The 142,785-nt window shown below is 50.0% G+C and overlaps 1 protein-coding gene and 1 non-coding gene across 6 annotated transcripts; one reads left to right on the top strand and one right to left on the bottom strand.

The window, feature by feature from the left end:
- Nucleotides 1-9,462: 9,462 nt before the first annotated feature.
- On the top strand, nucleotides 9,463-9,567 carry LOC134382853 (U6 spliceosomal RNA). Its single transcript, XR_010024116.1, has one exon. It is a non-coding gene; the product is annotated as a U6 spliceosomal RNA (small nuclear RNA).
- A 17,306-nt stretch (nucleotides 9,568-26,873) lies between these two features.
- PAX2 (paired box 2) lies at nucleotides 26,874-103,118 on the bottom strand. 5 transcript variants are annotated; one of them, XM_063102305.1, is made up of 11 exons: nucleotides 103,013-103,055; nucleotides 99,390-99,558; nucleotides 98,385-98,582; nucleotides 72,160-72,245; nucleotides 70,470-70,589; nucleotides 65,179-65,247; nucleotides 46,307-46,482; nucleotides 43,952-44,078; nucleotides 29,767-29,868; nucleotides 27,452-27,538; nucleotides 26,874-26,995 (listed from the first exon to the last, which is right to left on the bottom strand). In XM_063102305.1, exons 1-11 carry the CDS (start codon nucleotides 103,053-103,055, stop codon nucleotides 26,874-26,876), a joined length of 1,299 nt encoding a protein of 432 aa, XP_062958375.1. The 5 variants fall into 5 exon arrangements, with proteins under 5 accessions (XP_062958375.1, XP_062958377.1, XP_062958376.1 ...); XM_063102306.1 differs by having other exon boundaries at nucleotides 26,938-27,014; XM_063102307.1 differs by lacking the exon at nucleotides 65,179-65,247.
- Nucleotides 103,119-142,785: the final 39,667 nt, after the last annotated feature.

The raw sequence follows: 142,785 nt of genomic DNA, 5'->3' as shown, positions 1-142,785 counted from the left end.
GGCAGGCATACAGGATGAGTGATGGATGTAGAAGCCAATGAGATTGGAAAAGTGAGTTGGGATATGCAGAGCTTTGAATACCAACCTACAAGTTAATGCTTTAACTGGAGGGCAGGAGTTGACTGTCATTAATAAGAAAGATGACTTGGTCAGGTTTTCATCTTAAAGAGATTACTCTATGTCTTAGTTTGATTTCTCCCCAAATCGGAGGTTGAGACAAGGACTTGGGTGAAGGTAGTTTATTTGGGAGGTGATCCTGAGGAGCAGTAGTGAGGGAGAGGGAGAGGGAAACAGAAGAGAAAGCTGATTGCCACTGTGGACAACTGAAGTGCAATCCTTGGGGACCCTCTGGGGAACCATGTATACTTCAGAATTGTCACTCGGAAGGAATGGAAGCTGGGTGCTTTTCTACTACTGAATGAGGTCCCCATTAATTGAAATTTGTACCAGGGCCATTACATCCCCTTTCCTGGTCTAGCTGCACTGAAATCAGAAGTGGGTTGAGGGGAAGGGATGCTAGAAAGAATAAAAGCATCTGCTACGTTCTGGCAGTCACTTGGGAAATGGATGGGAGAGGGAGATATTAGAGGGAGAGACACCAGTTAGGAGATGATTGTAATGTCCGGACAGTCCAAGGTGAAGAATGTAGAAACTGAAAGAAGGAAAGACTGTTCTGGAGGCGTAGAATTAATAGGACTTGAAGATTAATCTGGTATTTGGGGTTTGTGGTAGGCAGAATAATGACTCCCAAGGTCTACACCCTAATCCCAAGAACCTATGAGTATATTATGTTGTAGACCAAGGGGGAATTAAGGTGGCAGATGGAACTAAGGCTGCTGATCAGCACAGGACTTATCCTAGATTATCTGAGTGGGTCCGTTTTACTCACAAGCGTCTTTATAAATTAAAGAAGGAGGCAGGAGAGTCAGGGTCCAAGACGGATTTGAAGATGCTAGGTGCCAGTTTTAAGTTGGGGACAGGGGTCACAAACCAAGGAATGCAGTGGCCTCTAGAAGCTGGAAAAGGCAGTGAAACAAATTCTCCCCTACAGCCTCCATGGAAGACTAGCCCTGCCAACACCTTGATTTGAGCTCAGTGAGACCCATTTTAGACTTCTGACTTCCAGAACTGAAAGATAGTAAATCTGTGTTGTTCTAAACCACTAAGTTTGTTACAGCAGCAATTGGAAACTAATAAAGGGTCCAAGAAAAACTCTTAAATGACTTCCAAGAGTTCTAACTTGGCCAGACAGGGAGGAATTCATGGAGAAAAGGAAGAAAAGTAAATTGGGAGAGAAGCTTTTGAGCTATTTTGACCATTTTCTTTGTATGGGTGGAGGGATTTCCATGTGGAGCTATCACATAGGATATAAAGCCGGGGTAGGGGAAAGATTTTTGGAAAGGGGGTCCTCATTGACATGGCAATATCTGAAGCAATGAAAGCAGATGAGGTTACCTAGCAGAGGATAAGGACAGAACCTTGAATTTCTGGGATGCCAGTGTGCTGGGGCTGATGGACGAGTTGCTGGTGGTGGAGGCTAGCTCTGTTTATCTGCCTCCTCTTAACGAGCTCTTTGAGTTCCAGTGCTGGCTATGTGGCCTTTACTGTCCCTTCTCCACTGTTCTCTCACCTTCCCCAGGCCCTTTGTTTCTTAGGAGGTGGCCTGCAGGGCTGCTGTGTACTGTTGTGCAGGTTGCACATTGCACAGCTCTAAGGGCATTATTTGCGTAGATTACAATATGAATGGGGTGCTCTCTGAGAGTTGTCGGTGTATATCTTGACAACAGTACATGATGGCGTGGTTGGAGTGTTTAGAGAGACAGAGAATTGGACTCTCCCTTGCCTCCAACTATATATCTAGAGCCTCAGTGCTGGCTTGAGTCCAGGATACCAAAGAGGTCTCAGGAGCAAGGCCTAGACATGCAGTGGGAGCAGCCCCTGGAAGAGACGAGGCCTGGAGGCCAGGCTGTCAGGTGTCCAAACCTGGGCCCTCCTGTCAACCCCCATTCCTTGGGATGACAGCTCTTCCCTGTTCCCCCAGCACCCCACCCCTGTTGACTGCCTTTTGATTAGAATGTGGACTCTAACTTGAAATTAATCTGATTAATGTAATGAAGGCAGGGCCGGCTCAGCACCGCCTGATGATGAGGGGAGATGGATTGGGAGCGAAGGCGCTCGGATGGAGGTGCGGCCGTAATTGCTGCGTTTACTGCTACCTGCCTCGCTGACCCTGCTGTTTAGCCCATTAATGATGATGCACAAGCCTCACTTTCCAGAGATAATGACAGAGAATCTCAGGGGAGGGGAAGGGAACTGGGGGTCTGGGGTCTGTGGGAGACATGGATCTGAGGATGGGGACATGGTGAGGGTGAGGGATTAGGGAACAGGGGCACAGAAACATGTGGGGAGACAGGGTACAATGGTACAAGATGGGGGCTTGCTACAGGCTCCTGTTCCCTCAGGGTAATTTAGGATAACTGCCTAGTGCTGAGCTGTGAGTAGGGACTGCTGTAGCTGGTAGGGCTCCCTGACTGGGCAGGAGGCCAGCACCGCTGCTTCTCCAATCCAGCAGGGCTTCCTGGAGGAGGGATCTTGGAAAGAGGAAAGAAAACCCAGAGAGTGGGTAAGAGCTAAGCAGTACTTTCCCTATTCCTCCAGCACCAGCCTGGGGCAAGGAGGAGGGCACGTGGGGGTCAAGGCAGAGCCTTTGGGGGTGTGGTGTGAGCACACATGTATATACCCACATACTGGGCACAGACAACCTGTGCATAAATCAAGAGAAAGACTTATCTCTTTGATTAATTCCTCTTTGATGCCTCAAAGAAGATGAAATAAATGTTCCTAATCTCATCTGCTGTCCCTCCATGTACTTTATCCTCACCCACATACATTATTCATTCATTCATTCAAGACAGTTGAGAACTGTCCCGGTTCTGCTGCAAACTTTCTGACCCCACTAGGCAGACCCTTGCCCCTCTCTATAAATGAGGGAGATGGTCCAGGTGGCCAGCCCTGATATGTGAAGACAGGGAGATGCCACGTGTCTTCATTGACACCTGCAGTCTGCCCCAGAGACTCTATGTGGGCAGAGGACCCTCCCAGCGCAGCCCTGAGGATGGCGTCTTTCCAGCCTACTCTGGAATCCACCAGAATGGCCTACATCTATGTCTAGCTTTTTAGTAACCAGTTGGCTTTGTGGACTCACGTGAAGTTCATGAGCAACAAAAACTCCCTGCATTTTCCTCATATGAGCCACTGGAACACCAGGACTCCCTCACGGTGCACTAGGGCAATGGATTTGTAGAACAAATTCAGGACTTCACGTTTATCCCTTAAATCCCATTATGCTCATTTTGACTCATTATAACTCCAGGCTGTCTGTGAGGCCCTAATTTTGATCTCCGCCATTTAACAAGTTTTATATCTTCTCAAATACCTTCCTGATAATGTCATGAGCCTGGAGGTCATTAACAAAAACAGGGAATAGGAAGAGCCAAGGATGGAGTCATGGGACAAAACTCTAGAAATTTCCTTTTGGGATCATATTCTTCTACTTTTTAGATATCTGTCCATTTTGACTACAGGTTCTTAGTGAACCTACATTGGTTATTACTGTGCGTGAATGTTCTCTATTTAGTGTTTATGCACTGTTAATAATGCATTTTCCCCAGAACGTAAATTCTAAGAAGGCAGGAACCACATTTGTCCTGTTCACCACCTAATCTCCAGTGCCTGGTGTGCTCTGTCTGAGACATAGAAGGTGCTCAGTAGAGAGTCATTGACAGAATGAATGACTCCTTTACAGAAATGAGGGTAGCAGTTGTGTTAGGGTGAAATGATCAGACATGTTCATGCACTTTACTGCCCCTGTGCCTAGTTTCTGGCCTCTGACAGCAGGCTTTTGACAGGAAGTGATAGAGAAAAAAGGGAGGTTTAGTGGAAAAATTTAAGGAAGAACTGAGTACTTTGAGAGAGAAAGCGAGAGAGAGAGACTGTGTGTGTGTGTGGGTGTGTGTGTGTGTGTGAGAGAGAGAGAGAGAGAAAGAGAGAGAGAAAGAGAGAGACAGAGAGTGTTTTGGGGTCAGGTGGACCTGGGATTGAATTTGCTTTAGGTATTTATTAGCTGCATGATCGAAGATGGTTACCTATCATTCCAGAGCCTTGGTTTTTTCATCTGTAAAGTTGGGTGAGGTACTTACCTCACCTTCCCTTGACCCTTTCTCCCCCAGCCCAGGACCCCATAGTCTCCTTTCCCTTCATCACCACAGTTTCTGGAAGTGTGTATATTATGAGTAATACCGACTCCCCTCAGTTGTTGTGAGGATTGAATGCAATGATGGAGAAAGCCCCTAGCCTGTGGCTTGGCACTGCAAATGGCAGTCCCATCCCCCTTTCCCTCCCCTCCTTCTTTATAGTGGACACTGCAACTCTCAGGGAGAAAGAAAGAAGAGGGTGAAGAATGTTACTTGTGCTCTAAGGTAGCTCTAAATTACCAGCGTCTGGGAAGTCAAGCTTGACTTTTCAAATATAGCTGTTTTCCCTCAATACATGAGTTATGAATGCTAATTGAAGAAAAACTAGAAGATTCAGATATGCAAAATAAAACATGACCTGTAATTCTACCACCCATGTTAAACACTGTTAACATTTGGGTATGTAGTCTTCTAGACTTAATTTTTTTCTGTGTACGTAATCTACTTTTTTTTTTTACAAAAATGGAATGATATAATCCTATTGTTTTGCAAACTTTATTTTTCTCATAACAATGTATTGTGGACAATTTTTCATGTCAATGACTACAGTTCTATAATCTATGTCTACATTGTTAATGTTTGCATAGTAGTCTACTGGAAGGGTAACTTCATCTCTTGCTGATGGATACGTGCACACTTTCTGCTTTTATGAAAAATAATGCAAGGATCACTCCTGAGCCTGTATCTCTAAATCCGAGAGAGGCATGGGAGGATACCAATGTAACTGCCTGGGAAGGTTTTGAATCAGGCCACATTGACCAAGGCCTTGCACCTATCATGGGAGGGAGGAAGAGTGACCAAGGAGAGTGACAACGGGCTGGCAGCAAACTGTGAGGAACACCTGAAAGATGAGAACTTGAAAGGAGTAGAGGTGGGTAAAAACTGCCTGGCAGGGGAATGGCTAAATAAACCCACGGATATCTATCCTGTAGAGGACTCTGCAGCAATTACAGAGTGGAGTACTAACAGGTACTAACTTAGAGGGCTCTGCAAAGTATATTGTTGAATGAGAAAAGCAAGCTATAGAACAAAACATTTGTCATTTGTGTATACATAGGCATCTTCCCCTCCTTTTTTTTTTGCTCTAAGGAAAATAAAAATTTAACAAGGTAAAAACAAGATTCTTTTTGTAGAACTCAATCTAAATAAGAATCTCAGCGCTAAATAGAGTTTGTTATTAAAATATATATATACTACCTTCCCTTTTTTTGTTGTTGTGGTAAAATATATACATATGAAAATTTGCCATTTTAACCATTTTTAAGTGTCAGTTTAGTGGCATTAATTACATTTGCAATGTTGTGCATCCATCACCACTATTTCCAAAATTTTTTCATCCCCCTCAAACAGAAACTCTGTACCCACTACGCAATAACTCCCCGTTCTGCCTTCCAACCAGCTCCTGGGAAACTCTAATCTACTTTCTGTTTCTGAATTTGTCTTTAAAGAATTTTTTAATATAAGCAGAATCATATAATATTTGTCTTTTTGTTTCTGGTTTCTTTCATTTAGCCTAATGCTTTCAAGGTTCACCCATGTTGTAGCATGTATCAGAGTGTCATTACTTTTTATGGCTGAATTATTATTCCATTGTATGTATACATCACATTTTGTTTATCCATTCATATGTTGATAGGTAGTTTTTTTAAAATTTAAATCCATTTCTTCATTTAAAAAAATTTTTATTTATTTATTTATTTTATTTTATTTTATTTTATTTTGTCGATATACAGTGTGGTTGTAAATCCATTTCTTCAAATTAGTGTGAATATGCTAACTAGAGGCCTGTTTTTCGTTATTTTAAATGGAAAAAAATGATTAGGGGTTATATGTCAACTCAAATCCCTCAGCTGATTTCCTAAAATCTAACTAAAACACCATAAAATGCCTACATATAATAACAAATTATTATGTTAGGATGTAAAATGCTCAAAACATTGCTTCCTAGGTACCAAGCAATGAAATGGTTGTAACAAGTAGTTGCTCTGTTAGTAGCAGTAAAGCCTCTTTTAGCATCAGCCATGCCCCAGACTCACATCCCCGTTGTTGACACTTCTCAAAATATCTACATATGATTCCGACACCCTACTAATTCAATCTGAAATGTAGCTTGGGATTTTCCCTGTACATCATTATGTTTAGAATACCATATAGAGTTTTGGGTATGCAAATTGTTTTAGTCCGTTTTGTGTTGCTATAACAGAATACCTGAGACTGGGTAATTTATAAAGAAAAGAGGTTTATTTGGCTTATGATTCTGGGACAGCTGCATCTGGCACGGGCCTCAGGCTGCTTCTACTCATGGCAGAAAGTGGCAGGCTGCCAGTGGGTATGAGCAGATCACATGGAGCGAGGAAGCAAGAGAGAGGAAGCAAGAGATGCCAGGGTCTTTTTAAGCAACCAGCTCTCATGGGAACTAATAGAGCGAGAACTCACTCTTTAATCCCCCCTCCCCCAGGGAGAGCATTAATCCATACATATGGGATCTTCCCCCATGACTCAATCAGTTTCCAATACTGCCACATTGGAGATCAAATTTCGACATAAATTTTGGAGGGGACAACACATCCAACTCCATCACAAATATTGTGCATATTTTATGTATACAAATAACAGCTGAGAAACATTTTTCAGCTGTGAGATACATGTGTTCTATAAAGTTTGGGCACTGAAAACCTAGAAGTGTTCTTCTGGAAAAATATTAATGGAGGAATATGTTCTATGAAATATGCCAATATGGTTAAAGCACAAAAACAAAAGCGTATGTTTTAATGTACATATATGTTTGTAAATGCATTGAAAAAGTCTGGAAGAATATGTACTAAGCTAACAACAATAAAGAATAGATAAGAATTAGAAGGGGTGGTCAATGAGAGCTTTAGCTTTATCTGTAATATTTGCACTTTGATGAGAATGCATTCATATACATCTAGTGTGATTAAACATTAAACAAAACAAACAAATTAATTAATTAATTAAAAAAATGTGTTTAACATCCAGTACAACCTTTGGGGTAGAAGGTCATGGTGTGGTGTTAACCAAAGACAGAGGGAAAAGAGCTGCTACCTTTCTTTTTCCTTCTTTCTAGAGTGTAAAGGTGAGTAACTTCAAATCAGAAATAGTGGGAAAAAAATCATGGTAAAAAGGTCCATATAGGTGTCAAGATCACATGTGATCAGAAATCTGCTGTCAGGGACCTTTGGGGAATCATGAAGGATGGGAGGAGTGCTATGGCATGGGGCTGAACAAATACTGCCACAATACACGGCAAGGAGTAGACATTGGATTTGGAAATTAAAGGTTGTCAAGATTGATGTCGAATCCTGGCAAAATTCTAGAAATGATTATTATACATGTGTTCTGACAATGCTTAGCAGGGAGAATAATGTTTGGCAGAAGTTAACATGTGTTCCCTACGAATATATTCCAAAGGACAGAATATCACGCTTCCTTTGTTGATAAAGATACTGAATAAAGAAGTCAGGGGTATGTTGAAGACACTGTTTTTTGCTTTCAACAGGGCATGAAGCAGTTTGTCATATTATCCTGGTGGATGTGGTGAATAAACCTGGGCTGCATGATGGCCCTGCTTATAGAATTCATAACTGGTGACTCACTGTACCCAAGGAGGTGTGATGATAGTTTTATGCCCTGTCAGTAGGAGGTCTTTGAACCTGTGACTCAGCCCTGGCCATGCAATGTTTCTATCAGTGACTCAGATGAAGATGTAGGCATCCAGCTCATCCCACTTTCAGATGACACAAATGGGAACAGAATTGCTAATAGGCTGGTTGACCTATCAGCGATTCTAAATGAGATTTGAAATGATTTTGACAGGCTAGAACAGTGATCCTACATGAACAAATGACATTTGGAGGGTATAGATTTTGAATCCTACAGGTGGGTTAAAAAGATCAGAAGTACAAATACGGGGTTGGGGACCCTAGCTTAAGAATGAGTTACATGAAAAAGACTGAGTTTATTTGACAGTGAATTCATCGTGAGTCAATTGTATGGCCCTGCCTGGAGCCTGATGACTTCCATGCTACCTCCATAGATGCAATAAGTCTGGAAAAAGAAAGGTCAGTGATCCCACTGGGCCCTATATTTTGCTACGTTCAGGGTTGGGGACCCTTTTTAAGATCAATGTCCAGGGAAGGACAACCCCCATGGTGAAGGATCTAAACACCAAGTCTTATGAGTAGGATGACCATAAAATTTATTACTTAAACTGGGGAACATTTGAGAATGAAAGTGTTATTAATAAGGGGAATGTACCTTTGAGCCATCATTTGGAGGATGTAAGACTTTTTATACTGGAGCAGAAGTGACTTCAAATAACCAAACAATTGGAATATGAGATGGGGAACATGTTTTTATGGCCCCATTATCATTTAAAAATTATTATTTAAAAAGGAACACCTGCTCATTGAAAAAAAATTAAATAGTAACAAACTCTCTCCTACCAAATAAGGTTAAAACTAGTATACACCTTGTTGAATTGCTATGAGGATTAAATGAGTGTAAAGTGTTTAGAAAAGTGCATGGCATAAGTTTGTAAGATAAAAATAAAACTGTTTAAAAGAAAAACAAAGTTCTCTCTTCACTTCCTTCCATCTCTTATGTTGGTCACATGTTTCAGAGATAGCCATATGATTAATTTATTGTGTATATTATAAATATTTTTAAAGTTAAAAAATTGAAAGTAATATGCTTACATGAAGCAAGTGTGGAAAATATTGATAATTGCTAAATCTGAGGGATTAGAATATGGGAGTTTATTGTACTATTCTCTCTACTTTTGTGTAGGTTTGAACTTTTCATTAAAAATGGCATATTTACATAGCTCAATGGGGAAACTTTGAATGTGTGAGAATGACTATTTTAGTCTCACTGTTGATTGATATTTTAGCTGGGTATAGAATTTTAGACTTGAAATAATTTTTCCTAAGAACTTTGCAGGTATTGTTCCATTACCTTATAGTTTCCACTGTTGCTGTTGTGAAGTCTGCTGCCATTCTTATTTCCAAACTGTCATATTTGTTTTTTACCCCCACCTCCTTCTCTCATTCTGGAAGCTGCTATTTATTCCTTGGTGTTCTAAAATTTCATTATTATGTGGTGTGGGAATTTGTAAATCCATTGTACTGGGTATTTTGTAGGCTTCTTCAACTTAGAAATCCATGTCCTTCATTTCTCAGGAATTTCTGTGCTCGCTTCGGCAGCACATATACTAAAATTGGAACAATACAGAAAAGATTAGCATTTCTCAGGAATTTCTGGAGTTATTTTTTGATAATTTTTGCACTTTCATTTTCTTTGTCTTTTTTTTTTCTGATACTCCTAGTCAAATGTTTAAACTTTCTGCATTCTCTAGTTTTCTTTTCTTTTTTTTTTCTTTTCTAGTTTTCACCTCTGTGGCTATTTGTTCTCCTTTTTCATGATTTTCTTAACTTTATCTTGAAAACCTTCCACTGAATATTTTTAGTTCTGATATTATATATCATATATACTTGTGTAATATATATGTTCATATAAGTATATATTAATTTCCAGGAGTTTTAAAATTCTTGTTATTGTTACCTGAATGGACATTAAAAATACACTCTGTCCTTGTTTCATGGATATGAATTTCTTTTACCTCTTTGAGGCTATTTATTATAAGTTGTTTTCTTTTTAAAAATTTTCTCTTCTTCCCTGAATTGTCTTTGATTCTTTCAAGTTCTTTTTCTTATAGTGGTTAATTTTGCTCTCTTTCATGTCATAAACTTCTTCTGAACCATGATCTTTCCTGTTTATCAATACACAATTTTGTAAGACACTAAAAGACTGCTTGCAAGCTCTGTGCTTTTGTCAGGACCTGTTGATTAGTGGACACTACTGAAGAGTGATCAGGTGGAGACCCAGATGTTTTGTGGGAAACTCTGACTGTCAGTATCTAGAGGTCTTTTCTTTTAGACTGGTCAGTTTCTTCAGAGTCTCCATACTGGAGGGCTGAGCAATTGAAGACAGCTGCCAACTTTCTGAAAGTCAAGATGGTGGAGATGGCTACCCAAATTTAACCAGCTCATTTCAATATGAAAATGTTTTAAAAACTTTTTATTATTGAAAACTTTTTGTGTGTGTGTGTGGCTGACTGGTACAGGGATCTGAACACTTGACCTTAGTGTTGTTTTCTTTTTTAATTTATTATTTTTAAATTTTTTGGTGGCTGGCCAGCAGGGGGATCTGAACCCCTGACCTTGGTTTTATAAGGTTGTGCTCTAACCAACTGAGCTAGCTTGCCAGCCCCTGACCTTAGTGTTATGATGCCATGCTCTAACCAACTGAGTTAACCAGCCAGGCCTGAAAACTAAGCATATATAAAATTAGAGAGAATAGTATAATAAACCCAGCTCCAAGAATTATCAGTTTATGGCCAGCTTTATTCCATATATTCCCCCAACCCATTCCTCCCCTAGATTATTTTATAGCAAATCACAGATATTACATTATTTAATCTGTAAATATTTCAGTTTATATTTCTAAAATAAAACTTTTAAAAAATAGCTGTAATATCACTAGCACATCTGAAAACTTTATATGCCCAATTAATGCAGTGCTTATATATCCCTAATTGCCTCATAACTTCTCTTCCTCCTCCTTTTCCTTTTTTCTCTTCCTCCTTTTCCTCATCCTGCTTCTCCTCCTCTTTTTAACTACTTGCAGGATTCAAATATAATGTAATTGGTTGATATATCTCTTAAGTCTGTTTAAGTCTATTTTTTTCTTTTTGAATTTCTTTATTAAAGAAGTCATGTTATTTCTTTATAAAGAAGCCATTTTAACAGTTTCCTACAGTCTGGAGTTTTTAGACTGCATTCTTGTGGTTTGTCTGTAATATTTTCTGTAAAATGGTAGTTACAGCTAGAGGTTTAATTAGATTCAGGTGTGATTGTTTTGGAAATACTACTTTATAGAGTTTTGTTTTGTATTTTCATTGTATGGCACCTAATGTTCTATTGTCTCTCTTTTTGCAAAATTAACAACCATTGATGATCATTACCTAGGTCCATTATTGTATTAGAGGTTGCAAAGCAGTGATAGCCTAATGTTGCCCATTCTTTTAAAATTTATTAGCTGAAAGACTTCTATAAAGAGAAACCTTTCCTTTCCTCACCCACTATTTGGTTACCATGAGGTACAGTTCATACACAAAAGGTAGTAGAAATGCTTGATTCTTTCTCTTATTAGTTTTCCAAATAATGAAATGGTTCCCTGGCATCCTTCAAAGAAGATCAATAAGATTTTTCTTTTAAGTGTAATTATGTACGTGTGAATTTAAACATATTTGATGAACTTTAATCAATAGCCGTTATTATTATCATTGATGATCAATTGGCCAATGGGAGCCTCTAACTGGTGCATAAGTCCTTTTGACATGACCCTAGTAGACATTGATAGTTTTTTTGCTTTCTGGTTGGTATGACAAGATTTCCAGAATCATCTTGTACATAGCATGTTTCAGACCTGGAAACTTCCATTTCCCCCAAAGAGTCCTGGTTCCTTTTATTGCAAAGTGGTATTTAAAGACCATAATCTGGGGACTAAATGTGCTTATTACTACTGAGTTGGTTAGTTTCTTGTCTTTTTCAGTGGACAGAGCCAGGAAATACACTTGTTAAAGATAAAGTGCATCAAGAGTTATTACTGATAATTCCAATTCAAATTCAGGACTACAGAGATTTCACTAATCTTCATTGACCTTCCATCTGATTTTATTGGTTTCTTTCTCCCATGCCAAACAACTCCAAGAACATCAGTATCATTATTTATTTGCTTTGTTAGTGTATATCCCACTAGGGATGTATATAGAGTCAATTATCGGATTTTAAATTACTTGAAAATAGTTTCTCTCTATGTGGTTATGATACCAACTCAACAGACAGTTCTTTTGTTTCATCATGCTTTTGATTTTTGTTGGGCTTGCCTATTTATTTACTTAATTTTATTGTATTGTTATGTAGAGTATTTACATGGTTTCATTTTTTTCTTTTTAATAAATTTATTTGTTATTATTGTTTTTACATTTTAAGATGGTTGTGAAGCAGTTGTGGGGGAGGAGGAGAGGTGAAAGGGAGGGAGATAAGGTGCAAGGAGTAGGAAGGAGGGAGGGTGGGGCATGGTTGAGGCCTATGGCACCTCTCTTATTCTGGCAGGGGAGCCAAGGAGGCTTCCAGTGGCGGCTCAGTGGCCGTGGCTGGGCAGGATGTGGATGTCAGTGGGGGCGTGACTGAGACCCTCAGCCCCCACTGCCCCAGCTGGGGAGCCCAGGGCACTTCCAGTAGTGGCCTAGTGGTCATCTCTGTGCTGAATGCAGAAATTGGGGGTGTGGCTGAGGCCCTCAGCTCCCCACTGCCGGCTCAGGGGCCTGGGGCATGGCCAGCTGGTCAAGGCTGGGCTGGATGAGGATGTCAGGGGTGTGACTGAGGCCCTCAGCTCTCCCCCCACCCTGGCTTGGGAGCCTGGGTGGCTTCCGGTGTTCTAGGTTTTACAGGTGTTCTTTGGTGGTGTTAGACCTTTACTGGTTAATATCAGAACTCTGTCTCTGATCTGCGGGTTTTGGTTTTTTTCTTTCAGGTCTGCGTTGGATTATTCACTATTCTCAACACATAAACTCTGCACTGGAACTAATATGTTGTCCTTTGCTTACCTCTAAAATGGGGAACTTCCTGTGGGGACCAGCATTTGAGCCCGGTGATTGAGCTAAGTTGCTGCTTTGCTGCTGATTCTCTGGGAGAAGCTTTTTGTGCAGCTCAGGGTTTAATTGTTGACCTTGTAAGCATTTCCAGGTCTTGTGAGGTCCAGTACACCCGAGTTCTGTGGAAACTCTGGTTTGGGCCTGAGTCTTTTCAGCAAACGGCACCCCCTGCAGTTCTATATTCTTGACCAGCCTCCTGTGCTGATTGGAGGGCAGATCAGCTGTCCTTGCTGTGCCCCAGTGTTCCCCCAGTGGGCCTGTCTCCCCCACCACCGGCACTCCAAACACTTCCCATGGGGTGGGCCATGCACTGGTTCCTTGTGATGACTCACCAGCCTCTGAGTGGCTCTTTTTTTTTCAGTTGTCTGTGGCCCCTTGCTCCTATGTGGGTCCACGGGAACCCTGCTAGTGGACTTGCTGGCCTGGGGGCCACCAAGGCCCTCTTCTCCCTGGCAGCCTCCAAGCAATTTCATACAAAGGGCACAGCAGAGGCTTTTGCCAGCTCTTGCTTTGTGTGCTCACCAGGGCAGCCTTGAAATGGTCGGGGCTCACAATGGTGAGAGTGGTCCTTTCTTTCTCTCATTGTGGCTTCTCCTGCCTTCATGAATTCCATAGGTTTCTTCTCCTCTTCCCCTGAGCTCTAGTGGTCCCAGCCTCACAGTTGTTGCTTTTTAATAGTTGTAAATTGGTTGATTATGGGAGAGAGTGATGCTGGGGACCGTCTATTCTGCCATCTTGATTGGAAGTTTCCTTTTTACATGGTTTTAATGTCAAATCTATAAAATAAATTATACTCATTGATGTCTACCTTCTACCCTGTCCTCTTCACTTTGTTTCCTCCCTTCTCCAATAGATGGTCATTTAAAAAACTTTAAAAAATTTATCTTTCCATTTTGTGAAATGTAAGCAAATAAGTATATATATTTATATTCCTCCTTTCTTTCTTAGATAGATGGTTGCCTATTATACACATTTTTATCCACTTTAATATTGACCTTTTAATAAAATTTGTGTCTGGGAATATGTTACATGTTTATCTTGTGGCTCAACCTGGTGTGTCTCTTACTGGTTTGTCACACACTTCTTAAAGCAGATACCCAATGGCAAGGGCTTGGATGTGCTTTTAAGGCGTATGAATCTGAGTTTGAATTCTAGTTTTGCCTTTTACTTGCTGTGAGACTTTGGACAAATATGTTAATCTCTCTGGGTCTCATTCTCTTCATCTGTAAGATGGAAATAATGAAAACTTCTTCACAGGGTTATTGTGGATAATTCAGGAAGAGCAATTGGCACAGTGCCCGCACACGGTAAAGATCGGATAAATGTGAGCTGTTTTCAATTGTGTTGTTATTAGCTCTGGGTTTTCTTTGGTATTCTTGTCAATTGATGGTTCTAAGAATCTCACAAGTACTAATTTTGTTTGCCCTAACTTTCAGCTCCTGAAGGAGCAGATAACCTCTTGGGCCAAGTGACCAGTCAGATCACTGGATGTGGTCAGGGCTGCCCAGGCACTGCTCTGCAGTCAGGGGCTGCCTCCTTCTGACCCAAGTCCAGGCCCCTCTCTGGCCAGCCCCACAGAGCTGCGTCCTGTCCTGCAAAGCCACTACCAATTCTTGCCTTCCCAACTTTCCTTTTTGGCTCAGCTCTTTCCTGTCCTGGGCTGCAGTATCCATGCAGAAGCTGCTTCCAGGCCTCTGCTGCATCCTGAGGAAACTTCTGTTCAAACTTGGGAAGGGCTCTCTCACTCCATTCTCAGGGCCCTGGCCCTAAGGCTCAGGTTAAGTACTCCACGCTCCTCCCTTCCATTGTCTTTGAGGATTTATTATCATGTGACATCACCACCACACCCTGTCATCATGGCATTGCATCATTATATCAGTACATTATTCTTACATTAACATGGTTACACTGTCAGGTTGTCATTTCGTTGCTGGGTTGTGTGCCTCATTATAGTCATTTCAGGACTACAGTGTCACTGACTACATAGTTACCTTGTTAAAGCCCCATATTGTTAACCCATAGTGCATTGACCCATCATTTCCTGGTTGATATTAGTAAATTGTCATATGGTTATTCTGTTTTGGACTACTTCATGTGTTGTTGACACAACCTTACTGCATTATATTATTATAGGATTATTTTGGTTCAGTATTATACTGTTACTTTGCTATAGTATTTTAACAGCCCGTCCAAACTAAAATGCAAATTTGGAGCTAGGAGAGTGGGGCAGGAAGGTTTATTTCCCAATTCTACATTCCAAGACCAATTTACTCCCTGAGCTACTTCCCTGTAATTGTTTATTGGACATCACACCCTGGCATGTCAAACTCAGGCATGTATACTCAGTATACAAGGTCACGCTCATTGTTTCTAGTGCCAAGTCAGCCTCTCTTCTTGCCTCTGCTGATGGCCCTACCAGCCACCCAGCCTTTTGGAACACAACCCTTGGAGGCAGTCATCATTGCCCAATCTCTCTTCCTCACCTTCATATCCAATTGGCAGCCAAGTCTAGATGTGACACCTTGATGAGGCTATCAGCAGGTCTTCTTGGGCCCAGACACTTGAAAATGGAGCCCACCCAGCTTCCCTTGTCCCCTTCTGCCCCTCAGAGAGACTTCTCCATCACAGACCTTCTTTCCACAGGTCAACTTCAAACTCTCTCTCTCTCTCTCACTGTTGTGCTCTCTCTTTCTCCATCCCCCTTCTCATAATTGCACTAGCCTCCTAATGGTCTCCCTGCCTCAGACTTCCCCCCAACCACCCCATCTGGCAACCAGAATTAACTTTCCAAATAAAACTTTGCATCTGGCCATCCTTCAAGACAGTCAGTGGCCGCCCTCTCCCCAGGCAGGATAAAGGCCAAACTCAGCATAGCATTTATTGCCCTTTACAAACTGGTCTCCCTCTGCCTCATCCCCCTTATCCAGTCAGCATCCAAATCCTGTCAGTTCAACCTCGAGTAAATACATCAAAATCAGGTTTTGAAAGTTTCCATTCCAATGGATTTCCTGTCCTTCCTTGAACAGCTCCATGCTTCAGCCAGCCCATGTCTCTGCACAGAGCTTGCTTCTTCCAGACCCTGGGCTTTGCTCTTCTAGAAAGTTCTCCCAGCTGCTCTCCCTGTCATTCTAACCTCCAGTTCATAGCAGCCTCTCCCTTGTCTGGGCCCACTCAGCATGGCTGTTTGAGGCAGTTTGATAGGGTCACCAGCTGACTAAGTGTTCTCTGAGAGTTTCTCATCTCTTCAGCCACCCCAATCTGTCTTTGGCTCCCAGGAGAGTTCTGACACTAGGGAACTTGACCCCAGAGTCAGGTAGGGGTAGAGCCAAGGCAGGGGTAGGCATTTATTTAATCAAAAACTATTTACTGGTATCCATTAAATGCTAGGCTCTGAGAATAGAGACATAGACTACATTCTCATGAAACTTAGCATTTTTGTGGAAGACAGACAATACACAAATACTTGCTAGTGTGACATTTGATGAAGGGAGAAATTTGGGGAGCTGTAAAAGCATATCAAGGGGTCAGGGAAGGCTTCTTGGAGGGAGTGACATTTAATCTGAGATCTGAAGGATGACTAGGAGTTAGTCAAGTGAATAGTAAGGGTTGCAGGGTGGAAGAAGTATTTCATACTGAGAGAAGAACAGTGTATAGAAAGACCTAACAGGAAGGCCAGTGTGGTTGGGGCAGAGAGAGCAGGGGTAGGGGATGGGGGTAGGGGAGAAGCGTGCTGGAGATGAGCCTGGGCTGGTGGCAGAGGGTGGAGCTTTGTGGCTTGTGAGTCAAGTTAAAAGTTTGGACTTGATCTCATGAAGGCCCATGGTGGTCTACCAAAGAGTGTTAAGCTGGAAGTTAGCGTATGTGTGTGTAGGGGTGAGGTGGAGTAGGATGATATTTGCATTTTTAAAGAGAACATTAGCTACAAGCCTAAATCAGCAGAGCAGAAAGAGCTGATGATGGCTCAGCCTTGAGTGGCGGCAGAGAGATAGAAGCAAGAGGACCAAATTTAATATATTTACAGGAGGCTGAACTCTCAGGACTTGGATTCTGTTTGGATGAGAGGGATGAGGAAGGGGGAGGGCTCAAGGGTGACTGGCAGGATTCTGGCTTAAGCAGTTGAGTGGATGACAGCGCCATTTCCTCAGATTAGGATCAATGGATGGGACAATCATGCCTTGGATTCTTTACAAATAGTCATCCAAGGTGGTTGATGTTAATAATAGGGGAGTACAGAGATTTATGGGGTCCAACCAGTCAAGGGGTTGAGAAAGTCTTCCTGGTTGGGCTAGCTGGTGGCAAGGCCATGACTAAATGTGGCTGAGGGTCCAAGATACGAGGTTGGGCCTATGACTGGGGGGACCTGGGGGAACTTGGAAGTCAGGGAAGCAGGAGGCCTGGAGACCTGAAAGTGGACCCAGGGTGGCCCAAGGCCTGGGTGACTCCAGCCTTGGTTAGTGACAGACAGCTAGGCTAGGCTGGGCTGCCCTCTCCTCCTCTGATAATTAATCCCACACGGGGGCCGCGGGCGATGACAGGGCTGTCTAGCGTGCACTTAAGCATTAAATGACCAATTTCTGTCAGACTAACTTCCCCAGCCTCCCCATCTCCTCCCCTGCTGCCCACCCCCTGCCTGTACCCCCGCCCTCCACTCCCTGCACTCTGAGTTTTTCAGCAACTGATGGCTCCTGGTTCATTTCTGTGGAATTAATTGGTCCCTGAATGAATTCTGTTGACAGGGCAATTTATCATATGTTTGGGCTGACAGTGTGGGTGTCTGGGGGTAGGGGGTGGGGAGATGGATGGGGGGGTGGTGATATAAGAGGGAGGAGGGGTTCTGGGTTGGGATGAATATTGGCTGTAGATGGGGGCCTGAGAGGCACCAGTCCAAGGGCTTAGGGTATCATAGAGCACCCCAATCATGGTTTCATCCTTTGCTACACGTCCTGATCTCACAAGTATGGGAGAAACCCCAAACTGGAAAGGATTGCCCCAAACTTTGTTAGGCCTCTCCCCAACTCTTCAATCATCCCAGATGGGGGTGTCTTCATTGGGGAAATTCAGCACCACCCTACATTAACCCTCTGAAGGCTGGATTGAGGCCTGGGGCTCTGAGAGAGATTAAGGGAGAGAGAGAGAGAGAGAGAGTGTATGTGTGTGTGTGGGTGGGGTGAGCATGCACGTGCCTTTAAGGAGCGAAGAACTGATTAGTCTGGGGGGTAAAGGGGCTAGTCTCCAGGGAGTTGGGCGCTCAGCCGGCTTGGCTAACAGGGGCCTAAGGGACTGGCTAATTGGGGTATTGGAATGGTTTGGGTAAGCAAGGGTGTTGTGGGGAGGCTAGAAATGTAGTTGGCCCCAAGTAGCTTCTTCCTTTGTCTTCCTCCCTAGTACTCTACCCTGTACCCTCAACGGTTCCCTCAGACCAGCATTTGTCTCCCTCAATGCTTACAGCCTTCACCCCCAGAGACCTCTGGGCAGACTCTGGGAAGAGAGTAAGGAAAAGGCAGTACTAGCTCCCAGATGAGAGGGATGGCAACAAATAAATAAATCCATGCCTCCTTCTTCTCTAGCTTAACCGCCTTCCATTCCCTTCCCCATCCCCTTCCCCATCTGAATGTACCCATCCCACCTCCGCAAAGCTTATGTGAACCTCTTCTGGCCACAGAGATTGCCTGAGCACCTACAGTATACAACTATGGAAACCTAGAATGTCCAAGTGGGAAGGAGCCCTAGAGGCCATCTGGTTTTACACACAAGGAAACTGAGGCACAGAGAGGGTGGGGCTTGTTGAATGCCACATAGTGACCTTGTGAGCAAACTTCTGTGTCCCTTCTGCCCTTGGCTTGGAGATGCCTCCATATCCACACGCATTTTGTTCTGCAGGTAGGGGCTGGAAATTCCTTGGGGAAGGGGAAAGTTGTGGCTCTTCCATACAAGGCAGCTGAGGCCATGTCTGTGCACTTGGGATCAAAAAGATCAGACTGTGAGAATGGCCCTGAGGGGCTGCTAGGGTTCAGTCAACCAGGGAGGCTGCATGGAGGGAGGGGGGACGTGGATTGGATGTGAGAGAGGAGGACAGCATCTTCTTGTGGGGGCCTGGATGCTGTGTCCTGAAGGATGGAGCCAGGGCAAGGGTGGCCGAGGATCTACCACCAGTGTGTGCTCTCCCAGCTGAAACATGCTCCTTCTGCTCTCACAGACTTCCTTCTGAATCCCCAGAAGAGAGTCTTCCAAAATTCTCTATCCTTTTCAGAGCTGGATCCAGTGCCCCCACCCCAGCAAATAGGAGCTACGTCTCCTGCAACCTCTCCAAGCCCCTCCGATGCCCTTCCTCTCCCCAGCAGAATTCTCTGGCTCCTCCCCGCCCCATGCCTCTATGCCTCCACCCCATTCTTTCAGATCTCTTTCCACAAGCCTCTCATGCCCACCTCTGAACAGCCTCCCTTCATCCCCCTTCCTCAGCTGGCAGCCCTTAGCCTGAAAGAACCTTCTCTTGTGCTCACTGGCCACACCCTCTCCTGACCTGTTCCCCTCCCTTCCAAACCTTTCAAAAGAATTATTTACATTCTTCCCGCTTCTACTTCCTAGGGTGTTAGCCACAAATACCCCCACCCCCAGCAGCTCTCCCTTCACCTTTAGAAACTGCTAGATGGGAGGTTGCCAGGTATCTCCTGTTCACCAAATCCAATGGCCTTTCCCTCGGTTGTAGAACAAAACAAGCCAGATTTGGTTTATTCATGAAACAATCATGCTTATATGTGTCAAGGGCCTGGTTGTCTCTTTACTTTTTTCAATTTAAATTTTATTTTTCAATAAAGTCAAAATTAGATTTTAAAAATAGTTTACTCACAGAAATCTCACCCTTTCCCTGTCCCCATCCACACTGTTTCCCGCTCAGAGACAACCATTTTTATTAGACTGTTGTTTATCTTTCTAATGCTTATGTATATACAAGCAAATGTGATATAAATTCTTATTTTCTCTTTTTCTTACACAATATGTCCTCTGTTCTGTACCTTTCTTTTTTACTTAAAAATAGAACCTTGTCAGGTTTCATGCTAGTTTCCTTCCAGAGCTAATCTAATCATTAGTGTGGGTCCCTGTCATCTCACAGAGTTCTCCCTGCACCCACTGTCTCTCCTTGTATCCCACTCTTCACATTGTAAACAGAGAACTTTTCCAAAAATGCATACCTATGAAGCCATCCTCTCTTGATCAAAAACTTTCTATGGCTCTCATTGCCTGTAGAAGAAAAATCCAAAGGCTTTAATGAGACATTCATGCCCTCCAGAACTGTTATAATTGTTTTGGTTGTAACTCACAGACACCCGACACATTCGCTTAAGCCCCCAAAAGGAGAATGTATTGGCTTATGACCCTGGAAATCCAAAAGTGGGTCTTGCTTCAAGCCTCGCTGTCTCCAGAGGATACCACTGGAGCTCTTTCTCTCTACCTCTCAGCTTTGCTTGTTTCTGCTGACCCCGAGTGTGACTTCACTCTCAGGCAGGCATTTCCACATAGCAGAGCGGAATCCTTAGGGACGCTTGGTCCTCCTCATTGCAGCTCACAGTTTCTCTTCCAGTAACCAACAGCAATCCTTCTGAGAGAAATCTCATTGTTTCTAACTTGAAGTCTATATGCTGTGGCCAGGGACATGGGGTCCTCATTGGCCAGATGCGGGTCACAGGCCCTCATCCGTGGTCAGGAGCTGATGGGCACTCTGGTGGACAGTCTTGCAAGAACTACACAGGATGGTGGAGAGACAGTTTCCCAATGGAAGGAGAGAGGCTCCCTTGACGCCCCCCATGGAGACCGAGTAGGTGCTTCAGATCATAAGGAACAGAGTCTCCCCAGGGAATGGTGAGAGTTATTTGAGGGGTTCGGTGCTTCTGAGTCTCAAACCACTGGGCTGCAGGAGAAGTAGGAACAGCATCTGTCCTCAGTGACTCTCTCTCCTGTCATCCTCCCCCTTCATGTGGTTGAGGGTCCCTACTGTCACTTTACTCTGTGTCTCCCCCCGTCTCAAGCCTCCTGCTTACTCGTGGTTTCTTCTTCCTCATAATGACATTTGTTTATTTGTTGAGCATCTACTGCATGCCAAGCACTGCGCTAGGCATTGGGAATATAGCAGTAAACAGAAAAGACAAAAATCTCCCCTCCTGGAGCTCATATTCTAAGGGGAGAGAACAGGACATAAATAAAATGTGTAATCTGTCAGGTGGTGGTAAACAGTATGGAGAAGCAAGAGAAGGAAATACAGAGTGATGGTGGGGCATGCTATTTTATTTAAGGTGGTCAGGGAAGGCTTCTGATAAGGAAACACTGGAGTAGAGAACTTAAGGAAGTGAGGAAGCCAGTCATGGGGCTATTGGGGGGAAGAGCTTGCCAGGCAAAAGGCACATCCAATGCCAATGTCTCGACAAGGTGCATGCTTGGTGTGATTGAAGCACAGCCCAGAGGCCAGCAGGCTGAGAGAGCACAGTGAACTGAGGGAGGTAATGGGAGGTGAGTGAACGTGGTCATGGGGCTGGAGGTCTGGTGAATAGCCAGAACATGGAGAGCCTGGTAGGTCAGTTTTAGGATTTTGTCCTTGACTCTGCGGGAGATGGGGAGCCACTGCAGGGTTCTGAGCAGAGGAGGGACATGGTCTGCCATACATTTGGAGGATCACCCTGGCTGCTGGAGGGAGGCAAAGATGGAAGCAGGAAGACCAATTAGAACTTTGTTCTTTGTAAGTGCAGATGGCTCAGACTGAGATACTATAGTGAGGGCAATTGGAAGTGGTCCTATTCTGGATCTATTTCAAAGACAGAACTGTTGGTTTTGCTGATGGATCAGATGTAGAATGCAAAAGACAGGAGGAGTCAGGGAAGATTGGGGTTTTGGGCTTTGAGCGCCTGGTGGAATGGAGCCATCCTTTACTGAGATGAGGAAGACTTGGGAATCCCCTCAGAGTTTCCATCAGGCTTTGCCTCTCCTGGTTAATAACCTCATTCTCTCCATACTTCCTAGTTCTGATTTCTGAGAGAGGAGGATTGATTGCTTCAGTGTGGATTAGTGCACAAGTTCAATTTTATACCAGTAACAGAGTCACTGGTACAAATATGTTGTGTACATGGGCAGGAGGTGGCTGTGGGTGGGGCAGCTTCCTTAAAGGAGCTGTGTGAGTGACAGGCATCATTTTGACATTTGAACTACAGTGTTCTGGATACCAACTACTTTTAAGCTTCATCTCCTGCCACCCCTCCCCACACAATGTCTCTCCCCAGGCACCTGAGACTCCAGCCACATTTTATTGCCTCAACCCAGCACACTTTTTTTCATCTGTTTGTAATTGTCATACTTGGTGTATCTCGGCTGGGGGTGGGAGTGAGGACAGGACTAGTAGATTCAAAATGAGTTCTGGGAAAAACAAACTGAAACTGGAAAACAGGCCCTATTTGTGTTGGGGTGGGCAAATGGGGCCGCAGTTAGAGTAGACAACTGGCCAAGGACTATAGAGCATGTTTTGGGGCCCTTGTACTGATTTCAAGCTGAAATCAGCACCCCAGGAGGGACACAGCATGAAAGCTTCTGCGCAGAGGTAGTCACTGTAAACAGTGGGACTTTGCTGTCCAGTTCACTATGAGAGAGACCAGTAATAGAACAGAAGATAAGAGGTTCTGGTGGGACCCACGTGAAAAGCCCTGGCTCCCAATTTGACGGATTGGGAAGGACAGTGCTCCCTGTCTGGAGGGGACCCAGAGGCAAAGCTAGGCACCGGGGACCAGATGCCTGCTATATATGATGAGGGCTGCCCTGGCCCAACCCAGTGTCCTGGCAACTTCTGGGAACTCACTCGCTAGGCATCAGGCAACAGTCAGGAGTTCTGCCATGCTGGGTCTTCAAGGGTTCTGAACAGGATCTCCAAAGCAGAGTGCACATCCTCCAGGGGGCACAAGATAATCCATTTGGGTGTGAGAAGGAAATATTACAATTTCTATTTCTATGTTTTCTAATCTCACTCTTTTTATGTTTTATAAGATTCATGGGCCGGCCTGTGGCTCACTTGTGGTGCTGGTAACACCAAGGCCATGGGTTTGGATCCCTATATAGGGATGGCCGGTTAGCTCACTTGGGAGAGCGTGGTGCTGACAACACCAAGTCAAGGGTTAAGATCCCCTTACAGGTCATCTTAAAAAAAAAAAAAAGATTCATGATATGTTAGTCCAGTAGTACATTTATGGAATTTGTAGAAAAGTAAATATGCTTATATTGGGAGTACACATTCAGAATTCTTTTGACCAGTAGGGTGCATGACCAAAGACGTTTGAAGACTACTCTTCTGGGAGACTAGTGGTGAAGAGGGGTGGCACCAGGCTGGGTGGAAAGTGGGACTGCCATCTGCTGAGGTAGAGAATAGGGAGGAGACACAAGTGCAGAGGAAGAAGGAAAGGGATGGACTTGACTGGGGGTTTTCTAATTTGTTGGCTGTCCTATATTTCCCCAGGAGGTGCCATTTGTTGGTGAGCTGTGGATGAAGCTGGGCAAACTGGCTTGGGGAAAGAAAGATTTCTGGGATCCTGGTGGGAAGAAGGTATCTGAGAGATACTGCCCCAGCCAAAGGAGAAGGTGACCCCTCAGTCTGCCCTGAGGTTCTGCTTGCAGACCCCAGTCATGCCTGGCAGCTCAGAGCTTCAAGAGCCTTTACAGTGGGAGGAGGATGAGATGGAAGTTGAGCTGGGAAGGTTTCACAGGGCAGAGAAGGAACATCTCCCAGGCTGGAGACCAGGTGGAAGCTGGGGACTTTGTGTTGGCAAGAGTGTGGGTGGGTGAGAGCTGGGAGATTGCTCAAGGGATGGAGAGGGGACCCTTCCAAGTATACAGCAGGAAAAACAGGATATCCTCTCTCCCAAACAGGAAGAGAGACGCGGGGTCAGACACACAGATTCTTCACTGGACACCTGGGCACAAACAACAAGGATGTCTAAAAAGGCAAGCAGTTCTCCTTCTACCCACCCCCAGACCCACCCAGGGACACAGACCCACACAGGCAAGCAGAAATCCATAGGCATGCAGGAAGCCACCAACCGACGGGCACAGGCGCCTGCGCACCCTGTCTAGGACACACCAGACCGCAGCGCAGGGCTAGTCCCAGCTGTTGCTTGCCAGGCCTGAAAGACCTCGGCTCGCTGGCGAGGTCCCACGAGCCGGCTCCAGAGGTCTCCTTGGGGCTGGCGCTCTCTGGGCTCAGAAGTAACTGCGGAGAGAAGTAACTTACAGCAAGCGTCTGCGGTCTCTGCGGTCTCATTGCAGACTCTAGGGATAGAGTTGGCTGTGCCCACGCGCAACTGCGCCCGCTGGGGAACCTAGGACAGGACAGCAGACCACCCCCTACCCACGTGGAGAGGGTGAAGGCCTCAGACTTCGCGTTTGGAGAGTCTGCACCCTAAATCTGGATGCGGCTGGAATGGCAGGTTGGCAGAATGGGCCCGGTATAGGTATGTAACTCTAAATTATTTTGAAGTTTTGGGAAGCCAGAACTCCGTGACCGGGGGGCGGGGGTGCGGGGTGGGGGAGGGCGACTACTGAAGGGCAGGCTGGTCTGGGCCTTTGCCTGCCGCCTGGTTGCGGGGATGGCATGGGGGTCTCAGTGAGAGGGTAGTTGGGGAGGGTTGTTGAGGGGGTTATTGAGGATTGACCAGTGTGAAGGGAGAGACAAACCTGGAGCCGTGGGGAGTGACATACAAAATTTTATTATTTATTATTATTATTGTTTATTTATTATTATTATTTATTTCTCATGTGCACAAAAAAAGAAAAAAAAAAAAAAAGAAAAAAAAAGAAAGTAAAATAAAGAATCAAAACGAACCGACGCGCTGAAAGTGGCCGAGGAGACCAGAGCCATCGGGGGACCTTTCAAAGGTTCGGCCCTGGTCCCGGGCTAGTGCCCGGCCAGCCCCACGAGAACTGGGATGGCCTAGGCTGCGGAGTGCGGGCCGCGGACCGCGGCGCCCTTGTCGCCCCGCTCGGGCCACTGGAGCCTGGCTGGGCGCCGGCAGTTCCCTTAAACTATTCTCGCTTTCTTTTTACAAATAAAAAGGCTCGAAGAGGAGAGAGATCTGGGCGAGGACTCCAAGCCTTTTCGGATTTGTTCAAGGATTTTTATTTATTATTTATTTTCACTTGTATTGACTTCGTTTCTGTTATTTCGAGTCGTCACGATCCACGGGTGAGGAGACATGCAGGGCGCATCGCCGCTACTGAGAGAGCAACTACGGGGCTGGCGGGGCGGCCCGGCCGCGAGGGGGCGAGCCCGGGGGCTGCAGCTGCCGGCCCTGGTCGAGCCTGCGAGGACGGCGCGGCCGGGGCAGGGCCGGGGAGACGGGCCGAGGAGGGGCAGAGACCGAGACACGAGACGGAGACGGAGAGAGAGACGGGGGAGAGGAGCCGAGAGGAGAGAGCGAAAACACGGAGTTACAGAGAAATAGTCAACAAAACAGGCGACAGGAGTCCACAGGACCGAGTTCGTCATTTTGCATAGAGATTTCTTTCGTCATTTTTTTTTGTAACATAAAAAATGCCCCCTCCCCAGGACGGGCTGTGCTTGAGTGGGCGTGTAGCTGTGTCCCCCCTCCCCCCCAGCGAGCGGCGACTGTCACAGCACAGACAGCGGGGCGTATCTACAGCAGGGCCGGCGGGCGGCGGGGACTCGACGGGGCGGGCTTATGTACACGGGGGTTCGCCTTCACGCGACACACACCGTCTTTCTACAAAGCAGCAGCCTGTCGGGTTTTTGTTTTACTTTCTTCCTTTTCGCAAAGACCATCATACTAAGTAAATGCAGACTTTTTGCGGTTCTGTTCAGTTCCTGCCGGAGGAGGAGGCTGGGAGGGAGGGAGCGGGCGGGGGTGCAGTGGGCGGCCCCCACGTCCACCCAGCGGCGGCTCAGACGCCAGCTCAGCTCCGGCTGCTACCGGCGGCAGATTGAGAGTCTGTGTCGGGGGAGGGGGCATCAAGTGACCGCTCGGGGAAGACCAGTGCCCGCGGTCTATGGAAACCGGTCCTGGGCGCGAGTCAGGGCGCAGGGATGCTGGGCGGGCGCGGGGTGGGCAAAGGACAGGCAGGAGGGGAAACGGGGAGGCCAACAGATGGAAGGGACGCCGAGGTAGGGACAAGGCGGGGCCGAGAGTCGGGTCACGTAGTAGGAGGCGCCCGGGCCCTGGGGAACTAGGCGGTCCAGGTGGAGCAGCGAAGAGCCAAGGGTCGGGCTCGGGCGGTGCGGGCTGCTGGAGCCGCACACCTTGGGTCCCAACCTTGGAAAGACCTGACGCCCCCAGACCCCGTCACTGGAGCCCGACCACCACGTCCCCATTCCACCTTCTGTGGCAGGCACACCCGGAAGGCGGGGGCGGCCTGGCCGGCGCAGGGGAAGGAACTTTCCCGAGGGTTCGGCAGGGAGCTCTTCCTCCTTCTGCAGAACGTCGTTTTGCTCTTCATCTCCTCTGCCCGGCCCCTCCAGCGAAGCCTCCCGGCGCCCGAGCGTCCGAGGCGGGCTGCCCCGGGGCTGGGCCGCGCTGCAGTCCGCGCTGATTGTGTGTCACAGAAATGCACCCGGCGCGCGCGGCTGGTCGGCTGCGGGGCCGGCTCGCGGGAGGCCGGGGACAGCCGGGCCGGACCTTCCTCGCTGCGCCGCGCGGTCCAGGCAGGCGGGGAGGGGCGGCGGGCGGGGCTGGGGGCGGCGGGCCCGGGCCTGGGGGTCCCGCCCGCGGCTCCACCCGTCCTGTCGGGGCTTTGACGGGGTGACGTGAAGGGCTGCGGGGGTCCTGGGATGAGTGTGGGGCTGGGGCGGTGGCCAGGAGGCATCGCGTCGCGTCGGTCCTCCCTCCCTCCGGGGTGGGCGGTCAGACGGGGACGATGTGGAGGCCGAAGCTGTCGGCCTGAAGCTTGATGTGGTCCCCGCGGTAACTAGTGGCGGTCATAGGCAGCGGCAGCAGCGGCAGGGGCGGAGCCCCGGGGGGCGGCACTATAATAATAAGGGGAACCTGGAAGTTAACACAGGAGAAGAATGGGCCGGGTGAGAGGACAAACAGAACAAAAAAGGAAAGAAAAGCAAAGAAAAGACCTCCCCGGGTCTGGGGTCCGGCGGGATCCGGGCGGGGAGACCCTGGCTGGGCCGCAGGGCCGTTCCCCCTCAGAGCGCTCTGCGTTCACGGGGTGGGAGAGGGACCCGATCAGTGACGCCTGGCTGCGCACCCTCCAGGGGGTCCGAGGGCGAGGGCGGCGCAGAGGCTTCCAACGACCCTGGGGGGGAGGGGGGGTTGGCGCGGGCGTCCTCCAGGGATCCCCGCACTTCAGTGTTGCACTAACGAGCCTGGCCCCCGGCCCCGCCGCGCATCCAGAGGTCGGAAACTGCACGGCCGAGCTGGCGGGCAAGCGGGCGGGCGCGCTGGGTCGCCGGCCAGCCAGGTGGCGTACTCACTTAGTAAGGCGGGGTTGCTGAATCTCCAAGCCTCGTTGTAGGCGGTGTACTGGGGGTGGCTGTACGGGTTGCCCGAGAACTCGCTTCCTGCAAGAGGATGGCGGAGCGAGGATTAGGCACGCGCACGCCGGGGCGGACTGACGAGCCCGGCCAGCGGCTTCCCTTAGTCCTCCCAGTCCCCCCAGGCCTCCCATCCCCTCAAGGTGCAGATGCCGAGGAGAGGGCAATGTCGGGTGCGGGAGCGCGGACTGGGCGGAGGTGGGGCAATCCATGGGATCCGCGTAGCGAGAGCTCGGGGGAGCTGGGAAGCACCGACGGCGCCTCGCACGCCCCCGTGGAGGGAGCCGGGACCGGGTGCCCGCCCGGGGTTCCGCAACGGAGGTGCTCGGGGCCACCAGGAAGGTTTTTTTTTTCCTGGATCCGGGACCACCCACCCCACGGCGTTGAGGCCCAAGGGCCTTTATTAGTGGACACTGCGGTTCTAGGAAGCGGGGGAGGATGGCGACGAAAGGCCCTTGGGACACTTTGTCCCAGAAAGTTATAAGAATGGCATCTCAGCGCGGTGCCAGTGCAAGGGGCTGGGCTCTGCTGGGGAACACCCCCTCCCGTCTTTCCCTCAAGAGGTTGGGTAAGTGGCCCCGCGGCAGGGGCAGGAGGCGGAGGGAACCAGGCGGATTGCCCGCTGGTTGGCGAGCGGTGAGCGGAGGGCCCCGTGGACTGGGAGCCGTCGGAAGCTGCCTCCCTCCCTCCGCGGGAGAAAGGCCAGGCCTCCGGGTTTCCCCCTCGCCCTTTCTCCTGTGTGATGACCCCAGACTGTTTACAGTGATCCCTAACCGCGGGTTAAGTAGAGGAGAAGGGGCCCCTCTCTGAGAGGGAGCCGGGGTGGGGGTGGGGGATGCAGCCACTGGAAAGCCTGTTTATTGACGAGGAGGGAAAGCATGCGTGCAGCAGGATAATGAGCTTCTGAGCTCAACTGTGACCAAGAGGAACTGAGCTATCTCCTTCCCCATCGCTAATGAAACAAGTGTAATTTCCTCATCAGCACTAGATTCTGTTTAACGACTCCCCCCTTGCCACCATGAGCTCTCTGCGGCTCCCCTCATCCCCACCTCCCCACTCTTCCCTCACCCCCACCTCTCTAAGACATCCTCAATCCTCCAGCCTCCACAGCCTCCAGCTCTCTGCTGCGACCTTCTCCCAAAGAATCTCCTTGCCCCAACAATGCTTCTATTTCCCCTCCCCAAACCTTGGCAGGAATCCCTTCACCCCCACCTCTAGCTCCCTGCAGCCCCTATTCCATAACACCCTGCAGCAATCGCCCTCTTTGCCATGGTCCCCACCCCAAGCTCTGCATACCCAGGGCTGTCCCTGGATGGGTGGGGCCAGTCACCCTTCTCTATCCTCCCCCTCTCCTCCCACCGAGGAGAGTTGGGCTTCAGGGAAAGGACACATAAGAAAGTGGCAGAGGGAGTGGGTTGGAGGCCAAGTGAGTCTTACCATTTTTAAGACAAAAGTTTTTTGGTGTTTATGCAAAAAGGAACTTGGACTCTTTGGCTTCAAGCCCTGCTTTCAATCTGGGGTGAGGTTTTGGGGGTAGCACAACCTCCGCTACAGTCACCAGACCTAAATCAAGCTCTGCCTCTCTGACCCACACAGCCCAAACCCAACCCCTGTCAGGCAAGGGATGGGTCAGAGCCCTAGAGGAGCAATGAGGGCCTGGGTTCCTCTGAGAAGATGTGGGGGTGTTCTAGCTTGTCTCTCTGAAGCCAAAGTCTCTCCGGTTCCTGCCATAGTCCTTCCTTACTCTTAGGGACTAGCTCCCTCCTCTCTGGATTGGAGTTGCTTCTCCATATTGGTCTTCCCCCATGGCTTGGTGTGGACCAGGGTGGTTTTGTCTGAGTGACTGACATGCCCCTGGAAATGGTTCCTGGCTCCAAGTTTCCATGGAAACCAGGGCAGGCTCTTCAAGCAGTGTCAGCTTGTCTGGGGTGGGCTGGGGCACTGAGGGCGGAGCTGAGGCTGAGTGCTCCTTAGGCACAGGCTTGGGTGGGTAGGTGGGTGTGGAGGGGCCATGACATGCAGTGAGTTGCACACAAGGGGGCGCTTCTCTAAGCTTCCTCCCTCGGTTGCTCATGTGGGAGGATGAGGGACCAACTGCAGCCTCTAGGGAGAGAGAGGGACAGAATAGCGGTGTTTTGCAGAGAGGGGATGTTGGGTCTCCGCCCACCCCAGCCTCAGACTACAGACCACTCAGCAGCTCACCCACAATTTAGTTGTCCCCACCTAGAATAGGCAGCTGCAACATTGTCACCTACCAGGCACCATTCCTGCCAGGGTGGAGGTGGGGTAGCTTCCCTGGCCAGTGGGGGGCACGTGAGGGGGGTAACCAGGCAGAGTGGTGCTCGCCATGTCACGACCTGGAAAAACACAAAGGGGAAGGGTGAGGCCTGGAAGAGAGGGGCCTGACTCTACTCACACTAGGGTACTCCATGGGAAGGAAGCTCTTAGAGAGAAAAGAGCTCTAAGCAGACGTGTGGGGGACATATGCCAGCCCTGTACCTGAACGAGCAGGTCCAGATGTGCCTTCTCATGTGTCTAAGCTTGTTACCTAAATGTCTGTGTCTACCATCAGCTGTGTGTATGCACCCTTGTTCTGTGTAGCTCTTTGTGTCTCTCTGTGCATTTGTGTGTGTGTGTGTCTGCCTTTGCCCATGTCTCTGCATTCCAAACCCAGATAGAGATGGGAGGGAGATGACCTGGTTTTACTCCTGCTTCTCAGCAAGATATTCAGCTGTGGTCTCTCCAGTTGCCAAATGGACCTCTGTCATCTTGCTTACCTCTCCTCTCCCTAACATACCATCTTTCCTTCAGGCTTGGAGGACATACAACCACCACCCCTACAGGGGCTGATGTGTATTCCTTATCCTCTCCAAGTGTAGCTGCAGGTGCTGGGCCTGGCAGGTGTGGAGATCAGGGGGCAGCCAGTGGGCCATTTTGCTGTTAGTGTTTATGGCATTTAAGTGACACAAAACATCCCTGAAGTGAATCAGGATCTCTGAGCCAACATGCAAGTGGATCAGATCAATGAGCAAAATCTGCTCCCCCCACCAGCTTCTGGACTTCTGTCTCTGGAGGCCTCTATAAGCTAGAGCCTGGAGGGTGGGAGGCAGTGCTTTCCTTAGCTGGGTCCTGGAGTGGAGGCAAAGCAAGTCAATATTGGGGAGATACCCCTGGTCCACAGACTTCTGCTGGAACACAGCTGTACACAACTCACCTCCCTTCCTTGCCTGCCCCTCCATTGCTACCTCTCTTTGCAATTTAGCATGCTCCAATCTCTAAGAACAATAATTTGTCTTTTTGCCTCTCCCATACTCCCAATCCTAGACACTGCTTTATTCTCTTCTGGATCTTCTGGTCCCCATTTATCCCCTGCAGATTCCCCTTCTCCTCCTTGCCAGCTAGTGCCACTCTACCACTCTAATGTCTCTGTCCAACCCTGGGAAGGCAAGGTGTGTTTGGGGGAAGTCACAGAACCATGCATACCTGGCCTGGTTCGTTTTCTTTTCATCACTTGGGCCCTAGTCATCATCCTCCCGATGGCTATTCCAAAGCATCTCTCTCTCTTTGCCACCCCCACCTTGAAGATGAACTCATCTCCTACATTCCTGAGATGTATGAGTTTCCTTACCCCTACCTTGACACGTCTGAGCAATTCATCCTTCCCTAAGTATACACAGGTACTGCTCAGGTTTTTGCATTTCCAGCTGCCTGCTGAACATTCTCATTAGCTGTCCCACTGTCACCTCAAACCTAACAGGAAAAAGAACAGATTCATCTTCCCCCCAAATTAGTTCTACTGAAGTTCTCTTGAAGACCATACGGTCAGAAACTTTGGAGCCCTTCTTCACAGCTTTCTTTCTCCTCCTCTATATGAAGTCAGTCACCGAGTGCTGTTAATTCTCCTTAACAATATCTGTTAAATCTGCCCTATTTCAAGTTCTTCCAGCACCTTCACAGCTCAGCTCCTAAGCACCTGCCCTTGGTTTGCCACAACAGTTGGCTTTTTTTTTTTTTTTGCTTGTATCCCCTACTTCCACATTCTTCTCTTTCTTGTCTAACCCAAATGTCGCTGCTTGGTTAGTCCTCATGGAACATTGCTTTCATCACACCACTTTCCTTGTAAAAACCATCATAAATTCCCTGTAATCTACAGTTTGAACTGAAACTTTGCAGGCTTTCAAAGCCTCCCAGGTACTCTCTCCACCCAACTTTCTCAGGGCTGATTCTCACTCCTCCTGGTTTAGTTTGACTGTTTTCACTGGCTTGGGTGTTGTAAAACTCCTGTGCTGTTGCCATGACCTTTTCTTCTTCCTTATTCATAGTTTCTCTCTCCTTCCAGCTCAAGACTTAAAATCCATACCATTCTACCCATCAGAGAAATTTCTCTCTTCCAAATTTCCATTGCATGTGTGCTCCACAGTTTACCATGTCGTTATGTTTCATAATGCATCAGCACTGTTGTTTCACATCGTGGAGCTTCCTCAAACAGATCATAAATGACCCAAGGGCAGGACCCATCTTCTGCTCTATACTGCATAGTTGAGAATACAGTAGATGTTCAATAAATACTTGTGGATAAATTCTCTATCGCTATTGCATTTACAGCCAATTCCTGATGGGTTATAATTACTTTCTAATTGTTTCATATACTTGTATGTTGTTCTCCTTTACAGAGGGAAAGGCTGGGACAAAACGTAAATATTTAAATCTGATTTTTAAAAACAAAATAAAAACAGTTTAAACAATAGATTCTGAATTTTTATAGGATGATGAGAGATTTACTTGAGGGACTCATTATAACTCACCTTTATCATGCAGTGGAATGACTTTCCTCTACAACTATCTAATGTAGTTGATACCTTGTATTTCCTCAAACTCAAGAACAAACAGGGTAGAACTGCCAAACAAGAGATCACTTTCGACTCCCAGAGAGATAGAAGAAAGATTCTGTATTTGCTTTGTTGTGGGTTTCCTTTCATTGATTTCTATTGTTAATAAAAGGTGCACTGCTCCTCACCATTTCTCAGTGGACCGAACCTGAAGTAGACAATATCTATCAATTCCTAGAGAGATTAATAATATGGCACTTATTGGTCAAAAAGGCCCAAGACAGAGATGAGTTAGGGAAGATGGAGAGGTTCTGAAGCTAGAAAGATATAGAAATCCAATTCCTCCTGGCCAAGTGATCTTAACATCTACAAACAGCCAGGAAGAGGAGTATGCCTCTTTCTTAATAAACAGGAATTCTGGTTTTCAGCTGCATGGTTCCCACAACCTGTCAGACATGAATTCCTCATAATCTAAGATTTTGTCACATAATCTCCTACCTAGTTTCAGGAGAGAAGAAAGGCTGGATGACTAGAAAAGTGTTTCCAGCTGACCCAGAGGCAGTCCTATTGCAAAGTTTCTTTCCACTGGCTTTCTCTCTTTCAAAATGGTAAGGCCAACTCCCAGCATGTAGAAACTTTTGCATGCTGCAAGTCACCTGCTGAATTGTTAGACATATTTCAAAATTCTATTTAATGAAACAGAATCTGGGACATGCCATGCAGAAATTTTAAAGATGTGGGAGAAGAGGCCCATGATGAAGAAAAAGCATGCAAGTTTCCTAGTGTTCTATGTACGGCTGTGCTCCTGCTGCTGCAGGTTCTATAACGTCAGTATTACCGTAAAGAGGTGCCTGTTCAGGACCCCTGAGCCAACAAAGGTGCAAGTCACTGCATACAAAGTGCTCCCAATGGCTTCATTAGTACACAGGTGACACCTGAGGAGCAGGAAAAAATTGACCAAACTCTTACCAGAGCCATATATTCTTTTGGAACACCATTGTCAATAATGGAAAACATATACTGCAGGAAGTTTTCAAATTACTAAGACTGTCATACCATTTGCCCAGCAGCATTCTTTGAGCAAGCCTCTTTTAGTGAGAGAATGTGAATGGGTAATAGAATCTGTACAAAGAAGAATCGACAGAGCGCGGGGCCTTGCAGTACTATAGATGGATGGACAAATGGGAGTGGAGACGGACTCTAAAACTGTAAGACAGTACAGCTACCTCCTTTACACCACAAGCAAAAGCACAGAAAAAGGAGAAAACAGCTACATGGCAGAATACATCAGTTCTAAAATATGTGCCATCCGACAGGAGACAGGAAGCAGTAAAGCATTTGCTTTGCTCATGGACAATGCCAGTAACATAAAAACAGCACCAGGAATCACAAATGGATAAAAACCTATATATTGCTATAAGAGAATGGACATTTAATGTCAGATATTTGCTTTCTTGTTTAAAACAATTTTTTTTTTATTATTTTAACATTTACTTGTCGGATACTTGGTTTCTAAGGTTACAGAGTTTTTAAAGATGAAAGAGGCTTCCAGATGATCAGTCTTTCTTGTTTTATTATTATTTTTTAAAATATTTATTTATTTATTTATTTTGGCAGCTAGCTGGTATAGGGATCCAAACCCTTGACCTTGGTGTTTCAACAGTGTGCTCTAACCAACTGAGCTAACTGGCCACCCCCTTAACTTCCTTGTTTTAAAGGTGAGAAAACAAAGCACAGAGAGGCATAATGACTTTCTCATGGCAACACTGCTAGTAAATGACAGAGCCAAAGTTTGAAGTCATGTCTATGCCACACTGCCTTTTAATGATAACATGAAGCCAGATACTCCCCAAAAAGAGCCAAAGAAAGGCAAAAGAAGTCATCTGACAAGGAAAATCTCATACAGTCACAGCTGTCATTAAGAGGAGGCAAGAAAAAAAGAACACAGAGAATAAAATACTGACACTGAAAGTCTGTAGTAAAACTCCATGGGGTGGAGAATTAATCTCCTTTGAGAGTTTTCTAAAAAACAAAGAGGCCCTTCAAGAAACAGTAGTAGTGGAGGATCTTAAAGTACCCAGAAGTGTTAGAAGCACTGTACTTGATGAGGATGTCTTCTCAGTTCAACTGCAGAAGTCCCTGAAGATTCTAAAGCCAATTTCTACAGCAATCACTGCATTGGAATCAGACAGTGCACTTTTGTCAGACATTCCTTACCAAATGGGCCAGATCAAATCAACTGTTTTGGAGAATCTAAGTGCAGCTCCTCTTACAAGTACAGAGCAAAGCAAAGTAAAAGACTTTATTAAGAAATTGGAAAATTTTAGCCATCAGATAATTTGTGCTACTTTAATTGTCAGGTCTCAGGTTCAAGGGCAGAGTTGTGTTTCTACTTGCACCTGGACTAGCTAGCATTCATTGAACACGTACTATACACTAGGTACCGTCCTTAATACTTTTTATCTATTATCTCTTTTAATCCTCATAATCAAAACTATGGTCTTGATCACTTTTTAATCCCCATTCTGTAGATGAGAAACTGAAACTCAGAAGGGCTAAGTGTTATGTCCAAGACTCCACAGCTAGAAGATGGCAAAACCTGGCCTACAGAATAAGCAGCCTACTTGGGAATTGATTCTGGAATGATATTCTCAAATATTGTAGACCCAGAAAATAGATAGGTTATTTGGTCCAGGAAAGCAACCTGGGATCATGCTAAGCTAATCCTTCCTTTAACAGAACATCTTGTCACTTCTTGTTTCTTGCGTTTCAGCTTCTTTCATTTTCTACAGTGGGGGTTTTAAATGGGGGTACCCTCATCCCATAGGACCCCATAGATGAACTTCATAAGATCCATATAAAGCAATACATAAAACATTATAGATATTATATGTGCATATCTTTCTGGGTAGATATTATATGACTTTTATCATATTCTCAAGTATTCATGGCTCAAAGATTAATAAGCACTTCTTGTTAAAAAAAAAAAAGAACCTCTGTTCTTTGGCATAAGACATTGATTTGTTTGCAACTACTTGAACTGTACCAATAAATAAGATCATTCAAAGAACATCGAAATAACATGTGAAGTCGCAGGGAGGCTTATCTCAGGTCAAGGAAAATGTCAGCATTCAGAAGACCAAGGAAATAATAAAGAGGAAGCCACCAAAGTAGCAGAAACTGCTGCTAGTGATGGCTCAGATGAGACTTATTAGACATAGATTTATACAGCAAAAGTTATACTCAATGAGTTCAGAGATGCTTTTCCTCAGCATCTTTCTCTGAAAATGAGCACTTTTGCTATCCACTTGACACTGTGGAGGACCCTAAGGCCAGAAAACATAACTCTTGTTTTACTATCCTATCCTCAAGTTTTCTCTGTTTCTCATAAGGTAGCGAAATGAAGACATTAGATTTCTTCAAGGCTGGCAGTCTGTGCCTGCCCTGGACACAAGCATTTATAATACTTACAAGAATACACAGTTATTAAATTTGTAATTACTGCCTAAATAAATTGTATCTTTACATTTACTATACCAATTATGATCACTTTATGACCAATCCGAGTTAGACATAATACACCCAAGTAACACACTTTAAATCTGTAAAAGATGTTTTCAAAGGAGAGGGAAAGAGTTCTCTACATATTTCATTTTATTTCTTATTTCCCAGGTTTCCATATACTCCTGAGATTTGTCCTCTGGGGTGGAGGTGCCTGTGTGAGGGCCCCTAGCCCCAGGTACTGTCCTGGCCCACACTCAGCCTGAGGCTTGCCTGCTGCAGTTTCCAGCAGAGGGGGCTGTGCCCGCGGCTCAGGGCGGCTGCTCTCCTGGCTGAGCTTACCTCCTACTGACAGCTGGACCTTTAATCCCTGGTGTATCCTAGTCAGAGATGCTGCCCAGATCTGCACGGGCTCAGTGAGGTCTGCACCTCGACAGCCACCCACCTGGACACGACCAGCCATGCTGTTCCCACCCTCCTCCTCCAGACACACTGCCCTGTCCAGCCCAGAGCCCCACGGGAGGTGGTATCCTTCTAATTCAGTGGCAGCCTCGGGTTCCTGAAATAAGACTAGGGAATTTTGGGGAGAATCACATTTTCAAAGGGTTGAAAGGGAACTTGGTTATCTTTTAGTCCAATTCCCTCATTCTACAGAGGAGGAAACTGAGGCTCAGGGAGAGGGGAAGACATCTCCAGTCCTCTCCTCAGTTCACTTCCCTACACTGCATGTTCTGTCTCCTCATTAGCAAACCACAGGTGAAGACTGGAGTCGGGTAGGTGCTGGCACCTAGGAGGTTGGGCCCAGGCTCACTGATGGGTTCAGAGCATGAGAGACCCTCTTGCTGGGTGGGCAGAGGTTAAGCCTGTTTGCACAGTCTCCTGATACTCCGGGTCTCCCAGTTCCTCTCCGGCTTTATTTTGTTCTCTGAGAGCACTGAATTGTCAGCTCTAATCCTTCCGAAAGCACAGCGTTTTTCAGGCGCTCTGTGTAAGTGAAACCCTAATCCCAAGGAAAACGGCCACTTAAGCTGCTGGAGCATTAGGCTGCTCTCCGAGCCGCCCGCGGGATTTCCTCCCTCCCTGCCTGCCAGCCCAGCCGCCACCACCGGGGAGGAGAGGGGAGGATTCCAGGCTGAAGGCACGCAAAGCCCTCTCAGAAGTGACAATAGTGGCAGAGCTTGCCTCCCAAAGCTCAGGGTTAAGAAAGCACTGGCTTGTTTTTCTTGAGGCTACATTACAGCTAAGAGTCGGGGAAGAAAGGATTCTGATCACCCTGGGGAAGGAGTGGGGGATCTTCCTGTCACCTTGCGGGTGGTTGGCTGTTGGGGGGGTGGGGAGGGAGGTAGGTTTTTAGGTCTTGCCTAGGTCTCTTTGAGGCCACCAGGACATTTCTGAGCCCTTGGTCCCAGTGTATACCTGTAACATTCACTGGGACACCACTATTTAGGATTTCTGATCATTAGGAAAAGGTTGGATTGATTGACTTTGCTTTGACTCAGCCAACCTTTTCTTCTTAGAAAGTGCCAAATAATATAGTAAACAAGCATAGTGCTGGGAGACCCCTTTTGAAGAACTCCCCTTTGGGACACCCCAAGCATCTCTAAACAACATCTACTGCAGCTGAAAGGTTCCCTATAACCTATCTGATCATGAAAGCAGTGGTCAGTGGTCTTAACTAGGCAACCCTTTTTTAGCCTGGGTTGGCTACTATATGCATTTGAAATAAAGAACATCATTGAAAAACTGAAACATTTTTTATTCAAATTTAGACTGGCCATTCTCCCTGATCTCTGAATGAATCAATGAGACCATACTGTGGAGGAAGAAGCACAGTCCATTTAGCATGTACCACCTTTTGGGTCTCATTAATGCAGGGAAGAGATAGAGAGAAGGTGGGGGAAAAGGCCCAAGGTGATGGGCCAGTTCGAGCTCAGTTTAGAAGACCATAGAACTACATCTTTGCTAAGATACTCCCAGATTCTTCATACCTTCTTCATCCTCCCCATGACTCCCCTCCCCTCTGCAGCCCCATTATCAGCCCATGTGCTTCTGCCCATGGCACCCTTCTGGAGAGCACAGAAATCACTGCTGGGTGGCTGGTAGGCACAGACGCAGATGGGGATTTGGGGCTGGAGATTGGGGTGGTACAGCTCTTATTCTGCTCAAATTTGGCCTGACCTTCCCAGCCCTAGAGTGGGTTAGTGCCTCTTCTTTCCAACATCCTTTCCCTCTAGAGGTGGTTTGGATAAAGGAGGAAAGGAAAGAACCCTGATCCAATGACTCTCTAGGCTGCAGGCTCAGGGCACCTGCATATCTGTCAATGTCTCATTGCTATGGAAATGCTCCCATAATTAAATCAGAGCTAAGGTTGGGGGCTGGAGGTCCTTGGGGATGTGGCTGGAGGCCTCAGGGATGTTTGGAGAAGGCTAACCTCTTTTCTTTGGGCCTTCTCACCCTAAATGAGGGGTCCAGGGCCTGTGGTGCTGAGGAGAAGCCCTCTGGCTTGGTTTTGCCTCTGCAGCAAAGGCCTCTCTGACTTGGCACATGTCTGAAGTTGCCCTAGCCCTCTCCTTTCAAGGTTGGAGAGGAACTCTGATGTCTGTGCCCTAAATTCCTCCAGCTAATCAGGGGCTTTGAGCTGACAGACAAGACTAGGAGACTCCCAGCCTCCTTCAGAAACATTTCTGGCCTTTATTGCCCTCTCCTCCCCCAGAGGGGCTGGCCAAGGGCCGAGCTGTTTGTTTTATGGAGGGAAGTGCTGTTGCATTGGAAGGGGTTGTTAACTACAGGAAAGAGGCAGTTCCTGGAGATCCTCAGGCCTCCCTGAGGAGGAGGAGGAGGTTTCCCAGGGTCCACACCTCTATCTGCTAAAAGGCCACTTCACTGGCTATTTCAGATGTGGGCAAGGAGTCTGAACTTCTAAGAGTCAGCAACCCTTTCTCAGAAGCTAAGCTCGCACTGCTCTCACTGGCCTCCAGGACCCTGGGGCCAGCCCTTGCTTTTCAGCTTTGAACTTTAGTTCACTGGCTTCCCCCACCTCTGCTCAAATTTGCCAGCTTTCAGGGGCCCAGCATCTTCTGCTCCCTCTCCCCACCTCGGGCACATCCCTCTTGGGCAGCATCCACATCTCCTCCTGGATCTTAGTTACAGCTTCCTTCAAAGCTGCAGTTTCTAGGCATAAGAGAAGTTTCTTCCAAGCTCTTGGATAAAACCACCTTCTCCCTGCCAGGGTGGGGAAGCTAACCAGGCCCCTGCCCACTGGGGAGGCAAGTACTGTCCCTGTCTCTAGCTCTCTAACGTTCAGACATTTTCCCACAGAAAAGGTAAGATTCTCTGCTGAAACTTAGCAGTCTTGGAGCTTGGATAAGCCAGGCACAGGCTTTACTTTCAGAGTTGCCCGAGGCTGCGCTCTTTCCATGCCTCCAGACCCCAAAACAATAAGCTAAAAGTGTGGTCTTCATTCTTTTCCCTTTTTGATCTCCATTATCTGACGATTTTGTTGAGCAGTAGTGAGGAAGGGGACTTGGGGATCTGGATCGGTGATAAAGACAAAACTCATACTTTGATCTTTTTTAGAATATTAAACACGCTTAGTTTATAGTGCTTTGGGGTTACTCTATTATCTCCAGTTCTTGGGGGTGTTAATTGTCCTACTTATTGCTTCTGATAACTCCCCCTCATGATAGTTGTATTCACATGAGGTGTGTAATTTTTTGTAATGAGCTTGTCTTTAGTGGTGAATTTTTTCTCCCTGAGGTCGTTCCATGTGCCCTGGATTGCAGAATGTCTCTACAAAGAAGGTTTGCCATTCGTTCTTTCTGGGGTTTCTGAGTGGGTAACTATGCTGGATAAATTTTTATGTAAGTTCTTGGTTTGGAGTTTCTGTAACATAGTCATGGTATAAATCTGGACCCACATTCAGGGTCAGACCTGGAGTCTTCATTGCTCATGGTGACATTTTCCTCGTTCACTTGCTTCCCTGGGCCATTGAAATGAGTTTGTGTTTCCTTTTTATGGACAGCATTCTGTTCTGTTCCTGGCTTTATGTGGGGTCATACTCAGTTCTAACTTCCTGCTTCTCCTAAAACCAGTGTCATGTCTCCTGACTGGTGTGTTACAACCCCAACCTCCCCAGTTAGGGTCTACCTCCAGCAGTCTCTCACATACTGCTCTGGCCTTGCATTTCCCTCTATTTCTGGCACTACAGAGTGAGGTTTGGCTATGTATTAACATTTTTTGTTCTTATGTTTTATCCAGCTAGGTTTTGGTAAGTTTAGCCTGCCTGCTTCCTGGACATCCATTGCATTTTTCTGTTACCTCTTTGGGACCAAAATGAGGGTGGCGAGAACTACACTCACACAAGACTCTCCCAACACCTGGCGGTGATGCCCACGAGAGGCAGTGAAGCCCGCTCAGTTTGGCACCCGGGGACTGGCATGTCTCTAGGCTTTTAGAGTAAGTATAGAGCTAGCTTCATGATTGCTGACTTTCTCCAGCACCTTTGTCCATTTGGGCTCCAGGTGGGGGGCCTGCTCTCTCCTTCAGGGTGGACTTTCACCAGGCCAGGAGACTCTCTAAATGCTCAGAAGCATCTTCTGCTCCTGAGTCTACATCACTGCCAGTGTCTCTGCATGCTCCCCTCTCACTGCAGCCCCAGCCGGCACAGGGACGGAAGGCGGAGGTGAGGAAGCCATGGGGAAGAGGGACTATCATTTCTACCAGTGATGGGAGTGTTTAAGGAATGGAGGCTCCAGCACTTGGTTGGAGCCAGAGTCCTTACTGCAGAGGCCCAACCCCGAGGGCCCTGGGACTACTGAGAGGTTGATGACAGCCCCCAGGGGTTCTTTTAGAGAGGTAAGGTGTAGAAGGTACCAGCCACAGCCAGCCAACCTGAGAGACTCGGCTCCGTTCCAGACCAGCAGCCTAGAGCTGTGGGCTGGAGAGAAGAGATGCCGCTGAGCTAGAGCAGCCCAGCGGCGGAAGGGAAAGTGGGTGATAAATTTAAATAACCAGCTTGACTTGGCAGCTTGCTGAGTTGTGATGCAGTGAAATTAAAATCAAGGCAGAACTTGCAAACACTACCCAGAAAAATCCTTCTCTCTCCTTGGTTCCATGATGGAAGGTGGGGGAGGCTGTGGGGCTGAGCCCTGGCCTCTGGCAGTCACCCTAGCTTGCAATGTGATTAGCTGTGTCCTGGCCCACTGGGCCCCACTCTCCCCTCACACAATAGTGCGGGCTCTTCTCTCTTCTCAGTCCTGACCTTGTGGAACAGCTGCATCAAGTGGCTGGTGAAGTTTGAAATCAGCCTCCAGTGCCAGGAGGCGGCAGGAATATCAATAAGGTCTGGCTTTTCAGGTTGGGTGAGGGCATTCCTGGACCAGTTTCCTCAGTACTCATCCCCTAGGGTTTACAGCCACAGCTGCCTGTCCTCGGGGAAGAGGAGGAGCTGGGTGCCTGAGATGTGGGGGATAAAGAGGGTTCCAAGAACACCTTGGCACACATGTGCCAGGCTGTGGGCACAAGGTGACCTCCCTGCTCTCTTACCTTTAGCACGCACCTGCCCAGAATCACTTACCTACCTAAAAGGGCCTCCCTTTTTCTTCCCTTATCTAAGCCCTTAATATTCTCCAACAAAATAAGCTTCTCAAGAATCTTGGAGGAGAATTTCTACAAATACACCAGCAGCCTCTCTCATATCCCAGTCCTGCTTGGAGCCTAGTTCTCACAGATGCCAACATCTTTCTAGAAGAACTCACCCAAACGCCACCTTTCCTGTGCCTGTTCTCCTTGCATCACTGCTCTCTGCTTCCCACAAAGTCCTAGCCTGAGGGCCAGCACTCTGGACCTGCTACTGAGATGGCCCATGACGTCTCCAGGCAATGCCCCGTTGCTCACCTTGATGGTACCTCCAGCAAATTCTGTTTGTCCCCATAATAAACACATCATGAATCATTCATCTTTAATAGATTATGTAAATTAGGAGGACATAAAATCAACAAAGATCAATAACTATAGCCGTTTAATTGCCAGCAAAAACATTTTAAGAATGAGCATAATCTGCAGCCCTTTCTCGAGTAATGGCACTATTAATCCAAACATTGGATCTTGGCCTAAGTGTGGAAAAATCATTCTCTACCCCCATCCCCCACCTCCCCTCCCCCACCTCTCCACACACTTCTCTCTTTTTGGTAATTTCCAGTTTCTGAGCGAGTTTCCCCGTCATTACCACTGGTGAACAGCTCCGAATGTTAATGGTTCTGCTTTTGTTACTCCTCGCTTGATTGAAATGTCGCATACAGATTGAGATGTTAGTGCTAACTTGCCACCTGGGAATGTCAAGCTGGGTCTGAAATGAACTTTTCTCACACTTGGATCCAGATGGATCAGCCGGAGATGTTCCCAGGCTGAGCTGGGACTGTTCCAGGATCATGGGCGGGGGGGAAGGATGGGGGCTGCTCAAGGTAGAGGCACTTTTCTGCACCAGCCCCAGTATCTCCTGCTGCAGGATCCCTACCCAGAAGACCCATATCTCCACCCCAAGAAGCCCCTGCCTTCTGGACTGTGGCTTTGAGCACAGGAAAGCGAGCTGGGAAGTCTCCTGGGTTCTCATCTGACAGCTGCCTGGGGTGGGCCTCAAATGACCACAATCCCTCTCAGCAGATCAGGAGAAAGGTGGCCTGGCCTGGACCATCTCTCTGCCTTGAGCCAGAATATTCAGCAGGTCAGAGAGCTTCCAAGTTGGGCAAGAAGGGCTCATGCCCAGGGCCATTTGATCATAGGCTGTGTCCTTACCCAGAGACCCCAGCTAAGGTCGTCATTCTGAAAAGCCCAGTCTAGATCTCCAACACTTCCAGAATGCGACCTCTGACTCCCCAGCTGAAGAGCTCAATGCCACCTAGGCTGGAAACAGTTGTACCAGAACACCGTCTTAAGGAGAACCTGGGAAAGCTAACAACAGGGCTCTCCCAAGCCCCCCAGGCAGAGGCTAGGTGGCCACTTGCAGCCCATCTCAGGGTCAAGAGGAGCCTGCTCAGATCAGCTTCAAGTCAGAACCAGGGCCCTATCCTACAGCGGGGCCATGCCTGCTCCCTGTCTTTGCCACTGCCCCGCTGCCAGGTCCCCAGGCCGCCTCCGCTTGCCTCACTCGGCAGGTAACGCCTCAGTGTCTCCCAATCCCCACTGAGACCCTACTCAATCATCCTGGCTCCCAAGGAACAAACGGCACATTGGCTTTAGTGTCTCCAGAATAATTAGGTGAATTTTAATAACACCTCAATGTGTGTCTCTCCCACTTGGGCATCTCCTGGCCCGGAAACCCGTCTGCAGTGCCAGGCGCCCTCTGTAGCCTGCAACTCTGCAGCCTGGAGCTTCGTCCACTGGCCTTCCCTGCACCGCATCTCAGCCTTCTATTCGAGCTGCCTGAGCTGCCCCTAACCCAAGGGGGCTCCTAAGCATGGTGACTTCTCCCCTTGCACTGGACTGTGGGTCAGTCCTGACCCTCCCTAGCCTTGAAATCAAGCCTTGGTCTCAGTGGCTTCTCTGGGGAAGCAGGAGAAAGACTGGAATCACTGTGCTCATCTATGACTCCACAGAGTCGGGTGCCATGCCCTAAAGCCCAAAACCATGGCCACACATGCTACCTGGAGGGAGAGGAAAGCAGGTCCTCCAGGAGCCTGGAGGACACAGGAGTATGGAGGCTGGACCCTGGGCACCTGTGGATGCTCACCAGCCTGGCCTATTTGCCTTCTGCATTCTAGTGCGTGCGTCATAACACGAGCCTCATAATTCTGGGCACCTTGCGAGAGGAATAAAAAAAAAAAAAAAAAAAGGCAAAGGCAGAGGCAAGAGTGTGGGCAGGAGGAGCCAGCAGCAGCCCCTCCCAGCCTCTGCCTTTCTGGGCCTGAAGCCCACAGACCCCCTGACCAGAGTTTTTTCTCCTCACATCTGCACTCATCTGTGCAGGAAGCACCCTGGTTTTTGGAGGCTCACTTTATCCACAGATATCATGGTAGGGGGCCTGCTTGTCACACGGGGCCCCAGATGGAATGGGCAGAGGTGCCCCCACTGCAAGCGGTGCACCCGCTTCCCACCCTCCTGGAAGCCCCCTTACCGGTCACAACAGGGTATGTCTGTGTGCCTGACACGTTGCTGCCCAGCTCGGGGTTGGTGGATGCAGATAGACTTGACTTGACTTCATCAAGCCCAGGGGTCAGGGCTGGGAGGGAGTACTCGTTCCCCTGGGAGGAGAGAGAAAAGTGACAGCTCTCTATTGATGTGCACACACAGAGAAAGGGCTTGGTGTGCAGATGGGGAGGAGGAACAGGGAGCCCTCCCAGATGGGGTGGAAGGAGATGGCCGGGCAGAGGGCGGGGACTGCAGGAGGGGTGGGCTTGGCATATGATGAAGAGTTTTGTGTGGGTGGGGGTAGACCTGACTTGGTGGAGCTGGAGGTGTGGCCTAGACATTTTGGGTGGTTATCCCAGCACCCTTTACATTTCTGTAGTGTCTTCTGCCTAAGAAGTCCCAAGGACAGAGTGTAGCAGTGGGGATCCCCTTGCTGAGCAGCTTGGGGTGTTAAGGGCCCCCTGGGGTGGGGAGCCTTGGGGAGGAGGGGTGAACCATGACATGACAGCAGAGGCAATAGCTGGGGGAAGGGCTGAGTGGGGCCTCTAGCCTGGCACTGCTGGGCTGGCTGATCGGGTGCGGGTGCCCCTTTTTTAAAAACAAACAAAGACAGCCCCATGGGCCCCTCGCTCTCTGCCTGTGCACTGGGGTATGAAATTGGGGAGGGGGAGAGTCCACATGGCTAACAGAAGGGTGGGAGGGGGCCAGTCATTGACTCTGAAAGAGCGTCCTGCCCGAAACACTCGGGTAATTGCGTTTTTATTGCAGCCACCGCCAAACCAGACCCCAGAGCTGGGCAGACCAGGAGTCTGCACAAAGCAGGAAAAGTTGCTCTGATTAATATTACGTTAAATTAAAACTGATTTTCTGCTCTTTCGGGTCCGTTTTTTTCCCTTCCGCTTCCTGGCCCCCCCAGAGAGCCCCCTCCCCTCCCTGGCTGGACAGGATTGCCTCGTCATTTCCAATTCCTTCTCGTATTGATCTTCCTGTAGAAATCAGTTTTGTAATTAGCTGCAAATTAGGCCTTCTACTGGGGGTGAAGCTGCCCCCTGATTTATCACCAGAGTAATTCGCTGTGATCGGAGAGAAATTAAAATGAACTCAATTAGGCTTCGGATTTGCTTTATGGGCCCTGCTCCGAGTTTCAGGGGGAAAAATGACTGTGCTGGTGTTTAATAGTCTAATGAAAGTAAATAAAGGTTATTCATTGTAATACAGCCGGGGACTCGGGGAGGGTGCACCGAGCCGCCCGCCTCGGCCGGCTCCTCCTTTGTTGGTTTATGGCTCAGGGCACCTTAAAAAGACTTTTGATTTTTGTTTTATGAAGACAAACAGCTTATGGGATAAAAGGACGGGCGGGATGAGTGGCTGGGAGTTGTTGGAATCTTAGAGTGGAACTGTGCTGAGTGGAGCCTGTGGGGCTGTGCTGGTGTACGTGTGTGTGAATATGTGTTTGTGCATGTGCAAGCACAGCATGCTGTGTTGTGCTGCAGCTGTGGGCCTGACCTGGGCTGCACGTGTGGCAGGGATGGGAGTATGTATGCTCCTGTGTTTGACTGTGTGTGCTGGGGGCTATTCTGATGTGCTGCAGGTGTGCAGAGCTGGTGATGGGGGGTGGTGCACCCCTACTGGCTCTATGGGGCTGATGGGGCTGTGCTGTGCACACTGTGGGCTAAGAGGGGTGGGAGGAGCAGGCAGATGGTGGTGGTGTGTAGCACACGCACACTGGTAAACGTGAGGAGTTGGAGATGTGTTTCTGTAGTGTGTGTTTTCTGATGTGATGTGTGTTCTGGTCTGTTCTGTGTCTGCAGGAAATGTTGGGTGTTGGAGTAGACCATCAGCCTGTCTGGAGTCACACTGGGTGGCTAGATTGGGGAGCAGGAGGCAGGAACACATGGGCTCTCCTCCTGAAGCTGCACAAGAGATCCACAGACTTCAAGACTTTCTGTAGGACCTGGGCAAGGGACACAGCAAGAGGACATTCCTGAGTACCCCATGCCAGAACCATGGAATGGCAAAGCTGAAAGGGACTTGACAGACCACACGTCCAAGCCCTTCATTCTGTAGATGGGGAAACTGACACTTCGAAAGAGGATAAGATTTATCCCAGACCATCCTCCTGAACCCAGAACTCATCATTTCTAATTGCTATATACTATAATGATGTTTCTTAACTATACCACAATGCCCTTGTGTGAGCGTGCTCGCACAGCACACACCCGATGCACCCACATGTAACACATGCAGTGCTGGGTATGCATGTGGCATTTGTGTGCACGTTCTCAAGAGGCCACATTCTGTCCAGTCCTTTCCACTTTCTGCAAGTGGAGAACTTCCTCACCTGTTCTGATTTGATGTGCTCTGATGCCTGGAAGACGTCAGGGTAAGAAGGACGCTCAAAGACCCGATCCAAAGCTTCCAGCTGCTGCTGAGTGAAGGTATCAGCTCGCAAGTGCTTCCGCAAACTGTCCACGCCACCCTGGGAGTCTCCATTGGGGACTGAGCCCTCGGACACATCTGGAGAATACATGATACTTGAGGCGTTAGCGCCAGGCCAGCAGAGGCACAGGAACAGTGCAGTGAGCAAAGGGGGTGGGTACCTGGCTCTGGCCCCCAGGGCTTTGCACCTCTGCTAGAACCCCTTACTCTCAGCTCCTAGGACACAGGCACTGGCCCAGGAGGTTGGCCCTACCTCAGAGATCTGGCTAAAGAAGGGAAGTGATCACAGTGTGGACATCAGGAAAGACTGGGCAGAAGTGGAGCCAGAGGAGCTCACAGGGGCCATCTCCCCAGGGCATGGCTCTCCTGGACTCCCTTCTGTCCGTCAGCCTGGGTCAGCCCGGGGGAGGAGCTGGGTGTCTCAGACTGGCATTACTGAGCCTGTGGAGAATTGAACTTGGCTCCGAGATGAATTTCAGTTCCACTGATTCCAAGGGTTGAAAATCATCAAATCTCCGAGGCTGAGTGTAACATGAAGACTGGGTCAAGTAATTAACTTTACCACTGAGGGAGGAAGGGCTCTGAGAGCCAAGCCCAGGCACTCTGCTCAGGTCAGGCCAGCACCGAGATGGGAGCAGAAGGAAAGCAGGTTTCACACGAGCAGTAGGGCCCTCCTTGGGCAAAGATGACAGAGGGGCCCTGGTGGCTGCTGTTGTGCCCTGGCCAGCCATCTCAGCTTCTGTCTGTGTCCTGGACTCTGGCTCAGGCCTGCATCAGGAGCCAGCTCCTTGGACACCTGGCTCCTCTTGCAGGTCTCCACAGGGAGCTGAGACTTGCTCCATGAGGGCAGGGCCATGGTGGCGCCACATTAGTGCTTGCTCCCTTGGGGCTGCTGGTCTGTGCTGTCTCTTGTCATGCTCTGCCCAGGCATTCTCCCCACTCTCCGACCCCTGTCTCCTCTGTCCCTGCCACTGGAGTTTCCAGAGTGTATAGTGGGCAAAGTGCCTGCCCTGCTGCCTCTCCCTGAACCCCACACTGCAACTCCCCTGGCCTAAAGCTGGGTCCCCTCTAGCCTCAGCTTGGCTGCTCCTTGGTTTCTCTTAGTCCGAGACCAGCTTGGGAGCCTTGGGCCTGGGGCCAGCCCATGCTGTAGGCCCCAGGGTGTTCCTCTGGGACTGTTATATATATCAGTTTATAGGTGATTATATGATATGATATAATCAATATTGCATTATATACAGTAACACCGTACAGTATCATTCAGGAGACCATAGAAAATATCACATATTGATTAACCTCAACCTGCAGCCGTCTTCCCTCACCAGCCTTCCAGATGGAGCATGGGGGGTCTGTTTTCCTAATGGGACATCCCATCTTCCTTCCACACTTTATTCTGGAGGGAGTGGGAAAGCAAAGAAAGTGTGTGTGTGTGTGTGTGTGTGTGTGTGTGTGTGTGTGTGTGTGTGTGTGTGTGAGAGAGAGAGAGAGAGAGAGAGAGAGAGAGAAATCAAGACCAGGGTCAAGTCTGAGGCAGGCAGACAGAGGCAGCCTCAATGGTATTCCTATGTTCCTATGGACACAAAACTTGGTGGTTGTTTCTTTTTCTGTGTAAGTGTAAGGCTCTGGGATGATTTTCAGTCTTAGAGGATGTAGGCATCCCTGCATGTGAGTTGGAGTGTGACATATTTATTTTTCCCTTTTGTGTATGTATCTCTGTGTATATGCATTTGTATGTATATAAACATCCAGATAAATAAGGCTCTGTGTGTGTTTAAATGACAGAGGAAGAAGCTTTCTGAAAGGATGTGTGTGTATGTGCATGATTGCATGGGGAGCGTGGGCCCGTGTCCCCCATTGCTCCTGTGTCTGCTTCTTTTTCCAGGGTGTGCCCTCACTCTATTTTCACCCTCTGTGGCTATTTGCATGTTCTGCTGTGTCTAATTCTCTTCCTGGAGTTCTCCTACCTTTTGGGGAAGCCCTGCTCTCAGGGTTGAGGCATCCCGTGTCTTTGTGTATGGTTATTGCAGTGTCACCAGTGGGTCTAGGGAGTAAAATGTGTATTTGTCTGTGAGCATGTGTTCACATATGCTGTGGATGGGTGTGGGCATGTGTATGTGTGGCTGGACTCACATTATGCCTCTGTGCGGATTTGTATATATGCCTGTGTGTGGCTTGGCTCACCCCATGCCTCTGTTTGTGCATGCGTGCGTGCGTGCATGCGTGCGTGCGTGTGTGTGTGTGTGTGTGTGTGTGTGTAGGGGCTGATCTGAAGCTTTGTCCTTAGGTCACTGGCTGGAGGAGTCTCTTTGCCTTCATTTATTCAGGGGCCCTTCAGATCTTGACAAATCTGTCACTCTAAATTTGCGAGAGATTATGGTGCTCTCTCCCCAGCCCGCAGAGAGGTGATATATGATATCTGCTGCCCCTATTGATTGCCTGATCTGGTGGCAGAGGCCGGCGAAATGAACTTGAAATGAACATCATGCCTCAACTCATTGTGCGTATAATACACTACTTAATCCCACATTTTTCAGCCGCTATGGAATTCAATTGATCAATCATGTTCCACTGATAGTACTGTTTTAGGGGTTATTGCTGCTCCCTCCACTCCCTGACCTTTTTATTTATTTATTTTTTTCTTATTCTCAGGCCCCGGTGGTGAGACAGGTTACAGAGGCAGCAATGGAGAGAAAGGGGGAGGGCGGGGAGGGAAAGGCAAAAGGAAGCCTGCTACTGGCAGAGGTGGCAGCGGGAGGTGGGACACAGGAAGAAGGGGAGGGGACGGACGAGGAAAGTGCTAGAGGAGCAGGAAAACAAAGTAGTGGGATGAAAGCAGACAGAGAACCCCGAGAGAGGCTGGAGGAGGCTCCAGGAAACCCCAAAGCAGAAGGAAGGCAGCAGTCATGACGAATGGAGAAGAAGCACAAAGAAAGTTATGGGGAAACAGGGAGGCGAGGCATAGGGACAGGGACAGGGACAGGGACAGGGAGGCAGCCCCCCAAACCCACCACAATTCCATAGGCTCTTACAGGCCCCCTCCAGAGGAGGGGAGGTGTCCTTCCCTCAGCTACAGAAGGAAGGGAGGAATGGAGGCAAGAGGAGAGCGTGGGCAGGGAGGGAGGGCGGGCAGGGAGGAGGGCAGACCAGCTGGCTCTGCTTTTGCTGAAGCTGAAGCTGGGGTGTTCAGCTGTGGAGGGCAGCCCAGGGCCTGGATGGGGAGAGTCTGAAGGGAAGAGGAGGAGAAAAAGTAGAAGAGAGTAGAGGAGGGGGAGCAGTAAAGAAAACAAGGAATAGAAACAGGGAATAGAAAAGGAAGAGAAAAGAAAGCAGTTGTCAGTGCTGACCATGTGAATGGGCCTCCTAGGACAATGGAGAGAGAGCTCAGGGTAGGACTTCCCATGGGCAGAGGCTCAGAGGCAATGGAGAGGGGAGAGACCACTGCTAGCCCTGATGCTGAAGGGCTCTCTGGCAGAGCTGAGCTATAACAGCGGGGAAAGCAGAAGTGGATCTTGATTTAGGTTTCAGAGTGAGCAGGGAAGGAAAGTGTGTGAGTAATTAGATACTATCCATCCCAAGGAAGATTCCCTATTCACAGCCCCCTTGTGCCAAGGATCCAGACTATGAGCTCCTTGTGGGCAGGGACCGTGACTGATGCATTTCTGTAGCTCCAGAGCCAGGCATGGCACATCGTAGGCACAGTAAATGATTGAATAAATGAATGAGGCTCTGCTGGGTGACATTCAAAGCCAGACCCTTGGCAGAATATCTCAGGACTGGCTACCTGGCACCCCAGGACACCCAGCCACTTGTCAGGCAAGTCACACACATGACTGGCCCTCAGAGGATAGGGAAGGCCCTGCAGCAGGTCCCTGGCAAACTTGTGCCCCTTCCTCACTCAGAGGGGTCTGCTTGTTAGCCTCTATCAGCATCAACTCTGGGCCTCAGGAGGCCCTTCCCACTCTCTGCAGCTACCCAGCAAACAGAGAAAACTATGTTCCCAGGTAAGGGCAGAACTTAACCTTGGCACTGCAGAGCTGCCATCCGAAGCAGGTGGAAGAAGCTGCTTCAGAACAGGGCCCGGAGAAGGCCTCTACATTTGGACTCCCTGCACCATGAGGCTGGAGTATGGTGGCCATATGTCCTGGGCTTTCTGGAACAATTCTGATTTCCAATCTTCTTTCCCACTCTCAGGTCATGTTTTTAGATTGGTTGCTGTAAGTTTAGTAAGACCCCATAGAGTGAGGAAGGGACCATGTACTAGTCAAACAGTCTCCATATATGAAGGATTCAGCCCTGTTCTCCTTCTGTTCCCCTGCCCAGCTACCATTCAGTAGCAGCTTACAAGTATTAAGAGCTTATTACATGCCATTGTTGTACTTCTCAGAGTTCGTTTAATCCTTTCAACAGACCTGTGAGGTAAGCATTATAATACCCATTTTAAAGATAAGGAAACTGAGGCAAAGAGAGGTTAAGTAGCTTGCCAAAGGCCATGCAGTTAGTAAATGACAGCCAGGACTTGAATCCAGGTCTGTCTGACTCCAGAGCCTGCCCTCTAAATCATTCCACTCTGCTGCCTGGGGACCACACCCATGGGGCCCAGCTGAGGGCACTCGGCCCCACCCAGGGCATGGCCTCCCTCACAATGTCTGTAACTCTCTGCCTTCCACTTTCCTATACTGAGGCTACAGTCTGTGGCACATGTGATGACTGTGCCCAGAAGTCTGGTCCAAATTCTTCATGTTACTGTAAAGAAAACTATCCGGGGTGGGTGGTGAGGTGGGCAGGTGACCTGTCCCAGGTCACACAACTAGTAGGACTCTCAGGACTAGAGCCCATTCCAGATGCTCTGTCCACTACAGCATGAGCACTCTCAGGGACAGTGTGCTACCACATGTCCTTTCTGGAACACGGACAGGATATAAATAAATCAATTAAATTAAACAAACTGCTGAGTTAAAACTTTGACGTATATCATTCTTTCAAGAGGAACAAAGCTTGTATTGTCTTCTCCTCCCACCACTTCATATTTGCTTAGCATTTAACAAAAAAGTCTTCATAGACTTAAGTTATCTGGGCTTCCCAACCATTCTCTAAGGTAGGTAGGGATTATAATCTCCTTTTTACTGGTGAGGAAACAGGCTCAGATTAAATGCGGTGCAGATTTAGTGAGGGTAAGTGGCAGGCTCAAGGGCATATCCACAAGGGAGCCTGGCACAGGGAAGGTGCTCCACAAACGGCCATGGACTGGTCTGATGAACACAGTGGCTGCCTGTCCAGCCAAGGTCCAGGGTCTGGGGCTTCCAGCAGTGGGGCCCCAGTCTCCATACAAATAAGGAGAACTACAAAACCAAAGATCATCTTGACTGGAAGGAGAGCCACTAACATGGTGACAGTGGTTACTTCCTGATTATGAGCAATTTTTATGTTCTTGTCTAGTTTTTCCATGTTGTCCACGCTTTGTGCAAGAAGCACGTACTACTTCTAGAATCTATATTAAAAATGTCTTTTTCTCCTCCACAAAAAGATCTGATCTCCTCATTCATTAGCCCTCCCTGCTACTCCTCATCTCTTCCTGGGCGCCCTGGAGCAGTTCCCCCCAGGCAGAAACCTTGCACTGGCCAGTCAGGAATGGGTTGTCCAGCGAGGTCTCAGCAGCTTGGGGAGAGGTGTAGTCACTGAATGCCATGTCTTGGGGATAGGGCTAGGGACAAGAGCCAGAAGCGTTCTTTCTTCCTTGTGTGTTTACATTCTACCTTGATTGCCAAGGTGGGAAGAGGTAAGTGAGGGTCACGCACAGGCCAAAAGTTAAGTGGTGGGAGGTAATAGAATGAAATAATGTCATATTTCCTTCATCAGAAAGCACCAAGGCTCATCAAAGTCTACAAAATCAGGATGAGGCGAACAGGGGCTACAGGAAGGAGGAATGAGGTATTTGAGAAGATTGTTTTTTAAAGTATGACTATGATCTACACTAACTTCAGTTTTCAAAGCCCACATACAAATATCTACCTGCCTACGGGGAAAGTAACAATATTAGTGCTTTCACCTGCACTCATTAAATCTGTTCAACTTTATGAGGTGCTTATAATTATTATTCTCCTTTTTCAGATGAGGAAATAGTCTCAGAGAGGCAAAAATTATTTGCGCCACATCACACAGCTATGAGCAGTGATCTGAACTCAGGGATGTCTGACTCCAAGGTCCTGTCCGCTGTACCATGTTTGCCTTCTTTGTCAGCGAGCATCGTCATCACCATAACCATCATTCACGGAGCACTTACTACACCATCTGTAACAGTAAGTTCTACACAGGGGCCCCGTCAGCAGCGTGGACAGGCCCACTGGAGCACAGCGGCTGCCTGTACAGAACTTACTGTGTTCTAGGTAGGCCAGGGAGACTTGGGACGTTCTCTCTAGTCCTCACAGAACACTTGCCAAAGAAACACCGTTAGTTCAATTTTACAATGTGGAAACAAGCTCAGGGAGATTTCAAAATATGTGCAAGATCCCACAGCTGGCAAGAAGCAATCTTGGGGAAAGTAAGTCCTTATGTGCAGGCAGAAAATGACTTTAAAAAGTGGTATGAGAAGGAAAAGCATGGAGGGAGGGGAAACTGTGGGTGTAGGGCCTCAGGTCTCAGGGGCTTGGGGAGCAGGAGGGGTCAGAGGCCAGCTGCGCCTGGGGGTGGGGGCTCTGAGGGTCCTGACAGGTCGCCTCTCTCCCTCTCGGCCTTAGCTCCTCCACACACTACCTTCCCCCTCTAAAGGGCTCGCCCCCAGGCTGCCCCCAGTCTCCCCAGCTGCCAGTTGTTGCAGTTTCAAACTCAATTGTTCTTCTCAGTAGTGAGGCAAATGGAGTCATTAATTACCTTCTATCGGCTGGGCTGAGTTCAGAATGCGATCAATATCCCCGCTTGTCATTCAGAGCAGCCCGCCTGTGCGGCCCCAGCCCCACCCCCATGGCGGCGGGCGCTGCAGGAGGCAGGACTGTCGCAGAGACCTGGGCGGCCACCCGGCCCTCCCATCTGACCAGGAATGAGGAGCCAGGTTTGGGACGCTGAGGAATGGGGCTGCTGTCCAGAGGTCAGGTGCCTTACAGACTGGGAGAAGAGTGAGGGTTGATGCAAGGGGGTGGGATGCAGAAGGCAGAGTGGAGGAGAAACAAAAGGGGAGAGGTGTTGGGAACAAGGAGAGAAGGGAGGGAGATAGGAAAAGGGAGGGAGGAAAGAAGGGAGCAAGAGAGAGTGAGAGGAAGCATGAAGTGAGGGAGAAACAGCAAAAGAGGAGAGAGGCGGGAAGGGGCTCCAGAGGGCCAGCTGGGGACGTGCTGTGGCGACACTGCTTGTCCAAGGAGATGGGATGACATACCCCATTGCCTCCTATGCTTTAAACTGAACCATCTGTGAGTATGGCCTGACCACGAACCCCAAGCCAAACTCCAGGGACAGGTACAAAGAAGTCCTTGGAAATCCAGCCCAAAGTTTTGGTTCTGGGCAAGACCAGGTTCTGCCCTCTAGGCCAGGCAAAGCACCTGCCACCCTTGACCAAACTCAGCTTCTAAACACACAGTGAGTTCATGAGAGGGTGAGAGGCTGGCAGTGACTGCCTGGCCTGCCTGACCTCAGTCTTGCTGTGCCCACTTGCCTCTAGGGACGCTAACTGCATTAGGGACCCCAACATAATGCTGAACAAGGAGTAACACCTGGGTTGAAATCCTGGTTTTGTTGCTCACTTGCTATATGGCCTTGGACAAGTCCCATGAGCTTTTCTGGATTTAGTTTCCTCAGATTTTACAAGAGGGTTGTTAGCTTCTTCCTCAGCAACATTAATTCCTCCTTTCTCTATTTTCCAATAGCCATCTTTCCAAATCTCTATTGTAGAAACAACAACAACAACAATAATAATAACAACAACAACAACAACAACAACAACAACAACTAAAATGGACCCAGTTTCTATGATGGTACTGGACACTATGTTTAATGTACATACACTAATTTAATTCTTACACTAACAGCAACTAACATTTATTAAGTGTTTGCCAAATATCACACATCTAATAATTTTACATGTATTAATTCATTTAATTTTCACAAGAACTTCTATTATTATCACCATTATGTAGATGAGAAATGGAAGTACAGAGGTAGAGGAAATTTCTCAAGATTATGCAGCTAAGGAGTGTGGAGGAGCCAGAACCACACCCAGACAGTGTGCAGCTGAGCTCATAACCTCGGGAAACTGAGGGCTACAGAGGTTAGGTAACCTGCCCCAAACTACTTACAACAGCCCATAAGTGGCAGAGCCAAATCTAGAAGCTATATGTTTCATAGTTATTTTTAATGTTTGTTTTCTCCACTAGCTCTGAATTTTGAAGGCAGCGACCCCATAGTTTTTATCTTTGTAAATCTAGCATAAGACTGGACATATAGTAAGTGATCACAAATGTTGGCTGATTTATTGAATAGAATTCGAAAAGCAAAGCCTTATAAGTTTGTAACTTGCCTTGCTCAACACTTTACCTTTTAGAAGGGAAAAGAAATTGCTAGTCTGGATTCAGTGTCATTCACATTTCACAGCTGGAAAGTATCATGGTGATAATTTAATCTGATTGCCTCTTAGAGATTTAAAATAACAAACAAACAAAAAAAAAACAGGCACGGAGAGGTAGGTAATGTTCCCGTGTCAGAGTTAGTCATTGCTGGAATGACAACTGAGGTTTCTAGCCCAGAGACCTTCCTACTATTGCCGGTCACTTAATTTTGACCAAAAAAGAAAAGCTGATAAAAGGGAAGTGGTTGGGACCTGGGGAGAAAGCAACCATGTCTACAGTTGACAGTAGCAAAGGAAGGGGGCATTGGGCAGAATCTGACTTAAGAAAAGAGAACTACTCCATGCTGTGGGAGGGAATGGGCATGCAATCCCTTGGCAAGAATTTCTAAAAGGGAATATAATTCCATAAGGACAGGATGCTCTAAAAATGAAATTCTGCCTCTATAAGCTCAAATAATCAACCTGACAAAGTAAAGGGAGTGCGAGTGGGGTAGGGGTGGAAAGAGAAGGACATTTAAGCAAAATCACTGTTGTTGCACACGGATAAGCTTTAAAATATGATGAGCCTAGATTTTAAAAGGACATGTATACCGAATAGAGGAAGATTATGCAGCCATTAAAAAATCATGTTTTCAAAGAATATTTAATGATATGTGAAAATGGTACTATATAATGTTAAGTAAAAATAGCAAGACACAAAGCCGTATGTACTCTATCATTCCAACTTTGAAAAAAATGACATATATGTATAATTATATATGCACAGGAAAAAAAGACTAGAAAAAAATACCAACAGTGGTTATCTCTTGGTGATGAGATTATGGGTGATTTTTAAAAAATTTACCGTCTCTTCCAAATAGTGTACAATGAGCATGCTTGGCACTTATGATCAGACAAAAGTTATTTTTTTCCCCCTTTTATAAAGGACACACAACAGATGGAAGGAGGGGACCATAACCAAGAATGGATATGAGAGCAGCACTGGCCTGTCAGGAAGACAAAAGCTCAGAACAAGCTGAGACAACAATAAAGGGCCTTGGTAGCTGTGTTTGGAGAAAGAACAAAAAGGAAGGCGGGTTTAAGCTCAGTCCTTGGGAAGAAAATATAATATTGAGAGGGAAGAGAGAGAAGGCAGAACTTCTCAACCCCCCCGCCCTGCTTGCCTTTGCCTTCTCCATCAAGAAAAGAATCTTCAAAATGGGACCAGCAGGAGGGCACTGGTGCCCTGGTCAGGGAGGGCCAGGCAGGTAGACCCTAGCCACTGCAGTTGAATTAATTTTCTCAGGCCCAGATAATCTGTAAATCAGGACCCTGGGGGGAAAAGTAGACAGGATCCTAAAACTCCTGTTGATAATCCTTGATAAGTCACAAAGAAAGGGAGGGGCAGTGACAAGCCCAGTGCCATCCTGCCTTACAGAAAAGGGGGAAAGGTAAGTTATGCAAACAACACTCTGATAAATTCAATATCAGGCTCTGGATATCTTTTAGAAGAAATTATTATCCAATTAATTCATGGGCACTACAAAAGAAAATTGTGATACCCCAAAGGCTGAGCACACTCGCCAAGAATAAATTGTGGCACATGAACGTGATATCAATGCCTAGATCAAATACCACTCCCACCAAGACTTTCCCAATTGCCCTGATTGGAAGCAACTGCTCCTTTTTTTTTTTTAATTTAAACATTCGTTGTAGTGGATTGAATTATGTTCCCCCCAAAATTCACTGAAGCTTGAATTGTATCCCAGGGCAGGTAGCCCCTAGCCACTGCAGTTGAGTTAACTGCATGTATGTATTATGTATTTATGTATTAGAAACTTGGTCCCCACTGTGACTGTTAAGAGGGTGGGAAATCCTATTATGGTAATTGAAAGGTGGAGCCTTGAAAAGGAGATTAGATTGTAGGACCATGCCATACTGAATGGATTAAAAATGGTGGTCAGGGGCATGGTTCTGAGGGCTTCAAAAGAAGAGAGGAGAGTCTGTCTTTCTCTCGGCTCTCTCTGCTTCCACCATCTTGCAATGTGAGACCCCTGGATCACTGTTGCCACCACCAGATGAGATGAGACTTCTCAGCCTCAGAAACTATAAGCAATACATTTTGTTTTTCTTTATAAATCACCCAGTTCCAGGTACTTTGTTATAAGGAACAGAAATGGACTAATACATTCATCATAGCACTTCATGCCTCGATCATAGCACTTATCACATTCCACTTGTATAATGATGTGCACATCTAGCTCCCTACTACATTAAAACCTTCTTGAGGTTAAGGATTATACCCTATTTACCTTTGTAAATCATGTATAAAGACCTGCCATGCTTTATACATATTAGGCACTCAATTTTCTCATCAACTTAAATTGGATTTTTTAATTGATTGATTAAGGAAATTCTGTGGATGTAGTGAGTGTTAACATTTGACAAAGAATCTCCTTCCTAGCTTTATGAACAAGATGAAGAAAAGTGAAATGGTCGAGGGCTGTTGGGCCCAATAGAACCTAAAGCATTCATTTATTGCGACCAGGAGGGAAGTCTCCACTGGTGGGTCACATGGCTTTCCATCATTTTAAAGAAAATAACTCTTCAAAAAACCTACTTGGATGATGATATAGAATACATCCTTATGACCTTAATCAGGTGGAATGAAGAACCCAAACCAACAAGATGAAATTCAACAGGGATAAATGGAATGCCCTATGTTTAGGTTAAAAAAAAAATCAATTACACAAGTGCAGAATGGGGTAGACCTGGCTTGATAGCAATTGATGTGAAAAAGATCTCGAGGTTTTAGTTGACCACGAACTCAATACGAGCTTGAGTCTGACTGGCTGCTAAAAAAATCGAATGTAATCTAAGGCTATATTATGGATGTAGAGTCTCTAGATGGATGTAGAGTGGCAATGGTTCTACTGTACTTGGTGTTGACTAGACTGTCTCTAGAGTTCAGTGTTTGTTTAAGAGGCAGTTTAACCTTCAAGAATAAATTTAGAGATGGGTAACCAGGATGGCGAGGGAACTCCCTCAAGGGCCCAGACCATATCATCTGAGAAACTGAAATCCACCCAGGACTCAGCCCAGTGTTTGCCAAGTGCTCAGTAAATAAAGAGGAATGAATGGAAAGAAGGGAGGGGAGAAAGAGGGGAGGGTGCCAAATGGAGGTCTTTACCACCACCACCGCTTTATGTGGTAAATGGCATCACCTCTGTTTTAAAGATGAGGAAACTGAGATTCAGAGAGATTAAGTAATTAGCAAAAGGTCCCAGAGCAAGTAAGATGTGGGAATGGAGCCCGCATCCAGACAGTTGGACTCCAAGTCCTGTGTTCTTCCCTCAACACCACACTGACCCAGAATAAAGACAGTACTGCAAACGGTGGCAACTGTCCATCTGTGCCGTGTGTCCAGGCCAGGGCTGTGGCCTGTCAGGCAGAACTGCTGGAAGGGAGAGTTCGTTCTATGGTGAGTGGCAGATAAGACCAGATGACCTTTAAGAATCTGAAACTCTGCCTTGTCACCACTCTCAGCCCAGCCACTGGCCTCCTTCCACATGGGAGGTGTCCCTGGAGACAGCCTCTCCAATCTCAACCACTCCCAGGCTCAAGCCCCATTTCCTGCTTGCTCTTCTGGCCCACTCCCCTGGATTCCTACTGAACACACAGCCACAGGGTTCAGCATTTAATGAACAGCCAATTGTCTGTTGTGGAATAGCCCTGCCTCCCCCAATAAACTGTAAGCTTGTGGAGATCCATGGCCTGGTTATTTGCTCCTTTCACACATCCCAACATGGTCGGCACTTGGCCCACATTGATACAAAGATCCCCAGAGAGGAAATGTAAGTTTTCCCAACATCCCACCTATTTACACACCAAAGACTCTTAGCTCTCTGAAATATGCCAAAGGACACAGGGATGGTCTTAGTGATCCTTCAGGGCCTTTGCATTTCCTGAGCAACCTACAGAGAAGAGGCGGATATGGGGGAAACCTAGAACCCCAAGGAATTGTACCAGCACAGTCACTTTCCCCATTTGGAATGTTAGTCCTCCCCCCAAAAAGGAGCACCCAGGCTACCTGTGGGAAAGAAGAGGATGGTCACCCACTGCCGAGGCACAGCAATGTGTGGGACCCATGTGTGAAGAAGCGGGGGAGGGTGGGTGGGTAGACGGGGGAGGAGGGAGGCGAAGGCCAGAGCCAATGGAAGGGAGCACACAGGTAGTGGGAGAGAGAAGACAGAGCCACGGAAGGAAGGGGAGGGCTGGGCCTTGGGTGGGTTTAGAGAATTCCCCAGGGTGATCAACTTTCCCAACGGGGAGCCCTGCCGTGCCCTGCTGCTGGCCTGCCCGCAGAGGCTGGTGGGGAGGAGGGCTCGCTGAGCCTCTATCTGTCTATGTGCTGGGACCTGAGCCCTCCTTCAACCCTCTCTGGGCCCTCGGGGAGGGGTTTGGGCCATCTGCCTGGTGCTGCCCTCACTGGTCTCCAGCCAGGGAGCCAGAACTAGTTAGAATCCTCTCTGGAGCCAGGAGGGAAGGGGGCTTTGTTAGCTCAAAGGACACAAGCAAGGCGAAAAATTACATACCAGGCCGCCCTAAGTATGCTTGTTTAGAGAAACTGCTTGCATTTATGAAGTCTTTGGTGCGGAAAGCAGGGTTGCAAATGACTGCATCAGAGCGACAGTAAAGGCCATTAATTTCCTGTTATGTTTTCCTGTGTTGGGGGCTTTATTAATTTAATTTTACACTGTCGAACAACAGCGAGAGCTGACACTGCCACGCAGGCAGGGCTGGGGCTTTCTTTTTGTGTGTGTGGCAAGGCTTTGCCTGACATGCAAATCAACGCTATTACCAGAACCAATAAAGATGTGTGGGGGGAAAAGGGGAGGGATGAGCAGTAGGAAGGGGGAAGAGAGAGCAGGGGGAGAAAGGGCCAAAGCCACCCCTGGCCAGTTCCTGCCTCTCCTGTGCCTGGTGTCTCCTGGCTTCCCAGAGCATGCTCCACAGCCAGCCATGTGCACCTGCCCTTTATTTTCCCTCCCACCCTCTTCCCTGCTTCTCTGCCTTTGGCTGACTCTACCTCTGTCACCCTCCTCTGTCCCAGCTCCTGGCAGAATTTGAATAGAGACATGAATTTCCCAGAAAGAGGTAGGAGATAGACTTCTCCTCACTGGATGTCCCCATCTGAAGGGTATCGCAGAAGCCACAGGGGCAGGCGACCTGATGTTGCCAAGCCCACAGGCTGGAGTGAAGGCCTTTGCTGCAAGCTGCCCTTTCAGTCACTGTCCCTCTCCTCTAAAGTCAAGCCTCCTGGCCCACTCACACAGTATTAGTGCACACGCCTGGGAGCCTGTGTGCTTGCACACATGAAGAAGACTGTAGTTCCAACTTCCTTACAAATCTCTCTAAGAGCTCCCATTTCCTTCCTTTGAATTCCCAGAAAAAAAAATATGGTCTCTAATTGTTTCTCCTTAAGAGACTCCGATAGCTGTTTTCAGGAACTGCAAGGTACCTACTTGGTCTAGACCAAGGTGCCATGGAAAAATGGATCCTCAGCATTAGAAGAAAAGGCAGGTTCCTGGGAGACCCAACACTACCACATTCTGGTCCCAATTACTGCCTAGACCTCATAACCGCTGCCCCAAGACTACCCTTGCTGCCCCTCATCCCAGGGTGGCATCCACAAGCTGGCTGCCCCAGGTGCTCCACACTGCCCTGGGCTCGGCTTACCACACCACCAGTCCACCACAGCACCTAGTGTCTGGGTTGGCCGCACTGCCTAGGGAGATGGAGATGGCAGGTGGGGAGGGAAGAAGGAAGGAAAGAGCAGCTCCTGGAGTCACTTTACCAAACACACGGTCTGCATCCCTCCATCCCAGGCTGCTGGGGCCTAGGGAGATCTGTGGGAGGTAGCGTGTGTGTGCATGTGTGTGTGTGTGGGGGGGGGGGGTGTCCACTGGCTTGCTCACTCTCCTGCTTCACTTTCTGCTTCAGGAGCTGTTTGGCAGGATCTGAGAGCCTGTTGGATGGAATCCAGCTCTCCCTAGGAGGAAAGCATAAACTTCATAAACTGCATTTACTTTAATGCAGGTTCCTGGGGCTGCTTTCCTTAGGCTTTTCTTTTTTCCCTTGTCCACTTGTCTCGATCACATTTTATCCTTGCCCCTGCGTGCACCCAGACCTTATACACACACACATACACACACACAGTCACTACAGCAGTCCTCCTGAAAAAGATGAAACCTGGGGCAGGAGGAGGGGAAAGGTGTAAAAGCTCTGCCTGCAGGAGAAAGCCTCAGCCCGGCCCTGGAGAGGCCCCAGGAGATGCCCACTCGCTTGTCTCCAGTGGAGATGAGCACAAAGGGGGCTTTGAGGAGGTCAGGTGGTGCTCAGGGAGGGAGGCAATTCTGACTTTGCCTGGGATGGCCACATTGGGAGCCACCTGGAGGCTGGGCCACAGGGCTCTGAGAAAGGGAGGGAGAGAAGGCGAGGCCTCTATGCAGGTTGAGGTTTGTGAGGCTTCTCTTGTCTGGTGCTGTCAAGGTCAGCAGGTTCAGGTTCACCGAAGGGTCAGGATGGTTTGAATTACTGGCGCTGCTGCCACTCGGCTCTGAAGCTCGTGATCCGTCTCCCAGCCTGAGCCAGGCCCAGCCCTCCCCCCACCCTCCTTGCCTTTCCATCCATACTGGGCAGAATGGGGAGGGTCCCAGAGAGCCCTAAGGCCTCCATGGCTCTGAGGAAGGCAAGGTGGGGAGGGGTCCTCCCCTGGGCTCCAGGGCCCCTCCTGTGTAGCAGCAGGGGTCAAGGAGGATGCCAGGACCCATTCCCCTGGCAGACAGTGACCATTGGTCTGTCTGGCTTACATTCTTTCCAAACTCTTTCTCTGAGGGGTCCCCCATGCCAGCTGCCTGCCCTTCTCAGCTTCCTGCTGGTCTGCAGAGGAGGAGGCACCCAGAGAGGGGAGCCCCCAGCAGCAGGGCCTGGGGACAGCCTCTGTGTGGGCTCCTCCCCTCAGTGGCAACCACGGCCTGCGCCTGGGGAGGAGGGCAGAGCTGAGGCAGCGGATTTCTCGCTTGGTGCCCTTGCGGGTGGGGGAGGGAGAGCCATGCCTACCTGCAGGGCTGGAAGGTAGCTGCCAAGTGGCAGACCAGGAGTTGAAGACATATTCTGACAAGACGGTGCTCATGCATGTGGTAGGGGGCAAGGGGGGGAGGAGGAATACCTGACGCCTTCACTGAAAAAGCTGCAATACCTGCACTATACCCACTCCCATTTCCAGTAGGGACACCCACAGCCCCCTCTAAAACAAATCTACATATTGTCTCCTGGGGCGTGGGGTCAACCCATCTATCCTCACTTTCTGGCACTTTATATGAAAAAATACATACTCTTTTGTGCTACATCTCAAAATACTTCCCCAAACAACCAAATGTGACTCTTTTTCCACAACAGCATGAAGTAGTTGGGAAACGAAGGTGGTTAGTGATTTGGCTGCTGTCTCCAATATAAATGCAGGGATTTATGTACAAATCCACACACCTATGTCAGCTCCGTGCAGCCACAGCTGATCCCTGGGACTTGCCCACAGAAAAACACAAGTCACGTGTGCACAGTGTCAAAGACAAAATCTTAGTAAAACATCAACATAACCTACACCTACCTCTGTATAATGACATGGTCAGTGTTCAACAGGCTCTTGGCCAACATTACCCAGAGAATTTGGCTAAAATATGCGATCCAACTAAGATAGAAAAATTCCCCTTTCTGGTATCAGCAGTCTAATTTCCCTGGTTACTAGGAAGATATAATCATAACAATGAATGTGTGTTCATAAGTGGGTTTTTTTCTGGTGTCTTAGTGAATATGCTTACCTTTGAACTTTAGCTCTTTCTTGAACTGGAGTGGACATTAGCCAGGTGTTGAATATTAGTTGGAAAATGAACAGAGGTTCAGTTTTGTTCATACAGTTAAGCTCAAGTATTTGTCTAGATAGATGGTTACCTTCATACAGATTTAGTTTCTGAACTTCCACAGGCCCTGTCTCATGAGGGGCAGAATCTGTGCCATGTGCTAGGTAATATAGTGTGTATGAGGTCATGTAGTCCCAGCAACAATCCACAGAGAACTTCTTAGAGAAACTCAAACTCTGCTCTCTTCCCTCTGCCAGCATCAATGAATTCTTAGTGCCGAGCGAGGGCCTGGGAGGGTGCATAAACAGAAAGAGGCCGTGCAGCTGCTGCGCATAACACAAGCTCACGTCGGAGCTCCGTGAGCATACCACCCGAGGCCCACACTCTTCGGTGGGTATTCTCTAAGAAGGAACTTGGATGGCTCTGTGTGTGTGTGTGTGTGTGTGTGTGTGTAAAAGATTGGGTGGTAAACAGACATAATTGTGCCCAAGTGCTGGCTTTAGGTTACGGAATCAGTGCAACCTCATTTTGTTTACCCAACATGGTGCAACCTCATCATGTCTTCTGGGCCCTCTCAGCATCCCTCCTAGCTCCTTCAGGCTGAATCCTGCCCCACTAAGAGAGAACATACTCAGCAAAATGTCCCTAAGCTCTTCCCTTGCAGGGAGAACTCAGATCTCTCTCTGGTTCTACCAGCACCTGGCATCTGGACCAAAGAGTCACTGAGAGAGTCAGGCTGGCTCCTGCCTCTGCCTCCAACAGTATGTCCACATCCAGCCCTCACTCAGTTAAGAGCAGGCCTGCCAGGGAGTGCTCACCTGCAGACCTCTCCCAAGACAGCATGCTGCACCCAAAGACCCAGGGCCTGGGCAGTGGGGTGGTGGCAGCCTCTACTCTCCCCCGGGGTCCTCCTCGCTGGCCTTTTCTGACACCTGTACTCCTCCCATTGCCCCTTCAGAAGGAGAGCCAGGAAGAGAGAGTGGTGACCAGGGCATGCCTGGTTTACATTAATGAGATACACTGAGTGTAATCCAGCCATGGAGGCAGCCTACAAAAGGAGGCGATAGCAGGCGGCCAGGAGCAGAGCTGCTCAGGTAATTGGTTTATCTATCTGGAAGCAGGGGGAGCAATCTCAGCACAGACAGACTAGCAGTAAAGTCTCTTCCTTAAGGCTATTTCCTTTGTCTTTTCAATTGCTTGCACATCCATGTGAGAGAGGGAGAGAGTGTTAAAGAGAGAGGGAGAGGGAGAAATGTTAATTTGTGAATTAATGGCTTTTCTCAGCGGAATTGTAAATTCAAATGTCACCTCACACGGTGACACCACTGGCTGGTCTGCTGAAGAAGCAATGATAAGATCCCCCACCTCCCTTGGTGCCCCTCCCTCCCCAAAGATAGCTGTGGAGTGGAACATGCTACTTTTAATTTGCAATAACAACACAACAGAGGTATGCAATAATGACTGCCTTCTTCCACCTCCTCCTGGCTTCCTCCCCCCCAGTCCGGTGGCTCCCCCATTTCCCCTCTCCCCACTCCCTTCTGAAGCAACACCTCACCTCGCCCTGGCTGCCCCCCAGCCCACCCCAGCCAGTGCCTGATCACATGGTGGGGGGGGGTTGCCCCTGGAATTGACGATGCTGCAACCCTCTCTTCTCCTTCAATAATCAGGGAATTAATGACCCTGAAGTTAGAGTGAGGCTGATACTGAGGCCCTGCCCAGCATTGGGAAAAAGCTTTCATTGTTTTCAAGCAGGAGGCGGGCAGCAGTGAGGGAGATTCATGGATGGAGATTGAATATGCAATTTTCTTTCACCTTGCCAAGAGCTGCCCCTGGGCTGTGCCTGGCCTAAATTTTTCCTTTTACCATCTCTGCCTTATCCGGCCCTCCCACCTCCCTTCCATTCTTTCCAGAAAATTACCTTCAAAATTGATTTCCACTTTTACAAACAAATATAATGGGAACACAGGAAAAAACTTGGGCCATGATGAATTGGGGCTGTCAGGTGCTTCCAGGTCTCCTTTGCTTTTGTTTTACTACCTGATCTGCTCTTTGTTTTCCCAAGGGCTGGAAAAAGTGCCCCCCACCCACTGGGTGCCTGACCCTCCAGGCCACCAGGGCCTTAGCCCCTGAACCCCATCAGTGGCCCATGGCGGAAGTGATCCAGGCCCTGAGACTCTGATAGCCTCTGGCTTTCCCAGTGGAGGCCTGAGCCACTCCTCCTCTTCTACTCTCTGGCCCTTAGGAACCCTTCTCTGAATGTTCTCTACCGCCACCCCCAAGCTATTTCCCTTGACCCCCACACCATGTTCCCTCTGGCCCTCATACCTCTTAAAGTCCAGACCAGATGCAAACCTCCACCTCCTCTAATGTGGGCAGGATCAGTGTATACCTCAACTAGAGCAAATAAGAGACAGACAAACACTGAGAGATCCCGAAAAATAGGCAGGTAGAAGATCAGGGACAAGGCCCCAAGATTGGGAGAACAGGCTCCAATTCAAAGGGGTTCTGAGTTGCAACTCCCACACAGCCAGAGAGTGTAAGGGTTCCCAGCCTCAGTCTCCCTAACCCTAAGGCCACCCCTGGAGCCAGGCTCAGGACAGCCCATCCATTTGCCAGCAGAATGAGGGTGATGCTTATGGGGTCCATTAGGCCAAACTCTACATGCACGCCTGTGCCCAAGACCATGGACACTCAACACACTCAGACCTGGCCTGGAGCTCTTACTGCCAACTGGCACTGGTGGACATGTCCACGGTCACACCTGATACTCTCTCCCAACGCACATGCTACCCAGAAAACTGCACACTTTCCAAGGCATGACATTCCACATCCCTTTACACCCAAAGATCTCAGAACACACATAAGTACTCGCACTTGCATGAGCCATGTAAAAAATTACATATGGGTCCATAAAATGAACATAGATTTTCCAAGGTAAACAAATAAACTTGCATGTGGGAGCGGAAATGTGCACAGATCGATGGAGGGGGTGATGCCCCCGTATTAGAAAAAGAAGGGGGTCTTATATTTATCCACATCTAAAATGCCTGTGGAGGTTAAAAGATGACATGTGGCCTGAGTAGGTAACCACAGAGCAGATGAATAGATAGAAATGAACAAAAGTGCCCCCAACCCTGCATGTGAGACCGACGTCTTTCCTCCTCTGCAGTGGTCCCATCCAGCTAGCTTATCCCAGCACTGGCTATAGGCTGCCCTAGTTACAAGGAGCTGCACCAAAATCATGGAGCCTGTGCTCAGATAAATCTCTTTGTGACACAACTTCATTTCCCCTCAAAACATAAACCTGTCAATTAGGCTTTCTTTTCCAGAAACACAAAGACCCATCTTCCAAGGTGGAGTTGGCTCAAAACTCTATACCCATAATCTCCTGTAATCCTGTCCACAGTCCCCTTAAAGCAAGAGCTGTCACCATCTCTATTTTACAGAGGAGAAAAGTGAGGTGATGGGTTAAGTGACTTGCCCAAGGTCACACAGCTGGTGAGTGGCACTAGGATTCAAACCCAGCTGTGCCTCACTCCGAAGCCCACATACCTCCCCACTGGGCAACACTTCCCATCCATGCCAGGCTTCAGGGACTGCATGCTGGTCCTCCCTGCACCCTCCTTCATAGTGGGAGTCTTTGCAGCCTTCTCTTGCCTCAAGCCAGAGCTCCTAGACAAGGTCAGGGGCTGTTCATTTCCACAGCTGAATCTCTTCATTTGCTCCAAGTCTAACCTGAGCAACACTCTTGGGGACTTCTAGGAGGGAAACTTACTAAGGAAATAAACTGCTTCTTCCAGTTACAGCTTTATCCAAAGCAGAAGGGAGCTATTAAAGGCAGTGACAGGACCTGGCCATTTGCAGCCATGCAAACTGTACAGCCTGCAAATTCACAACTGCACTGACTTGGCACCATTCAACTGCACAATTCATTGTGCACCTAATTAATGGAATGCAAAATCACAGCCCCCTGCAATCCCACACATCAAAGGATGACACCAACACACCTCCCTCACACAGATCAACAGACTCTTACCATATGACTTCATTTGGATTTTTGGACATCAACACAACACCACCACCAATAGACAGCAGTGTTTTGGGCACCAGCTGAAAGCAACTGGGTGAAGGCAAAGGACTTCAGTTTTTCAGCTTGATTGTAGACAGAGTAATATGAGAGTCTCTGTCCTCCAGCCACATAAGGCAGGGCATGCAACATTCAGGGGATCACTGTCCCTCCAAAGGGTCCAAGAAATCCAGCCCTAATATACCCACCCACAATTGTAGCTAAGAAGAAATGAAGGCTTTAGCAGGGAGCTGAATGGGGATCCTGCCTTCTCAGATTGATGGACAACCTCTCCCTGGGTGCTTCATGACATAACTTTCTTATCTATCCCTTGCCTGTCTACCTGTCTCACTCTGGGAGCTCCTAGACTCTTGTGAGGAGGATCAAAGCTTCTTGACCAGCACATTTCTCAAAGGCATGTCTGGAGTTTTTCCATACTTCCAAAGGCCAAGGCATGGGAAGGTATCTCAGGAGCCTCACAGTCACTCACAGGTTTTCCCCAGAGTCACAGCTGAACGGCTCTTTACTAATATCCCCACCGATATGATTGCTGCAGATACTAATAATGTTATCCATACTCCCAGTGCCAATGCCAGTAATGCTCTGGGTATTATCTCTGTGAACACCAATAACTACTGTTGAGATTGTCTCCAATAATGCCAGCACACACTGCAGTGATTGTCCTTACTAATGTCCACCACCGTGACATTGTTAGAGCTGAAGAATAGGCCGAACTGTACCCAGAGGCAGGAGCAGGAGCAGCTTCCTGGAGGACAGAGAGGCTCACAGGGTGCCCTCAGGGTATGACACTTCTAGGGAGATGCCACAGTGCTTCAGGCCAAAGGGAACATCAAGGGCCTTCCTGGAGGGAGATGTGCCCCTCCAGTCCCTCTAGGGCATAGTCCCTTGACATGCATCCCTGGTCCCATTCTAACACCCCTCAGGCTTCCAAGTCAGTTTTCTCTTTTGCCTGCAGTCCTGACCCAGTAGCTGAAGGACACACCTGGGTGTCTGTACAGCCCATGCCTGAGACTACCTCCTGCCACTGGCCTGCCAGCTGCTTTGCTACCTTGGCCTGACTGCAGAGTTGGGCTACATCATCTTGACACATAATTATCTCCCCTATTCTTAATCATCTGAGCTGCTCCCTAATGCAAACTGGGCCTGGCTTCCTGGAGGCATCCAGAGTAGGGGAAGGGGAGGAGGGGCTGTGACAGATCCACCTTTGCTCTCTCCCCTCCCTTCCTTTCCCTTCTTGCCTGGGTCAAGTGGGGTGGGGTGGGGGAGGGGATGTCAGGGAGAACTAGCCTCCCTCATAAGCCGGGCCTCCACCAGGGAAAGGACAGCTTGGTCTGGCCAGGGGCTGGTCAAGAGGAGAGGGAGTCAAGGCAAGAGAACCCCTGCCTCCCAAAAGGGCAGGCCTCTGATCCTTCTTGACACCTGGCCAGGCCCAGCAGGTAAATGTTGAAGAGGAAAGTTAGAGGCCCTTTTATTCCTATCATGAAGACTTTGGCTGCTTCCTGCGATGTTCCCCTGCTGCCATCACTGCCATACTGCTGGGGACAAGCTTTCCACTCCCAGCCCTGTGCTTATCTGCTCAGACACCTTCAGTGGCTACCCCTGCCTTCAGGATAAAAGCCCAAACTCCTCATGGATCAGTCTTGGCCTGCTATCCTGTGGCCCTCGCCCATCTACTCAGCCTTATGTCCCCCACTTCCCCCACACCCTTTCATCCCTGCCAAAGCTCCCCTGCATTTGCTGCCATGGGGCCTTCCAGCCACAAGGCTGGCTGGTCTATCAGACAGAATTTCAGGCTACCATTGTCTTCGCACATCCTCCTCATCCATCCCATGGGCCCCTCCTCAAAGGGCTGCCCTTCCTGGCAGTCTACTCCCTCCCTGCTCTGAGCTCCCATAGCCCAGGCCTCCATCACAACACTTTATCTGATGGGCCTTTCTGCTCTCTGGACTCACGCCCCACTAGAGTATAAGCTCCAATGGAGAAGAGTACAGAGGGGCTTCAGTGTCCTCCTCCGACCCTCTGGACATCTCACACTCTAAAAAATGCAGGAACTGGTGGTTAAAGGAGAAACCCTTAGGGTTTGAGGCAGATTCTACCAAAGCACTCAGGGTTCAAGAGAGCTCGCCTAAGGCCCAAGTGTGGGAAGTCCCAGGGAGAACTGGGACTTCGGGCCTTTCACAGCCTCCCCTGCCCATCAGGGGCTGCCGCCAAAATAACCACAATGAAATTTAGTGAGTGGCAAAGGCCGTGGCAGCCAAATGGGTTTGGATATTTTGGAAGAAGGAGAAATAGAGCCAGACAAGCTGTTTCCCTGTGAAACGAGGCCATGAGGGCTTCTGGAACAAAGCCAGCACCAGGTCGTCACTGTCGTGCCAGGCCCGGGCCTCTCCCCTGCTCGCCCCACTGCTGGAGGCCAGGGCTCCCACACACTCTCCCTCCGCCTGGGCCTGGGGAGTCTAGGCCTCACCCCTTTTCTCTGCTCCTCATTCCATAAAGCTCCCCCACCAAGGGCTCATCTGTGCTTGGGATGACCATATAATTTGTTGTCCAAACAGGACATTTTTGAGAGAAAAAAATGCTAACTGGCCAAAATGCAGAGACAACAGGCATAAATTGGGACTGTCCTGTGCTAATGGGATGTACGGTCACCGCTTTATGCTCATTGTTTGAGGATTCTACTTCATGGGTGATACCTTTAAAATCCTACACTCTCCTAAGGCCAGGAGGTTACCACTTCCCCAGTGGGGACCATGAGAGAATTGGGGCAGGAAGCAGGCCTGAGACACTGGTGTCTCTGTCTGGGTCTGCCAGCCCTGGGCCCTGGCCTCATGCATTAGAAAAGAACCAGATGGCCACCAAGGGGCCCCCAACATCACAATATTTAAAAAACACCTTGTCCTCAAGCTCATCCCTGTTCTGTCCCTCCTTATTTCTTTTCTTCTCTCCTCCTCCTTTTTATAGCCCCATTCCTTTAACTCCCCACCGGACAGCCTGGCTGCACCCTGAGGTGTTCCAGGGAAGTGAGGGGGATCCTGAGTGGTGTCTCCTCTCATGGAAAAGAAGAGTAGAGAGAGGTCCCATGTCCAGCTCCTGAGTGTTACAGAGAAAGGACACCAGGGTCAGCTGCACATGACATTAGTCTCCCACCTCCTGATGGGTTGGGATCAGGTGAGGACAAAGTAGGTTGGCCTTTCATCCTGGGGTCAGAGACGAACTGTCCCCCAGGTGCCAACATCCTCCCAAGGTAAGTGGTTTGTGCTCCTCCTCCTGGCATTGCACAGGGGTGGATGGGGTGAGTCCCAGCGGCAGGTGAGGCATTCGGGGCTGCTGAGCAGATGGTGAAGCTGATGGCCCCACCAGCAGCCTCCCTCCCTCTCTGCAGGAGCCAGCAGGGCAGTGGGGGGACCTGGGCTTTGCTAATAAAACTGATCTCACAGCAGAGCAGCTGCAAGGCCAGGCCGAAACCGGAGCTCTGAGTCCAAGGACAAAGCATGCAAAGGGGAAGCCAGACCTCTTCCCTCCTCCCTACCTTCATCACGTTTCCTCTTCTCACCGTTGGAGCGAGGAATCCCCAGGATCCCATTGATGGAGTAGGATCCCACTGGGTCATTGGAGGCGCTGGACACAGGGGGGGAGGCCGTGCTGGGAACTGGATGAGAGTAAGGAGGAAATGCCATCAGGATAGCAGTTGTGATCATAGGCCAGAGCCCCAAGGCTGGGGGCAGAGAAGGAGGGATGAGGAGCCCACCTTCCCACCTTCTTCTGAGGTTTCAGGAGGAAGGCGTTGCTACATGCAGTTCAGGCAATTGTTCACTTCTGTCCGGCCTGTGGTACGTGGTGACCAGTCAACCTCAGGCCTTCTCTGGAGACCTACAGATTTCCCTGGGGCCCTGCACTCACTCTCCTGAAGAGGGGTGGAATACAGGCCCAGGAGACGCCAAAGCTGACTCAATCTAGAAAGCACCTGGGTGGTGTTCCAGAGAGCAGGCCTCCTAGGATGCCATCTGCACAGCTCGTTCAATCTCCAGGGCTCGGCAAACCCTTCTAAACAAACGCCAGCCCACTGTTGCTCCGTCTCCTGGGCTGAATCTTTACTAATCCTGATTTAGTCTGTGGCTTCCTGAGATCTGTCTCTGGTTCTCTAGGAGACACAAGGCTGGTCCTGATGTTCTCCAGGAGTGCACAGTGCTCTCTCCCAGTTGTTCTGGTCTTGAAATCACTTGAGAGGTTCCTAGCTTCCCCCTCAGGGCACAGACTAGTGAACCCATTCACTCTGAGGTGACCAGCTCAGGTGTAGCCCGGCCCAACCCTCCCTCCCAGCACATGCTGTAACACAGGCCTAGAAAACAACAGCTCCTGCCAACTCCAGGAGGGCTGGGACCAGCCATTTCTACTTCCTGCTGGTCAAGAGAGAAGAGGACAGCTGCCAAGAGGGGAAGCAGGAAAAATTTAACCATATCCCAGCCCCTCAAACCCCAGGCCTCCTCTATGGCCACAGAAGCATCAAGTGCCCTTGGCCTAAGGGAAGACAGTCTGTGTGTGTATTGGGAGTGGAGGAGGGGGTGTTAGCAGGTGCCCTGCAGGCCTGGGTCTTGTCTATGAGAAGCTGCGAGCATGAACCAATAAATATGGGGAATGGAGAGAGGCAGAGAACTACGGTGTATAAGATAGAGACAAAGAGATCAAGAGAGACGGCCAAGAGAAAAGAGGCCATGAGGAGGGAGAGAGAGACATGGGAACAGATGCAGAGCCATGCATGAGGAGAGGTGAGAAGAGACAGGGAAGGGCAGAGAGAGGAAAGAGGAAGAGAGGAGGGGAGAAGACAGAAGACCCATTTTAAAAATTAAGAAAACAAAGACAGAGTAAGAAAGTCAGTATGAAAAGAAAGAGGAACAGGTGGGAAATGGAATCAGGTAAAAACAAAAGATGATGGAGAAGGAGGAAAAAGGGAAGGAGAAGAAAAAGAAGAAATGCTAGAGAAAACTACTGATTGAGAGAGAGAGAAAGAGGCCACAGACTGAGCAAGACGAGGCAGAGAAAGATCCTAGTAAGCAAGTCCCTCTCAGGGAGACCCTGAGCCTCCAGGAGCTCAGGGAGAGCAGGGATTGGGAAACTGGATGGGCTTTGGATCTCATTTGGATGGGCAGTTCTCAGGGGTAGAGCTGCCTTTCCTGGCCTCCCCTAGGTGGGGCCCAGCTTCCTTCCCTGAGCCCTCTTACCGATGGTGTGGCCGGGGGCAGTCACTCCTGTCCCAGCCCCATCTGGTGTTGGGTGGAAAGGCTGCTGAACTTTGGTCCGGATGATCCTGCAACAGCATCACAGCAGCATCACACATCACATGCCCCCTCCTGCCCCAGCCAATTACAGTCCAGCCCTTCGGAAGAGCTCTCTCCCAAGCTCCCCAGCTCCTTCCTTGTCCATCTGTCTGCTTCCTGCACCCTTGCATTCACTGACTGACTGCTGCAAGGCATGAGGTTTCCCTCCTGTTGGCTGTGCAGATCCAACCTAGCAGAGCTCTGGGAGAAGGCAGTCTGCATTCTGTCCTGCCCTGTGCGTAATCCAAGTTACAGCTTGATTTCTGGTAGCAAGGCTGGGGGCAGCAGATCAAGTGGAGCACAGCATCCTTTCTCTTCTTGGGGGCTAGGACTACCCTGGTAGCTTGCTGTCCACCTTTCCCTCCTCAACCACACACAACTCCTCTTGGTACCAGAACCTAGAGGTCATTTTGGAGCTGGTTTGCCTATTGGGACTGTATCACAGTCCTCCAGAGTCCAGGGAGAGGGTGAGATTTCCCCATATCCTGAACTAAGGAGAGGTGTGCAGGGAAGGGCTGGATCACAAATGACTCTTTTGTCCCCAGGATTACAACACAGCACAGGCCCCTTTGCCAGATGTCAGACCCTGAGCAACCTCTTCCTGAGCAAGTCAGAAACCCTCAAACAAGTCAAAGCCCTGTCTCTGTCTGTCCGGCTGGCTTGGTGGCCTCATTTTTTTAGGCTCTCACTTGGATAACACTTTCTTTACCAACCTGGTTGAAAAGCATGGTGCCCTACCTCAGGGGGCAGGGGCCAAATCAACCATTCCAAGGTTGGGATGAGCCTGCTTTCCAGTGACCAGAAAAACCCAGGCCTCAAGGATGCAAAAGACGAACCCTGGGGCCAAGGCTGAGGAACGTTCCCCTCCCCACACTGGTCAAATTGTGGCCTTTGGAAGAAACTTGTCCAACAGCATTGCTCCTACCCCCACAGAGGTATGTGAGCCAAGCACACCTCCAGCAGCCAGGTGAGTCACAAGCCATGAGCCAACTTGGCTCTAACCAGCATCTATACTTGCAGGCAAGAGAGAGAAGGTCCTGCCTCGCAGTGCTGGAAATGAAGTTGAAGAGGGAAAACTTACACCCAAAGAGAGCTAAGTTACCCTGAGGAACCATCCCCCTTGCAAGTGGCAGAACTGGGCAAGAAGCCACTGAGGAGGTAGAACTTGATGGAGATCTTCAAAGCAGAGTAAGGCTGAAATCAGAGGCAGGGAGGGTAGTGGAAAAGGCACCAGGCTGCACAGCAGGGGACCTGAGTCCCAGCTTGGACTGTGCCATGAAGAGGACACATAGCCTGGGATTCATCACTCAATTTCTCTGGGCCTCAGTTTCTTCAGTTGTAAAATAAAGGATTTAGACTATAGGATCTCTAAGTTCTCTTTCCCCAGCGTGCACGCGTGCGCGTGCACACACACACACACACAGATTCTAAGCTGGGCAAAGAAGCGGAGAGGAGAGCATTCTAAGTAGGTGCTGAAGGAGGTGGAAGCAAAGCGTAGGCACCAAGTGAGCACACTGTTTTAGGCGTTATGCATAACCGGCCAGCCAGGAACAGTGCAGGGATGCAAGCAAATAAGAGGAAATAGGCTGAAACTTGGATGTGATGGTAATAGCTAGTTTCCACTTAGTGAACATCTACTATGTGCCAATATTATATACAATTTACATCACTTATATATACTCCTGTTAATTCTCACAACCACCTTCAAAATTGTTACTGTTATCCTCATTTTGCCGATTGAAAACCAAAGCCATCCGAAGTTAGGTAGCTCACTCAAGATCACACCTCTAGTTAGGGCAGAGTCAGGTTCAGTCTCCAAAGTCTATGCATTTTGTTACTGTGTCATCCTTCCCCCAACATGTAGAAGCCGGGTTTAGAGGGTCTCAAGCCATGAACGATTTCTAAACTAGAAGGAACATGTACAAACTGATTCCATTAAAGCAATATGCTGGAAAGAGGCGATAGGAGGTCTCAGGAAAGAAACAGAAGAATTTGCAAGACACTGAAAACAGAATGGCTGGGATTTAGCAACTAACTGCAGTCAACCATGGTTCTAAATAGCTAAAAATGTTATATTGTATATTCCAAGATAGCCAGAAAAGAGGATTTTGAATGTTATAACCACAAAGAAATGATAAATGGTTAGGTGACAGATATGCTAACTATTCTGATTAGATCATTATACAATATATGCATGTATTGAAACAACAAACTGTACCCCATAAACATGTACAATGAAAAAATAAATTAAAATAGAAAAACACAAAAAACCCAGTTCTGGGTAATTGGAAACTTAGTGGTATGTCTCCTTGGCAGGAACAGGGGTGCAGGGAGGTGACTGGTTTGGGCGGGAAGTGGTGATGTTGGCCCTAGACATGCAGCATTTGAGGTGGCAGGGGAATGTCTGGGTGGATGTGCCCATGTGCCAGCTGGCACAGCAGATACGGATTGAGAAGATTGTCAAGGAAAGGAGTGTTGAAGGGGACAAGGGCCCTAAGGAGTGGATACTGGAGGACACTTACTTTCAGAGACTGGGGAAAAGAACCTGATCTTGCAAAGGAGGCAGAGAATTGGTCACACAGGAAATGGCAGAACCAGGATAGGGTGGTTTCACCTAAGTCGATGAAGAAGAACATTTCAAGGAAAACAATCTGCAGTGCCAACAGTGACACAAAGACTGAAGGGAATTGGGAATAAGAACAGGCACAGATTTGGAGATTTTGGAAGCCATTAGTGATGTTGGGGAGAGCAGTCTCAGCAAAGCATCTGGAGCAGGAACTAGACAGAAGGAAGTTAGGGAGTGAGCAGGAAGGAAATGTAGGCAAGGCAGTAAAAGTAGCCCATCGCCTTCAGAAGTCTGTAGAAAAGGAAAGGAGAGAAAGGTGTGAAAGTCAGAGGATGGACCTGCCAGCAGAGTGAAGGGTAGGCTTTTTAGGGTAAGAAAGACCAAGAACCAGTGAACAGGGAGAGACTGAAGTTGCCTGAAGACTGCGGATGATGCATAGAGCAAGGCGGAACAAGGAGAGAATGGAGCGGAGGGTAGAGAGGAGGAGTTAGCCAGAGAGGCATATTTTAGGTGGCCAAACACTTCAAAAAGGAGCTATTGTGGGTCTCAGCAAAGAAGGTAAGGTCATTTCCCAAGAGTTGAGGGGAGAGTTACGGAGCACAGTTACAGTGGGAAAATCGGACAGTAGCTGAGGGCATTGTAGCCTCATCCACAAGAAAAGTCCAGAAGGATGCTGAGTGGCTGCTCCTAACTCATTGCAGTGAAAGCTTCTGGAGTCTCACTGGGCTGGCAGGTGGCTCTGGCTTGAGGGCTGATGAGTTCTGGACTAAAGGAACCCCAGGGCTGGGGCTGGGTGACAGATAACTGGACAGGCCTGAGGAGTTTCTATCTTTGTTACCCAGACCCTCTGACCCCTGTGGCACTGGTGCAGATTCAGCTGAGACAGGAAGTGATGGAAAAATCACTACTCCCTGACAGCAGCTTGGTGGTGCATGGGAGAAAGGTGGGCACGGTGCCTGCTGCGAGTTACTAATGCTTTTGGTGTCCATCCATGATCCCAGGCACTGGGCACTTGCCAGTCTCCAGAGCTGATCTAGGGGAATTTAAGAACTGGGATCATGGAAACTTTATGGTCATCCACTGCCCACCTGCATCCTGTACAACAACCCAACAACTCACGGGCTATCACAAGGGGCTAAAGGATGAAGGAAAGCAGCTGTTTAGGATGACTCCCTGATGCTACTTCCCCACATTCCTCCTCGCTTTCCAGTTCATTTTCATTCTTAGCCTCATGAGACAGCCAGACACATCTGCATTCTCCATGGCCCCAGGCAGGTTTAGCCTGGAAGGTCAAGTCCCCAGATATGGATCCTTGGAGGGTGTAGCTGGGACCCTGGAAGACACCTCTCTACACAGGAGCTGGGAGGTGTCATTTCCCAGTTCCACAGAGACTGCTCTGCAGGGTGCCCACTCCCCACTTCTCCTTCAGGCATGCTTTCCTTCACAGGACGCTTCCTCCTCCACCACTTCAGAGGAGAACTCTTTCCTGGGGACCTCTGGGACTTTGGCCAGGCCCAGCATGAGGACTTCCAGGCACTGAGAGTCTCCCACGCTCACAAGGGTGTGAATATAGCGAACGAAATAAGGGTAGGAGCTCTGGGCTCAGTCTGCCAGAGTCTGAATCCCAGCTCTGTTACTGGTTGTCTGGGAAACCCTTGGCAGTTTCTTATTCCCTCACCTGTGAAATAAGATAACACTACTATGCACTTCACAGGACTGTAGTGAGGATTAAATAAGATAATCCACATAAAATGATCAGTATGATGGTTGGCTCAATAACTGCTAGCTATAGTAATAATGATGACTAGTATCATTATTCCTGTGGGTGATCCCTAGGCTTGGCTGTTTTCAATTTAGGGGCTGAGCCAGGTGCAGACAGGAGGCCTCCCCACCTAAAATGCCCCAGCGTGGTCAGTGCAGGTGTTACCAAGATGTTGGGAAGAGCATTAAGAAGACAGGATACAGCAGTAGCAGGGGACATAGCCTGACCCAAAAGGAGGTTGCATCCGACTCTCAGGAAGACAAACTGGGGACAGGACCAAGTCCCATCTGGGGCACTGGGAAGGATCCACAGAGGACCCAAGAAATACCAGGGGGTTGTGACAGGGCTTTAGAGCAATGGATGATGAGTCTTGTGATGAGGTCACTCCTCTTTGGTTAAATTCCTGGGAGGCCTCAACCTCCCACGAACTTGGAGATCAAAACAGTCTCCTGGGCTCTGTAAGTTAGAACGAAAGACATGTATGAGTCTCCTATTAACAGTCTGTGGAACTCACGAAGAAAGAAGCTCTTGGCCTTCTAAGAAAGCACCAGGGACTCTTACTCCTCTTCTAGTTCTACTCTCTCTTCTTCTCTCACTCGTTCCTCTGTGTTTCATTCTCTGTCTCTCTCTCCCCTCTCTTTGTCGGTCTGTCTGTCTCCTTGCACCCTGAAGTCCCACTGTGGCTATGTGAGTTTATTGATTCCTGGGAGCTGGGGGAAAGTGGGAGGCAGGGCTGGGGTGCAGGCTCAGGGATGGAAATAGAAGACTATAAATTATTTGTGACAGGAAAGCAATAGTGGCAGAGTGCTGAGCACAAGTCCTGTGTCACTATTAGATTCCTTTTAGCCTGATGACACTGTAAAAAAGGTTAAGTGTCTGCTGGAATCGTACACCTGGGGGGCCGGGGCAGCCTGGGAGCAGAACAAGCCACTGAGAGCAGGTATATCAATTCTCCAGGCCAATAATATTCCTCTCATTGATCGCCACGCAAAGTTCAAAAATCTCATTACAGCCAGGCAGACCGGGAACTTTTTACAAATCAATAGAATGATATAATGTATGTATACTTAGTACAAATGTATCTATTCATCTATCCATCCATCCACGGTCCGCCTCAGGGTTTCCAAGTTAACCTACCCATCATATTATGTTATATTATGTATGATATTATATTGCATTTTATTATATGATAATAAATGGTGTGCAAAAACTCCCCCTGAGGTGGAGACAAGAAGAGGTCCTATTAGCATTGAGGTGACCTCAGACAGTTCACCTTGGAAGGAGTGAGGTGGCAGCATTTCCAGGACTAGGCTAGTCAGAGTTTCTAGGAGCAATGCTTCCTCAGCAGAGATGCCAGTAATAAAAGCGTCTACTGAGTATTTACTATGTGCTAGGCAATCTTCTAAATGCTTCAGATAGTTCCCTTAATCCTCATAACAACCCATTTTGCAGATAAGGCACATTATAACTTGCCCAAAGTCACCCATTTTATAAATGGCAAGTCTGGGACTTGAATTCAGGTTGACTATCCCCGGTACCCAAACCCTTAACTACTAAGCTACACTGCCTCCAGAGGAGAGAGTCCCAAAAGCCCAGAATCTAAACTCCTGGATTCTATCTTTAGTCCCTTTTCTGTTGCATTCTGAGAAATGAAAAGTAAGGGCCTCCCCTGAACCTCAGTATTCCTCACTAGAAAATGGGAGTATTAACACCCACTGAAAACAACTGCTGACCATATGTATACAGGGGATTTTCAAGCATGTCCCCACAAAATCCTGTCCAGTTGCCTAGAATAGACTGTCTTCCAAACTTTGGAATTACTTCCTAGAGGAATGGCAGGCTGGCTCCAAGCCTGGTCATATCATCACTGGTTTTCTCAAAGGGTCTTAGAATCAAGATGTCAGGTATCTACATACATGCATTATATACATGTATAAATCAGCTTAAGTTGTCCTGGGGTAAACTGTCCACTTTAGAGTCTCTGCAGAAGATATTTAATCTCTGGTATGGGGAAAGTCTTTCCTGATTTGGTAAATCAAAGGGACTCCAGGGAAGAGAATGTCTCAGATGAGCTGGTCCCACTGCCCGCTGAGCCAGACAAGTGGTGGGTGGGGCCTTCTCCAGAGACTTCATACTGCCTGGGTATTAAAAACTCGATCGTTCTAGAGACCAAACTATATTTGCTTCAGCAAAGGATATTTTGCCCAACTAATGCAGGTAGTTGCTTCAACTCAAGCGTTGAGAGCTGCCTATCTCAGGCACGTATCTCTGGCTTGGCCCCCAGGCGAGTCAGCAGCACAAATCTCTGGAGACTTCTCACAGCAGCACCTCCAGTGAGATATCACAGACCATCCAGGAAATTCTCACCTCTCTTGAAAATGGTCTCTACTCCTGAAAACTCTAAGGAACTGGAATCTCCCCTCTGTACGCCCCAGTAACTGAAAAACTGAAACTGACCTCCTCCTCCCCACAGGCGCCTGAAGGACCCAGAGTCTACCCTGCACGTGGCCTCCACACTGGAAGCCCGAAAAGCACACATTCTGCTTTTGTGGCTCTGGCTTTGCAGTTTGTGCAAAGTTCAGAGTTGTTTGCCCATGCTCACTCATGTGCTCTGCAGGTTTCAGCTTGGGCAACTGACCATATGTCTGGTAGCGTTCTGTTTGTGAAAATGGCCACAGATGAGGGTCAGGCCATTCTTCAGAGCTGTGGGCAGGACCTTCCACTCTGGCTGTTGCAGGACATAGCTGGAACACACAGGTTCCAGGTTACCAGGCGTTTTCCCAAATGTGTCAAGAGCTTCTGCCTTTTTGATAGCCTCTCAGAAGTCATAACTGAGCTCCAAGAAATGAAAGCCCTACCCAAAAGATTAAAGAAGGGTTTCCTCAAACTATTGTCCTTGAACTGCCCATGTTAGAATCCCCAGGGGAATGTGCTAAAGCGCAGATTCCTGTGTCCCACCTCAGACCTCCTGAATCAGAATTTCTGAACTCTCTAATATTTGAGAAGGCTAGCTTAAGCCAGGGGGCCAGGAAACCATCCTTCTGGTTACACAGGGGATCCTTGAGAGAGTTGGGAGGAGCTCTCGGTAAGAAAGCTCCTCCTCATACTCTGTCGATCCCCGTTTCTCTCCATCTGCTCATCCTGACGCCACTGTCGTAGACCCCAAATGTAAGAAGTTATCCGTTCCTCTGTGGCAACTAAACTATAGGTTAAAAGTAAAAATAATTTCAAAATAGTTTTTATCATTCCAGGATGATAGCTTCCCAGTGGCTTCCTTAGATATCAGGCATATTTTCTGCATCAACTTAGCCTTCTCAGACTGGCATTGAGGGTGATAATCCTTCTACCATGTGTCCCTGGGAGCCCAGGCCAGAGACAATTTACCAGGCTAGATGGGCCATGGGGCTGGCCCAAGGGGGCAATAGTGATGGTTTATATGATGAATGGTAAGCATATGGATTGATTTAACTTCAAGAGATGCATAGGTTTAAAAATTAAGGGGCAATGTGTTTAACTAACCATTTGGAAACCAGTCTGCAGTGCATGCCAAACCCAGAGCGTGACCAGACTTGCTCCTCTTGCCACCGGCCCTGCCCTCATCTGCCAGTGCTTCTGGCTAGAGCTGGGGTCTACCAGCTGTCAACCCCATGGTCCTGCTTGGGAGGCCCCAGAGGCTTGGAGACTGCCTGCTATAATGGTGAACGGGGTGCTGCTGTAGATTCACTGCTGGATTCATTCAAGTCTCCTATTCTGCACCTGTCCATCCTTCCTGTCCCTCTATAGGCACATTGACCTCCCTCTGCAAGCAGAAGGAAGCCTTCAAAGCAGCACAGCTCGGCAGCAGCAGACGGAGGGCCTTCTGTCCTCTGCCTGGCCTCGCCACCTCTAGCCCTCCCACCTCTCTCCTAGTTACTCCAGTATCGAAAACAATCCAGCAGTCTCCTTGGTCTCCTGAGAGAACGCGATGTGGCTAAACCCCACAATTGCTTCCTATTACCTACAGGATAGATTTAAAATTCCTCAGACTGACCTTCAAAATCTTCCCCAATCTGGCTCTACCCTCTCTTTCCTATCTATTTCTCTGTGTTCCCCTCCTCCCCTCAGGGTCTAGCACAGAGCTAAAGCCATGTTTTCTTGCTTCCTCGAGTCATATTGAGTTTTCCTCTGGACTCTGAGCTCTGCAAGGGCACATGTCATGTCTATTTTTCTCACCACTGTCTTCCCAGAACCTAGCAACAGTGCCTGACATAATGTAAGTACTATATAGCTATGTGTGTTGAATAACAAATGAATGTTATTAATAACAATAACGTAATCTTAAGTGACACAGTAGGCTGACATATGATCACTAAGTACCAGGCACTGTGCTAAGCACTTTACATAGGCTATTTAATTTAATTCTCACAATTACCTATGAATATTATTATCCCTGTTTTACAGATATGGAAGCTGAGGCTCAGAGAGGTTAGGTAACTTGCCCAAGGTCACACAGCTGTAAAGTAACAGAGGTAGAATTTAAATTTGTGTGTCTCACTTCAGAACCCACGCTGCTCACCTCTGGGTAGAATAAATCAGTCATATCAAGAGCAGATGGTAGACTCTATGAGAGGCTAGGCCTAAATAGGAGAGCTGAGTACAATAATAATAAAAGTAATAACTATCATCTATTTCCTACTCACTATATGACAGGCATTGTAACAAATGCATTTCCTCATTCAAATCTTGCTACAACTCTATCAAATAAGCATGCTGTCTGTTTTACCTAAGAGACAACCAAGAGGCCAAGCAACTTGCCCAAGTCACATGCTCAAGAACACTGGAGCCAAATTCGGATCCAGGTCTGTGACTCCAATGTCTATTGATTGAACCATATGACCTCTTCTGGAAACTTCTAAATTAATATTTCTTTGTGTTTATTAACAATTTAGGCATGAAAAAACTTTTTCTTCATCTTTTCACATCCATAACCTGAGCAAATGTATATGTAGACAATTAATCGAGATTGCATATGGCTGTGATTCTAAATACACAGAATTCTAAAATTCTGTGATTTCCTGTGTAAGTGCCGTAGTTGTAATTGATAAGCATCATGTCTGTGTTACAAATGAACTACAATTTTAGGTTAAGTGGCTGTAGGTTTCAGTGTATATTATATGCACTCATAAGTTTTGGGGGTAGATTTTTCAAATTCTTTACCTCCCTTCCTCCCTCCCTCCCTCCCTCCCTTTCCCTCTCTCTCTTTCTTGTTTCCAAATCAAGTACATGATTATATGATGTACTGCATATAGATGTGTTTCTCAGTTTCTTTGTTTTTAGAAACTATTTCTCTGATTAGTGTATCTTTATATTCATGTCTGCTCAAATGCATTGATCCAAGATTTATAATAGTGGATATACTTATCAACCCTACTTCATAAATATCTGCCAAGTTATGCCTATTTCTGTCAAGTATGTAAGCCATGGTGAGACTCCACACCCTTGACTGTTCCCTTCCCAGCATGTTTGAAATCCTCACATCACAATTGTGTTTACATATTGGTCTGTACACCAGAATTGACGTGCATAAATGTGCATTTGTATACCTATGTATCTCTCTGCCTATGGCCAGGATGGGGTGGGTGGGGGGATGTGGAAATGAGAGAATTATTAAATGCCAAGTAGATGTGCAATAAATTCCATTGATTTTATAAACTCCAACTTGTCTTCAGTCTCCCTCCATTCTTTATCCTGGGGGCATTGCAACAAAAACCTATTTTAAATACCTTTGCTTCCTCCCTCCCCCTCCCCAAAAAAGTGTCAATATTTTATTTGGATTTTTAACTTCGCTCCATAACAGTTGTTTGACCTCCTGACTCGTGCAAGTCACATAAATTCTGGGACTTTATTCAGGAGCCATGTTCCTGCTATTGAATAAGCAATTTGGGAGGGTGAATTAATGACTTGTGCTGTTGCTGGAAAGTCCCTGAAGAAATATTAAAATTGCTTGCAGACTGAATCGATACTCAGTGAACACCCAGCAAGAGGGCTTCGGCTCTGGAATGGCCACAGAAGGCAGGGCTTGGTAGAGGAAGGGGAATTCCTGCACCCAGCCTGGCAAGCTCTCCCCCCACTCCCCTACCTTTCCCTCCATCCCGGAAGCTCTGTCATTTTCAGTAACAGTGAAGTCTTATTAAACCCCAAGCAGGATAAAGCTGATTCGCCCTGTCTCAGGAAGCAGGCTCAAGGGACAGTTTACTCTTTTACTAGCAACAAGAGCCCAGAGGCCTTATTGAAGGTGATGGTCTGGACACATCCACCTGCTGGAGAAACGGGATGGTGCTGCTGCTTTCTGGCAGGCTGCACTGTGCTTGGGGAGACTGCAGCTGTGACCATTTACTGCTGGGTGTACAGAAGGCTTGGGAGTTGTACTGCTGGCTCTTTCTCTGTGTATGTCTGACCAATGCTTACTATGGCTCAGTTGGCCACATGATTTCAGCCTTTGTGTATGGGTGTGCTTGTGGGATGGAGAGTTTGAATTGTGTTGTGTGTTACTGTGTATTGCATTGTGTCGACACATTCCAGCAACTGGCTTAATGTGTGTTACTTGGTGTTTTGTGGTATTGTATCAAAGTGACTGCACTTTTTGTAACACTGAGTTAGAGGAATTTGAGTATTGTTTGGTGGCACTGTTGGTGTTTCTGCTTTGAATTATTGTGTTCATTGATCATATCAGCATCTTTTTTTTCCTTCATAATGCATGTCTCTGAGATCAGGTCAATGGGTGTCTCCTTGGTGACGTAGGTTGAATAATGATGTTGGATCAGGGTGGTGGTGTGTGATTTGGTAATTGCTTTAATTGCCTTCTTGGTGTGGTTGCGGGTGAGAGGGCCCATCCTTTAGCTTTTTTTTTTTTTTATTATTTTAGCTTACTCTGGCCTGGTAATCTGCAATGCTCCTTTCCAGAAGGAAGATTCTAGAGATGTAGGACACATCTCATCTTGATGATCAAATATACAGTTTTATTCTTCTTGGAAGCAAATGGCCTGTATTCTAGTGAACACTTCTGACTTCACCACATTGGCACATGTCTTGGCACCACCCTCCCTACTTCTGTCTGCTTTGGAGAGTTAACCCCCTAGGCCAAACCCTATGCCTGTAGAGAGTCTAGATCCCTGCTGGGGCTAGAGGAAGGTGGATGGGAGTAAAAGTCCCAATCCCGTTGGGAATAATGACATGAACTTAGTTCCAAGAACCCCCATTCTGCCCTACTCTGTGGCTCTGGCCATCAGCATCTTCTCCCTTAGTATCCCCAGATGATGTGGCTCATCAATGGCCTGCACTGAGGGACATACAACATGGAAGAGTAGAGGTACACGCACTAGGCAGGACCTTCTACTAGAGTGCAGGGTCCTTGTTCTGGGCTTGCAAGTAAATGTGTGAATACATAGCTGAACATGAGACCAAAAAATATACAGAGTTCCCCAGGAGATTATCTGTGCCTGCCTGTCTGTTGATCCAAAGTAGATATGAAGTATGGCATGGGGGATAAGCACATGGGCTTAAGAGCCAGTACTGCATGGGCTCAAATCCTAGTTCTGATGCTTGGACTGTGACTGTAAGCAAGTATTTAACTTCTCTGTACTCCAGTTACCTCAACTATACACAATCCTACAAAGCCCTATAGGGTTGCTTATGAGGCTTAAATCAATTAATACATGTAATATGCTTATAATAGTTTCTATTGAAGTAAGCACCTGTTAGCCATTATGATTATTATTATGAACATAAGAGCTTACTGAGTAAAGCAGCCTAAAGATTGGCTTATGCATGTGTACAAAAATGTATACATGTGTACAAATATACATAAAATCCTAAAATAAATCAAGGTGTGTGTGTATTCAAAGCACAGTAGTGAAAAAACTGCAGTCAAGTAGCACAGGGACAGCAGGCAGTTCTCTCCTTGGCCTTCTTTCTGCTCTGTTTGGACAGTGGCAGGGGCTGGAAGTTGATAGAGTCCACCGCTGCCCACCACCACACAGAGGGTGGCATCCAGCCCTGTGGTGATGAATAGGCAGAAAGGAAGATGGTGGTCCTCATACACAATTTATACTTATAAAAATTTTTTTTAAAAGGATGATTGAGCTCTCAGAATTTAAATTTAGCTCATTAAAGAATTTACTCTCTTATATTACCAGCTAATAGGTATAAATGAGGAATAACAGAATCTAGGTATTAAATTTGAGAACTAAGGAAAGGTTAGGAAAGGTATTGGATAAGTGACTATTGGGGCACTTGGGTGTGGATCTTATGAAAGTCCACTGAGCTGAACTTGGTTACCTAACAAAGCTGAAGGGTCAGGGAGAACTCGAGGCAAGAATAAGATTGGACCTCAGCCTCATTCCATGGAATTTCCCATAAAGATGTGAAACACAGCATTGTGAGTTTGGGAAACCTTGGTTTTCATTTTTGCTCTTGTTGGGCACAGAGTAAATAAGAGAATTTACAGTTGCCCAGTTGCTTTGAGCCATTGCACCAAACAGATTAAGCCCAAAGTAAAAATTTTTCCTGAAATTTTTTTCTTAAATTCCTTTACCATTTGGCAAAGGAAATAACTGCAGTGATTATCAAACTCCCGTGCTTCCTTGGAATATTCAGATATGCAGGACAACAATGACAGATTTGGCTTCAATTTGTCAAATATTTTCTTACTTCTCCCTCTCCTCTTTCTTCATCCTTTGTCTTATCTTCATTTTCTCTCCTCTCTTCCCCTCTTCTTCCCATTTACTTCCCTGTCCTCTCCCTTCTATGACATTTAAGAAACAGAGGAACCCTTCAAACCTATCAAATAAGGATTTTTCCCATTACCATTTTGTTTTATCTCAAAAAACCCAAAAAACAACAAAACTACAAAATGCAAAATGCAAAAGCACCACAACCCATGAAAATGCCATGAAGCCCAGAAAATGCCAACCTTCAACTCCTCAAGCAGTGGCAGGCTCATCCCAGAGAAGGAGTGTGCAGTTATACAAAGTACGTACACACACACACACACACACACACACACACACACACACACTCACACACACACGTTCACAGAGGCAGGGCTCTCAAAGTGGACAAAGGGGCCAATTATCTGACTAATTCTGTTCAATGGCCAGATAACTGAGTCAGAGAGGTTTTCTTTTTTTCTGGAAACACACAGAGCAGGCCCCTTTCCTAAATCCAGCTGGACTCACAGGGGACCGTAATTCTCACTGGTATTGAATATACACAATTCTGTTCATAGAATATCTTTTTGGCTCTTCAAGCTTTTTTATTTAAAAGATAAAAAGTGTGTATGCCCACAAACCAGAACACACACACACTGATATGGACACATAGAAGAAATACAAACTTGATGATTACTATTGTAATAATAATAATGAACTTTTATTGAGCACTTTATATTTGCCAAGTACAATTCTAAGCAGGTTTATGTGGATTAATTTAACTCTGGCAAGAACCTACAAGAGAGCTACATGATTATCCCCATATTATACGAGTAGGGAAACTGAGGCCCAGAGAGGATATGAGATTAGTTCATAACCACACAGCCAGTGAGTAGGGAAGCTAGATTCAAACTCTGGCAGTTTCTCCCCAGAGCCCACTTTCTTGCACTACATCACATAGCTTTATGTGAATTGCCTGGCACATAGTAGGTGCTTAGCAAAGGTTTTCTGAATGGATGAGTGAAAAAATAAATGAATAAATGATTGAAAGGCCATATCTATTAAGAGCCTGATATTCTCCCTTAAGATGGCAAAGCAGACTCTTCTATGGAAGCCAGGCCTAACAAAGAGCTTAAGCTTATTTGGACAGTGATGTGCCCTCCTGACCAACTTTCAGGGGAAGGAGAGTACTCATCGGTTGTGCTTGTTCAAATACTAAATGCTCTTGGGCTGGCCCGTGGCTCACTCGGGAGAGTGTGGTGCTGATAACACCACGGCCCTGGGTTTGGATCCCTATATAGGGATGGCTGGTTGGCTCACTTGGGAGAGTGTGGTGCTGACAACACCAAGTCAAGGGTTAGGATCCCCTTATTGGTCATCTTTAAAAAAAAAAACACACACAGAAACAAATACTAAATGCTCTAACCACCAGCTCTCCAGCTGATTTTAGGACCCAGCCCAGTCTCCCTTTAAACCTGAAATCAGACCCAAATGTATCAAAGACGCTTTCTAATCACAACACTTTGTCTCCTAGAATATTTTTCTCTGAAAACAGGTGTTTCCCAATGTGTTGATCCTGTGCCTGGATAAAAACTGAGAAACTCAATCAATTATGTGGATATCTCTAAATTGCCAGTTCTTTGGCATTATATTGGCAATGTTTATAGATGATTGACTAAAGTTTTTGGTTTACATCCAGATGTTTGGGAGTTGCCACAGTCATTAACCTGTTTGTCAGTAAGCGCTCATGCGTTTCCAAGAGACATAAGTGAACACTTAAGAGGAAAAGAATAACCCAGAATAAAACAGATTAAAGAGGACAGGGTAGCAGCTATTCGACAAAACCAGTCAAGCAGACAGCATTCTGGGAATGGGTTGCTACCTTGGAGATCCATTAGAATGTGGATCCAGTTCACAAGAGACTCGTGTGCTTAAAGACCTTTAAAAACCTCATACGGCTGTATCCTTGACGGTCTACAGAACCATACCCAATCAGATCCCTGCACGGCAGAGCTGATGGATCAATCCCAGTGTCCAGCCCATAAGCAGCTTGCCCATGGTGCGACCGATCCCCCTTTCCATCCTGACACTCTCTGGATGCCTGCATGCCTGTGCACTTACTCTACATATTGTCAGTTCAAGCTGCAGATTTTGCAAAGCTCGGTGTAAATCTGGCTTGTGACTTTGTACATGTACCCCTGTTTGTGATTTAGTGCTCTCCCTTTTATCATCTCTCCTATCTCCATTTGCTTTCCCTCTCTACTTTTTAATGCTATTTACAACTTACTTATCCACACAGCAGGATAGCTATCTTTCAGTGTCTCAAACTGATATACCTAAATGATTTTTCTTACCTGGGTTTTCTCTCCCTTTGACCTAATTCATGCTTCGTAAATAGGAAATTTAGATTGTTCGATTCAATAGCATTTAGAGTTTCCACTTTTATCAAAGGGATCATGGCACTGAAGGACTCCTTGCAAGGGACATTTGTTTATTCTCATGAGCAACCGGCTCTCCCTATGTGCAAGAAGGCTGCGTGCGTGCACATTGTCCTCCTCAGTTTGTGCCTCTATGCTCCACTGCCCCATGTCAATGCCACTTGGCACTGGCAGGAGGAGCCTAGTGAAACCATGATGTGGACAGCAGCTGACCTGCACACTGTTGGAGATAAATCCAGGTCCTGGGCCCTTCCAGGTGACAACCACTCAGTTCTCTTTCCTCCAAATTCTCCCCCCCCCCCCCCGCCATGCACCCTTTCATCTCAGAGCTGCAGAGGAAGCTCACAATGATGTTATTCACAAGCAAGGTTTTGGGGTCTGTTCTCCAAGAGGTGTGAGTCAGTGGGGAGGGAGGGAGGACAGTGACTTCCTATAGTGCTGTGTCATCCATTGCCTTTTCTCCTTCTCTTCAATTCTTTCCACACCTTCTCCCCATTTCTAACTTGATTTGACCTTGAACTCTGGCCTCTGCCTTCATACAAACATCTGTGACGAGGGGGACAGCACTTCCAGCGAAGCAGTTACCTGGACTGACAGGCCTGGAGAGCAGTAGCCAGAGGGACCAGCCTATCACTCTACTCTTGGAAATAAATCCCATTGTATTTGCATTTTAATTTTCCACATAAACAAAGGCCTGGAGTACTCGCTTGGGCAGCATCACTGGACGAATTTAATTAGAAATGAAAAGTTTATAGGGCCCTCTTTAATGCGATTAATGCTCAGTTAACATTTATCACATTCGTATGCTGGAATCGCCTTTTCTAAGCAGCCACTGTCCATGAAATGAATTTCTCTCAACTTTTTTTGTACCCACCCTGGAAGGTCATCTACTAAGGAGTTTCTCTGGGGCCAGGAGCTACCAAGTGAAGGAGAGGTGGGGGTGGGGAAAGAGGCACGTGTGTATGTGCGGGGTGGGAGGGTGGGGGCCGAGAGTGAGGGTAAGCACCGATCACAGGAGAGCTGGACCCTAACCCGGGTTGCACACTCTGCAGAAAGCTGAGCGCTCAGTTCCACAGTATGGGTAAAAGGCGTCAGAGCCTCTTCCCTGAAAAAAAAAAAAAAAATCCCCCTCACCCCCCAGTCCATTTCTGTGGCCCAAATCAGGCTTTAGCTGGGGCTGGTCAGTGTCCGTCGCATGTAGCTCTCACTCCTCTCTTCCTGTCTTCTGCTACCTTTCTTCTCTCTCATCTGGGACTCTGTGAGGCTTTCCCTCCCAGGCCCATAATGATCTGGGTAAGAAACCCAAGTCCCGACCCTGGGTATATCTCCTTCCCTCTGGCTCTCCCAGAGGCCAGGCACAGCCAGTCGGAAGGCCACCTGGCCTAGCGTCAGCTCCTTGGAGAAGCAGGGGACAGTGGAGGAATGTGAAACCTCTATTGGTCCCTAGAGGAAGAACAGCCTTCCTGAGCTTATCAAATTCTCCTCATTCTTCAGTTAGAGTCTGCTGAGATTGGCGTCCTAACCCTAATCAGCTAACCCACGTAATGAGGAGGAGGAGGAGAAAGAGGAAGAAGGGTAAGGGACCGGGGGTGGGGAGAGGATGTATGCACTCTGCAGATTATAAAAGGAGGTGATTATCTTGGACTTTGTCCCTCGCTAAATGCACTCTCCTTTGAGGGCGTCAGCAGACAAACAAGCAACTGCTACCAGTTCTCCTAGTGCGGTATTACACACTCCCCACCGCGGCCATCACGCACAGCACAACACACTCGCCTCCGGTGGAGCAAACGCGCACTGCTCACACACGTTCGCACTCCCAGACATGTGCATGCCCTCGGTCCAAGTGTGTCAGGACCCTGTGTGTACCTGACAGGACCTATTGGGATGTCTACTGTCCACTCAGCCCTGTGCTCTCTGGGCATTCACTGACACCCCACGCAGGCAGGCCATGTGAGTGACAGCAGGCACTTTTGTTTTGGGACCAAACAATCCCTTCAGCTGGAAACCAGAATAGCAAACCATTAGCTCCCACCTTGACAAGACTGACTCCTCTCGAGAGCCCTCTGGGATGCCAGGGCTGTTTAGATAGCGTCCCAGGGTATGAACGCCAGGCCCTTAACGCCAGACCCCGCTAGACACCACCAGCCCACATATGATTTCCAAAGCACAGCCACACAGAGCTCACAACACAAGATCACAACTTCTTGTGGGACAACACACGCAGGCCAGCACCACAGCTTGCCGTCTAGAATAAGGCTGAAAGCCCCCAGGACAAAGGGCAGAATGAGGGTCTTCTCCCTGACCACCTCTATGGTCAGCCAGGCTGGTACTGCCCACAAGACTCCTGGTCTCCTTCAGCTTCCTTCACCTGCCTGCAAATGTGGGCTGGGCAGTGGGCCCAGCAAAGACTCTGGTGCCAAGAGGGGGCATGAGGACCAGGGAAAGCTGCCCCAGCGCTCAAGCTCTCAGGCCACTTTTTTTCTCCCTTTCCACTCCTCCCCTCTCTCCCAATCCTCTACAATCCTTCCTCTCTCTGATTTCTTGACTCGACTGTGCCAACAAGGTGAATACAGTTCCCCTGCCAGACTGCTGCCCTGTCTCACAGCCCTCCCAGGAGCTGCCGTCACATCCTTAGCTTTCTCTGTTCTTGGGTCGCTGCAGAGGGAGATCACTGCAGTCCAAGCAGGACTAAAGGCAGGCAGAGGAGGAAGTCCAGAGCCAAGTGGCCAAAGGCTCCTGGTGGAGAGGGCTCTAATCTGGAACCCCTAGGAAGCAGGAACCTCCCTCTCTTCCTCTTGGCCTTTCTCTCATGCTCTTCTCTGGCCTGCCAGGGACCAGGCTGGATCAACTGCACTGCAGCAGCCCTATAGCCCCTGATGGCCTGCCTTGCAGTATGCAGAGGGAGCAGTTGGCCATGGCTGCACCACACTGGGGCTCCCTCTCAGAAAGGGCCGCACAGCTCCCGGCCCTGTGACTTTACTTCCCATGCCACTGCCTTTGCTCTATTCTCTTCCCAGAACTTGCCCACCTTTCTCTCCTAGCTGGCCCTCTCCTTTCTCACCTCTCCTCAGGCCCTCATCAGCCTGGTTCCCCCCAACCACCTCTAAGACCTTGCAGGGCATGAAGGGCCCTGGCTCAGGTGAGCGGGATCCAAGCCCCCCTCTCCAAGCTCTGTAGTTTTGTGTCTCACACCAGCCAAATGCTCCAGTCCCAAGCAACCCTGTCCAGGCCAAGGCAACTCCTGGACATCTCCCTCTCACCTCTCAGCTTCACTCTTCAAGTCCTCATCCTCACTTTCTGTCCCCTTCCCGTTCACTTCTCCTTCTCTCCTCCCCTAGCTGCAGGGAGTTCTGCTCTATCCCCCACTCTCTTCCCCAGGAGCTATGGGACTAGGGGCTCAGGAAATGTGCCCTCTCCTGCACTTGCACTGAGGTTACCACTCTGGTCTAAAGCAGAGAAAAAAGTGTGTTCACTATGTAGACTCAGGGCTGCCAACCGCTGGCCCAAAGCTGTGTTTATTTGGCCAGCACAGCTTTGAAAGATCAAGTCTTCCAGTATCAGCACCTGCAGCTTGGGCCTATGTGCTCCAGCTCCTGCTCGCCCAGTTCCCACCACCTTTTGGCTCATCCCTTGTGGACTCTCCCCTGTACTTTCCCTTCTGGGGCCCCAAAGGCCTTTGTGACCCCTGTAGCCACTGAGGTCTCCATCATGGCCCTTGGCAATCACCAGTCTGGACCTGCGGGCACCATTTTCCTTCCCCCCACATCCCTCCAATAAACTTAAACCTCTCTAGAACAGAATGCCAGTCTCTCTCCCCCTGTCTGTCTCCCTCAAAAAACACAAAATATCTTCTCATCATATTATCTCTCAAAAAACAAGAGACAGGGACCAGTTACTGTCATATGAGGATGAGCCATGAGAGGAGCCTGGCTCTGCGGCCTCTTCCATCTCCCTCCCTCCCATACGTCTTCCTCTCTTACCTGAGAGTTCCCAGATCTATGAGACCTCCTCCTTCTCCTCCACGGCAAGGTCATTCTCCTTGTTTCCCATGTCCCCAGCAACTCCCCTGTGCCCAGGTCTCCTCAGGAGGCCCCAAGCCACCTCTGCCATCATGCCCTGCCTGGACTCCAAGCCTTACCCCATCGCCAGCTCTGTGCATCTCAGACATAGCCTCTTCCTATTTCTCTGGCACCTGGGAGAAGGATTTGGAGGCTGAGCCTGGGGTCTGGCTCTAGGGAGAGCTCTGCCCATGACTGTGTCCCAGTGCTGGGGAGACACGGCTTGTGGGTCACTGGGCCACAGCTCTGGAGGAAGGGGACATGCTGGGAAGAGCATCTTCATGGTTGCTTATGCAGTTAGTCCCTAACTAGCCCTGCCAACTGGGCTGGGACTTGAGTGTCGAAGCAAGAGTAGACAGCTGGTCACACAACTCTCCATCACAAAGGTGGCATTGCTGTAGCAAAGCCCCTCTTATCGGAAGCTAATTGGACCACAGAGCATTACAATGCAAATAATAACTGAAGGAAAATTTGGCCCCAGTTTGCCTAAATTATGAAGTGAGGAATCTTCAGCCCAGCCCTATGACTGCTGCCACCTGGCCCAATGGCCCAATGACTACCTCGCTGATGGTTCTAACCCAAATACAAGGTGTCAGGCCTTTGTCTGTGACTGCAGGTCATGCCTGTGGGCCTTCTTCCCTTTCATCCTCTTGGCCTCAGAGCCCTTTTACCTAAGAGCAGACTCAGGTGGGTCCACACAAACACACAAATCCATACACACAGACGATATCAACCTCTGCGACTAAACCATCATGAATATATTTAAGCTGTGCCTTTATAGCACCAAAACAAATAACCTGTTCAACAGTAGAAAGACATCTCAACCCAGGCGTTCAGTGTAGATAGAAAAACCCAAGGTGATTTAATTTTTCATCTGTCTAATATTGCACTTGCTATTTGGGCATTGGTGGTGACGCTGTTTCCCAGTCCTCAGACCTCAGGGGCCCTTCTCTCTTCTCTAGACTCACCCACGGTTGGGGATGCTGCACTAGGCACAGCTGCACCTGTAGCTGCTTCCCCTGTGAGAATCTGAGCTCTGGACACCTGGCTTGGAGGGGTGGGAGAGGTATGAGAAGAAACAGCGGGGGTTCAGAGAATCAGCAGGTCAGATGAGCACCCTTTACTGCATTCTTTTAAGGAACAGGAAGTGAAAAAATAATTCTTTCTAGTATGTACATTTTCCTCTTAACATAAGAAATCCCAACTCCAGGTAGCAACAAGGAGGGGCTAAGGACAGACCTGAGCATTGAGAGGCAAAATTGCAGAGGAGCTAGAGCTGGAGATCTAGGAAGCTGGGAATAGACAATAGGGCCCCTGGTTTAAGGTTTTCCTTCATCAGTTCTGCCAAGAAGACCAGGAAGCAGAACCCCATTCCATGTGGGCTTATAGGGAGCCCCCCCGTCTTCAAGGTGCAGCCTTTTGGGAGCGGGGTGTGATTAATCTTCTGCACCAGTTATTGCCATTGCTACTCTCTCTAGAAACAGTAATATTCTAGTCCACAAGCACATACCATCACATATACAATCACACCATCCCATGTGTACCAGAACAAGCTCATTCCCCAAATGCCCTCCAAAATACATTTTCCCTACCACCCTAACTTCCAACATTGCCTTTCATTGCCTGCTTTGCACAGTAATAGCCCTTGTGCCAATACGCATATGAAGCTATTGCTCTCCTTGCCACATCCCCATCCCTCTCTAATCTCCCCTTCTCCAGGCACCCCCATTTCTTTCTGTAGGGGCTGCTCCTGCCTGGCCCCATCTCCACTTGGCTAATTCCCCCTGTGGCCCCTCTATTGAACTGTTGTGTTGTCCATTTCCCTGTGACAAGGGCTCTGGTTACAGAGTTATTGATTGGTTTTCAAGCAGACAGATGGGCCCTTCCCGGGTTCCCATCGAAATCCCTCATTGTATGGGCAGATTGTTGCCTCTTGGGGTGTAGGATTGCACTGGAGACCACCCTCCACGCGGCCCCCTTTGCCCAGGCCATGGACGGTAATAAATGGAGGCAGTCTGAGCGATAATAAAAGCAATTGAGTAGGTTACCTGTGCAGACACAAGATTTATGCCTCTTCATATGTGATGTGATTGTTTTATTGAGTTCTCAGAACAGTTGGGACACTATTTATTTATTTATTTATTTATGTTTTCCCATCTCGTTTCTTCTTTGCATCACTCTCTACAACCCACCTGGAGCAGTTGTTAGGAACAAGCCCTCCTGTCTACCTCTTCTTGAGAGTTGCCAGCTGAGGTAAGAGCTCAGGGCAACCAGCCTCTGCTCTCACCCGAAGGCCATTCTGTGGCCTGGATACCAATAGAAGTAGCCAACAGAGAGACAGTCAGGCCAATGTGACTGCTGGCCAAGAAGCCCAGGCTAAAACAACTAAGGAAACAAAAATGGGCTCTTCAGGACAAAGCCAGCTCTTTTTAAGGAACAGGAGTATCAACATATTATTCTAAGGATGGGCGACCTCATCAGCAGTGGACTGTTTCTAGGAAAAGACAGGTGAGCAAGGCTTCTATGACACAAACTGGCACGTTTGTCTGCTATTTGTGGGCCCTGTCTGCTAGGTTCAGGGCCACAGAAGGCAAGTTCTCTGTCTTTATTTCTCCCAATTCCTCTGTGGGTAGAAGTCTTTCTTAACTCACCAGCCTGCCCTGGCTCTCTGCTATGAGGCTGAAAGCCCTGACCACCAACAGCTGCAACTAACCTTGAAGATGCAGCAGGCAATGCCACCCCTCTTGCCCAGCTTCATGCCAAGCCAAGTCCAGAATCTAATATGTAATGTTTTGGAACCTGAGTTTCAGAGAGGGAGAAATAGACCCTAGCCTTGAATGTGTCTTCCGCATTTCCTTGGCTTATTTGGAAAGGTCTTTGAATGAACATCTGGTAGACCATGGCACCCCACTGCCAGACCTCTGACCAAGATGTGAGAATGACACAAGGATACGTCCAAATGACACAGGATGGACTTCTCTAACATAGCGCTGGGGCTGTAGCCTTCTTGAAACCTGTGCTGCCATGGCTAGGAGAATGAATGTGCTCACTTAGAGCCAAACAGGCTAAGGCAGAATGTGGGCAGGGATGATCAGTGAGAAGCTGTCTGTGCCAGAGTCCACTCCAAAGATCTAGAGGTGGGGAGTGCCCTGACCCCAAAGAGTGTAGGGCAAGCTTAAAAAGTTAGAAGGCAATGCCCTTATTGTCAGTTCATTCCAAGAAAGCACCCTCAGGGGATCTGCAGTAACCCTAGACTCTATCTGCAGTTTGTGTTTGTTCTTTCAAAGGAGCTACCCAGAGCAACAGCCAAACCAGAAGACTTTGGCATATAATCAGGAAAATCCTTCCTGCCTAGTCAATTGCTCGGCAATGTAACTAGGTGACGTTTTCCCCTTTCAGCAGCATGGATCTCCCTCTACCCCTCCCTCCTCCAGGCCATTTCCCACACCAAGTTTCAATCTAAAGTCACCTGTTTATAGACACCCACCCTCTACAGCAGTGATGTACAAGCTGAAGAGCTGGCAACTCTCTGCTCAGCGATCAGTAACCCAAAACTTAGAATGATTCAGATAAATTCCATGTGCTAAGAAACCCAGTCAACCCTCAGGATTTCTGATGGTGGTTTCTGGGAGTGGGGAGACCTCTGTGACCCACTCCTTTGGCTCAGAGAGGCATTTCTACGAGGATTTGCTAATGGTGAATGCGGGGTGGACGGCCAAGCCTTTATCACGACAGGAGCAGAGAATGCCAAAATCATTTTTAAAACATGAAAAGCAATTTAGTTTTTAACCACAATGGCATATTTCAAGTGCAGCGACAGCATCTGTTTTGGGGAGAAGATGAAAAACCTTTGGCTCAGGTGGGTGAGCATGTGTGGACTCTCTTTCTTGCCAACCACTGGCTCAGGAACATCCTTACTTAATAACAGAAAGTACCCAACACAAGTGGACACCTCATCAACACTAAAGCTCTAAACTCAAGACCCACCCATTCCCCAGTGCACTGCACTTTCTACACAGAGCAAAATCCCCTGGCTGTTCCTACAATGGGGCAGAATTCTCTAAACTGAGAAAAGGCAAAGTTCCTGACATAACCAGCACCAGCAGAAACATCCCACCTCTGTCAGGTTTTAGGGTGAAACAACACACCTGAGAGCAAAGCACCTACAGGGATGAAGAATGTGGTGCCCAGATGCGTCCCTCCAGCCCCAACTTGGCAGCACACTGGGAAGCCCCCAGAATTCTTTCTAAAATATGAATGAACCACAGGAGGATTCTGGCCCAAAGCAAAATTGAAAGCAGCCTGACTACTCCTTGTTGACAAAGCAAGCCATGACACCTAACTGCAGACCCAGGGCTGGCTGCCCATGCTGCCAGTGGCTTCCCATTCCTGTCCTCCCACTCCCTCTCCATCTCCAGCAACACCTGCCCACAGATGGCCATTTCTCCACACCAAAGGAAGCCTACGTGCTCCTCAGATGATAGGGTTCTGTGCTGGTGGCTTCTGCAGCTGTCAGAGGTGTCAAGCTGAGGCCATTCATACCCCCACTCTCATCCCACTTGTGCCTCACTTGTCTACTTTCTCCCAGCACTTGTGCGTGCACTGCAAGCCCTCTGGAGCTTGATCCAGAGGTCACCTGTCCCCTGCTCTCCATAGCTTTTCAGGATAAAAGTATCCCCAAACCTGTGCCTAAGCCAGCTTCCAAAAACATCTCGCCAGTGAAGGGTACATGTTTGGGGAATGGGGGGCAAGGGGTGTAAGGCAAGGCTGCCACCACACCTGCCTTGTTGCTCTACTCCTCCATGCCTTTCAAGAGCAACAGATCACTTTAACCGCACATGCCTTGGGTTCCCCCAAAGACTTGCAAATTCTGTCACTGACAATGAGCATTTCTCTCAAATGTTCTCCAGAACACCACCACCCGGTCCCAGCAGCATTGCTCCTCAGCAGAGCCACTCTTGGACCCAGCTGTTCTCTTCCCCAGACCTCAGTTCCAACTCACTCCCAGGACCAGCAGCCAGACAAGAGGCTAAGTCTCCGGATGGCTCAGGAAAAAATGCTTTGTCTCCTTCCCCTCCAGTCCCAAGCTTCCCCAGTCTCCTCCTCTGGCTTTTAAATGCAAAGGACTTATTCCTCTCCCAAACTACCCAGGTTCTTTCTCCAGCTCCTTTGGAAAGTATCTGAATGTCAAATCACCATGCTTTCAATACCTGGCTGAGCCATGCCCTGGGAGCTGGAGGGTTTTCGGAGGGTGTATAATTAGCTGATCAGTATTATGTTACCCTGTTCATAACTGAATAACCATTTTAATACAGATGGCACACACTGGGATAATTTCTGGGGTCGCCTCGCAGTACGTTACAGCGTGAGTGTGGCAGAGGGAATCTTCTTTAGCCAAGGTACATTCTACCAGCTAATTTTACCTGCTGTTTTCAGGATGATTTGGGATAATTCCATATCATTTGCAAAATATTTAAAAAAAAAAAAAAAGCCTTGATATGGGATGCCAGTTTCAGAAAAAGGCACTATTGAATTATTAGTTGCCCTGATAATGAGCCTATGAAGAGTACAGAGAATAACAAGGATATGAAGTCTTTAGCTCTCTTGTTATTTGGGGGTGCCTTAAAGTGGGGGGCTAATGCTGTCTGGGACTTGCTTCTAACTGGTGTGCAACTTGGGCAGGGGGTCTCTGTGTACAACTGTCAGGTTGTGCAGTTCTATGATCATGAAGTCAGCCTGGCTTACTGGGCCCAGCTGCTGCTCATATGTTCTGTAGCCACCACAGACAGGCACCTTGGCACACTGGCTAGGTGTATACATACGGAGTGTGCACATGTGTTCTCCCAGAGAGCACACTCAAGCGGTTTGGGGATTAGGATACCTAATTATCTTACATATCATTCCCAGATGCTAGAGCCTATCATCAGTGCAACGACTTCAGCCTAGAGATAGGCACCATAGGTGGCTGGGGGCATCTCCCAAGGCTCAGTCTTAGTCTGGAGTTCTCCCTCCCTGCCTGCCATCCCACTCCTTATCCAGCTCTTCTACTCCCTGCCAATTGCTGGCTGGTGGTTGGCATTTACTCCACAGGCCTGGATACCAGTGCTTGTAGGCCGGAAATTTGTGCAGAGCTGGCTAGCAAGACCTGGGCTCCTGGGACGCAAGCTTTGTGGGAGCTGGCAGGGAGGGTGGGGGAGCCAGGACAGGCGGCTGCCCCTAGGGAAGGGAGCATGCCTTTAGAAAGGGAAGTCTGTTTGGAGGCAATGAATAGACACTGGTCATTTTAAAGGCTTCGGCTGCGGGCTGTGATTGTCTCTAGATCCCGAGGCATGTAATCTTGGAGTCTTAATTACCACAAACACTTGGATTCATTTCCAGGACACTGGCGGGAGAAGCCTGGCAGGGATTAGCCAGCCCTGAACAGGAGACAGCCCTGTCTGTCTGTCTATCTGTCTCTCTGCCTCCCAGGTCCTCCATCCTGCCCAAAGAACTTTAGGCCGAAAGCGGAGAGGAAGGGCATAGGCTGGACGAAGTGGGAGACCAGCCTCAGGGAGACTCCCCTGTGGGCAAAGGTCAGGAGCTGCAGTCCCACCCTGCAGGCCCCAGTGGCTCACTCACCTGTTGATGGAAGAGACGCTAGGCACCGTGTCGTTGTCGCAGATGCCCTCGGCCAAGAGCCTGTCGCGAATCTCCCAGGCGAACATAGTCGGGTTCTGTCGTTTGTACTCAGCAATCTTGTCCACCACTTTGGGCGTTGCCACTTTGGGCTTGGAGCCGCCGATCACTCCGGGCTTGATGCTGCCGGTTTCGTAATACCTGCGCCCGGAAGGCGGGTAGGGTCAGCGCGAAGTGGGCAGTGGCAGGGGCAGGGGGGCTGCAGGCTCCAGAGCCGCTGAGCCACTCTCCTGCCTGAGGCAACAGTGGTGCAGAGGGACAAGGCCCAATGTGGCTGAGCTGACTTCCAGAGGGTGCTTGGCAGGGACACCGTGGAGGAGGATGAGGGAAGGACAAGGGGGACACTTCCTCCACAGAAATGGACACACCAGGGGCTGGGTTCACACCAGCCGCAATAGGCGCCTCCAGGAGTGAAAGCCAGCCTTCGATTTAGGAAGAGCAGAAGGAACAGCGAGGCTTCCCGGCCGACCAGGACTGAGGCATCACCTCCAGCCTTTTCTTACTGAGCAAAAGGCCGCTGTAAGAACCAGGACCCTCCTTCCTCCTCCCAAGTGCTGCTTTTTCTCCTCTTGGAAACCCGTTTTTGCTCCCTACCCCGTTCCTCTACTCCCGGTCTGCATTAACACGGCTAGAAAATGCATCTCTCCCTTTCTGAAGCCAGGAATTGGCTGCCTCTCAGCGAGGGCCCTGGAGAAGGGCAGGCACTGGGTGACCGACCCTGCTCCATCCTAGCTCCTGGGGCCCGCGTCCACCACCTGAGCACCCTCTCCAAAAGGAGCAGCTCTCCAGATCCCCTTGAGTTGGGGATTTCCCTCTCCCACTCGGCAGAGGGGTGGGTTGGGGGTGGGGGGGCTGTTCTAGACTTTTAGCCAAGTCCTCGGACCAGAGACCCACGGTTGGCCGGGAAAGGAGGCAGGGCGTCTCCCGAGACAGCTCCGAGGCCCTCACCTGCCCAGGATTTTGCTGACACAGCCGTGGCTGACCCGCAGCTGCCGAGAGATGTCACAGGGCCGCACACCCTGGTGGGCCAGCTCCACGATGCGCTGCCTCACCACGTCGGGTAGGGGCCGGCCGTTCACAAACACCCCCCCGAGCTGGTTCACACCCCCGTGCCCTGCTGGGGAGAGACAAGAAAAAAAAAAAACACAACACCCCACACACAGCAGGGACCGGCCATTAGTCAGGGTCCGCGGGCCGGGATGGGCAAAGGGAGCAGGCAGGGCGGAGGGGCACGTTCCCGATATCGCGCAGAAAGGTGGCGGGCCGACCGCAACACGGAGGACTGGGGACTGGAACCCGCGGGGCCGTAGAGACGCGGAAGCGCAGGTGCTGGGCGGAGGGCTGGGAAAGAACACGATTCTTAGACCGGTGCGACACAAGAAAGTGAAGGAAGGCATGGAGAAGCCAGAGGAGGAAAAAGAAGGGGGAGGGGGAGAAAAACAGCAAAGGGGAATTAATGCCCGCGGGAAAGAACGTGGGAACGCGAGGAGGGAAAGGGCCGGGCAGAGGACGGAGCTAGTGCGGGGCAGCATCCGCCTGTGCCGCCGGCAAGGGGGGAATTGGTGAGTGCTGGGGCTTGGAGGACGGTGATTTGGGGGGTTGGGGTTCCTTGACTCTGTCCATCGGAGCCCCAAGCACAGAGCAGGTGAAAGTCCCTGGGACACCCACCCCTTTGCTCTCTGCTTCTTTTCTTGTATTCATTTTTAGTCGGAATTTTCCTACCTCTTTCTCTTTTTTTGGTTTTATTTTGTTTTTGATCAGGAGGTTTTTTTCCCTTTATGTTTCTGTCTTTTAGATATTTGGGGACCATATTTCCCTCTCACCCTCCTAGTGTCTAAAGTGGAAAGAAAACCAGGTGGAGGGGAGAGGACGGGAAGAGGCAGGGACCGGGGTCTGCTGCGCTCAGAGACTAGGAGGCGGCGACAGCGGCGCGGCTCGTGGCAGCAGCCGGAGAGCGCAGGCCGCTAGAGCTCGCCCGCCTGCCGTACTGCACCCGGCTTGAGAACCACCGTCTCGCCCAGGTCGCATGACACAGGCCGCCCCGGCAGGTTGAGGACTCACGGGGCACCCTATATAGCCAGCCCAACCCAGCTCGCGTCCTTCTGACCCCTCAGACCTCGGCAGCCGCTCAGGAAACCCAGCAGCCAGGGCGTTTGCCCTCCTGACCAAGAGAAGGGCACTGGGTTTCCCACCCGGCTCCAGCGCGGGGTCCCAACCTCGGAGCCAAGGCGGCCACCGGGTGCCAGGCCTGAGGGCGCTGCCCGGTGCCCATGCTCCCTGGCCTACAGCAGTCTAGAAATCCTGCACCCAGAGCGATCCACCCGCAGCCGCAGTTACTGAGCAGTCCAAGCGCAGAGACTTCCAGCGGCTGAATCGGGCCGGACCAGACCGGCAAACCTGCAGCCCCTGCCCTGCTAGCCTCAAGCGAGTTTCGGAGAAAGCGGGGACATCTGCGCCCCCTTCGTTTCTCTCCCGTCCCCTTCTGGAGGGACCAAGATCAAGCTTGGGCGAAACCCCTGGTGAGAGGCCTCTGCTCGGGCGGCGAAGGGAGGCCGGAACCTCTTGCTTTACCCCCGACCCCCTTAGCTCCCTATCTCTAGCCCCACTCCTCACCTCTCCCCTCCCTCCAAACCCCGACCATCAATAATTTAGGCCCCGGGAGAACTCGCGTTACCGGTATGAAAAGGCGGCAGCTGCGGGCAGATTAAAGATGAATAATTCAGCCTCTCCGGGCTCTGGGCCCGGCCGCTCGGCCCCAATCTAAGGGGTGGGGAGGAAAAGGGGGCACGGAGGGAGTCCAGGGTCGGGGGCCGACCGGAGCCGGCGCTGAGTAGGGCCTGGAATGCGCCCCCGCCGCCGGCGCGGACCCAGGCTGCGGTGGCTCGCCGGCCCGCCGGCCCGCGCCGCGGCTCTCTCCCTTCCTCCGACCACCTTCTGCTCGCCTTGCTCCCCTTTGGGTTTCACAGTAGCTCCTTATGGGCGTCCGGGACTCGGCGGATCCCCGGCTGAGTCGGCAAGAGAGGAGAGTGGCAGCCGGGCCGCGCGAGAGGCAGGCGGGCTGGGCGCAGACGGCGGGTGGAGCCGGTTCCGCTCCCTCCGAGAAGGAGCTGGGCTTTCTGGCTCCCCTAGACCTGCGGCTGCCCGAAGCCCCCGGTTCGGGATTCCTGTGCTTGGAAATTACTTAGGGAAATATATTTTATCTCAGGAGTATTTTTTTTTTTCTTTTTTTTAAAGCTCCCCCTGTAACGCTAAATACATGCTTAGAGAAAAACAGCCCTCCTCCTCGGCTCTCTTGTCCTAAGCATAGATCCAAGCCGGATCTAAAAAGTTTCCTTGTGAAAAGTTATAAATTATCCTTAATTATTAATCTGCAGATGGAGAATTTTCTATTTAGAATCTTGTCTTTAAAAAAAAAAGCCTGCAAAAAAAAAAAAAAAATCTCGGCATAGTTTTCCAAGCTGAAAACATGACGAATTAGATAAATTCAAATTTCATTAAAATAATTCCTTCTTTTCCTATTTTTTAAAAATTTCTTTTCTCCCCCTTTTTCCTGTAACGTCCTTTCAATGTTTTCCCTTTAATTTCCTTCCCCTTGTGTTGATTTCTCTTTCCTTTCTCCCCAGCTTTGGCATTTGCCTTCCTTTTGTTCTTTCCTCCTCATTTCTTTTCTCTTTGCTGACCCCCTGGACAGGTCGCTGGCTGCATGGTCCTCAGCAGAAAGTGGGAGGCAGGCAAGGAGCTGCTCTCAGGTCCCAGGGCCCCGCTTGGAAGGCTGCGCTACTTGTTTCCTCCCTGACTTCGATCTCTTCTCGTAACCCCTCTTTGTTTTTAGAGCATCTCCCAGGCAGGGAAAGATGACCACCATGTCTTGCCAACCTCAGATTCCCAACTCAAGGAAAAGGGAAGGGGAAGGAGCGGGAAGGGAGGTGGGAAAGAAAGGAAAAGGAAGGACATATCTCAAACCAGCCCACGAGAATCCCTGGATGGGCTGGAAGGGCCCAGAGACGCTGAGAGATGAGGGTCAGAAGGGGGCACCCCACCCCCACACTCTTCTGCCCAATTGTCCTGACAGAGGCTGCTCACGCTGTGAGTCTCCTTCTGGGCACCCACAAGTCTAAGTTTGAAAAAGGTAGAAATGGAGGGGGAGGCAGAGAAACACCGAGAAAAAGGATAGAGAAAACACAACACAACATCCTGAAAACTGCCCGCCAATTAGTCCCCAGCCTAGGGCAAGAGGCTGACTAGGAAGTGGGTGGCTGGAGGCCCCAGGGCTGTGGATCCCACGACCTTAGAAGGAGCAGGTGGAAGGAGCAAGGGCAGGTGATGGGCACCAGGGAAGGTAGGAAGGGAGGAGCAGGGATGAATATGGGTGACAGAAGGCAGAGGGGAGAGAAGCTGGAGGCTATAAACACCGGGCGAAGGAAAGAGGGAGAACCAAAGGAGGGACGGGGAGAAGCCAGCGTGGCCTTCAAGATGGGACCTGAGCGCTGGGGGCCGGGTCCGCGCCGGGACTGGACAGGGTTGGGACAGAGAGCCCCGAGCTGGGACAGGAGCCGGGCGCCGGTACTCACGGTGCATCGCGGAGAAGGGGTCTGCTTTGCAGTGCATATCCATGGGGAGGCAGAGGAGCGGGAGCAGCGCGGCCGCCGCCGCCGTGTCGCCTCGCAAACTCAACTTCAGGACTTGAGGAGAAAAGGGAGGGACGGTGGGGGAGGGAGGGTGAGCAGGCGCCCGGCTGCTGCGGGGCGCGCGGGAGCGGGGGGGCGCTGCGCTGCGCTCCCCGCGGGGACTCCGGGCCCGCCGGGGCTTGCAACCGCAGTGGCTGCAACTTCCCACCTTCGGGACGCGGGGCTGGGCGGTCAGCAGAGCGGCCCCGGGGCGGCGGGCCAGGCCGGGGGATACTGGGGGTGCATGGCTCGCGCGGCTGCTGCGGCCAGAGCTGAGGCTGGGCAGGGGAGGAGGTTCGCTCAGCTCCCCTGGATCCCGGTCATCCGAGAGGCGGTGGTCGGAGAGGGCATAGGGCCGGGGGCAGCCCGAGGGCGCCAGGAAGGGAGCGGGGCCGTTCCAAGTGCAGGCGAGTTGGCGAAGTTGGCAGAGAAGTAGCAATCCCCGGGATGTCCGAGAAGGCTCCTGCAGGAGGGGAGCGCGCGAGCCGGACCCCCACCCCCGGAAAAGGCAGGCGCACGCCGCCCTGGCCGAAGGGCCGGGAGGGAGGGAGGGAGCCGAGCGGCGCAGGCAGCGCTGGGCTGGCCCCAGGTGGGTTGCGGCTGCGAGAAGACTCGGCCGGAGACTGGAGCCTCGGCTCCCGGTGTATGTCTCTCTAAAAGCTGCAAAGCCCCCTCCAGACCCCCTCCTCCTCCCCGCGCCGGGAGATGGATGACTTGTCAGACAAAGGCAATAGATTCCACCACTCTGTGATTCGCCAGCGCCGGAGCCCCGAGCTTCGGCGAGGAGGGCCCCGCGCCTGTCACTCCGGTGCAGGCGAGGGGAGGGCAAGAGGAGGGGGAAAGGCGAGAGAGGGAGGGATAGAGCAGCGGGCAAAGGAAGAGAGAGAGAGCGAGGCAGGAGAACGGGCCGGGGGAGGGGAGTGGGAGCCCGGGATTAAAACTACACTGAGAAACGAAACTCGCCGAGAAGATAAACGTCAGATAAGGATAAAGAGCGGCCAGTCTGATGAATATTCAGGCAACAACCGAGCGCCGCGGAGCGCGCCGACCTCGGGAGCCGGGCTTTCAGTGCCAACCCGCCCAGCCCTGCCATCCACTGGCCAGTGCCCGCATGGGCCGCGCGGTCCCGGACCCACTCTACATCCCCAGCCCTAAAACCACTCAGCACCCTCAGCTCTAAGTTCCCTTCCGCTTCTTCCTGGCTCTTCCTTCCTCTCTCTGGTCCTGAGGTACCTCCCTGCCCGCGCACTCCCAATTCTCATTCCGGGGCAAAGTGCCCGGCAGTTCGTCCTCTCCGTCCCAAGCGCGGCGGCGCAGGGCCTCCCTCGTCCCTTTGCCCACACGGGTTTAGGCAGTCCACAGTGCTTGGTTCATAACTGAGCTGGAGACCTCTGGCGAGGACCCACCTGTCTCGGTGGCGCTCAACGGACCTCGGAAGAGCCCTGGGACTTAGCTCCTGGACCCCCGAGCGGCCCGGGGAAGAGGGATTGGGGAGGGAGACCGTGCGGAGCGGCTGGTCGCTGGCGGCAAAGGATGCGGGAGACCAAGGCTGGCTCTCCTCGGATGGCGAGAAGAGGCTGCGAACGCAGCTCAGCGCCGCCCGCGGCTAGCTCGGCGGATCCGGAGCGAGCGCAGGAGGTGCAGCACGCCCGGCCGGCCTCCGCAGCCCTCGCCGGCACTCGCTGCCTTGTTCGCTTGGGTCCGCTCGCACGCACCAGCAGAAGAAGCCCTTTGTCTCCTAACTGGTTAAGTACAGAATATCCGGGAGATCTTTATGAAATATTTTCCCTCGTCTCATAAATCATCTTGGCACTTCAGCTGATGTTTTAACTCTCTCTCTCTCCTTTTGCTTCCTCCCCCCACCACATCCCTGGGTCTGCGAGAGGGCGGCTCGGCGCAGCCCGCGCTGCGCTGCGCTCCTGCCGCCCGGACCCGAGGTTCCTCCGGCTCCTGTCTGCAGCCCGGGGCGCTGCGGGGAAGGGCCACGGACTCGCGCTCCTGTCCTTCTGGCCAGAGCCTAGGGGGCAGATAGTATCAGGGGCCGCACCCATCCGACTTAGTCCGACTCAGCCTGACTCCTACTGGACATCTCCTACGCGGGTTTTGGGGAGGCCCTTACTCCTCGGGCGGGACTCGGGCCAGGCTCAGCCCGGCAGGGTTCTGAGCCTTCTACTCCTTAGGGAGCTGGGTCCGCCGGGATTTTGGTATTTGCCCTCCTCCTAAATCCTCCTGAACCCGATCCGCTTAATCTATCTGCAGGGTAATTCTGGGAAGGAAAGCCCTCCCCTCCTAACCCCCTCCCAGACCCCACCCTCACTTTTCTTGGGTGGCCAAGCAGGTTTTCTTGAAGCAGGAGGTTGAAAGGCGCAGGGTCCGGCCCAGAAGGTCACTCTTTTCCTCTTGAGGCCTGCAGATGGCGCTCCTGGGTTTGCTTTGGCTCACAACCCCACGAACACGCACTAACTTAGTTGCGGGGAACGAAATGGAAAACAGAGTTCGCGTAGCCTAAAAGGAACAGCTCCCAGGACTGGGAGCAAGGGATCTCAAGTGGTATTAGCTGGTACAGCCTTGGGCTTCGTTGGGGAGGCAATTAACCCAGAAGTAGGAGGGGGTGGGGACAGGAACCTTGAGGAAGGGTCCTTTTTGAGAGGAGCTCAAAACTAAAGGATCATTTGCTTCAGATCTCCTTATGTTGCTCATCCAGGAAGTCAGATCTTGGGAAGTCTGAACTATTGCAGGAACAAACCTGTGGGTAGACCCCCACCGCCCCTCTCTACATAGACATTTTTCTAGAACTAGCTAGATATATGCCTGCATTACACATACTATAAAGTGTGGGCATGGACAACAGGCATTTTCACATATTGGGTAAGAGAGATTTTTACATTTTGTGAAGGGATCTTAATGCACAATATGTGCTGGAAGTTGAACTCACACACCTATCCTGCACATGCACCCTCTGGAGGAGTAAAGACCCTTCCATGATAGTCCAATTCCCAGGTAGCCCTATGATCCCAGATAACACACACACACACACACACACACACACACACACACACACACACACACACACACACACACACACACACACACACACACACACACATTCTTGGGATGCTCTCCCTAGCACTGCAGTAGCTGGACACTCACCCTCCTGCCAGGACAGTCCCTGGCAGCTTCCTGCTTAGCTCCATCCTGTTCCTGAGTTTAGAAAGTCAAAGAGCAGTGCTCCCTGATGACTAGGAACCCCTTTTACCCAAGGTTCAGGACTCCAGGATGAAGGGCTGGCCTTCAGATTTCTCTCCAGTCACTGGCCTTTCCCTCTGACTCCCCCTTTTCTGTTCTTCTCTTTCTTCTAGAGTCTAGTAGAGGGGGAAAAGAGCAAGAAAGAAAAAAAAGAAGAAGAAGAAGAAAGGAAGAAAGAAGAAAGAAGAGGAAAGGGGAAAAGAAAGAAAGAAAGAAAATAACCCAACCCCAAACACGACCCGGGCTCCGACCTGTCAGGGTTGGTTGCTTTTCCCGTCTGCCTCTAAATGAACCTTTTCTCTCTGGTGTTTTCAAAGCGGCCCTTCCACCCCCCAACCTAGGGGCATTTACACTTCAAACAAGGCGCCCGCCTCCCTGCGGAAATTTAAAGGCAAATAAACTTTTGGGGAGTTGCTCTGATACCCATCTCGGGATTTGCTTCATTAGCCGCCTCTGTGCATCTGATCTGCCCAATAAATCTTCCTTGTGGATCTCGGCTCCTTCGCCTTCGCTGCCTTCCCTGCCAGGCTCCCCGGCTGAGCCGCGCCTGCTCTGCCTGGGTGTAGGTGCCCGGGAGGCGGAGGTCCTCGTGAAGCAGTCCCTCCTCTAATGTTTCTATGCACAGGCGCCCCAAGTCAGGCCAAGCGTGACTCGCAGCCCCAAGCTCCCAAATGCGTTTCTGGGCAGATCTGTGCAGAAGTGGAGTGCCCGTGCAGACCCTGTCCGCTGCCCCCGCTTGCATCCGCTCCCTTGGCGACCCTTCTGCTCGTTTTTCCGGTTTCCCGTTCTCTCGCCTAGAGCTTTATGCCCAGGCGAGAAAAGGTAGAGGCGCGGCCGACTCCCCTCCGCCCGCAGGCCCAGGCCCGCGGCCCAGGCACCCGGGCCGAGAGCGGTTTGGAAGGGCGGCGAGGCCTAGGCGGCGGGGGCCTGGCGGGGCGCGGGCTGCCTCCGGGGCGCCCAGCCGAGCCCCTCCCCCGTGGCCTGGGCCTGCCTTCCTCCTTCCATCTCCCGGGGAGCGGCAAGGGGAGCTAGGGCTGGGGCTATGAGGGAGGGGATTAGATATTCCGAAATTAAATATATCTCCCCAGGAAATGCTCCCTACAGCGCGGACCAAATGAAACGCATGGAAGTTCAGGGGGGTAAAAGCTGCTTAGAACGAAGGGGGGAAACTAGTCCGGAGGGAAGAGAAGCAGAAACGGAGGAGGGAAGAGAGAGCAGAGCCGCAGCTCCGCAGCCGAACTCCTTTTCTGGATTATTCCCAGTTTGGGAAGTCAGCACCATCAGCACCATTACCACCAAAAAGAAAAAAAGAAAAAAAAGTTCTGACGATCAAACTCCGGGGCGGCCCACTCGCCTTCCGGTCCCGGCGCACGCGGGCGTCCCCTCGGCGGTCAGATCCCAGGCCGCGGGCGCACGCACCCCGGGCCCTCTCCAGCTCGGCCGGCTCCCGCCTGGCCCTTTCCCCTCCTCCTCCCCGTTCTCTCCCCGCCCCTCCTGCCTAGCCCTCTGGTCACGTTGGAGGATGGGTTTTTTTTTTTTTTTTTTTTTGGAAGAGCTTCTGGTACAATATGGAGCACCATGGGCTGCAATTTCACACTCCACAGCACATTCCCCCTAAAGCTACTTTCTTTTTTTTTCATCCAAGACCCCCTAATTTCTGCTTCCTCGCTCCCTCCCTTGCTCCCTCCCTCCCTCCTGCTCTCACTCTTCTTTTCCGGCTTTTGTTCCCAATATTTGGACTCCTGCGCGAAGCCCCGGGGGCCTGACTCCCGGCGGCCCCGCCCGCTCGGTCTGTTGGTCCTGTGCAGGCCGGCGCACGTGCTGGGCCTTTATCTTCCGCGGCCCCTCCCCCTTTAACCCGGCCTCCCCTCACAAGAGGTCCTTGCGACCTGCCCGGCCCTTCGCAGCCCCTTTGAAGGGAAACGACAATGCAAGCCACTTGGCCACCAAAGCTGCCTCTTAGCGGCACGGGCCGGCCAGGTGGCTGCTGCCCGTGGGCCACCCGACTGGAGGACTGAAAAAAATACTCAAGCCAGGAGAAACCGGGCCAGCAGGTCTACAGGACGGGAGTGGAGAGCCCTGTCCCACAGAGAACAAGCTAGAAGAAGTGGGGGGAGGGGAAGAGGCCCATCGAGGCCCTGGTATTCCTGGCACAGACCTGGACGCAGCCTGTTACCCCTCCCCAGACACCCATGGACCTCTGCACAGCTAAAGGGGTCACTCATCCCACAGCCTACAGGAAGGAGCAGCAGCCACTACGTGCATAGTATCTTTGCTTCTTTGAGCCTCAGCTTTCATACCTGTAAAATGGGGATAATTACACCTGTCTTGTCTACTCTATGGAACTAATCAATAGGCATTTTGAAAACCAAACATTTCTATAGTAGATTAAGGAATAAATGCCCAATTTTTGAACGATTAACCTTTCACAAAGAGGGAAGAGTGCTTAGGCAGGGCAGGGAGGTGGTGTTTTCTGTCCAGCTTCTGTCCTACAAAGGTTATTGTAAATTCCTCACCACCCTCCCTCCTGTATTCCTCCCTTTCTGGATTTTTTTTTTTCTTTTCCATTGATTATACCACTCCCCATCCAGGTTTATCCTTAGCTCTGTGTCTGTGCCTCCTGCCACTCCTCCATTCCTGCTTCCTGCAGCCCCCACCTCTCCCCCACTGCAACAGCACAGTTAAATCCTCACTACCACCATCCCAGTGGCCGGGTTAATTGTGGCCTCAGGCGTGGTCCCCTTCGCCTGGTCCGCCAAAACCATTGGGAGGAGCTGGCTCACTGGCTGAGACTTGGGGACTCGGGGAAGGAAATCCAGTCCGGTCCTGTTCCAGACAAAGAAAGTTGGTCCTCCCAGGACCTACAGTCAACCTGCCAAAGCCAGAGCAAAGATGAAACGGTGGGGAGAGGCCTGGCTGAGGGGAGGTGTGCAGGAGAGGGAGAGAGAGGAGGGGAAGAAAGGGGATGTGAAAGGCGTGCTGAGGGAACTGAGGACGCACCTGTCTCTAAAAGGCCCGAGGAGTCTGATCTGGGCGAAGCCTAGGTCCCCACCCGACCAGCTGCCCCCTCTCGTCATCCCCAAGCCCTGGTGAGAGAGTGAGAGCGAGGCTGAGTGTCAGTGGCTAAAGGTCGAGGAACACTTTTCTCAGCTGTGCCGGGAGCCCACGGCCTGACCCAGCTGTGGTCGAAGGAGACAGTGCAGGCGGGCCTGGGACGTCCCCGCCACCGCCTCCGCGACGAAGGGGGCTGCGGAGGGAAGGGGAAGGCGGCAGTAAGGGACAGCGGAAAGGGAGCAGAGCGCAAGGCAAGGGGAGAGCAACCCCAGATGCCGGGAGACCAGGGGGTAGGAAACAGCCACAGCCACAGCCGACATTCAAGGAAGGGGCCACAGGCGGGCGAGGGCGCGCGGCTCGGCAGCGCTGAGGAATAGTTGGAGAGGGGCGGGAGGACGCGGGCTGAGTTTCCCCGGAGTTGCGCGCAGGCACCAAATCTACGGTCTCGGATCGGCCGCAGCGCGCCCGCCCTCCCTTCCTCCTCTGCCAGCAGCTGTGCGGCTGTGAGGCGCAGGCGGAGAGCGCGCCAGAGCCGGGAGCGGGTAAGGCACGGAGACGCCAGGCCGACAGCGAGGCGAAGAGCAGGGCCGCCAAGGCGGAGGACGGGCTGTGAGGTGGCTGGAGACAAAGGACCAGAGCGGAGGGGAGAGGGGACACGGGAGTGAAAGGGCCTGGCCGAATCAGGGAGAGGCCCAAGGAAAGGAGGTCTCTCAGGGGACCAGCCCAGGTTTGTATACTCCTGCCTCCTCTGCCTCCGCCCAGCCTGGGCCAGGACGTCCCGGGGGTCCCTGGCCCGCCGTCCTGTGGCCTCGGGTCGGGCAGGGAGTGCTGCTGGGCGCCGCTGTGGCTGTGGGCGCCCTGTAAGTGTGTGCGCGCGTGCCTGTGTGTGCGCGCGCGTGTGAGCACGCGACGGGTTAGGCAGGCGGGGGGATGGGTAGGGAGGGGAGGGCCCTCGCTGTAGGGTTAGACCCCTGCCCCAGGCAACTGCAAGCCTCTCCCCCGCACCCTCTGCGGTCCAGGCCTTCCATTCCCCGAACTTGAAACAAAAGGGCTGAACCGAATCGCTCAGGAGCCAGGGCTAGATCTCTTTCTGGAAAAAGTGCTTTGGTTTGAGACTTGAAGGGTCACCTGCATCCAGGATCATGTCTTAACTCTCTGTACCTGTTCCTAGAAAAGAAAAGGTGCATAGTAAATCTGGGACAGAAAAAGGCCCGGGTGCGGGAGTGTCTTCCGCCATGTCTAGACTAGAGGTATGGTCTAGACCCGCTGCTAACGAAGACCTTGAGGAAACTGACTAATGGAGGGAGGAAGCCCCTTGCAATTTCTTAATCAGTTAAGGAGAATTTCTGATGTGTCTCCTCGGGGGCTGCGCGTCTCTTGGTGAGGGAATCCTGTGAATTTGAGTGTGGTGGGAGTGTGTAAAAAGTGTGCGAGGGGGCTGGCCAAGTGTCCAGGCAGACAGCTGTGTCCCAGGCGGGGCTGAGACAGGAGCTCAGGACCCATATCCAGCACCTCCCCCTGCTCCCTCTGCCCTCAGCAGAGGCTGCTCCGAGGCCAAGGCCTCCGCAGCCACTTCCAGCAGGGCCGCCAATCAATCCTGCAGGTCAACGCAGCAATTCATAACAGGGCGAGGAGGCGTCCGCCGTGTCTCCCCCAGGCTCTGAGGGCCCGGCAGCCAGACCAGGGAGAGGCAGGGGCCAGAGACAGGGAGTCAGGGAGCCGGCTGGGACAGCAGTGGAGAAGGGGGGAGGACATGCAGTAAACGTCTTATTTTTAGGGTTCTGAGGGTGTAGACGGCGACGGCTGAAGACCACCATCGACCTCATCGCCATTCTCTCCCCTTCTCTCTTCTCTCCCCCTTTCCTGATGGTTTTCGCTGCTCCGGAACCAGCTCAGCGAGACTTCTAAGTAAAACCCGCATCTTTCGCAAACCCGGCTGCGGCGGTGGCACCGGGGCGTCCGGCAGGCACGCTCACTCGCGCGCCTCAGTCATTGTCATTTTGAACTAGGCAGATTGGGCCAAAAAAAAAAAAAAAAAGGGCGCGGGACCCTCTGGGGGACGCAGGACCCTCAGGGAGTGGGGCCAGACATGGCTCTGGAAGAGATGAGGGCAGGAGAGCGGGCGGGGGCGGTGAGGGAGAAAGAAGGGAAAAAGAAGGCGGCTGGGAGGGCGGAAGACAAGGCGGCTCAGCTCGGTGGGGCCGCCTCGGAGGGAATGGCGGCTTCCTTCTCTCGGACGCAGCCCTGCCTGCTGCCCAGCTCCGCTGCTCCTCCTCACCCTTCTCTGAGCTGCGGCTGCCTGGAGGGCGAGCCCCGCACCGGCAAAGGCGGGAACGGAGGGAAGGGAAAGGGAGTGCGGTACGCGCAGCCAGTCCTCCCGGCCGCTGTGCCACTCGCGCTGGGGGAGCGGCTGCCCTACCCCGCCAGGCGCAGGTAGGCGCCGACGCCCCTGGGTAAGTGGGAAGCGCCCTAGTCTCTTCTGGAGTAGCCTGAGTGCCAGCAAGCTTGGGACAAGGACCCCGACAGGCGCTCACGGATGCCCCCCCATCGCTCTGCCTTCTTCCTGAGGCGCCGGGGAGAGGACCTAGATGCCTCCGCTGGGAGACTTGCCAGGACGGGGAACCCGGTCCACTCACCTCGGGCCTGCCTGCCCGGAGGGAAAATGGAAAAGTAGTAGTATCAGGAGCCTGAGTGAACAGGACAAGGGAAGGAAGGAGGGGTGGGGGCAGGAGGCTCAGGAGGCAAAACAGATTCAGAGAGAGTGAGGGAGAGAGAAGCCTAATGCAGGAAAGGAAGAAAGGGGGAGAGAGATTCCCAGGAAGGCCCAGACATTAGGTCTGTCCTTGGGCTGCATATTTATACGGTCGAGGGGGTGCACAGATGGGCTCTCAATTGAATTCCATCTTCAACACCATCAGAGATTGATTTTGTACTCGCTTTTAATTTTGCCATAATTAATTAGATCATTACAACTGTTTGCTATTGATCTCCCTACTTAAACCTCTGGTACAGAGGGTCTGTCCAGAGCCCTAAAAGCCCAGGAGGCCACAGTTGACACTCCTGAGGACCCAAGATCTCCAATGGGGACAAGATCCCAGGAGGTGAAAGGAGACAGCCCAGAAATTGGGCCAAAAAACTAGCGCAAGGGTAGTGCTGTGGGTGGGATGGAAGTTATCAGCTGAAAGAACTAGAACCTGAGCTGGGGGGTGAGGAGGGGGGATGAGATTTGGGGAAGGTGAGGAGTGAGGCAAAAAAGGCCCATACATAGGCCTTGACCTCTGTGGAACTATGTGGAAAACTCCAGAAACCTGATCTAATCCACTCTCTCCACACCAATTCAAAACTAAACTTGGGTACTTGGCTTCCCATCCCTGCACTACCACCGGCACCTAATGGGCAGAGCGGAATTGGCAGGACTGGGTGAGAGGGGGAGGAAGGAAGAAAAAATAGAGCAGCCCTCTACTCCCTTATCCCTTAGGGTAAACAGTTTCAGATCCTCCCCCTGGGTCCCCTGGGGCCTGCCTGCTCTCCTCTAGGCCTCCTTTGAACCTCTCTTGATTTGGGGGACAGAGCCTGGGTTAGGCACATCTACACTAGTGTTTATAATCAAATACCCAAGACCCTCACACACAGGTGCACACAGACGTGCACACAGCGTTTCCCTACCCACTAGTATAAGCGCCCATGCCCACACCACACACTCCTTTACCAATAGAAACTAAGGCCTTCCCAATGTTTGCAACTTGGAAGAAGTGAAAACATTTACACACCCAGAGAAAGTGGAACGGTAAAGTCCTAAATGCACAACAGAAAAGAAAAGCCAAGTTCTGCAAAGAGAGCAAGAGAAGTTGTAAAACACGTTTTCCCGACGGAAAGTTTTTAGTGGAAGATTTAGAAAACACCAGGAGAGAAGGCCCAGGAGGTCCCAGTGGTGGGGAGAGGCCACAGAGCCTCAGTCCCCAGCCCTGTCAGTCTCTCGTCGGGTACCAAGCCTAGGAAAAGAGGAGTGGAATCCGCCCTGGGCTCTGCCGCCCCCATCCCCCTCAGATGCGCCCCCGCCCCCGCCTGCGGCGCTGACAGCTCTCCTAGCTCTTACCTGCCCGACCCGTGCGCTGTTCCATGCTCTGCTTCCCGCCGCCGCCGCCCGGGCCTGGGTCTGGCTTCCCGGCTCCTCCGTGGCCCGACAACGTGTCTCGCCTTCGCCGCCGCCTCCCGGAGATCTGGGCGCAGCCACCCAAGACCGAGCGGCTCAGATAACCCAGGCTGCCCGCCGCCTCGGCTGTGCGCTCGGCTCGCGCCCGCGCTCACACACCCGGCCGCGCCGCCGAGGCACAGCCACACGCGGAGGAGCCCTGGGCTCTCCGCCCCGCGCACACGCGCGCACACGCACCGAGGTCCCCAGCCAGCCGCAGGCTAGCCGACACCCTCGCTGCAGCCGGAGGCGCCCGAAGACCGAATCCCCGCTCTAGACGCGGCACCCCCTCACCCCACCCCCTCTTGTTCACTGTCTCACGCTCCCGATTCAGTCGCACAGCCTCGCACGCAGACGCGTCTTCGCACTCACAGACTCCCCAACTTTGTGCGGTTGTTCTCCATCCACAGGACTCCCAGCACTTTCTCTACCACCAGGCTCCACAGCCTGTCACACGCCCCCGGGTCTTAGCCTCAGCCTCCAAGATTTCCATAGATGCGCCCCAACTTTCTCAGGCCATGCACTCGTCCCCAGACGTCCCTGTCACCAATATCACTGTGGAACTGCTCCCTAAATCCCTCACAAGTTCCCCTGCTCCGGATTCTTCTTCTTTTTTAAAAGACTCGGAATAAAAGGAAAAAGTCCTGGCTTCCTCGCCCATAAGGAGATGGGGGGTGGAGGGGAAAGGAGGGAGAAGGGCCCCACTCCTCCCAAATTCCTGCCATGCTCACATGGCCACATGCTTGAGCCACACCCTTTCACAACATTCTGGTCCCCTCAACCCAAGTCTTTTGGACCTTCAGGCTCACACTCTCTCGAGCACACTGGTGCTTTCATCATTGACCAAAGGCCTGCTTTGGCTTTGTCCCACATCATGTCCTCCCAATCTGGAATTTATACCTCTCATACCTTGGTCACAGATTCTCCCTCGAGCCTCTCAACCCCACTTTTCTCATATTCATCCTCGTACTCCTACTTCTTACACACTCACACGCCTCAGCCTCATGAGCACTACTGCTCCCACTCCTACCCTCACCCTGGGCCTCCCATTCTCACATAGGCTTGTGCATGCACACAGACACACACATGCACGCACTAACACTGAGAGGCTGTCAAAGCAAGTGCTGGGTAAGCCCCAGTGTGCAGGCATTATTGGTCTGCATCTGGCCCCATCTTGGGAACACACCCCCAGGCTCCAGCAGAAAGGCACCAAGGCAAGGGACGGGCCAAGGTGCACTGGGCTGGCTGGGCCCACTTCCCCTAGGAACTAAAAGTCTGCTGGGATGCCCACCAGTTCAGCTGAACTTCCTCTACAAAGATTGTGCAGTGAGGGACAGGAAGCTGGAGAGGCACCAGAGTCCAGAAGCAAAACCTATATCATGTTCTCCAACTTAAGATTGTAAAATCTTCCTATAGAAATATGAATTTCTACCATTTCAGGCAAATCATGGTCAATTGTCATCTTACTGATACTTATATTTGTGATTTAAAACATCAGATCTTGTTGGTATTTTCTTTTTTCCATTAAACAGTGATTTTCCAACCCGTGTGCACAAAAACTTAAAAGGGAAAATATTTTTTCTTTTTGTTTTACAAACAGCAACACTTCTGAGGACTAGGATGGGAGAGCAATATGCATAGATAAAACCCTAGTCACCCCCCACAAAAATCACACACTATCTTGTGGTCACTCCATGACATATACATGAGGTGATCACGTAGCCTCTCACTGTCACCTACTCAGACCACGTCCAGTCACATACAGTGTGTGACCTGCTGAGAAGCTCTTTGTGCCTTTGTTTCCTCTTCTCTTCTCAGAAATAGTGAAAATAATCCTTGCCCTTCTCACAGGTTTCTCATGAGATAATGTGCATGTAAGTGATTTATAAAATGTGAAGACCACACATACATTAGGTGGTCTTGCTCCTGTATTATCAGAGACATGAACTGAGACCCAACATGCCAGACAGACATGGGGGGGCAACTACTGGGAAACCAGGTGTTTTGAACTGGGGACACATAAACTCGGTGTCTCCTGCCTGCTCCAGAGCCAGCTCATCATGGTTACTCCAACACAGGGCCCAAGTCTGGGGCAGTGCCAGGGCGGGGGCATAGGCCCAGGGGAAGGCAGCCGAGGCCATTGTGCTAAGCAGCCTGTGGCATACCACCAGAGCGGCCAAGAGGAGGAAGGAAACTTCTTAGCTCTTGACTCTGATGCTGCTCCTCTGGAAGCCTGCAAAGTGATGCCAGTCAAGTGGCCCAGCCCTGTGCCTCAGCCTCCCTCCAGCATCCGCCCTCAGACTCTGCCTCTCTTTGTCTCCAGGCCCTCACCCCATCCCACACTGTCTCTCAGGGCCCTTTTGCTCATTGCCCATCCCATTGATTGAAAGTCTCTCTCAGGTTCTCCAAGGAGTCCCAGGAAAAATGATCCACCAGCCTATTGATTCTTCATTAGAATTACATTTTCACGTGTGCTAAATTGGTTTTAAAAGGTTTTTTCTGTTGTTATTGTCTTGTCAGACCCTGTGGTCCAGGGCAAACCAAGTTTAAACCTTGTGGCTTCTTAGGGGAAAAAAAATCACCAGGGCTGAGTCTGTGATTACTTGCTTTTCTGCCTTATTGTTGTCATGATGACAATTGTGATTTGGCTTAAGTATCTTTAGGAAAAGGGCGCTGCAGGAGGCTGCTCAGGGCAGGCTAGGGTTGGCCGGTGAGGGATTAGAAACCTCTGGAGGAAAGATACCAGAGAAGTTTTTCTTTTCCTGAAAATTAAATTTAGCACTTGAACCTGTATTAATTGCTTCTGGGACAAAAGGAAAGGTGAAAGTTTTAAAAATCATTTTTATTTCCTTATTCCCCTCCCAGATTGACTAGAGGAGAAAAAAGAAAACCCAATCCCACTTATTTTACCTCCCTCCATTCTCCCCTAAGTAGCTGGGGGTGGGGGGGTGTCAGTCTTTCACACGGTGCTGAGGGAGAGGCCACAGCCTCCTGCTTTGTAGCAGGGCAGAAGCCCAGTCACAAGGACAGTAGTAATCATTATATTCTGTGCTGGCCAGAGAGGAATGAATCCAAACGAGGAGAAAGGGAAGAGACACTCCAATAGAGTAAGGGAGAGGAGAGACCCAGAGAGGGAGGGGTTTGGGGCCCAGACTGGCAGAAAGAGAGGGAATGAGAGTCAGGGACAGTCTGATGGACAGAGGCAAAGAAGGAAAGAACAGAAGAGGAGGGCAGGGAAGGAAGGGACGGAGATAGAAAAAAAAGAAGGGAAGGGGGAAAAGAGGAGACAGAAAAAATGTACAGAGGGAGGGAAAGAGAAGGAAAAGCAGAGAGAAGGGAGGAAAGAGATCCAGGTAGGCCGAGGAGCGAGCCGCAGGGAGCTCCCAGCCCCTCCCACCCCCGGCCTCTGCCCTCGCTGTGGCCTGGCAGCCGCAGGCCATGCTGGGGAGTGGGCACGGGGCGGCGGCAGAGCCCAGGCAGGAGAGCCAAATGTCTCCGTGATGTGTTTATCCCCTAATCAGTTCATTAGTTATAAACAACATGACATTAGAAGTTAGGAGGCAGTTGATATTAATTTTTATTTAACTAGTTGATGTTTAATCCGTCACGCCAGGCTGGGTAGCAGCGAGAAAGATCTTCCTGACACAAAACCAGTTAGAACTTCACAAGGCGCCATCAGTGTCCGCGCGTTGAAACAAACAAGAGAGACAGAGACAGAGAGACAGGGAGAGACAGAGGCAGAGGAAGTTCCGCCAGAGACGGAGGCAGCGTGGCGGGCGGGGAGAGACCTGATCTAGGGCGAGGGCTGAGGGGAAATAACCTAGAAAGACCGAGAGCGCGGAGAGGACAGCTCGGCGGGGTGCTGGCAGCCTGAACCCCGGCCCTAAGCCCAGCCCGGACCCCGACGTACTAGTGAGGGGTGGGCGCCCTGGGATGGCCCGGCTGGGGCCGCGGCGGGGCGGTCGTCCAGGGCCCGGCCAAGCTTCGCCGCCGCAACCGCTAGCACCTTCCGGCGAGGAATACGTCTGGCGTTCGACCGACTGGTGGGTGGCCAGGGGCTAATGTCCCCGCGAAGCGAGGCCCCGACTTTCGGAAACTCCTTCCTCTCTCAGGTCTGGAGGCCGAGAACCTCTTCCCTGCTCCAGGAAGACCGGGCCCGGGCAAGAGAAGAAAGAGGAAAAGGGGAGGAGTTTGTGTCCAGCGGCTCATGCTTAACAAAGTTTGCAGCGGTCACAAGCCAGAGTGGGGCGTGTGTGCATGTGTGGGCTTGGGGTGCTCGCGGTGGAGAAGAGGGAGGAAGTGAGGGACAGGTTGGGGGTTCTGCAGGCCGGAGGGGGCTTTTCCCTGGGCGGTCCTGCAGGCAGGGCTCCGAGCAAGGACCAGGCTGTGTTGATCGCGGGCTCCTTGGGTGAGCGTACTGGCCGCGAGTCTGAGGTCCCCCGGGCTTGCCCATGTTAAACTCCACCCCCCAACCCCGCCCGAGCACGAGCGCTTGGCTTTTTCCACCTTCACTCTGGGCACCGGCCGGGCACTGGCTTGGTCACGGCTTCATGCTCAGGCACGAGGGCGGGGGCAGGGGCTGTAGCTTTCCGCTATCGCGAAGGACACTGCTTGGAGGGGCAGAGGCATCCTTGCCCGCGCGCAGACTCAAGCCGAGCATCTCACCGTTTGCATGTTAATCTGCCTCCACCGCGAAAAGGAAATCGCTGAAATTCCGAAGAAAATTGCCTCTTGCTAGCGGTTAATAGTTAACTCAGACAGGAAAGTTCCCAGGGAAAGGCCAAAGCCAGGGCGAGAGGCGCAGGGGAGGCGCCCAGGGAGGCGCCCGGGGAGGGCCGCGGCCGGCCCCGGCGTCTCCCCTCGCGGGCCAAGCTCTGTCCCGCGCGCCTCCCCCCTCGGGCTGCGCGTCCCCCACCCAGTAATTAGCATCGTTTAGTTCACAAAACCCTTCCTGGGAGAAATCTGTTCCCTCGTTCCGGGGCTCGGTTCAGCACCTGATTCCGCCGGGTGAGGCGAATAAATCACTGCGGCAGCGGGGGAGCCGGACCCGAGCCCGCCAGGCTGGGGCCGCCGGGAGAACGAAAAAGTGAGAAATAGGCGGCAGAGCCAGGAAAAATGATGCAGGGAGATGGCGCAGCCCTAGCCCAGGCAGAGTGAGGGGCCGGGGAAGGGAGACCCAAAGAAAGAAATGGACGCAGAGGCAGAGACGGGGCCCAAATAGGAGACAGACAGACAGAAAGAAAAGCGAACGAAAAGAAAGAGAAGATGAGGACGGGAAAGAGAAGTTAGAGGAGAAAGAAGAGCAAGGAGGGGGAGTAAGAAGTACGGGGCAAGAGCATAAAGAAAATAAAAGAAAAACAAAACAGCAGACGCTTTTATCTGCAAAAACTTCCCCGCAAGGCGCGGCAGTGAGAGCGCGCCCCGCGGCGGCCGCAGACCAGGAGGCCCCGGCCGGGAGCTCAGCCTTCGCACTCGGGGCTCCTAGGCGGGGTCCGCGCAGAACTGGACTCCAAGTTGAAGTCCTAGGACGCGGGGCGCACAGGAGCAACTGCCCCCGGAAAGAGTGGTATTTTGAGTGTTGGGTGTCATCCTGAGTCCGTGTCGGAGGATGGGGACGGGTAGATAAAGACGCACGGCTCTTCCGTGGGCGCACATTGGGCACCTGGGACTTTCTGCCCTGGTGCAAAGGGAGAAGGGGACCCGCGGTGTGCGGGCCGCGGCCGCTTACCGCAGACCCCCCTTGTCTCCGCAGCTCGGACCCCCACTCTTCAGCAGGCCCTCGGAGAACTTCCCCCTCGAGGATCTCCAGCGCCCAGGCCGGCGCGCCCGGCTACAGCTGCGAGAAAAAGTAACGCAGCGAGAACCATGACCTGGCGCCAGCGGAGGGCGCATTTCCTGAGCCGCCTCCCCGCGACCACCGAGAGGCGCGGCGCAGATCCCACGCGCTCCCGGGGCCTGGTCCGGCACTAGGCTGCCCAGGCCAGAGGGTGGGGAGGAGGAAAGGAAAGAAGAGGAGAAAGAAGCGGGGAGGGGCGGGGGCAGTGCAGAAGAAAAGCGTGGAGGAATGAAAGGCGAAATACCAGCCCGAGGGAAAGGAGGGCCTAAGGATGCGAGGCGGCGTCTCCCCTCCGGTCCGACGAGGCCTCTGCGTGGACAGAGGTGGGAGCACCCCCTCCTCCGGCCTCACCATTGCGAGCCCTTGTGCTTTGGCGCCCCCAGGACGCCGGGCTGGGGACTGAGACCCCAGCAGGGCTGCTGGAGGCCTCTGTGCGCGTGGGACCGAGGATAAGGAGAGGAAGTCTTCCTTGCCCGCCAGGCAACCTTAGGATGACAAACACCCGGAAACTTTCCAACCTTTGGGACTTCCTGGTCCGTGTGGTCCAACCCTCTCCGCTCCTCCTCCCCCCTCCTGCCCCTCCTTTGGGCGTTGTCCAGCCTGGTCACCACAGAGCTGGTCTGGAAGAAAGAGAGGGGGGAGAGGGGGGAAGGGGAGGGGGCGATGCGGAAGAGGGGGAAGGGGGAGGGGCGGAGGAGGGGGGAGAGGGGAAAGAGAGGGGAGAAGGGGGGAGGGGGGAGAGAGAGGGAGAGAGAGAGAAACTGATGCTTAGACCACAGTTCTCTGGTCTGGGGAAAGTAGGGAGGCAGCGACAGCTGGGCCAGCTCGGCGAGGCAGGTCATCAGACAGTCAGTAGGTATACCTGTGTGTGCTTTGTGATGGGCACTGGAGCTATAGAGGTAAATCAGACGCTTGGCTCTATTTTCCAGGAGGTCATTACCCGGTGGCAAAGAGGCAGCTGTAAACCAAGAAAACTTCAAAGAAGTGTCAAGATATGGACTGGAAGGGTAACTAGGATAGAGGGAAAGGCAAATGGGGATTTCAGAGAACACTACATAAAAGGGAATGGGGTCTTGCAAGATGATTAGCTGTACACTAAATGCAGGGGTAGGTGGGTGTAATATTCTTCTGCAGAAGGGGCACCAGGAGTAAAGGCATGAGGAGGTGGCAACAGCCCACCTAGTTGGGGAACCAAAAAGGATTCTGTAAAGCCAATATGGGAATTAGGGGTGAGGCAAGAGAAATAAGGCTGTGAGGTAGGTAGGACCTATGTAAAAGAGCACTGTTGATTTTCTTCTTTAGGCCATGGGATGCCATTGAGGGATTTTAAACAGGGAGTGAAAAGATCTGGTTTGGAGGGAAAAGAGCGTTCTGGAGGTATGGACAATGGGCTGGAGGTAGAGAGAGTAGCAGAGACTGGGTAAGTGATCTCCGTAAGAGAATATGTGAGGTCTCATAACAAAAAAGTCCAAGGAGTATGGAGAATTGGGGTTAGATTTAATTGAGAGGTGGAAGCAAAATGGTCAGATTATGTGTGTGGTGGGGTGAGATGCTAATTTAAGATCCGCCTAGGTTTCTGGGTAACTTTAATCTCAACTCTGATGCCTCCCCTGTACCCTCCACCTGTCTCCCCTGGCAAACCCTCCCCTGTAGTGGTTATCGAAGTGGAAACCCATGTATCATGTCTGGTGGTAACACTTTTCTCCCCACCTCATGCATACTTTACCAGGCAGTCTCATAGAACAACGCACACTATAGAAAGGACAACTTCTCACTAATCCCAAGACATCTGAGACAGCAGCACCAATAGTGGAAAATGGAGCCAGTCGTCCTGAGGTGGACTCCACCTTTCTTAGATCTGAAACTTACCAGCTATGTGACTTTGGGCAAATCCCTTGAATTCACTGTGCCTAAGCATCCACGTCTTTAAAATGGGGATGTGTTAAATAAGTAGAACTGTTGGGTGTGTTAAATAAGTTAATATATCCCTGGCACATAGATGTTTGACCATGTTAGTTTATTCCCTAACCCTCCCCCCCCCCCCAGCCCTGGACTCCTTCCTGCACTGACTGAGCACTGTCTCCTGTGCAGGCACAGGGTGTCAGAGGTACAAAGAGCAGTAATATAGAGATACTGTGGAGAAGCTGTCAATCCTTGTGCCCCACTGAAGCAAGGTTAGTGATAATAACAACAAAGGCAACTAACATGTCTGAGGGCTTACTTCATGTCAGGCATTGTCCTGAGTGCTTTATATACAGTAATTCCTTTAACCTTCATCTACTGTTGTTAACTCCATTTACAGATGAGGAAATTGAGGCACAGGGAGTTTTAGTTACTTGTCCACTATCACACAGTGAGTAGGTGGCAAAGGTAAGATCTGTACCCAGATACTGTCTCCATAATCTACACTCTTAAACATATGCTATGCTGGATATTCCTAGTACCCAAAAGGAAGTTAGAGGGAGAAGAGACTCTGGCTGTGGATGAGAGGACTCTTAAAGGACATTCATAGGGTGAAACTCAGGAGTCCTCTTTCCTTTACAAATCCTCACACCAATCCCCTTTCACCATGGTCATGTTCTCTTTTCTCTGCCTAGGGCCCTCTAATTCTGGGAACACAGATCTGACTCCTGAGACCAGGCCCACCAAGACTGAGGCTGCAGGGCACCTAGCCCTCACTCAGCCCTTCAAGATGCTTGGAGCCCCCACCCTAAAAGCTGATCTTTGTGTTGGGAGACTGATATTTCCTAGCTAGGTTTTGTCCCTCTCCAAGGTACCCTCTGGCTTTTTCAGCTTCCAGGCCTGCAGCCTCAGTATTGGGGGAGGCTCCCCTCCATGCCCCATCCCAGCTGGTCTCAGCCTCTGATCAGGCCTGGTTGGGTCCTGATTCTCAACACCAGCAACAGACAAGAATTCTCTGGACTAATCCTGATGCCCCACATGCAGGCCTAATCTGGGTTGCCCCATGCTGATCCCCCATGACACTGGCCAAGGTACCCTGGGAACTGAAGAGGAACACAGAGGACACCACTCATGAGCCCATCCTCTCTACAGGCTCCCCTGTATTTATACAACAGGCACTGTGGCTGTCCTCAGCATTGACTCACTGTGGCCAGAGAGATGCCCCTCCCCATATCCTAGAAGCACCCTACAGTTCCTCTCTCTAGGCCCTCAGAGGTTTTTCTTTTTCCCCCTGGGGCAGGAGTTTTCCTTTGCCTAAAGATAGAAGTTGAAGAAGTTCTGGAATGACCCAGTTCTGTGGAGATCATCCCTGACTTCCTTTAACCCATCCAGGTAGAATGAGGCAAGATCGAATATGTATATGTATGGGGAGGAGGGGTCTAGGCCTATGTTTTGGGGGGTGCCTCATTTTTTTACTGGAATTTAACTATTTCCCCACTAAATACACTGAATGGCTTCTTTCAAATGACCTTTGAATTTTTTAAAATAGTCATTGTAAGGGCCAGCCCGTGGTTCACTCGGGAGAGTGTGGTGCTGAGAACACCAAGGCCACAGGTTTGGATCCTATATATGGATGGCCGGTTGGCTCACTTCGGTGAGCATGGTGCTGACAACACCAAGCCAAGGGTTAAGATCCCCTCACCGGTCATCTTACAAAAAAAAAAAAAAAAGTCACTGTAGCTGAGCAGATATTATTTCCAAAGTGCCAGCACCACGGAGCAAAAACCATTTGTGGACTCTTCTTAGGGGTCTGCCTTCCAAGCTTGCAGCCCTGTCTTTTGAAAATCTTCCTCCAAACTGGACAGTGTTTGCCCATATACCACATCTTTCAGAGCAGACAGTGGGGATTGAAGGTGACTGGATGGATGTAAATTAGAGAGAGGAGTTTCTCTCTTGCTGCCCCCTTCTCAGCTCTTCCTGTCAAAGAAAAGTGTTGCATGCATGGCGGGGGAGGGGTGCTGCCTGCAACATGCCTGAAGTAAATATGTACCTCCCGAGGCCAAGTTACTTCTGTAAGTCTTGGTTTCCTCATCTGAGAAGTGGTAAGCCTCATCCCTTCTGCATGAGGAAATTAAAGCGCCCGGCACAGTGCCTGGCACACAACAGGACTCCCATAAATGTCATCGTCGTTATCGTATACGCCTCTCAAGGAGCCCGCACTGCGGCAGTCACAGGCTTGGGGTTCACAGGCACTCCCTGCCACCTGTGGGAGCCGAGAGCTGGGAGGGTGCGCGTCCTCGAGCAGAGCCGCGCCGTCGAACTCTGCCGCCCGCGGTCCGCGTCGAAAGCGGGCCTGGCCGCCGCCACCGCGGAGCCCGCCGGGCTTGCAGCTGCCCGGCCCGGCGCGTCCTCCGCGCTCCGAGCGCCGCTCGCCCAAAGCCCGCCCCGCCCGCCGAGCGCCGGCGCTCGATTAATAATCATAAACCCCCCCGCTCACCCTCCTTTTAAAATTAATAACTCTGTAATTAGAGTCATTTCAGAAGCCTCCTGAGCCGCCGAGGCCGGCCGGGCCGCCGGCCGCCCCGCGCCGCGGGCAGGAGGAGGAGGGGGCCGCGGCGGCCGCGGCGGCCGCGGCGTCTGCAGGTACAGAATGAGAATTACAATCGCCCTCAACAATCCAATACTCTTCTTATCAGCCATCTATCTGAGCGCCGGGCCCATTCATCATCCGAGGCATTCTCCCTGAAAACAAGACCCATTCAGATTTTATACAAATTATCATATTTATCATCGTCTCCAACTCCGGAGTAACATCTCCGCAAAGTGTCTGCCGTCTCCCCGGGGAGCCGCGGCTCCGGAGCCCGCGCGCCCGCCCGCAAGTCCCCCGCCGAGCCCCTCCCCCCCGCTCCCCCGCCCCTCCCCCCCGCTCCTCCGCCCCTCCCCCCCGCTCCTCCCCCCCGCTCCCCCACATTCCCCCACCCCCGACGTGGCGGGCCTCGTCTCTGGCCTTTGATCCCCTGTCTTTGCTTTCCCCCACAGCTCTCTTTCCTCCCCACTTCCCATCAATCTCTCTTTCATCTCTCTCCTGCTCTCTTCTCTTTCTCTCTCTCATCTCTCCCTCTGGCCTTTGATCTCTCTACTTTCCCTCTTCCCCCTGGCTTGACCCCCCCTCCCCCCACCCCCGTCTCCAGGGCCTGGATGGATCTTCTCTCCTTCCCTATCTTTCTCTCTATCTCCATCTCTGCTTGTCTCTCTGGGTGTTTGCTCTCCCCACATCTCATCTCCTAGTTTCCTGTCTGAACCAAGATGGGTCATTTGGGATGGAACAGCTTGAGCCTCCCATCACCGACTGGGGAAGTGTTCCAAAGTGGGGTTGGGGTGTCCCCAGGATGATTGGAGGGGTCACCTTGGGCCCACATCCAGGAATCAGAGGAAGTAAATCAGGGCCACATGAGAGACGTGTTCATGCCCATCATACACTACACGTCAACACACACACACACATACACATGCACACATACACATACACACACCACAAAACCTCCACCACACATACCACATTCATACATCATGAACAGACCTCCCAATATACACAGTCCCTCACACTACACATACACAGTCCTCAATACACTCACAGGCCCCTGCTACATATATTCCACACACACAACCCCTAGTACACGCACAGCCTCCAGCACACACAGCCCTCAGGACGCACATGCCCCACAGCTTCCTAACCATACTCATGTAGCCCTCCCTATACACACAGTCCCCACATGCAGTACACAGCTCCCTGCCACACACATAGACAGACTCCACTACATGCAGACCCACACAGATGCAGGAAGACACATAATTCCAAACACGCAGGTGTGCAGATCTACACGCTGTTCTCTCCTGTCCTCTTATCCAGATTCTCATCCCCCTTCCCCCATCTCTTTCTCCTCCTTCTCTAGCTTTCTCTCAGCACACACATATGCTTCAGATGGGAACCAGTCAGGCACCGCAGACCCTGAAACAACTTCTGGCTTGAGTTTCCCTGTAACCAGCAAAATCTCAGCTGCCCCCTCCAGCTCCTGGAAGAGAATCACTTGCTCTGCGCTGGCCCCCAGGGGTTAATGAAGCCTCCACAGGTCAGGCCTATGTATGTTGGGAATCTGCAGAAAGGGTTTTTATTCATACCCTAAAGAGGGAAGACCTCACAAAAGGAACAGCAGGAATGTTCAGAACACAGGTTTCTGGGGTTTTTTGTTTTTGCTGCTGGCTGGTATGGGGACTTGAACCCATGACTTTGAGATTATAAGGTTGCTCTCTAACCAATTGAGCTAACCAGCCAGCCCAGAACGTAGGTTTCTGACTCAGACAACCATCCTGAGTGACTGCTTCCTTTCTAGGCCTCAGTCCTGGGGGTGCCCTGCTGGATTTCCTGGGAGCAGCCCATCTCCAGCATTAGCTTGAAGTCTCCTCTGACCTATTCTATTCTCAGTTTCCCCTCAAAAGGGTGCCTCAGTGGGTTGCTGCAGAGGAGCCTGTAGCTGTGTCTCCTGTGGCCTTTGGTTGATTAAACAATTAATTAATTAATTCCTCATTTATTAATTCAGAAAACATTACCAAGTACCTTCTCTGTGCCAGCTCTGTGCTTGGCATGAGAATTACAGTGATAGACAAGAGATACCCAGTCCCTGACTCCATGGAGATTCAGTAGAACTTTCTGTGGTGCAAATGTTCTAGATTTGCACTCTTCAGTATAGTGGCCACTAACCACATGTGGCTACTGAGTATTTGAAATGTGGCAAGTGTGACTGGAAAACTAAATTTTCATTTTATTAAAGTAAATTTATTTATTTAATATAATTGTGGCTAATGGCTACTGAATTGGCCAGCACAGGTCTAATGGGCAGGTTAGTCTTCATTTTCTTAAATGGGATAGGATATACATGAAAGAATTCCCTTCCTCCTAGAGCTGTGGAAGGCCGATAGTATGAGCGAGGGTTCTCTGGGCATTGGCTCCTCTTCCTGTTTGGACCACCAGTTTTCTACACACTGTAAGAATGCAATCCACCCACACATGCATGAACACAAGAAACTGTGTCCCTAAAACAGGCTCATTTTAAAAACTGTAGGTGAGTGATTCCCCATGAAAGAGTAATAATAGCATTTGTTATTTATTTGGTGCCAGACACTGCTACATATGCTCTGTCATAGGTCTTACCAGCGACTCACACACGTGCAGCTGAGGTAGGGGGTGGAGGAGTTGGGAGACAATAAGGAGGAGTGTTCTGGGATAACTGGAGAGGGAAGTCCTCTTTAAAGGATGTGGTTCCTCAGCTGCAGAGACTGTTGCCATGCGGAAGTGGGAACCAGCGATGCCAAAATGTCTGATTTTTAAAGAGCAACCAGAAATATTGATTTTTATTTGAAATTCATTAGAAATTATTTAAAATTCAAAACAAACAAACAAGCAAAAAACCACCTAACTGGGCTTATGATCTAATGATGAATGTGCAATGAGAGTCATTGCAGCTTTGTTTACAGATTAGACACAATATAAATGTGCACTGTTGGGAACCTGGTTAAATGACTTATAACATATCTACTCAATGGAATACCAGGCAGCCTTAACCAAGAGTGAAGTGACTCTTCATATACAAACTTTCATATGGAAAGATCTCCAAAGTAAATTAAGTGAAAAGAAGAAGTTATGGATCAATGTGTAAGGTACCATTCCTGTGAGAGAAAAACAGTGCACGTACATGCATACACACATTTGTACCTGCATAGACTAAGTTCTGGAAAGATATACAAGAAACTGGAAACAGTGGCTGCCTCAAGGAAGAGGGCAGGGGAGGAAAGAAGACTGGTTTTCCCTGTATACCCTTCAGTATGTTTTGACTTTTGTACTAACTGCATGATTTCCCTACTTACAGTATAGGCTGAGCAAACCCGGCTAAAGGCCGTCTATGGCTTTTGGGCCACATGTTTACAAACTCACGTTCTCATGGGGTATCCCTTTGAGGTAGGTGTTGTTGACCCCATTATACAGATGAGGAGGCTGAAGCTCATTTGGATTAAAGTTTATACAACTGGTCAGTGGTGGGGCTTCAATTCTAACCCAGGTCCCTCTGGCTCATAGGCTGGAGCACTACACTGCTTCTTCCCAGAAGAGGCAAGGAAGGGTGATGATAATATCACTGTTGTCAACAACAATGTTTACTGAGAACTTGTTACATGCCAGGCACAGTGATAAATAATGCAGGTCACATTTAATCCTCACAACAACTTTATGAATTAGACTCCATTATTATTCCATTTTACAGATGAGGAAGCTGAGGCAGAGAGGTTAATTAAGCTGCCCAGTGTTACATTGTCCAGGAAGTAGTAGAGCTAAGAAACTTATCTGAGAATCCTAACTTCAAAATTTGGTTCTTAACCATTTCAATGCATACAGAGAACTCTGTATTCTATTTTTGTACAGTGGGCTCATTGCAGAAATGCCCTATCACACCTCTCTAGGGCCTGCCACAAGTGTACACTGATCTTTAGTGTGGTCCTAGGTGCACATGTATTTGCCCAAATACATCTGGGCAGCCCCAGAGCAGATGCCCTCAGGGGACACACTTCTGGTGTTCTCTTCTGGGTGAAGAGAAATGGATATCTAACTGCCAGCAATGGTCCTTCAGATTCCTTGTGATGCTCCCTTACCACTTATACCCTTGTACCACCCCATGCCCGAGAGCAACTAGAGCTTCCTCTTTTCTCCAAATAAGTGTGAGACCTTGGCTGCAGGGCTCCAGGCATTAACAATACCAAGTGATTACAGAGAAAGTTCTCTTTTGATTCTCTTGACACCCCATAAAGAAGGCAGGACAGGATTAGTATTCTGCTTTTGTGGATGAAGCAACTGAAGCTCACACATCACATCACACATGTACAAACACACACACACACACACACATACTTGAAAGAATTAAAAATATATTGTGGTGCAAATCAATCCAGTCATTCCATTATCTCATGGTAATGCCTCCAATTCCCTATCCCATCTAAAAACAATGGGGGAAGCATCACACAGAGGACCCAAGCTGGAGATGGAGGAAGACAGCAATAGAAGCACAGAGGTAAAGGGAGAACCATGGCCTTTGAGCAAGAAGTCATCCCATTTTTCGCTTGAGTTCTGTGGCTAAAATTGTGGCCGAGTGTGACTGAAGGTTTGGTGTAGCTTTCTGTGCACAAGGATGTATATATACTCCTCTGGCTCTCAAGTCACCAAGTTCCCACACAAGTTTCCCTTCACCCACAACAGTGTCCTCCTGCCAAGCCTGGCCAAAGAGCAAGTGAACCAGAAGGCCCAAAGATTCTCAATCTGTCCCCCAATCTCCTCAGCCACAGGCCTGGATCTCTGGTACTAGCCCCAATTTCAGTGCATGATTAAGGAAGAACAAACAGGCAGATGTTGAGGGAGTATCCCTGCCTGCTGTATATAAAACACAGGATCAGGCAGGATCCAGAATCTTGGAGGGCCTATGGCAGGCAGAAGCAGTCTTAGATGGGGATGACAAATTTGGCAACTGATTGACAAAGTAGGCCTCTGCTAGGGCCTCAGACATCACCTCCAAGGAGTTCATTTAACAAATACAAAGTACTTGCTTAAAACAACACATTTGCTATCTTACATTTCTTGACTTCAGAGGGCTAAACTGGGTCAGCAGGGCTTTGTTCCTTCTGGAGGCTCTAGGGGAGAATTTGCTTCCTTGCCTTGTCCAGCTTCTAGAAACTGCCCACGTTCCTTGGCTCATGGCTGCATCACTCCAATCTCTGCTTCTGTTCTCACATCTCCTTTGCCTCTGATACTCTTGTTTACCTCTCAGAAGGATCACTGTGATGACATTAGGTCTACCTTGATAATGCAGGATAATCTTCTCATTTCAAGATTCTTAACTCAATCACATCTGCAAATTCTCCTTTGCCGTGAAGGTAACATATTCATAGGTTTTGAGGATTAGGATGTGGACGTTTTTAGGGTGCCAGCCATTATTCTGCCTACCACAGCAAATATTAACTCATCTAACCCTAACAACAAGTTTATGAAGTAGGTACTATCACTATTCCCATTTTGCCAATAGAGAAGCTAAAAAAGCCAAAGGTTAAGTCCTTTGCCCAAGGTCATACATTTAGTACATGACAAAGTTACAATTCAATCCCAAGAAATCTGTCTCCAGAGTCGGGGCTCTTAACTACCACACTACAACTATTTGGAGGCCTGATAGAACCAAATGCTCTGTGTCTGCACCTGCAGACACACACACCTTACATACTCAGCCATCTCACACAATGTCTATGTGTTTTTCATACTCATACACATACACATACCTTGCCTTTCCCTATATGTATTCCTGCACACACATTTATTTATGCATACTATCTCATACACAGCCTTTGCATAAATACATATTCTGCACACATAGCAAACACATTATACTTTTGATATTACTTGCACACACAAACATCCTGTGTTCACAACCACATTATGTCCTCTGACATATACACCTTGCACACACATTAATGCAGAACCATGCAAACATATATCCTCCTTATAAACACACTGTGTGCAAAAAGATACATGAGGGTACTTCAAAAAGTTGGTGGATATAGTGACACGTTAGCAAAAAAACAAAGTTCATAAAAAGATTCATATTATCTTCGAATTCTATTTTTCCGCTATCTTTTTTTTTCTTTTTTGGTGGCTGGCTGGTAAGGGGATCTGAACCCTTGACCTTGGTGTTATAATGCTGCGCTCTAACCAGCTGAGCTAACCAGCCGGCCCTTTCTGTGATCTTTTTGAAGTATCCTCATAATGTGCCTGCAATGACATGCATATCCCATTCATTAATATACCATGCATACACATATATTCAGTAGATACCTATGCTGTCTAGACACATACCTTATCCACACATAAAATCTGTGCATACACATATGTACCCCACATAGATACTCACTTGGCATCCATACATGTTATGAACACACACCCTTCGTCTCAATACACCATGCCCTGCATAGCTTACTTACCTACACATTTACATACTTACCATGCATGTGTTCTCACATACCATGCACATACATGCAGAGACGACAGATACACACATCCTATGCGTGCACATGCACACACACATACCTCCCACCCTGAATACATACATTCACACACACACACACACACTCCTTTCTTAATACATTTTATACACACATCCTGCATTTATAGAAACGTATATAAGCAGGTCCAAAATCCACTATGAATTCTCTGCTTTAATCAGTGCTTCACATACACAAAACAAAACAAAACAAAACAAACTTCACAAGTGCACAGCCCTGTGCGAGGTTTTGAGGCGCCTGCTCGGGCATTCCCCAACACTGGGTGGGGTTATGCCCATTTTCCCGGGGAGGAGGCTGAGGCAGGGGAGGGGCGGGGCCAGCCGGGGGCCGCCCCGCCTCCCACTGCAGAGGTGTGATCAGCCCCCAGCTCGTATCCCTCAGCCTCAACAGAAAAGTAGTTCCAACACCATGTTTGTTAACTAGGTTATCTAGGCTGTGGAAGATTTTAATGTTGAATTTTATAGCTTTACCACGCTCTGCCGTCCTTGTGAATATTGTAATATTGCATTTTTTACAAGTTACTCTTCTGTTAATGTTCCAGCTAGTAACTTTTATAATCCTCCTCAATGAAATTTTTTTGTATTCTTCCGCACCGTTAACCCCAATGGCGGCGCCTCGGCCCCTGGCAGGAGGCAGATACGAGATGAATTCCTCTTTAATCAGAAATAATAATAATAAAAACACACACGCGGCTCCGCTGCCTCTCGCTCCGGCTTCCCACGCCGCCGCCGCCTGTCAGGGCAGCCCGTGGGCCCCGCGGCCTAGGCCCGGGCGGGTACGGCCCCTGACCGTTGTGCCGGGTGTCTCAGCCCCTCGCCCCTCGGTGGTCTCCGTCCCCGACGTCGCTGCTCCCGACCCGAGTCTGTCCTCTTGCCCCGACTCTTCAGCCTCCCGCGCGCGCTCTCTCTGCCCGTGTCCATCTGTCTGGGCCTCTTCGCTGCCGCCTCGGCCGATCGCTGTTTCTCCCTCTTCTGTCTTGACATCGGCCTCTTTCTCCCGGGCTCCCTTCATTCGTCTCCGTCTCTACCCTTCTCCACTCCGGCCTCTGTTGTGGATCTCTTTCCCGTCTAGCTTTCCTCTCAGCCTGTTCTCTTTTATGGACCCTGGTTAGTGAAATGAGGCTTTGGACCAATGTGGGGCTGGTCTGGGATTGGGGTACATTTGGAACCACTAGGCAAGGGGAACTTGAGAGAGGGTTATGGTGTCTGTGGCCATGCCAGGAGAACAGGTCAGCTGAGGGAGGGGGTGTCTGAGGGTTGGGGGTGAAGGCTGAGTCAGAGGGCCCTAGCTCGGGGTCCTGGGGAGAACAGGCCAAAGGAGTTCTGGTTTAGTGTCTTGCCCTGGGATCCCTTCTATCTAATGGGAAAGACCCATCATGGAGGTGGGGGAAAAACGGGCTGTTACCTAGAGGGATGAGGGCTGCAGTTTGGGAGGAGTCTTGATAGACTTATGCTTTTGTGCTGGGTGAAGGGTCTGTCTTCACCGATAGTGGCACAAGAAAACACGATCCAAGACCGCAGCAGACGACACGCGTTCCTTCTTTCTTCAGTCAATAAATATTTATTGAGCATCTACTATGTGCCAGGCCCTGTGCTTGACCCCGGGAACACAATAATGAGTGAAAACGCAGTTTTTGACCTCATGGAACTTATGGACTAGTTAGAAGTGACAGACATTAATCAAATAGTCACACAAATATATCTTTGCAAACTAGGATCACTGCTAAGGATTTCTGGGCTGAGGAAGAATATAGTCCTGGGGCTTTCAGGCATCCTGTGGAGGCTGTGGGGAGCAAACTGGACGTAGGGCCTGGAAGGGGCTCCAGGGCCGCATCCCTGGGCTTCTCATCTTCCTCCCGTGGTCAAGCTCTCAAGAAGTGGGAAGGACTCCCTTCCTCCATTTTACAGAGGGGTAGGACTCCACAACTGAGTGAAATTTTGTCAGCTGCTCTTCAAGATTTCATCCCATCAGATTTTCCTAGCGACTTCCAGAGCTGACCACTACAGGACTCTCCTCTCTCATCATACAGAGAGGATGGCGGTCCCACACGTGAGAACAGAGGTGCCCAACATCTGGAAAGCGGAGCCCCAGCGCAGCCGAACATCTGGAGCGCTAATCGCAGGAACCGCCGGCGGCCCCGGACATAGGGTCCCGAAACGGGATGTAGGGTGGGAGGGCTCGGCTATCCGGGCCCTCGATGCCCCTGTTCTCGCGCTCCCCCATCTGCATCCGGCCTGGAATCCGCTTCAGCGCCATACTGAGTGCCATCCCCCACCTCCGCCCCCGCCAGAGCCCTGGCTGGTACCCCCACCATTGGAGTGCCAGGTCCTCTAGAAAGGGTTAAAGGCACCGTTTCCCACTCTTGCTTCCACTATAGGCCAAGAGCGTGCAAAAGGGGGATATTGTTAAACGGGGACCTGGGGAGGGGAGAGGAAGAAGGACCAGAGGGGGAGGCGGGAGGGGGCGAGCGGGGCGGGGGCGCCTGTGCGCCTGTGCGGAGCGCGGAAGCTGCGAGCGCCCGCGACAGTAAAACATCTGTAATGTGCCATTCGCCGCTGCTCGCTGATTGCTCATGGATTAAAGATTAAAATCTCGGCTTTGGCAGATGGGGAGAGAGAGGAAACTCTTACGAGCACGTTTTGCATCTGCATTTCATTCTGCTCGGTTCCCTGCGCCACGCCTGGTGGCGCCCGCCCTACCCCGCCCACCCAGCTCCCGGCTCCCCCTGCGCGCCCAGGCTGGCCCAGACCCCTCGGGCCACCAGTTTTCTTCCCACCCTTCCTGTCGCTCCGAATCCTGAGCTTTTGGCCTTCCTAGTATGGTTCTCATCTGGGGTTCCTGCCTCTGGTCCAGTGTTGGTCACTTTCCCCTCTTGCCCAGCCTCCAAACAGCACAAGATGCACCTCCCCAGAGAAGGGGTATGCTCTATTCCACGAGTTCTATTCCACCCGCGTGCCCACCGTGCTAAACTGGCTGCTCCTAGCGGGTAGAGAGGCCGAAGAGGGTCAGGGCTCAGAAGGTGGATCCAACAGTGATACTCCTGGGTATGGCAAAAAGTAATTGTGGAATAATCAGGTAGGCTCACCTGAGCAATTGTTTTCCCCTCTGTTTTTCACACTGAGCTGCTGTGGAGGCAGGAAATGGTATAGGAAAGAGGGGCAAAGGTCAGAAGGACCTCCAGGAGCTCTTAAGAGGTAGGGCAGGGGATCCTGGAACAGGGTCCATTCTGGCTTTTGGATAATCTCTGTAAATTAGCGTGGTCCTGGTCCACTGAGGTGTTGAAACGTGTGCTCAGACACTGGGGGTAGATCCACTGGCTTTTTTCATTTTCCTCTCCCTCCCAGAACCTCCCAGAATGGGTCCCTGGCATCAAACTTTGTTGGGGAGGGAAATCCAGGCAGAGGCAACTGGAGACAAAGGACTGTCAGACAGACGGGCATTAGAGAAACAGAAAAAGGAACAAAAAGCTTCAGAGTAGCATGGCAGATGTGAGCGCCTGTGTCTGATTGGGGGTTGGGGGGGCGGAGAAGGCAGAGGTGATGGACAGAGGGGGGGCCCTGCCTGGTTTTCAGGCCCCAACTGGGAGGAGGAGGCTGGTCTAGGGTGAGCAGAAGAAAAGCTGAAGAAGGATGAACAAGAGGAGGGTTGGTGTGGCAGATGTAATTAATTACGGCATATTAAAATGTTTGTTTACAAAGATGAACAGTGGCCGGAGGTCTGACGGTAATTAATTCACAGCATTTCCCAGCCCTCTTTGAGCCTGAACCACTCTGGGGGGCCTGGGGGGTGGATTGAGCTGGGTAAGGTACTAACGTGTTCCTGCTCTCCTCTTACCAGGGATTAGAACCCAGATTTGCTGATGCTGGAGGGAAATTCAGGCAGCACCTACTCAAGCCCCATCCCACCCCATCCTACAAAGCTGGGGAAATTGAGGCCAGAGAGGGTTTGTGATTAGTGATTTGCCCAAGGCCTCCAGCTAGTGAATGGTAGAAACAGGATTGTAGTCCCTGCTTCCTGGAAAGATGTTCAAGGCCAAAGAAACATTGAGGAGGCAGTGATCTTGGGTAGAGATGATATATCACAGAGAGTAGAAAGGGGAATTAAGGCTGAAGAAAGGGCTTGGGAAAAGGAAAATAGACTTAGGGCCCTTCCTGGAGAGGGGGCCAGGGGCCAGAGACCCCTCACTCTGGAGAGGTGGGGTGAGGCAGCATGTTATCGGAAAGTAGCTCCTCCCCACCACTGCACCGTCCTGGGCCATGAGGAGGGAGGCAGCAGCAGTTAGCATCCTCAGCCTTAAGGGTCGACAATTGCACGGTTGTTAGTACTTACACAGAGGAAACAGAAGCAGTGGCACTTACCCCACATGGGTGCCTAGGCTCCCACCTCTTCTACTCACACACAGTCACACTCAACAGCAGAGACACAAGCCAAATTCACAAACATCGCTCAGCTCATTCATTCATTTATCAAGGAGTCAGGCGATGTGTGGAAGTAGGGGGTGCAAGATGAAGATCTGCCTGTTTTGTAGGAGCTCACAGGATTCATAACCATGAAGACAGAATCAGTGGTAAAGGCACAAAAGGAATGTCAGTCCTGAGGGGTACAGTCAGAGGATATGAGTCCCAGCCAGGAGCCAGGCCTAGGGCTGGCAGCACCAGCAGGGGGGCTTCCTGGAGAAGCTGGGCCACTGAAGATGGGTAGGAGTGGAGGAAGAGGAAACTGTGGTGGAACTGCCCAGGGTCAGTCATTCCTAGGTGAACAGCAGGAGCAGCCTGCCTCCCACAGCCCTGGGAGCCCACAGGGAGCCCAAAGAGGCCTCTTATTTGAGGAGGGAGATCCCTTATTTTCTCTCTTAGGCCCTTCTCCTTCCATATCCAATCTGGGGCAGCCTGTAGAGCAGGCAAATTTCCCTTAATATCAAACTCAGGAAGTGTGGTAGGAGCCTGGAGGAGAGGGATAGGAGAAGCCAGTAAGGAGGAGGAGGTCAGGTGGAGGGGAGCAGAAAACAAGCTGAAGAAGGATGAATGAGGCCATTTGAAGTGAAGGGAGCACTCTCTCCCTGAAGGGTCTGGGCTGAAGAGAGGGTAAGAACAGGAGGCAATGACTATGCATTTGTCTGAGGCTGGGAGGGAGAGGTGGGTGAGCGAGTCCAGGAGGGCCGCGGGTGTTCATGTGTTCTTGCGTGGGTGGCCGCGACTGTAAGGATGTGTATTACAGGTGTGCAGATGCACATGTGTGTGGGTGAGTGCCCCTGGGAGTCCCCGAGTGTCCACGTGTGAGGAAATGCTGAGGGGCTACTTTTGCACACCCGGGTCTTTCCCCTACAGCCAGTACTCCTCTCCACACCCCCTCAGCCCCTGCAGGTGAAGTGGGAAGAGGGCCAGGGTCCCCTGATGGTGAGGGGGCACTCCCCGGCCTGGTCTGACACCTAGGCCATTCCAGGGTGCTGTAGCCTTCCTCTCTGTGGGCTGGATCTGCTCCAGGGCCTGGAGTCAGGGAGGGAGCTCTCCTTCAAACAGTCTTTCTGCCCTGGCTTGGCTTTTATACGTGGGGGGCGGTGGGGGAATGGGGGGAATCACAGGAGATAAGTTTATTACAAACAAACAAACACACACAAGGATAAGAAAGCCCAAGAGATGCAGATAAGCAAAAAGAAGAAAGGAAAACCCACTTGTCAAGCCACACGCAGGGAGAAACCCCTCTACATGTTGCTGTATTTCCTTCCAGTCTTTTCTCTGTGTGTCCTGTGTCTTGCTGGGGGCCCCTGTTTCCCTACTCCCCGTCGCCCCAGCTCCGAGGCCATCCTTTTTCCGCGGTGGCCACACAGGAGGGCTCGGCGGCGGCTCGCTGGGCCGGGGCCCACTGCGGGGAGCGCCCTGGGCCGGCTGGGCGGGCCGCGGGCCGGGCAGGAGCCGCGGGAGGGGAGGCGCGGAGGGAGGCGGGGCGGAGCTGTCGCTTCCCATCAGGCGGAGGATTGTTCCCGACACGCGCAGCCCCCGCGGCGTTTCTGTGTCAGGGAGTTTTGCCGGCGCCGTGACCCGTGCGAGGGGGGTCGGGCTGCGCGCGGGGAGCGGCCAAGAGTGACCAGCGCGGCCGGCCGCATCATCACCACCTGGCCGGGTCACTGCTTCCCTCTCCTGCCGGGAGCGCCGCGGAGCGGGGGAGGGGCTCCTGGGGGACCGGGTGGGGGACGGCGCGGGTTTCTCCCAGCATCACCGCCGCCACCCCTTGGGGAAGGTCAAGTGGGAGAAGCGTTTCCCACATAGAGGGAGGAGATGCGGAGAAGCGGGAGAAATCAGCACCCTGCGCCTCAGTTTCTTCCCTTGGGAACTTGGGGGGAGGGTTCGTGGTCCTGAACTGAGAATGCCCTGTCCCCTGAGAAGTCGTGAGAATGGAGAATGCAATACCGGCTGGAGAATGCAATACCTGAGGGTGGACGAGTCCCCCAAAGAGACACGGGGAGGCCTAGCCAGGTCCAGGTTAGCCCCAGAGCCAGAGCGGCTCAAATCGGACTGGAGCCTGGACTCTTAACGGAGGGGGGCGAGCGACCTGGAAAGCTGGGGGGGGGGTCTATGCAAATCAGATGATAATGGGGGTGTGGGTGGCCGAGTTTCCAGAGCAGGGATGGAGGGTGGAGGAGGGGCTGCAGGGAGGGAGGGGCAAGCTCCTGACCTCTTCCCCCAACCCACTGGTCCCATCTGAAGTCTGCCGGCTCCCATCTTCGGCACTTAATGATTTTGACGGGCCCCACCCGCGCACCATCGGGGCCTTTGTGTCTGCCAGACCAATGGCCCCTCTCCTGGGCCCACCCATCAGTCACCCGGAGCTCCAGCTGTTCCCAGCCTTTGGAGCAACCTCGGCTGGCCGTCACCACTACAAATTGGCTCTCAACGGCCGCTCAGAGACCCCTTCTCTGCCATTGTCTCAGGACAAATGGCCCTTCCCATGCACACCTCCCTACGGCCTAGCTCAGGCTGACTGCTGCTTCAGGGAAAGCCGGGAGCCCACCGAGCTCTTCTGGGAAGCCCTCCCTTCTCTAACCCCAATAACCTAGCCAAACACCCTGTATACTTTCCTCAGTCAGTTCTGGGCTTCATGAGGCTCAAGGCTGAATCTCCTTATGTTTCCCTCACAGCCACAAGAGGTGAAGAGCCTCACTATATACTTGTTGACTAAGGCTGAAGTGGGGGTAAAAGAGGAGGGAGGGAAGGGTTGGCAGACAAGGGGATGGGAACAGGGAGCCAGGGTTCCCAAGAGCCACCACGGCCAAGCACAGAGCCAAGACAATTACATGCCTAGTTTTGCTGATTGCATTAAAAATCATTAGAATGAGGGATCTGAAAATCATACATTAAGGAGTAGAATTAGAAAGGGCTTTAGAGACTGGCACAGACATCCCCAAAGTGAATCTGGTACAATTAGCTTGAATTGTGTTGCACAAACAGGCACTTGCACACACTGTCTGGATGACCTTCTCACCACACCACCCACATCCTTCCTTTCCTTCTTCTGTTTTCTCCTGCTTGCATGATTTCTGCTCAAACTCTTTCTCCTCTGTCCTCCTTTTGCTCTCTCACATTCCAACCTTTCTCCTCCAGCACTAGTTTGCCTTGGTTGTGTTAAGGAGTAGGCCTGAGAGGATACAATGGATGGGGTCTTTGGCTTTGGGGGTGGGAGACAGACAGACAGACCAAGATACCAGCCATAGGGCCTGCTCTTAGTCCAAGTGCCCATTGTAGCATCTGTCCCAGTGCCAGTGCCAGGGCAGCAGGAGAGTTAAAATGGTGTGGTTTGGGCTGAGGATGGAAGTGGGCCTGTCTGTTGTGTCTGTGTGAGAGAGAGCCTGAATGTCAAGTTCTGGCTGAGATTGTGCGTCTATGGCTGCCTTTGTGAGGATATCAGTGTGTGTGTGTGTGTGTGTGTGTGTGTGTGTGTGTGTGTGTGTGTGTGTGTGTGTGTGTGTGTGTGCATGTCTCCCTGCTGAGCCTTAATCCTATATGTAGATGGTCTTCCTCCAATGGACATTGGTCAGAGTTCTGGGGAAGGGAGCTGGGTGCCTGTCTTCAGATCTCAAGGAGCAGAGAGTGGGCCAGGGGCTGGGCTGCATCAAGGTGGGCCCAGGCCTGGCTCGACTGGGCTGGCGTGGGGGGAGTCTGTTGTAGCAGTGGTGAATGGGTCTATCTGGCTAGGGGAATAGTGGAGAAAGGATGGGGCGTGAGTGGGGGTGGAAAATGGAATTGCCAGCCCAGAATGAATGGATGGTGGAGTTTCTCTTTTGTAACCGGGAATAATTAAGATAGATGTGCGGATGGATTAGCTGTCCTGCAAGGTCAGGAGCGCATTGCCGGATCACTCTATTATTTCACTGCGCCACAGCTACCCGGCTAACGCCTTTTTCATGATATTTTGAACATCCACACAGAAAAAACCAAGTGAGTGCACGAGAGATACAAATGGATTGTTTGGTGGAGAAATTCGTCTTCGTCACTGCCGCCAGGCTGGGATTAATGCGATTGAAGGCTCCTCCAGCCTCCGCCAGGGATACGGGCTCGGGAAAGCAAGAGAAATTGGTTTGTACCCCTGGGAGCACGATTGATGGGCCAGGCCTGCCAGGCTGGGCCGGGCCACTGTGTTCTCAGGCTGGGCTGGGGGTGGGGAATGGGCCTGGGGCCTGGCCTTGGCCTGGATGGGACCCTGCCCTGAGAGGGAGGCCTTGACTGGCCTAGAACCTGCAAGAGCTTGCTTTGGAGACTGTAGATATGATGAAGGGGAAGATGTCAGGCTCTGATGGCCCAGGTGGACTAAGGGACTCTGGAGGAAGAACAGGAATGGAGGAGCGTATTCCCCAGAGACACTCTGCTTTCATGAGTGGCCATAAGTAGGCTGTTAATGCCTATCAGGACAGAGGATCTTGGGGGCCAGATCTGGACAAGGGAGATGTGACCCATCTACTTGCAGAGCGAACACTTACTGAGCCTTCACCATGTGTGATGAACACAGATGGTTCCTGAACTCACAGAGCTTGTGGTGTAACTGGGAAGGCAAACATTTAATATATCATTCCAACCAAGGTGGTGGGGCTCTTGATAGGGAAGACCACAGCAAGGGACAGGACCTACACAAGAGATGAGGACGTTCTGCCTTCAGGAATGATGTGAAAGCCAAGTCTTGAAGGCTGGGTAGGAGCTACCAAGACAGAGAAGGGAGAACGATATTTTACAGGCAGAGAGGACAGACTGTTTGAAGATTTGGAAGTCAGAGGGGCTGAAGGAGAGCTCTTCACCTGCCTGAGGAAGGAGACAGAATCTACCCTCAGAGACGTCAAATGACTTGTCCAAGGTTACACAGTGAGCAAATGGCAGATCTAGGGATAGAAGGAAAAGTCCTTAGCCTTAAAGTGACTACAGAATCCTACTAGCCTGATGGAGGAAACAAGATCTTCAGTCTCTGAAAATGAATATGTGAGTCTCATTTGGGGAAGCAGGAGAAAAAAGCAGGGTTCACCTGTGTACCAGTAGGTGCACCCATGCATTCATGTGCACGCAGTGAGAGTGGGCTCAGCATGGTGATTAGAGAAAGCTTCAACATTGTGTTTTTATTTTTGACTTATTAAATGTATGGATATGGTAAAAATTTAAACATTATACATAAGTGAAAGTTAAGGCCCTTCTTACCTTTTACTTTCAGTACCTAAAGTTTCCTTCCCAGCAGCAACTACTGGCAGCATTTGTATTTTTGTGTGTAGCTTTGTAGAAATATTCTCTACGTTCACAAATAACAGCAAACCATACACATTGTTTACATCTTTTTTTTTTTAATTTAAAAAATATTTTGGAGATTATTGCAGAGTAATACACAAAGATCTCCCTTGTTCTTTTTAACTACAGTGCAGTATTCCATTACGAGGATGAACTGTTACTTACTGAACTAGTATATGTACGTTTAGGTTGTTACTAGTCTTCTAATACTGCCAAAAAAAAAAAAAAAGGTCAAAGTGACTGTCCTTGAAGTAGAGTTGCTGGGTTAAAGAGAATGCATAAGGGGAGGTTCAGTTTTGGGTCTGAAGGAAGAGAGAGCAGTGATATAAGAGGAGTGAGAGGAGATGGAGAAGGAGAAGTGGCTGGGAGGGATAGTGGGCACAACAAAGAGGGCAGAGTGCTTTGAGCCAGAAAAGCTGGAGGCTTGGATCCCAATCTTGGCTCCGTTCTTTACTAGTTCAGTGTTCTTTACTAGTTCTGTGATCTTGAGCAGGTTATTGAGCTTATCTGAACCTTTCTCTCTCTTGTTCCTTATGTAAACTGGAGAGAACAATATGAACCTCACTGATTTGTTGAGAGGTTTAAAAAAAATTTCCATGATTGTGTATAGGAAAATAAGTGGACATACTCTACAATAAAAGCAGCAATTATCTTTGGGTAATATTATCTGAAACATTATTTCTGCATTATCTAAAAATTCTACAATGTGGATGCACTATTTTCACAATCAGAAATATCACAGACTATAGGAGATTTGGGTGGGGCAGGGAGAGGGGTGGAGGTAGAAGCCCCTGCAGGCTCAAATATTTGGTCAAGATTACTTGGCAGAGACTGCCAGGGGTGGGGTGGGTTTACAGAAGAGTAGAGTTGGCAAGAGAACACATCAGGCCGAGGGACATGAGCAAGCAAAAGTGTGGAGACGAGAAAGCCTCTGTGGGAAAAGCAGTGCAGTTGAGCTGAAGCAGTTCTTGTACTCGCTTCATTCATTCATTCCTTTCACAAGCAGTTATTGAGCACAGACTCTGACCCTCTGACCAGGCACTATGCTCTGCCCTGGGGACAGGATGATGATTGTGACAGAAACAGACCAGCCCTTGTGGAGCTTATGGCAATTGAAGAAGTTCACATAGAGGTATAAATTGCTCCTGTGAAATGACTCTGCAGGAACAGTTTGGACCTTCTGACAGCCTCTAATAGAGGACTTTGGCCTCGTCAGGGAGGTCAGGGAATCCTTCCCAGAGGAAGTCCCCACAGAGTTAAGCCAAGATTGGAAGGAAAAATAGGTGTTAACCAGGCAAAGAGGGAAGAGAAGTGTGTTCCAGGAAGAGGGAACAGCAAGGTGGGTGGCCCAGTGGCAGGAGGAAGCCTGGTATGTGTGAGGGATTAATGCAGATGGCAAGGGAGAGGGGCTGGAGGCGCTGGCAGACCTGGCTGTCCAGGTCTTCGAGGGCTGTGGTTGGGCTTTGGACTTTATCTTAAGGGCAGTGGAAGCCATGGAAAGATTTAAGCCCATAAGTGACATGATCGGCCTTGTGTTTTTAGCAATCCCTGCTGGCTGCAGAGAGTGGAGATATATGGATCAGTGAGGAGACTGCTGGGAACAGAAGGTGATATTGTGAAGTAGGGAGTGGCAACGAAGATGGAAGGAAAAGGATAGCATTGACAGAAGAGGAGTGGGAGAAAAGGCCGAAGAGCTGTGCATGTGGGGTTGGGGACTGTGAGGCAGAACTGTGGGGAGGGGCTGTCAGACTGGGCTGAAGAGTTTCATCAGTCAGCAACCTGGAGCCGTAGACAGTGATATCCAGTACCAACAACCAACATTCATAGAGTGGAATGCCTACCTATGCTGGGCCATGCATAACTATTTTTTGCATGCTTATTTCATTTAAACCTTGCAACTACCCTGTGAGGATGGTATTATTATTCTCAATTTATGTATGCGTTAAGCAACTTGATTTGGGTCACCCACTATTAAGAGGTGGAGTTGGGCTTTCCATCCTACATTCTGGTTCTGAAGTATAACCACCAAGCTACACTGTCATGGAAGCTCTTTTGAGCAGAAGAGTGACTTTAGAAAATTAATCCGGTGGCAATGAGCAGAGTGGACAGGTTTAGGGACAGAAGCTCAGAGATGAACATTTCAACTGGGCAAAAGTGAGGTCAGGGGGTCTGACCCATGGTGGGACCAAGGGAATGGGAAGGAAGGGATGGATGTAAATACCATTGTAAATGGGAGGGAGAAGGGAGGGAGGTTTTGGTGATGGGGAGCATTAATCAGCTACAATGTATATCGACAAAATAAAATTTAAAAAAAAAAAAAAAAAAAAAAAAAGAAAGAGAAATACCACATGTTCTCACTTATTGGTGGGAACTAAAAATTAACATATAATTTCACACACACACACACACACACACACACACACACACACACACACACAAAACCGGGGGGCGGGGGGAAGAAGACATAACAACTACAATTCCTTGAAGTTGATATGACAAGCAAACAGAAAGGACATTGTTGAGTGGGAGGGGGGAGAGGGAG

Source organism: Cynocephalus volans, chromosome 7 (genome assembly GCF_027409185.1).
Source record: "Cynocephalus volans isolate mCynVol1 chromosome 7, mCynVol1.pri, whole genome shotgun sequence".
In the NCBI taxonomy this organism is placed as follows: domain Eukaryota; kingdom Metazoa; phylum Chordata; class Mammalia; order Dermoptera; family Cynocephalidae; genus Cynocephalus; species Cynocephalus volans.
The sequence above is the reverse complement of the archived record's forward strand: the minus strand, read 5'-3'. Positions and strand labels throughout refer to the sequence as shown.

What these genes read in the sequence shown, in the direction of transcription:
- PAX2 (XM_063102305.1), bottom strand. Translation starts at nt 103,055, where the DNA reads ATGGATATGCACTGCAAAGCAGACCCCTTCTCCGCGATGCACC. An exon ending in CCCCTTCTCCGCGATGCACC is followed by an intron (nt 99,559 to 103,012) that starts GTGAGTACCGGC and finishes GTCTCTCCCCAG; the next exon opens with CAGGGCACGGGGGTGTGAAC. An exon ending in GAAGAGGAAACGTGATGAAG is followed by an intron (nt 65,248 to 70,469) that starts GTAGGGAGGAGG and finishes TATTTGCTCTAG; the next exon opens with TTGAGGTATACACTGATCCT.